At 36.7% G+C, this 144179-nt stretch overlaps 3 protein-coding genes across 3 annotated transcripts in view; all 3 read left to right on the forward strand.

Annotated features, from left to right (window-relative positions):
* Positions 1 to 6397, forward strand: part of LOC112044126 (formin-binding protein 4) — a 14297-nt gene extending 7900 nt beyond the window's left edge. Inside the window, exons 7-10 of the mRNA XM_024079869.2 lie at positions 1658 to 1781; positions 2678 to 2872; positions 3882 to 4139; positions 4989 to 6397. Of these exons, the coding sequence (XP_023935637.2) occupies positions 1658 to 1781; positions 2678 to 2872; positions 3882 to 4139; positions 4989 to 5084 (673 nt within the window). The 3' untranslated portion in view covers positions 5085 to 6397. The remainder of the gene's footprint in view (positions 1 to 1657; positions 1782 to 2677; positions 2873 to 3881; positions 4140 to 4988) is intronic.
* Positions 6398 to 12583: 6186 nt separating this feature from the next.
* LOC112044191 (uncharacterized) lies at positions 12584 to 91505 on the forward strand. Its single transcript, XM_052885179.1, has 14 exons — positions 12584 to 12805; positions 65483 to 66385; positions 66783 to 66889; positions 67447 to 67633; positions 69153 to 69212; positions 85652 to 85841; positions 89609 to 89789; positions 89840 to 89944; positions 89995 to 90102; positions 90153 to 90257; positions 90308 to 90412; positions 90463 to 90567; positions 90618 to 90868; positions 91202 to 91505. The coding sequence occupies exons 2-14, from the start codon at positions 65557 to 65559 to the stop codon at positions 91503 to 91505; spliced, it is 2637 nt and encodes an 878-aa protein (XP_052741139.1). The 5' UTR covers positions 12584 to 12805; positions 65483 to 65556.
* A 39218-nt stretch (positions 91506 to 130723) lies between these two features.
* Positions 130724 to 141976, forward strand: LOC128198693 (craniofacial development protein 2-like). The gene is made up of 2 exons (XM_052885180.1): positions 130724 to 132482; positions 141822 to 141976. Exons 1-2 carry the CDS (start codon positions 130967 to 130969, stop codon positions 141974 to 141976), a joined length of 1671 nt encoding a protein of 556 aa, XP_052741140.1. The 5' UTR covers positions 130724 to 130966.
* The last annotated feature ends 2203 nt before the right edge of the window (positions 141977 to 144179 follow it).

Genomic DNA, 144179 nt, shown 5'->3' on the forward strand with positions numbered 1-144179 from the left:
ATTACTTGAATATCCAAAATTGAAAATAAAAATGACGCATTCAAGAAAAACTAACTACACTTTCCATCGAAAGAAAATAAATTTATCGAGCATTTACACACTTCAGGGATATGTAGAAATAATACTAAATAACTTTATTAATCAATCATAATATTTAAAATTAAGAAATTATTATTTATCGCTTTTAATTCCTACACATCTTCGCTGTTACAAAAGCGAAACAAGTGTTTATTCGCAAGAGATTGAAGAGTAAGAGAAGAGAAAATGAAGAGAGGTAATGGAAGAAAGAACCTAGAAGAAAAATACCACGTGTAGATAACCGCAGAAGAACAGGTCAGCACACCATGAAGTTTGGTAAGAGATCATACATCATATTTAATTCATTTACTTCCTGATAATTGCACTTTGGTCTTTTTCAGATGGCGGGAGAGACAGTGATACAAATTAATTTTGTGTCTGTTTTAAATACCTTTAAAACAAAAGTTTGATAGTCGTTCTTATAATCGGTCTACATATCCATCAAAATCCCTGAATCTCGAATACAAATCTTTCGGCAGTAAGCAGAGCTTTAGTAGGTTAAAAAGATAAATGGATTGACTCTTTACTTTCTAAATCAATACATCAAACTTATTTCGAATTTGACCGAATATAAAGATGTGTTTCACAGTTTTGTCTTTGGCGTTTAAGCAGACACAATCTGGATTTGAGTAGAGGGTTCAAGTATGAACAAAATTATTTAAAAAAGTTTGCATAAGTTCTGACCAAAAAGTTTATTAGCGAAGAACTTTTGCATCTGTTTCTTTAACTACATTAGCAGTAAGGCTGCCTTGTGTTTTTAAAACGTTTCTTGGTTGTAATAAAACTCCTTAAACACCTACAGACGTTTTAAGTATTTTTTATTTCTATATATAATTATACCAGCTACACAAAGAAACTATAAATACTTTGAACAATTGCCAATATACCCTGATTTGCAGGCAACACTAAATTACACCAGTAACAGCTTATAAATGCTACCCAATATTCCCTCTACAGTTAATATACCCTGATCGAAAAGAGTCGAGCTTTCAAAATCAGCTGATGTACTTGACTGTACACAGACCTGAGGACAACGGTCTTCTTGTCTGATAAAGCCATTAATTGCTGCCACATATTTGCTTATAATCTGTAGATTGATTGCAAATATGCAGAAACAGCTATCATAATTATGGTATCCATTAAGTATCTTAAGGCCAGTGTTATCTTAATATTGACCTTTTGTTCGTTATTGCTTTTCACAGAATTTATATTATTTACCCCTTGTTTGCGATCACTTACTTCCTTGAAGACAACTAAAATAACTTCAGACAAATAGAGTTTTGAAGAACAATATTTGATTTGGTCCTCCCAATTTTCTGTTTCCTTTCATTTGAACTTTGACCTTGACTTACAAATAAGAGTATTTTGAGATTGGAGTACACTCCAAACAACAACTTTGATCGCCGTGCTTGCAATCTGTCCGTTCACGCTTAGAACCTTAACTTTTAACAAATCGTGGAAGCCTTTCTCAGATTTGACTCCGCAAAAGTTTTATAACCGCCAAATCGTTTTAAAAGCACCGGGCTGATTGGTCCCCGCCTCCACGGCACATGTTTGTACTGGCGCCTTGTGTACGTAGGTCGGAGGGGCGCTACTGCTACCGGCGCGAGTCGGACGGGTTCACCCAGCACGAGTACCCCGCAGTCACCAACACCGACATGGACATATGCACCACACCACCGCACCCTGGCAGCGAGCCTAAGGTAATATTCTCGGCCGCTGAGCGTCTACTACATAAGACAGCATACCACCACAATTTTAGCCGTGTAGTTCCCGTTCTTGTGGGTAAATTTTAATAACGTATCTTTCTATTGATGAAAGAATTTTTGAAAATTGGTTTCGGAACCAATTCTCTTATTAGTGTAGTTTACTATATTAGGTATACATTGACGAAGTCAGCCGCGAAGATGTTTCGGAATTTTTTGCGGGCAAATTCTTTTTTACATTAATAGGCAACAATCGTGCCAGTTACAAATCAATGTTGAGGTCCAAATTTCAGCTTGCCTAGAGAATTCCTAATCGTCTTATATGTGGTTAGGCTATAGGAGGACATATACTGGAAGGAATTCATCATTTTTACTTTAATAATTAGAAGCTTGCACCTTGACATTTCTCGGCATCTATAGGGGTAAGAAGAACAGGATCGTGCAATACCTGGGCACATTTTCCAAATTTATCCAACACTGTAGGAACTATATCGTGAAGAAAACACCGCTGACAAAAATTATTCATTTTGTGGTCGAGAAAACTCCTCGAGCAAGTCCCAGGACTTGTGACCTTGGGTGTACGTTTAAGGGATCCCTTTAGAATGCATTAACGCTCACCTCCCCTTTATGATCAATTCATCATAAAACATTATTAATAATTACAACAAAACACTATGGCACAAAATCACTTACGCGATCACGCGTGACGGTGTCCACGCTGCCTAACAAACAACTTAGCTCAGGTCGTCAAATACCCTCTCATTTATACCATCACTGTTGCAACAGCTTCGTACAAATACCTCCCATCCACAATAACATACATTAATGATAATACCACTCATAATGGAACTCGTAACAGTAGTGTCTAGTAGTAAGGTTAATTGTGTCGCTAGGAGGAGATAAACCCCCCGCTGCCGCCGATGCCGCCGCCGCCGCCGTCGCCGCAGTCCTGCTGGGGCTCGCGCGCCACGCCGCCGCCGCCCGGCACCGACCCGCCCGACCCGCCGCCGCCGCCGCCCGCCTACCCCGCGCCCCCCGCGCACCCAGCGCCCCCGGTGCCACCAGCACCGCCCGCGCCGCTCATATCCGTGAGTGACATCTCGCTACCAGCGGCAACGAGCCCATGCAGGCCGATTCCCGCCGGGTTACCTTTTAAAAATCCATACATACCATATTCATTATTTTAATGAATATATATGTATGAGAAAATGAGTTTGTTTCAAGCGGATGAATTTCCTTTTCTTTAAGACAGTTTCCGTTCGTTAAAATTACATCGATAAAATTATTGCTTAATCCTGATGACGGCACTATAGCTTGGCAAGTTCGTTGATGACACTCCCATGGTATGCGGGTGACAGGGGGAGAAGGACAGCACGGGTGTGAAATGGGAAAAAGGGCGTGCGCGCGAGCAGAGGCTGGACGTGAGGTGCATCAGTCGTGGGCAGTCACTGTCGACTTCGTATATTTGTCAGAACAAACACACACGTTATACGATATGCGAAAATGATATGATGTTATAATTTTGTAATATTTAATTAAATAGTTAGTTAGTCTATAATACACATACTTATATATTAGAATATCAAGTTATGTTATAAATAATATTCAGAGATATCTGAAGACTTATTCGTAACGTAATAGGTTATGTCAACGGTCAACTTTTTGCTGTCATCGATACCCCGGCCCCCGCAGTGGTTCGGGAGTATTAAAAACGAACTTGTCAAGCTATATCCCTGCCATCTCTAAGGGGGACGAATATTTTAGCATTCCATGGATTCACCGCGCAGGTGCCGGGTCCATCGAGTGGTAGAGAGAAAAACACCAAGCAAAGTCCAGGACTTGCGACTACTGGATGTAGGGTTAAGGAATTCCTTGACGATCGATCAACACTCCCCTTCTCTGCTCGTGTTGTTCTCCCTACCTATCCAAATTTGGTAAGATCCTATTAGAGCAGCTTTAGATACTCGTTCTAATATAGAACTAGCTGTACTAATCTATTAAAAACACACCGAAATATGCGAAGCTTAGACTCAAATGTCATATAGATTATTTTTTAAATAGTATTTGCTAGATGTAGCCATACGTTTCTCTTTTCAGCAAGAGGCAAAGAAGGAGATTGGCGACGAACTCATGTCCTTCTACAACGATATAGCAGAGTTAGAGAAAACTTCCTCTGGGCCGACGGAGCCGAACTCTCCGGAAATTCCGCCGCCGCCGCCTCCGCCCAACATATCGGAGAAACCTAAGGAGAGAATCAAAGAGTTACCCACAGAAGAGAGAAGAGAAGTGCCGAAGGAAAAGCCCAAAGAAAAAGATTGCAAAGAGAAAGTTGAAAAAATTAAGAAGAAAACAAAGGTTGGTTTCAAAATATTATGAAACTACAACATACATTATTACATATTACAGTCATAAAGCTGTGAAAGTTAACAGTAATTATTAATCATCCAAATGGATGATTAATAATTACTAAATGTTAATAGTTATTTAACTATAAACATTTATTATAATTCACGATCATCTTAATTTTTTTTTTTTTTTATTCTTTACAAGTTAGCCCTTGACTACAATCTCACCTGATGGTAAGTGATGATGCAGTCTAAGATGGAAGCGGGCTAACTTGTTAGGAGGAGGATGAAAATCCACACCCCTTTCGGTTTCTACACGGCATTCGTACCGGAACGCTAAATCGCTTGGCGGTACGTCTTTGCCGGTAGGGTGGTAACTAGCCACGGCCGAAGCCTCCCACCAGCCAGACCTGGACAAATTAAGAAAATCTCAATCTGCCCAGCCGGGGATCGAACCCAGGACCTCCGTCTTGTAAATCCACCGCGCATACCACTGCGCCACGAAGGCCGTCAGGTCTAACTGATCTAGAATAGTATTTATTTTTAACACGCTTATATTAGCTTCACTTAACTATGTATGTAAGAAAATCGTGGAATCTTAATTTGACCCACTTCCCGGTCTTTGTATTTTTAAATAATACAATACATGACTAGCTAAGAAACGTCATTACAAATCCAATATGGCGACCTCCCCAAGACTCCTCTCAAGGTCTTTGTTTGTCTATTATTTTGATTACAGTTTGATTTGTTAATTAAGTTGTCCTGACAAATATTCTGAACCTTTGCTCGACATTGGTTTTATTATTTTTGTAATCCACTTCTGAGTCTGCTAAATTATAAGAATACCGTATTTGTACAGGTGAAGCTGTCATCGTCTCTCGGTATGAAGCAGAAGTCGGTCTCGAGTTTGGTCGCCAAGTGGCAGCAAGTCGCCGACGAGATCGACTCCGATTGATTCTACTGACTACTTATATATACAGTATTCAGTAGTCAGTACTATTGACTACTGACTACTGAATACTACTACTGACTACTACTCCATACACAATGTACTTCCTTAACTATAAAATGAACTGAGAATGAAATTATGTTTTACAAAGCATTTGTTAATTTTAAAAGTTACATTATTTGTTTTAATCACAGAGTAACCAGAGTGAGTCTTTACAAGCAACGTATTTATATAATTTGTATTTCAAAATTTAACACTAAGACCACTTACGTAAATTGATATAATAATCAATAATTAAGTACCAATAAATAATACTCCATCTTATTTCTTTACTTTTTGTGAACAGTTAAAATATTTAAAAACATAAGACGACATTTTTCTTGAGTAATTTGAAAATTACTGATGCGATGGTTCATATCGTACTGACTCGAGAATGTATTACTTTTTGAATTTCGTATTCGGAGCGGCTACGACACCGTCGTGTTCCGTACGCGCTATCTGTATGTTATTAATTAATCTGTGGTTTTAATGTCAAAAACACTTAAAAAGAAAATAATTTCGAATTAAATGTCGCTTTTATCCTACTTCAAAAAAGAAGGGGGTTCTTAATTATTCGGGATCTTATATAATACTAGCTATGTCGTCAGGGCTTAAAGCTAGTTGCTATATAACCGGGAGTTCTGGGTTCGATTCCCAGTGCGAATATAATATTTTCTAAATTTATTATGTCAGATGTAGGCCTAGCATGCGTCAACAACATATCTCGTAAAGAGAAAAAAATATATTTTCGACCAATAGCGGCTAAGTTGTAGTATCGCTCTCACTTCGTCCCAGAGTAAAAAGAGAGAGCAATGTTTTCCATATATCATCTACCTGTATATATTTTTTCCGCCGCTTTTGGTCGACATTTGTCTTTCTCTCGTCTCGGGATGTCTTGGTGTGTCTCATAAATATTAAATAATTATGAATTACTAGCTGACGCCGCGCGGTTTTACCCGCGTGGTTTCCGTTTCCGTAGGAATACGGGGATAATATATAGCCTATAGCCTTCTTCGATAAATGACTATCTAACACTGAAATTATTTTTCAAATCGGACTAGTAGTTCCTGAGATTAGCGCGTTCAAACAAACAAACAATCTCTTTAGCTTTATTATATAAAAATATAAAATGATTTAACGTTTTGCAAGCGATTTACACATAAGTGTACACTTAGCATGGATGTCAGTGGATATTTATATTATGTAATTGTAAATAATAGATAAAATTTTGTACTTCAATGTAAATGTAATTTAAATAAATTATAATTATATGTAACAAATATTATTTTTTTGTGTCCACTGCCCTGACATGATTTATTTATTAGAAGTGACGGATAATATGGCCTGTCTGAAGGTAATTGGAAAAACATCGCATATAACCAAGCTACAGCTTGCAAGCATACTGAGTCAAACAAGTCGGCTAATAAGGCCTAACTTGCAACATTCATCGTTATACTTAAAGGTATTGTACGAGTAGGTACCTACATTGCTAGAAGGGGCGCCGAAGAGAGGATTTTTGCAGTTACTCGAGCGCGGCAGATGAACATAAGGGACTATACCTTGCACGTTGTTCAGTACCTCCACTAATTATGAGTTTTTAATATTGGTGGGTGCGTTTAGAGCAACCATAAAACTAACTTGAGAAATACTCAACCAGCACGTCAGATTAAGATAAAGTAAAAGACGTACCTACAGCTAGGAACAAATAAGAAAACATCAATGAGTCCAGTCGGGGGTCGATCCCAGGACTTCCGTCTTGTAAATCCACTGCGCAGTCGTGGGTTGAACACAATCATAACTTACTAATATTATAAACGCGAAAGTTTGTATGTTTGAATGTTTGTTTGGATGTTTGTTACTCTTTAACGACGCTAATACCTACTGAACCAATTTGGCTGAAATTTGGAATAGAAATAGATTGTACTCTGGATTAACACATAGTGAACTTTTTATCCCGTAAAGATCCTTGGTTCCCGCGGGATTTGAGAAAAACTGAATTCCACGCGGACGTCCGCTAGTTTTTAATTAAAACTAGAATGAAATCTGATTAGTGCAAATGATATTCAATCGAGCTTACGTAAATCCGTCTGGTAGCGAGTCTAGACCAGCTCGCAGACGGATTTGCGTCAGTCTAGACGTTGCATTATCTAAAGCTCTTGTCAGATTGATTGTACGCAACTTTATTTCCCTCATAACAATTAAAGTCACATTACTGTAATACCCACTTTCTATAATGTCCTTCCGATTTCAAAATGAATCCAAATAATTGGATGGGAAGCTTTTCTGCGAGTAACCATTTACGAAGGAGAAAATTAGCTATTTTTAGGTAGGTAATTTTTTTCTATACAAGTTAGCCCTTGACTACAATCTCACCTGGTAGTAAGTGATGATGCATTCTAAGATGTAAGCAGGTTAACTTATTAGGAGTAGGATTACAATCCACACCCCTTTCGGTTTCTACACGACATCGTACCGGAATGCTAAATCGCTTGGCGGTACGTCTTTGTCGGTGGGGTGGTAACTAACCACGGCCGAAGCCTCCCACCAAGTGAATTTTCATCCTCCTCTTAAGAAGTTAGCCCGCTTCCATCTTAGATCGCATCATCACTTACCATTAGATGATATTGTAGTCAAGGGCTAACTTGTAAAGAATAAAAATAAAAAAAGAATGTGTGGGATCTAAATTGTTCAGTTGCGAAGACTGAAAAAATAGCAAAATAAATAAATTACGTATTCCCTATTCATAATGAACTTCTGCAAATTAACGCCTTCTATTCAAAACTGGTATTAAATAACTACTTACGACGTAGGTACCTACAGTTGACCAACGTGCCAACAAACAGAGAGACTAGGTTTAGATTCCTAAGCACTAAAATAACAACCGTGATACTGTCGAGCAATAATGTTATCAAAACGTGTGACATAATCTCGCAAAGCCCATCTAAGTCCTCCAGGAGTACGTAGCTGGGCGACCTCAATTTGCAAAACAACGTTTGTACCTATAGCAGAAATCGTTCTCGATTATACAGTAGGCGGCCCTAGTGCGTGGTCGAATATAGGCACTGCTAACTATTCACGAATGACGTAATCGCGAATATTACAACTTCATCTTCATCACTATTAGCGTATTTTAACGGCCGTCCCCCCTTATAGGAGAGGGGATATGGAGCTTACACCCACCATGCTGCTTTAGAGCGGGCGGTATTAAGGTGATAATGTTTAATTCATTAACAAGCACTATTACTGTTTTTGGCGCCTGTTCTACTATGCCTAGGCTATGTAAATTATACAACGCATTTCAATTATACAATTAGTCGGTCTATAGATATCCACATAGACTCACCAAGGACATATCACAAGTTAGTTTTACTAGATTTACTAAACTAATTTTTCTTTTTGTTTATACCAATTTAATTTAATTTTTTTGTATTAAATATTATATTCTTATAGTAGTTGTAAAATGTTTCTTTTTCTTGTTACTGTAAAATGTATTTTCCTTATGTAAACTGATTTTATGTAATCGTTAATTTATTTTAATATTACGGAAATGTTCATGCCGTGTCTACCTTCATTTGATTGTGCAGAGCCTTGTGTTTGTGTTTTTTTTAGATTGTAATTGTGTAAATGCTGTAACAGTGGTGGACCAAATAAATAAATGAAATAAAAAAAAAAAGTATATAATTACCGGTTCGACATGCTTTCCGAGGTACGGGGTATGATATTACAAACTTCCCAGTTCCGGGTTGAGAACCTTAACTGATTTTTTTTTATAAAATACTCTGTATTACATAACTCACGATTTGAACCCAGGGCCTAAACATCCGAATCCACAATCTAACCACGGAACAACAAGGCATTTACAAACATTCTATAAGATTTACTCATCATCATACCTCAGAGTATGATATCATACCTCAGAGTATGGCTATTCGATAGACAGCATAATAGCTTAGGGCAAAAACTGTATCGTAATCGATGTATGTTTAGAATCACCGATGCTATAGCCAAATACACAAACGTACACGTCAAATTTATAATACCTACTCCTTCTTTGTAATACAGTGATTAAATCACTCGAAAACAAGTAAAACTTGGTAAACTCGTGCTAGGAGATTGGAGAGCTTATTGGCTTTTACGGTTCGAAGCTTAAAGAAAACCTTACTATAAGTTTATGCATTTATTTTCTTTATATTTTTACTTAGTTTCTACATAGTTGCATCTATGTTAAACGTAATTATGTTACTATTAACGTATTAGCTACGTTAAGCTTCCGCAGTTTATATTTAGAATTTAATAAATCTTCCTTGTAGAAAATATTATTTAGGTACTAGCAAACGCATCAAGTTTTACCCAATTAGTTTTCTTTCTCGTGTGAATACTGAATTTAAATATAGCTGGCACTAACAAATAATGTAGTCATTTTATTGGTAAAAGAATTTTCAAAATTGGTCCAGTAGTAGGTACCTCAACCTACAAACTCACTAACTCGAAAATAAATAAATTGGAAAACCGAACCGAAGAGGTCACCAGGGAAATCTCACATCTATGGACACAATGCATTAGTCTATGATATTGGTGTGACAAAGATGAATCGATGGCCATGCATATAACAAAATCGGCCCATTTTAGGTAGCGTTCCATTATCAATGTCAGGTTGATTGCTGCCCTGCAGATGGGCCATCCTCTATCACTAATTAATAACAATCGATAACTAGGTACCTACAGGTCAAAATACTTGACTTTGAACGTTCTGAAACCTTAAATAAACCATGAGTTTGTTGTGGTCTCTTCTCGGAGCAAGGCGATTTTGAAACCCTCATAACTATAATTTTAAATTTTCGACCACTTATCTAACGTTATAATAAATCTGTAGAGAGGTCAATTCTGTAAGTACATGAAATATATTTCCAAACTAACTAATAGGGGGTGATTAGTGATCGATACTGATGCCAAAAATGCAATCAGTAAAATTTTTGCCTGTCTGTCTGTATGTTCGTTAGTGAAACAAAAACTATTCCACGGATTTTAACGAAACTAGGTACAATTCTTTATACTCCTGGGCAGGTTTTAGTATACTTTTCATCACGCTAAGATCAATAGGAGCAAAGCAGAGAAGGGAAATGTTGGGAAAACGGGAAAAGTTACAGCGACACTACTGTAAGCGCTAGATTAAAGAGGTCTAAGGGTGGACGAAGTCGCGTGCGTTTGCTAGTCTAATAATAATATTACCTACTTGACATTTCGAAAGTGCTTAAGCCTAATTGAAATAAATGCACTTTGACATTGTCCTACTTATACCTACCTACCAAAACAAAACTAATATGAAGGAAAGAGTTATATTTTTCAATACATGATTAGTAAAAATAAAAATCATAGAAAAGATAATATTATTTACTAGCGGACGCCCGCGACTTCGTTCGCGTGGAAACTTTCAAGCCTTAATTCACCACTTTAGGGGTTGAATTTTAAAAATTCTTGAAACACATTATATTTCGTATTTTTTATGATTTTTTAACAAGTTTTTAAAACTTTCAAGCCCTATTTTACCCTCTTCTGATTTTATTTATACTTTAAAAAGTATCCTATAACCTGCTCCGTATTATGTTTTCAAACAACAAATATATTTTTTTTACAGACAGACAAAAAATATTTTTGGCTTTAGTATCGATTAGTGGAGCTGTAGGTGCCCGTAGGATGCCCTCCAACAAAAATTTTAAAAATATCTTCATTGTATCAGAATTTCATCTGTTACAGTTTTATTTTAAGTATAGATTTTCAAGTGACTGGGGCTAAGGATGAACTTTTCAACACCATTTAATTTAAAGCCTCAATAGCTTAACGGTAAGAGCGGTCGGATTCATCACCGAGGGGTGGTGGTTCGATCCCCGCCGCGTTGGTCTATTGTCGTACCCACTCCTAGTTCAGTCTTTCTTTCAGTCTTTCCGACTAGTTGGAGGGGAATGGTAATATTGGTCATATTATAAAATATATGGCAAATATTCTTTTAAAAAAAAAAATAAAGAAAGATTGTAATTTTTTTTATATAAGCGGCTAAAACCTCTGTTTTTCGCCGAAAGCTTTCCTGCTTAGTTACGTAAGCAACCAATCGCAATGCGTAAAGCTGCCAAAACGAAGCTTGACTGGGTTCGTTAATATTTTTATAAGCCTCCTTTGACAACTACTGAAAGAGGTGGCAAATAAAATACTGGTACGTATATAAAAGCTCTGTAAAGAGTTTTATGAAACATGGTTTTCCAGCCAAAAGCTTTTACAGCTTTTCACCAATAACATGTATGTTCAGTATATTTCCAAGAATTTGAGTCGTTGCTCGGTGCGGCAAAGGATCTAGTTATTCTCTGTTCAACTCCTAGAATGATCTGTGGAATTGAAATACCGCGTGTTTAACTTCTGAGAAATTGTTGATCACTACCAAATGTTGATGATTCGACGGCTTACGTGGCGCAATGGTATGCGCGATGGAGTTACAAGACAGGTCTTGTGTTCGATCCCCGGCTGGGCCTGTTGAGGTTTTCTTAATTGGTCCAGGGTCTGGCTGTTAGGAGGCTTAGGTCGTGGCTAGTTACCTTAAGACCTACCGCCAAGCGTACCGGTACGATGTCGTGTAGAAATTGAAAGGGGTGTGGATTTTCATCCTCCTCCTAATAAGTTAGCCCGCTGCCATTTTAGATGGCATAATTTTTCACTATCGGGTGAGATCGTAGTCAAGGGCGTGTTTAACGTTTAACTAAAAGAAAAATTAAAAATGAAAGAAAATTGATAATGACCAGGTTCGAAGGCTTAACTTGCTCTCTGAACCATGGGGTTTTAACGTCATCAGCTTCCCTACTCGCACTAACACATAATAAAGCCAAGCTCGATGTGCAATTTTTATCAACAAACAAATTAAAAACGAAGGTAGAGGCATTAGACACCGAATTTATTCAAAATTACGTATTGTTTTTCTTATAAAATGTTATTCAAAATATTATTAAATATATTTAATTGTTATAAGCTTATTAATTAAAATTATCATTTTATTATGCGTTTTTATTGATTAGTAAGTTTTACCCTCATTTTAAACTTATTGGTTGATGAATATTGCACATCGGTTCTATTTTGTACAACTTGTATGTAGACATAATGCTCGCCCTAGTTTGTGCAAACCACTGCCTACCTACTCCAGGCAAAGAATTTTTACGGAAAATTTCTTAGAAGATAGAAAGTATTTTACCGCTTTACTTAGGACTCGAACCTAGTTCCTCGTGATTCGAAACCATATAGGCTATTTACTGAGTCAGTTAACAACTACCATGCTCACAAATACACTTTACATTGATAGGAAACTGATAAAGTATCTGTACTTTTATCGGTTACTAAAGTTAATCAAGTGTAGCTTCATTTTAGTGGACGCCGTAGCAAAGCTGAAAGCTTCCATTTAGAACTTCAGTTGCGCTGCGACGCTCGACCGTAGCGGACGTGTTGACGAGATCTCTCCGACTTCGCCCTGCGATGTAATGGATTATTCGCTTCGTCGATCTCGCACGTGATTGTGTTTCGGATATCGTTTCACAGGAATTGTTTTTCGCGATTTTTCTGAGCGCTTTTCCTCTCGAATGGTACAAAATTGTGAATGTTGATGACTCTGTAACGAAGTTTTTAAAATTAGACAATTGGTATCGGATATGAGGGTAAGTTGTTAAAACAAATAGAACATTTTTTTACTTATTTCTTACAAGCGTTCAAAATTTCGATATTTATATTAATTTTACCATTACTAAAAATGTAAAATATTTAGCATTCAAACTGGCAAGGAAGTCGACAGTTGTTTTTTAAAATTCAAATTTAGCGTTATCGTTATTTATTGTACTACCCAATACTGCTTCGCACATGTTTATAATATTAAATGCTCATTCTGTTAAATAGTACTGACCCGAAGTACAAATACAGTTTTAATGTAGATATAATTTTGAAAACGAACGTCTTAATTAATTTTGTAAGGATTGAGCTATTTTTATGAGCGGAACACGCCAGTCGCCATTATTTTTTCTAACATCGTCAACACTCATTGACATAACGTATCTTACACAAAACCTTAATGAATTATATACTTACATCTACCTCATGAATTGTTTATTATTGTTCCCGTTCTCTATTGAAAAGCGTATTCGACTAGTTTTGAGTTAACCTATCTCCGTTCTTCGACAGACGTGGCAACTTTGGTGTATTCAAATTTAAACTGGAACTTATGTCAGGTCAGGTGGGGATGCAAATAAAAACCAAAGTAAATTCTATTCCATTATGAATAGGTAATACTCCTTTTTAACCGTCTTCCAAGAATGAGGAGGATCTAGGTTCGGCTCGGTTTTAGGTTTAATCGGCTGTATGTACGTTCATCGATATTTTAGTTACCCCGATTTTAGCGTGTCACTCGTATGTGATGAAGTAATTAGTTTTACTCGTACTCATTACGACTACGTGTCATCCTCGGATCCGAGTTTGACAGTCAGTACGAAAAAGCTTTTCCATTTTCCACGACTACCCACTTGTGGCTAGTGGCTAGTGGCTAGTTGAGTCCGGTCAACTCTCTTATGTCCTTCAACCATTTCCATTTTTGACGTCCAGGAGACGTCCGAGAGTAAGTACTAACTTACTCTCTTTCTCAGTAACCTTTCTTACAAGATTAGTCTTCAAAACGAAACTGAGTCTTCTGTCAGTTAATTAAAGTACAGAGGTTGTTTTTAAATCACTATAAGCGTTAAGTTGTTCTATAAACATGTGCGGGGCAAATGTTGGAGCTTAGAACTACTTCCTGATGTGCGATTGGACTCAAATTGGTACTCTTGATTATCGTCGATGACACTGATGCAGATATGCAGTATCGCAGAGCTGATCTAATGATGGAGTTGAAACTCCATAGGTACTGAACTAAAAAATAAAAACCTCTGAAGTTTGGGCTCTTATTATATACTCGTATTGGCAAACTCTATGTTGTGGAGTCATGTAGAGAATATTTATGATGACTTGGTTCTATAAACACAGTGTTAATTTGTTGTTGAAATATTGTCCACCACACTAATTCACATTATACAATAAAATACGTTGTCTGTGTGTTGCGACATTCTACAGATTTTATTAGATCTTATAATCCTGTTCATTTTAGTTTTCGAGGGACTTTTGGAATAACCCCTCTCATTCTGAGAGAAGACTCGCTCGTGAGCCGAAAATGGGTTATGAAATGGGCTAACTATAGTCGCTGGTCCGCGGGACCCACGAGTTTAGTTAAGGATTAAGGAACCAACAGAACAAACGCACAATCGGCAAAAAAAACAGGACCTCTCAAATAAATGACAAGGTATTCCACAGTGCGTCATTTGGTGTATACAATAGACACAATCGTTACACACAACATTAAGCTAGAGTGTACATTTATATTACGTAGTAAGCCTAGTCCACTGGAACCCATTTATCCTTTCTAAGTAACATACAGTACAGAAGGCTCATAAATTCATTAGGAACAAAAAATATACGGAAAAATGGCCATTCCGCAATTTCACCTGAAACCGAGGCTCAGGACAAATGTACAAATATTTATTCGGTTCGTTTTGGAGTATCTTTTTATATTTGTATTCGCATGATAATAAAATTTAATTAAATACAAATTTATTACCAACTTAGAGACATAAATTAACGCAACCCCGAAACTACTGAAGTAGTTAACTGGTTTTTATTGTTTGAAAATAATATTTCATATTATTGAAATAATTGACGCCACGCGGTTTCACCTGCGTGGTTCTCGTTCCCGTAAGAATACGGGGATAATATATATCCTATAGCCTTCCTCGATAAATGGGCTATCTAACACTGAAAGAATTTTTAAAATCGGACCAGTAGTTCCTGAGATTAGCGCGTTCAATCAAACAAACAAACAAACAAACTCTTCAGCTTTAAAATAAGATATTGAGGATCGAGCCTACGACCTCTCCTTATAAAGTCGTGCTCCTTCACCGTAGCGCTATTGAGGGAAAGAATCTTTAAAAATAATAACTTCAAAAGGGAATGGGACGAACAACTTAGTATATATTTTTTTAATTAAATAAGGAACAGGGAAGCCGCCAGTCTTACGTACGGTTTAAGTACGCTAGGTATTTAAGGATAGCTACCCTTAAGCAGTTTTGATATAACGGTTAAATCTTTAGAATCTTGTTCGTTAGATAGAAAAATATTGTCAGTAGCTACTTACATTTTTGTTGATCTCAGAAATAAGATTATGTCTTCATAAATTCATTAAGAAGAAAAATGTCGCGTTTTTCCTGTTTTGGAAACTCTGAACAAATATTTCGCCGGAATTAGCAATAAAACTTTTTGAATAATTCATGCTCTGTATTTTTGGTTGTTTATTTTGTACTTAACTTGTTAACTTTTAATTTACCTGCTGTTTAAGAAATATGAAAAGATCTTTGTCTTAGTTTTGTTAAATCACAGTATATTCTAACAACAAAACGCCGCTATCGGCATATTTCCTGTAGTTTTCATCTATACTAATATTATAAAGCTGACGAGTTTGTTTGTTTGATTGAACACGCTAATCTCGGGACTACTGGTTCGATTTGAAAAATTATTTCAGTGTTAGATAGCCCATTTATCGAGGAAGGCTATAGGCTATATTTTATCCCCGTATTCCTACAGGAACGGGAACCACGCGGGTGAAACCGCGCGGCGTCTACTAGTACATTTTATATAGACTCACCGCACACGGTTGACGCTGGTGGCCGCCACACGCCACAATCGTCGCTGCTCGCTTCTTGTGGCCCGCACCGGCCACTAAACGCCACAACACGCCTCTCGCGCGATTATGATATTGCATGTATGGGTTAAAAAAGTAGCAGCCACCGACCACAAGTGTCGACCACCGGCCACAAGTGGCTGTTGCGCTCAGACCAATTATAGAAAGACCTGTATCGCATTTATAGTCACGAACAAAATTGTCTGTCATTTTCTGAGGAAAACGAGCTTAGATTTGATATATATCTTATATTAAACTAGAAGTTTTTGCCCGTTTTTTACACAATTTAATTACACAAAAAGGTATTTTTACTGAGCTCTTTAACCGACGAACACGATTACAACTATTTAACATCGATTCTATAGAGACAGTTTTTATAATCGCATTAGATCGTTGATCATATACTTTGACAGAAAAGTAACGTCTAGAGAGGCAGGTCCTGTACAATAATTGGTCTGAGCTGTTGCGCGCTTCAGCTACTTTTGTGGCCCCTTCTTGCTTCTTGTAGCGGCGTTTGTGGCTGTCGCGTGTGGCCCATGTGCGGCAACACTATGTTGATTTCACAAATCCAGTAAGGAGTAGAATTAGTACAATGACCACGACACCTCAACGTGCTCACTGAGTAACAGAAATGTAAATATCACCAATTAATTACCTATTATTAATTTGTAAAAAATAGCCTAATGTAAGTATCAGCAATTTACCAATAGGCTGTTATTGATATCATGTTCGCTGCGGCAATGTTTTCTGTACTTTCCTCTGGTGCGTTACGAGGTTTATTACCTCATACTAAAACTTTGTAGTGTGGTACGAGATCCATCGACCACTCTTGAAGACGCTAGGTATACAAGGTCAATTGACCTCGTACCGTAGCGAACGTGATATTGGCCTATTGCGCCTGGCTTCGAGGCCTCGAAGGACTCGAAGCCAGGACCAATTAAACATGAAACCAAGTCAAAAAAAAAGTCAAAAGTCAAAATTCATTTATTTCAAATAGGCTTAGTTTACAAGCTCTTTCGAAACGTTAGGTTAGGTTAGGTTAGGTTATAATATTAGACTTAAGATAATGGTGATAATAATTATTCGAAAAATTAAAATTAAAGTTACGAGGGTTCCTTACGCGCCTTGGTCTGAGAAGAGCCCACAACAAACTCAGCCAGGTTTATCCTTTTTTAGTTTATCACCATTTAACAATAGGTATATAAGTAGCCTGTCATGTAATACATTTCATTTCCAAGCAATTTTGTCGTTTACGTAATCATTGACACTATAATACGACTTTTCTATAAACTTACGTTTAATAAAAACTTTGAACTTATTGAGAGACATGCCAGTGATTTCATGTGGCAGTTTATTATAAAAACGTATGCAAGAGACATGAAAGCTAGTAAAAAATATTAAAAAACTTATAATAGTAAAAGGGCGAAAGGGCACGTTTCAGACCCCCCAGGCAGCGACCAGTAGGTATCATAAAAATCCAATACATTTAAACCAATCTGTTTAATATAGCCCGCGGCGTCCCGGAGGAAATCATAGTTTATAATGTGATTCCAGCGCTATAGAGATTAGATAAACACGTAACGATCCTGTCTTTACTTCCTTGCATTAGTAGTAGAGATTTTTATGATAACGCTAATCCATGGAAGGACGTTTCTGCCGCCTATCAGCTATGTTGCGGTATGAATTTGAAACCATTGCTGTGTTTTGGTCTGAAAGTATTAAATATAGGTAAGAAATATTTGTTTTCAAATAATATGACCAACATCCTGATCTACTCCAACTGCGTTAGTGGGTGCGGCACTTATAGTGGGTGGGGAACGAACCACGGACTCTCTTTTCTTCTTCTTCTTCCGGTTCACTATGGAGTTAGTTAGTTAACTGTAGACTTTGCGAGATGATTGCAAAACTATTTTGCACAAAAATTAAAAATCCCGACTAACTAGTTAGTCTTTTTACTTTTTAGATAATAATCAATTTTCAAAATGTATTGCATCAAGGATATTTTGTGCAAAAATAAAAACCCCACTATTCCCCAGCCAGGTATCCAGTCCTGTATTATCGGTAGGCACAGGAGAAGTTTCAGCGCCGTATGATTCAGCATTTTGCTTGGTGTATGCGGCATGGTTAGCTCAGCAGAGCTGCTATTTTTCAAGGTTGTGGCTAGCATATTTCCTGTGGAGTGGTCTTTGATGCTTTTACTTCTTTGTTATGGAATTCAATTGCCCAGGTGGTTGAGGCATCAACACTATAATAGTGCTTAGGCTTTGTGGTGTGTGGCACGATTTTTTATAGACATTATTCTGTTTTTCTCTCGAAAAATAGTAAATACTATATCTCAGGAGTGGGTAACACTATAATTCAAAGGCTGGAGCTCAAACCCAACACCTTTCAGGTTTAAGTCTGTTAAACTCTTAAGGCTTCTGTTCTCTCTCACCTTTTCGTAAGACCTTAATCTTAACCGAATCTCATAAATCAAGTTCATGATATATCTGCTAGTAAGCCCGGGCCCCGCACCGGCGGAATATCTTACCCTAAAATATTTGAAGCACGTGAGTTTTATCGCAATTCTTTCTTATTCTTTATACCCACAACTTCAAACATGTCCGTACATTTTTGTTTCAGTGGATTTATTGCGTGTGGAATTTATTGCCTCGTTTGTGTATTCCGTTCATTGGGCCCTTTTATTGCCCTTGTAGGGGTAGGGTTATGATGGTTTTTAAATGTCTCTTTTGAAGTTTACAACTTTGGGATCGGTTTTTACTCTTCATATAGGTATTACATCAAAATATGTATGATAAAATATGAATTGTATTTTAAAATAGGCTGCGAAAGATATCCGAGAAAGAAACCAAGTGGCAACCCCAGACTAATAAAATAGGCAGACGGTATCTGGCTGTCAAACAAGTGAAGCACCAGAATGACGCCGAGTATCTACGTGTGAGTGTGAAATGTATTGCCAGGAAGGCAATTCCTGTGCGTATCAGTGCTTGCGAACTGGCAGAATAGAGGTGGGTGTATTTCAGGAGACGGTTCTGGAGTTGTTATTCGTCTATGGTGGTAATCTCTCTCACCAATGTCTAGAAGATATATAAGCTAAATTAGAAACATAACTAGTTACGTTTTATGGATTATGGAGCAAAAAAGAGTAATTTCCGAGACGTGACCACGCAAATTTAAAAGACTTTTACGATAGTTCTCTCGCCACCTCGGAGGATGTCCGTAGATCAGATTTTTTTTTTTGTTTCAGTAGATTTATAGCTGGCACAATTTATAGAGGTGTCGGTTCTCCGCTGAATGCGTAATGAAGTTAGCGTCTTACAATTTATTCAATAAATTGCTCCGACTTCGAAAGTGAAAGAGAAGAAAGTTCCTTTAAGTTTAAAGGAACTTTCTTTATATGAATGTTTTACATTATTCGCAACTGGTCTCGATAGATAGAAGTTTTTTGTCTTAGTAAGTATGCCAGAACTTTATTTTTCATGAGATCGTTTTCGCGTCCATTCCTTTCCTTCTTGCATAAAACACTAAATAGTTTACTCGTTCATGTATGTTAAACCAAGAGCTGGTATTAATTTTCGAGGTATTGTAACTAATTTTTCAGAATTTATTTTGTCATATTATGCAAAGATTCTTAGAGTTACTGCTTTGTGGTTTTTAAACTTCAGTAGGTAATTTTAAGGTAGAGGTGTTAGGGGGAGGCTAGTACCAGTCAACCTCCCCAACTGCCAACCTCACCTGCTCGTAGTGCACCCCGGAGATTAACCAACGCTCTGCGACCGACTTATGGCGGTACAACCATTCTCAAATAGCTGGATTTTTATAAATGGCACGGCCTAGTGTCACAACCTATGCATAAAGCAGCCCCTAGTCCCTGGTGGCCCCGCTATTCCCAGCGGTTGTGGTAACGGCTGGGCAAAAGGTGTAAAGAATCTCCGGGAGAGATTCCGCTGCCAACCCCGACGCCTGAAGACGAAAGTCTTCGAACAGTGCGTGTTGTCAGTGATGACCTATGGTTTCGTGACTTGGTCGCTAACTATGGGTCTTATTAAAAGGCTCAAAGACACTCAGTGGGCGATAGTGCGCGATAATATTGGTCCACCCTGGGGTACATGTTGTGACTTTGGTTCTGCAGTGAATGATGATAATTAAAATCGTAAACTTAAAATAAAAGCTGGTGGTTAAACTTAAAATGGCCTTTTCAAACGCACCCAGTTTGAGAAAGACCCCACAACAAACTCAGCCAGGCTTTCTTTAATCACCATTTCATAGTATTATTTAAAAATAGAACGAAATACCCAGTTTCTTACAGCAATTTACTTAATAAAATATTTAATCAAGCTACAGACGACTACTCTATTATACAGTGTAAACAATATATAATTACATGTAGGCGGCAGCTTATGCTCGGTAACGGCTGTCAAATAAACTGTATTAAATAAATAGTAGGGAAAAATTTCCCGAGATAAAGGTAATATTGTCTCTCCCACGCAACGCGGGAACGCGGGGATGCTGGGAGATTAGATAGGAGTTCCCTTTGCGTATAGTATCGAACACAACCTGCTAGCTTGAGGTAATCTAATAGTCTAAGATCCGGCATTAGAAACGTATACTATCATCTGTTATTTATTAGTGTTAAGAAAGATAATATTCACAGTAGCATTTTGCAAATAGGTTGCCTAGTAAACACATTTTTCATAGAAAACCATGAACTAGATTAAAGGCAACTTAATACAGTTAAGCGTAAAATAGGCTTTAATTTGATATATTACACCACTAAATTACTGATGAGGATATTTAAATAGCATTCATTGTTCAACTGTTTGTATCTACTACAGATGCAATGTGAAAGCAGGCAACCTTTACGTTTTTGGTTCTTTTCGGCATAATCTTTTAACCAGTGTATAATTTTTAAGTAATCAAGTAAAGTTGAGTAAAGTAGATTAAATAAATTTACTAAAAATTAATCATTAAATACTATCCAGCAATTATTACTACTTGGCAACCTATTTGCATTGTATCAATGGGAATATTTCTTTCATCATTTATTCATCCTTTATTTCTTATGCCTAATAAATGTCAGATGAGAGCATATATTTCTTCTGCTGGATCTCGTACTATAACTAAAGTTGTGGGTTAAAGATCGTGGGCTTAGAGACCATTGTCAAAGTCTAAGTCAAAGTTAATTTATTTCGATTAGGCTTAGTTTAAAGCACCTTTGAAATTGTCAACACATTCAAACTCAAATAATTAACTAGTAATCAGAGTTTAGTGGCTGTTGAGTTTCTTGTCGGCTCTTCTCAGCAGAACCTGAAAGCCTACTTCAAATACATGAATTTTGAGGTTGTTTTTGATAGGCATTTCTTAAAGAATTCTGCATTAAACTCAGCTTGTATTTTAGACACCATATAAAACACAAGAAACCTATCACTTGAGTGGGTAGACCATACACTCATGGTGGTTACGTAAGAAGGTGCTTCCGCGGGCGGCGCGAATCCCATCGATTTTCTATTTCAAGGAACGCCTATATGTATCGCGCTATACATAGTCCACCGTTCACCATGACACCATGTCATTATCTATGGTATTTGTGGCATATCGTTTTGGATACTTGTAAGCCACGGCCTATTTAATAATGCTAGGGGGACGCCCTATCTGACGTATTTAATGCTCGTACTAGTAGAACCACCGTGGGTTTACGAATACTGCTTCGCATAACGACATTTTATAGTAAAGACATTTACCTGCCTACAAAATCACCGCAAGTAAATGAGCCGAATATTTTTGCGGTAATTTTTTTTTTAAATTCAGCCAAACCACTGAGCGCACACATGCATAACTATGTGTTTAATTCCATTATTCAACTCCAAATGGAAACATGTGCTGTCACACCTACAATATTGTGAGATACATTGTGAGATTGACATTAAAAAAATTATCCTCAGTTTCCATGCTCATTTTCTAATTATTTTTTACCACTTTAAGGGGGTGAATAATATTTCTATTCATGCTTAACTTTAAATTTAGTAGAAAAAAGACTTACTAACAACTTTATATAATTAATTAAATTAACAACACAATTTGTAAAAAAATTCGTGCTTCTTCTATAAGTTGGTCGATTCTTCAAACACCAACTTAGCTCTCAGACGGACATGGTGAAACTTTAAGGGTTTGTTGTTGATTACGAAACCCTAAAGTGTTTTTCAGATAGCATGGTTACGGTGACAGTCGCCTGTATGACATTCATAATTTGTTTTATTCATTCATAATTTATTATCGTGAATTGCGGCATACTTTCAAGAGTGAGACGAACTGTCACCCGCACCATCCTGCATGAAACGAACTGTGAAAAAGATTTCAATTGAGTAACTCCTTTTCTGAAGTTAGTTAAATATAACCAAGCTTAACAGTTATTTTTATCACATAAGTATAAAGCTTTTAGTATTTTTTCTGCTAAGCCTTATCACGTGCCGTCCGGAATAAAAGGGTTTTTTCAGGAATCTGATATAAATCCGTGACAACTCTCCATGTAGTGAATATCGACGTGGCCCTTCCCGGAAAATAAGCTTTCAAAATAATACTCTATATTTCCCGATATCTTTGAAGGAAAGTAATAATAAAAATTTCTTCGAAATGTCATTATAAGAGAATTAAGATTAACTTTGTACTACTTTATCAACAGTGTAGTGGCTATTAGTCTAACCACTCTCATTCTGAGAGGAGACTCGTGCTCATGCGTTGATGATGAATTTTTGATGATGTTGATGAATGATGATGATGATTTCTTCGTTGGTCCAATGGTTAGCAGTGGCTTGCTTCATGGTCCATGGTCCATGGTCCAAGGTCGGGCTACGAAATATTGAACATTTCTTTCGTACAAGAAATTTTCAGCAAAATTTATTTCGGAGTTGGAAAATTGGTGGTGGAGTCACACCTCCTATGATTACCATCCGATAGTAAACGTTAAAGAGTGGAACCTTATTACTTTATCCTCGAGAGATAGCATATTATATCCCCTCCTATGGAGCTTACCAATCCTTTTTCCTAATTTTCATTTTGTTAAAATTTTTAGTTTTACTAATTTTCCTTCTTATATAAAAGACTTTCACAAAAAAATATTATACCAGACAAAAGCCTGATTGAAAAATATAAAATGTGAATCGAATCCAGGACCTTTTTATTATACACATGTCATTTCCAACTGTGTACGATTTTTCATTTGAATGTCTTCATGAGATTTTAACAACATTTTGTTCTACAACTCAATATTACGCCCAAAAATCGCAGACAATATCAAATTTTTCGCAGTCATTAATTTTCTTTTTATTTCAACGCCTTTTTAGTCTCCCCGCTTCGATTGTCCTCTATTGTATCGATATTTTTTTCAATGCGAAACTTCATTGAGTGCACAAAATCCAGCGAACCAGCTAAATTGATGAGCGAATTAAATTATCTGCTGGATTTTATTTTAAGCTTTGGTAGGCGAACCATAATATTTTTTAATCAATACTTAATAACGGTCATGACCTGAAAGTCTGGCTTGTTCTTAAATTCTTTGTTTTTTTTAATTTTCTAAAATATGAAGTTCGAGCTTAGTTCGGTTGGTTTTTCGTAGAAGGCCTAGATATATGTCATTTGACAAGGGCGGAGCGTACTTATATATTACGAATAGTGATCGTATCATCGTCATAATCTGATGATTATGACGATGATACGATTACTATTATCATAATTTATTTACCAGTTGATGGGTGTCAATAAGCTTGTTAACACTTTTTAAAAGGGTCTAAAATTGTTCATTATCGTTCTACTAGATTGAAAATAAATTATCAATTTTTTTGAGACATGAATACATGAAAATTTTAATTTTTAATATATAATTTTTCGACAATACCAGCCTAAACGCTATCGGCCATGCATGACGTCACGTTAACCCGTAAACACAAAATGGTGTAATAACAAGACTGAGAGAAGCAAAAAATTGGACATGTCCTAATTTGACGTTTATTCCTCTAGTGTCATCAAGTAACATCGTAACGTCACAAAATGGACGAAAGCGTTTTTGACGTTTTGATAAATACATGATTATTCCATGTACTAGGTATACGAAATTAATGTTGTTTATATTAAATCCGATGTGAGTCAACTACCACTGTCCACTCTCTGAAATAGGATACAATTAAACCTGATGCGGTCTTTAGAGCAAGCTGTGATGGACCTGCCAATGCATAGCTTTAAGCAATGTGTTAAAAAACATTTACTTAGTCGAGGTTACTACAATATTGATGAGTTCCTTAAAGATAAAAGCGCTTGTAAGCCATTGGATTCCACCTTCACACAAAAAGTAAAACTAAAATACTGTATGATTTTTTAAAAAGAGCAGCTGTTGAGTTTCTTACCGGTTTCTTCTGAGCAGAACCTGCCTTCCGAACCGGTGGTAGAATCTTTACAAATAGTCAAAGTGCTTGTAAACTGAGCCTACTTGAAATAAATGATTTTTGATTTTGAGTTTTAGTTGGAGCGGTAGAGCAAGCCAAAGAACGAGATGTACATACGATCTACGGTAAAAATAACGTGGACCGTCTACAAAGCCTAGTCATTATATTAAGTATAAAAAATAGTCGCCATTAGAAATATGAAGCTGCTCAAAGTAAAAGAGGAACTGACGAGCAAAGAAGCTTCGCAATTAGTGTCCAGATAGATATAAGAAATGGCCGCTGTTTGCCGTAAACGCACATAAACATCAACGTTAAATCTGTACAGAGATAAACTGCCACCACTTTATGCTCTCCCGGCGTAATGGCGCAGACGTGCTCGATGTTAATATTTATATATTTATGTTGCGATTGTAGTTAGCAAACATCTTGAACTGATAGCCTGTGATTTCTAAACGTATCTCACCTGATGGTAAGTGATGATGCTAAGATGGAAGTGGGCTAACTTGTTAGGAGGAGGATGAAAATCCACACCCCTTTCGGTTTCTACACGGCATTGAAACGCTAAATCGGTTGGCGGTACGTCTTTGCCGATTGGGTGGTAACTAGCCACGGCCGAAAACTTCCAGAAGCCAATTTGTATTTGATTACATGACTGACAGTTTATCTGCTCCTACCGCAGAGTACACAGTAGCCAATTACGAGGTTTGGTCAGTGCTGGCTTTGAAAGGTAGCAGATGTCAACTCCTTCTCCTGAATTGCCCAAGTATAAAACGAAACTTTATGATATTTTTGACAGGATACCATAAGGTATCATATTAGCATTCGCCAGACCTTTCGCTAGATACCTGAAGTGTGATTCCGCTACTTTATACTCGTCTACTATGGGTTGCCAAAAATAAAATGTCACTAACAGCGAAGTTGCCATGCAAATGAGTGATGTCACATCGCCGTAACTTTACAGACTACAGAGGGCCTGGTGGCAGTTTGATATTGTTACTATCGCGTTAACGTAAATGCGAATTTCTAAGGAATTCGAACAGCGCCATCTAGTAGCACTACTGCACAACTGTTTCAATTCCATATAAATTCACGTTTACGTTAACGCGATAGTAATAGTATAAAAATATTGACAACTCCCACTAGGCACACTGGGGCTGATCTTGATAGAGTTGCCGCGTAGTTAACGCGAAGCTTAGTGTCAGTGGGGACATGAATTCTCATAATTATTAAACCCAGGTAAATATGAAAAAAACCCTTTTTTGCATGGCTAAGGGTCTTGGTGATTGACTTTGTTTTTATAAACTGCGTTAGTCCCTAAGAACTCAATTAAATATTTGAAATCTAATGGTTAAAATCGATGAGTCAAAACAAAAAACGGGGATTCACGCCAACTGATTTATATGCATTAAAATCCGTACAGCTCTTATTCAAATAAACCAACAGAGGGCACTATTAGTAAGTGCCACTAGGCATATTCGATTATACAACACCAAATTGGCATCCTAGTGCCTAGCTGCATTTTTACAAATCAGTGAAGGTTTGTTTGCAGTCCGGTGAAAATAAAAACCAGATCAAAAAGCTGTGCGCTAGAGATCGCGCTGAATATTCAGCGAGCAAACAATTCGCGCCCGGTCTCGCGTGTCTATGGCTTCCAATATATTGGAGTACAAAACTTTGACAGCAAAAACAAAACTGCCGCAGCCAATCTGAAGCCATTCGATACAAAATGTTCCCCCAAGGCTTCGGAACAATTAGGTACGTCGACAGACGGAAACTTTATTTATATTAACTTACTAACACTCCACACTTTACAACTTTTACTTTTATTCTATACTAGATGACGCCCGCGACTTGCGCGAAATTTAGAAATACGGTGTGTGTTAATTTAGCAACTGGTTGTCCCGTAATTAATGGATGAAACGCAAATGGTAAATACAACACTAAAATTAATTTAATAATTTTCCAAAAATCGCTAATAATATAACTTGGGCACCAAAGTTTTATTTCTTTTCTGATTTTTCAAAATTTTCTATCTTGAATCAGTTTTTTCATTGTTGCTGGAATTCAGGTTGAAGATCTGATTTTTGTTGAACATTACAGATTGAATTACCTGTATACTATAATACTATTTTTGTAAATAATGTTTTATTTGTTGTGTACAAGAAGCTTTGAATGCAATAATTAATAGTTTTCTTTCATTTAGATGACCCAATTAAAAAAATGCATGGAGCTGAAGTGTACAATTTTAAAAACCACCACAAATTGTGTACCACAATTTTGATTTTGAATTGGTCCAGTCCTGAATGGTGGGTTTTCGGCCGTGGGTACCAATCTACCGGCAAAAGTGTACCGCCAAACGATTAAGCGTTCCGGTACGATGTCCTGTAAAAAGGGTGTGGATTTTCATCCTACTCCCCTAACAAGTTAGTCCGCTTCCATCTCAGATTTTATCGTCATCTAACCGTGTATTATAAATCGTTAATCGTCGTTTGGTCGCATGTTAGGTCCATTGATGTTAAGTGGAAAACCATCGTATAAGAACCAACCATTAAATTTTGTAGTAGTTTTCTCTCTAGTCGTAGCAAAAGTTGAATTCGAATTTAAGCCTGTCAGTTAAAGAATAGAACAACTAACATAAAGACTCAATAGCTCAACGGTTGAAGAGCCGGACTCAACACCGAGAGGTTGGGTCAGGGGTTCGATCCCCGCCCGCACCCACTGCTAACACAGTCCGAATATTAGGAGGGGAATGGCATGGGAAATATATTGAGAAATATTCTCTAAAAACAAAATTAATGAGCTCTTGTAACTGTAGAGATACAGATCTCTTCACAATGTCGCCATTGTAGTGAAAATTTTAGCTGATTAATGAATATTTAATTATGGAGGAAAGGCGTTGTAAGCAACAACGACTTCAAAGCCGAGCTAACAAGCTGCAGCATTAGCAGCTTGTTGAAAAGGCAGCTCGCGACAGCTTGTCAAATAGCGGCCACTAATGAGACGTGTTGTAACAAGTGATACACATTGTCGTGTGTAGCTACGACGAAATATATTTAGAGATAGCTGTTCTTAGAATGAGAGAGAGCTTCTTTTTCTTGTTTTACCACTCAGTAGGCTTAATATGCAACCAACCAACTCATGAAGAGAAATAGACATATAAACCAACTAATAGTGGCGCAACTAGAAATATCTCTCCCATTGCGTTGAGACACTTAAAGGGCTTCAGGATAGGTATATTATTCGGTTTATATATTTAAAACTATCCATTATTCAAGTTTATACATTAACTGAAGCAGAGCTTGATGAAGACCTCAAAGATATTTTGTACTAAACTTTAAATACTTACGGCACTCTTCAATGTCAAACTGAAATGTTACAGTCATGGGTGATTTTAACGCAAAAACAGGCCAAGGTATGCCGGGAGATAATTCGATAACTAGAGAAGGCCTTAACTGCAAAGATTTCTTCTTTTAAATAAAAGTAAAGAAACAAAAGTATTTAAAATTATAATGCACTTATAAAATTAAAATACTTAGTAGGCACCTAATCAATTTGTTAACTATTAAGAAGAAAAATAGGCTTTATTTTTTAATTTTAATATTATTCGGTCATAAAAATATACGGAATCATACCGGAACGCTATATTTGAGCACATACGAGTAATTCGAAGAACCGATGGACGTTGATGTGTCTAAGGTCATCCTGAACCAGATCTTTATAAATTATAACTATATGAACCATTTCGATCACTTCAGATTCAAAAAAAATAAACTTTATAATCGGACCCGTGATTCCATATTATTATGGAGGCTACAGACACATACAGAAAGACTAGAAGAAAATCATAACGAGTTTTTATGAAGAGAAATTTTTCAAAAAGATAATATTTACACCTAATTTGCGAATTTTCCCAACACCGCTACTTAGCGATCCAAACTTCAAGATAACATTAACTTAAACAAACACACTAAAAGAGGTATGAAGTTTTATTTTTCGAAAGTATAATTAAAAAGTGTAAAGTTCGCCAAGAATCCGCAGTGCATTTAAACTTCTCCGGAAATAAAAGTTTAAACTTAACGAACGCGCCGTAGGGAGCAGTGCGCCATAGTGAGTTAGTTTAGTAAGTGCACTTTTAAATTCTGTTTGTCTTGCAGTTAACTTGTAGCTATATATTGATAGCCCGGTCAATTAAGCGAGAATAATAATGGTATATATATATATAAGATATATAAGAGCCGTGATAGCCCAGTGGACATGACCTCTGGCTCCGATTCCGGAGGGTGTGGGTTCGAATCCAGTCCGGGGCATGCACCTCCAACTTTTCAGTTGTGTGCATTTAATTCTCTGCGTGTGTGAAGTCTGCCAATCCGCATTAGGCCAGCGTGGTGGACTATTGGCCTTACCCCTCTCATTCTGAGAGGAGACTCGAGCTCAGCGGTGAGCCGAATATGGGTTGATGACGACGAATAATGGTATAACCCCCAATAATGTTTGCAAATGAATTACATGAACGATTGAATCATTATAATGAAATTGTGAAAATTGTCTGTCTATCCCATCTGTGCGAAAAATAAGCAAGGTAAAAATAGCAATAACAGGTTTTTGACATAGTTTATGGATATTATATCTAATTCTAATATAGGTATATATCAGTGCATCTTAAAGATGAACTTAATATACTTTTAATCATCGATCGTAGCGAAATTTTTAATCCACATACCAAAGTTGCAAGCGTCCGTTTATTATTATTTTGTATTTATACATTAAAAAATATAATATTTATATATTATTACATTATTTTGTATTGCCATAGATTAAGTACAACACAATTTACTTACAAAAACAATTTGTTAATAAGTCCATTTCAAAACACTAGAGGTGAGGAATAAGTCTTATCTAATAAAATTAAAGTATTAAATAATTCGTTGCCGATTCCCTTTAGTTTGCAAAAGTTAATTAACTTGGGGAGGAAACCGAGTTACAGCAGTGTGAATCGAGCGCCATCGGGAATTCGTATTGAAAGAAACAATTCAACTGCAGCCTGTTATTCTTACATTTTATATTCGATGAAACAGCAAGAAAATGTATGAAAGGGATTAAAAATATAAAAAGAATCTAAAGCTTTTTTGCTGAAACAGGTGGAAGCGATTAAAGTTGGAAAAGAGCAATTTGTTAAACTCACACAAAATGATTTAACTAGCAATTTTAGCTATCCATGAGAACTGATAACTTTTTTTAAGTGCAAAGATTTTATAATAGAGATATGTCTCTAGTGTGTCAAAACCGAGGCGAACAAAACCGGCTAATTGACCGCATTTTATTGAGTTGCAGAGTAAACAACGAAAGTTATTTAAACAAATAATATTATATATACATTACAAAATGTCAAGTTCTGTGTTTAAGAACTTCAAAAACTGTATAAACATAAATAATTTTGTGTGTGCTCAGTGTACTAGCTAAATTCGGCTCACTTGTTACGGTGATTTTGTAGGCACCAAACGTATTGCCTAAAGTATAAAATGTAAATAAAATCTCACGAAACATTTTTTTTAATAACACAATTAATACACATATAAAAATACTTCGTGGGATTTTTTTTCATTACTGGCAGCATGCGAATCTCCGGGACATCTGGGCCACACTGTCCGCTGTAAGTCGTGATGTATTGCGCTCTGTCCGTCCGTCGACTGACGTGTGTGGAGGCTTTGTTGTGTTGCTATTATGTCAACACATTGTCACGTCTTGTGTTTTGTAATGTTTTAAAAGAACACATTTATTTCCAACATTGTGATCATTTTCTCAGAGTTTTGCGAAGTTATGACAAGTCTTCTCTAGAGACGTTCAGAGGGCATGATTTCTTATATTACGTTGATACAATATGCCACTGTCATGTTATGAGGGTCATTGTAGCTCTATTGTGTAACTATATATATATTCCGCGTGGAATTAAGTCACAAATCCCACGGAACCATGGATTTTTCCTGGATCAAAAGTAGCCTATGTAATCCTGAGTAAAATCCAAATTTCAGCATAATCGCTTTAGTAGCTGTAGCACAAAGGAGATCCTCCATCATCCCTTAAATTATCCCCATGGGGGTTGAATTTATCAAAATCCTATATAAGCAAACATTTTTATCATAGTAGCTCCAATCTTTAATTTCAGTTCAATCAGTCGAAAATCTAAAAAGGTTTATACAAACTTTCATCCCCTATTTTATCCCCTTAGGGGTGGAATTTCTTAAAATATGACTACGTCATATTAGCTTTATACATGCAAAGTCTCAGCCCAATCGGTTTTAAATTGATAAAGTTTCATACAAATTTTCATCCCCTATTTTATCCCTTTGCGGGTAGAATTGATCAAAATCCTGTTTTAGCGGATGCCTACGTCATAACATGTTCCTGCATGTCAAACTCAGCCCGATCCGTCCAGTGGGTTGGGCTGTGCGTTAATAGATCACTATGTCCGTCAGTCAGTCACCTTTGAGTTATATATATTTAGATTGTAGAGCTCTTCAGTTGGTTTCCGAATTTAAAAATTACGTGTACGCAGGTCGAAATGTCTGACAAAAATATATAAAATTATAATTTGGTGTACTAACAAATTGCTATCAGTAATATAATTTAAATAGTCCCAAAGGAGTATTGCCCTCGTGATCACAGCTTTTATCATAAATTAATTTTCCATTTCGTACCTTCATACATACTCATAGCTCTTATTCGTAGGTACGTACCTAAACTTCGCATACGAAGTAAATTATTCTCGGATCTAATTTTATTCATACCCAATTTAACTGATTTGGATTCATAATTAATTTAATGTTTGTACCTATTTTAGGAAGTAAATACCGACATTCACTTTATCGTTACTTAATTATAATTATTTCAATTATTTCATTTATCAGTGTTTTAGAGAATATTAAATGTAAAAGAAAAAAATATTGAAAGTATATTATCATTATCATCATCAGCAAATAAATAAAAAAGTCCTTACTCGTATAAAAAAACTCGAAAATGTCTGCCCCGTCTGTTTGTCTGTTTGTTGGCAATAATTTCAAAACTACTGAAAATAAGGCGGATTTCGTTAGCGTAGTGATTCATGAGGATGTTACAGATATATAATTTGTCAAGGTTTTGTATAAATTGGTTGATATAACAATAATTGTTGAAAGTATCTCATAAAGTGGAGGATTTTCATCGAAAAACTGCCTAATTCCTTTACACATAAATAAGAAAGCAATGCATAGTCAAGGTAGAGCCTCTACCACCTGGGCCATTATAACGAATATTTTGACATTTCATTCAGTAAAATCAGTTTAGTAGTTTAGGCGTTACTGGGGAACATACACGCATACTTCCATACATATTTAAATACATACATACATAGACTGCCAAAATGATTACCCTTCCTATTGGCTAAGCCGTAGTCGGGCAGAAGAGTTGGATACAATGATATTTTAAACTAGATATGGGGCACAAGCGTACCAAAACTGAGCCGGACAAATATGGAAAATTGACTTCATTTTTTTTTTAGGTTTTTGGTTTTAGTTTGGTTTTATGTCGCTATGTGGCTACGCACTTCCGTGGTGTCACCTGGTTCAAGGTTGTCAGCTGAAAATCAGCGCTGTATATCCAATATTTTCTGGGTAAATGCAGCACAATGCTGAGCTGGATCCTTTTTCAAGGTTGTGCCAAAAATAACATAGTGGTGTTCTGATACTTAGAGTAATCGGTTAGAGTATTAGGCACTACAATTATACTGTATTAAGTGGTTAAGTGTGGCACAATTACTGAAATAAATGTACTCGCTTATTAAACATCGAACGTTATTTAAACAAATCTATATATATAAAAGAAAGTCATGTTTGTTACTCCACTTAAAACTCAAGAACGGCTGAACCGATTTAGCTGAAAATTGGCAGGGAGGTAGTTTAGAGCCAGGAAAAGGACATAGGATACTTTTTTTTTGTAGGGGTAGGGTAGAGGTAGCTGAAAGTTTACATCGAGTTTCACGCGGACGAAGTCGCGGGCGTCCGCTAGTAATACCTAAATATCGTCTACAATGTCGAGTTGTGTGTTCAGGAAGTGTAAAAACTATATATAGATAAATATATAATGGAATTAAAGACAAAATTGTGCATGTGTGCGCTCAGTGAAGTCGCTAGATTCGGATCACTTTTTGCGGTGATTTTGTAGGGACGTAACCTATCTATAGAATAAAATTATCATTGGTTGAATATAATCGCGATGAGTATTCAAAGTATCCCTCAAAAGTTTAGTTTTCAGTTTCTGCCCTGAGGTCGTCCGCAACAACAACTGCTCTTGTTAATTAAAAAAGTTGAGCACTGAACAGTGAGCAGGTCTCACCGGGATATTGAAAATTTATAAAAGGCATTTTCACAAAAACCTCAACTTCCAATTAAAGAAAGTTCTTTTATTGTGTTCAAAGCGAAAACGAGATGTCTTGCTGTTGGTAAGATATTAAAAAATATAATTGGTTCATTATCTCAGTGGTTCGGAGTGCTTTGCTATATAGGTTTTGGGTTCCATTCCCAGCTTGAGTCATTTAAGATTTTATATTTTTTCTAAATCTCCAGTGGTAACGATACAATTCGTTACCACTGGACTGGTATCTTGGTTAAATATACCTACTGTATCCTTCCCAAGTTAAAGCGCTATCTTAGATCGCATTAACATAAATTGCATAGAGTATGTTGCAACCAAGTCTTAAGTTGATCAATAAAAAAATACATAAGTGGATATTTAGTGATAGTAGAGCTTTTAGTGTTAGCTTCTTCTACTATCAACACGCTTATTTCTCCCGAAAAGCAACGTTGCCGTGTTCCGGTTTGAAACGCAGGCAATGGTTGCCAACTTTAAATACAGGCATCTGAGGCTCTATCAGATAGATGGGCAAAGGGTGATACCTTGTAGTTGGGTTGGTTTGTTGCGTCATCTGATTAAAAATACATTAAGCTGATTACAAAATGTATGTACTTAATATATTACACTTTTACATAAAAAGCAAAAACTTGTACAAACACACACGTGCGTCACATTTAAAACAAATTCAGCAATCCACCCGCAAATATCCCCGAATCAAAACCCACCGGGATTAATAAATAAAGGTATAAAAGATTAGGTTTTACGCAAAAGCGTACGGAAAAAGGGTGACTATTTTCTCCGTAGGTAATGAACCACCAATTACTTACCCTTCTAATGAAAGAGAAAGTTAGTCTATACTTGCTACCCGCACTGGATTACTTTGTTCGATAGAAATCTTGCTAGATTTATTCGAACGTTGTATATCTAAATGATTTAGTCGGTACACTTGTTGTGTAAGTTTGGGGTCCTTTGAGTAAGTTTTCAAGATTATTATGGCTGAAATGAGTTGGCGTAAATCTGTGTTGTGTGAATATCAGGCATAATTAACTGTCTTAGGTATATATAAATGAAGATTTCTTTCTCAGAAACCTCGATAAAATATAAAAGAAACACACATTTTTAAAAACATCTCTTACTTGTTCAGTGTACTATCTCGTATGGTTTAAAAATGTGTTATCTCTGACATATTATGTAATAGATTACATCTCAAAAATCTCCACGTCTCATGTAAAGTTACGTTAATTACTTAACTCAAAACATGAGCAAGCGCAGCTCGATCTCCAAAAGCTCGCAAACAGTATGTGATTAATAAAATTGAAAATTGGGAAAAACCCCCGAGTATCATGAAATTATTAATTACACTCTTGATCAAGTCTCTTTCAGTGCGCTTTCACTTGAGACCCCTCTTGAGTATAATTACAGAATTTCTTACAGAATTTCAGTAACCCCACTTTCACCCCACAACTTTTAAACGACTCAACCGATTTTTATCAAACATGTCTAAGAACACTCGCGCATAAGTCACCTTTAATACAAAAAAAAAAAACTGAATTAAAATTGCTTCATCCGTTCGGGAGTTTAGTGCCACAGGCAGACTGACAAACAGACACGTTAAAATTATAACACCCCTCTATTTGCGTCGAGGTTTAATAAAAACGAGAACGTTTATTCAGAAACAACGGCCTCCGTGGCGCAGTGGTAGGCGCGGTGGATATACAAGACGGAGGTCCTGGGTTCGATCCCCGGCTGGGCAGATTGAGATTTTCTTAATTTGTCCAGGTCTGGCTGGTGGGAGGCTTTGGCCGTGGCTAGTTACCACCCTACCGGCAAAGACGTACCGCCAAGCGATTTAGCGTTCCGGTACGATGCCGTGTAGAAACCGAAAGGGGTGTGGATTTTCATCCTCCTCCTAACATGTTAGCCCGCTTCCATCTTAGACTGCATCATCACTTACCATCAGGTGAGATTGTAGTCAAGGGCTAACTTGTAAAGAAAAAAAAAAAAAAAAACAAGAAATCTACGCAAGTACTTGAAATTAGTTTTACATGCAAACAAATCCACTGGCAATGGTAAGCTTTTATACTTTGAACAAATATAAACTAGTTTTACGTGCAAACGAATCCACTGGCAATAGTAAGCTTTTATACTTTGAACAAATAGAAACTAGTTTTACATACAATCGAATCCACTGGCAATAGTAACCTTTTATACTTTGAACAAATAGAAACTAGTTTTACATGCAATCGAATCCACTGGCAATAGTAACCTTTTATACTTTGAACAAATAGAAACTAGTTTTACATGCAATCGAATCCACTGGCAATAGTAACCTTTTATACTTTGAACAAATAGAAACTAGTTTTACATACAATCGAATCCACTGGCAATAGTAACCTTTTATACTTTGAACAAATAGAAACTAGTTTTACATGCAATCGAATCCACTGGCAATAGTAACCTTTTATACTTTGAACAAATAGAAACTATTTTACATGCAATCGAATCCACTGGCAATAGTAACCTTTTATACTTTGAACAAATAGAAACTAGTTTTACATGCAATCGAATCCACTGGCAATAGTAACCTTTTATACTTTGAACAAATAGAAACTAGTTTTACATGCAATCGAATCCACTGGCAATAGTAACCTTTTATACTTTGAACTAGAGGCTGTCCACCACCTGTCTTCAGAGGATCCTCGAGTACTTCGGCCACATTGCCAGGAGAGAAGGAGATAACTTAGAGAAACTAGTGATCACTGGCAAAGTGGAAGGAAAGAGACCTCGAGGACGTAGCCCGATGCGTTGGTCCGACCAAATCCGCGCCACTCTCGACACCAAAGTACACGAGGCTCTGCAAGTCGCGAAAAGCCGAGCCACATGGCGCAACATCGTGAAGAAGCAAGCTTGGGTCACGACCCTCATGATACGACCCTCTAATGAGGAATACGACGCAAGGAGGATACTTTGAACAAATAGAAACTAGTTTTACATGCAAACGAATCCACTGGCAATAGTAAGCTTTTATACTTTGAACAAATAGGCAGCTACGTAGTCGTACTACGTAGTTCCTATAACTACCTCGTTAAAGAATGCAAATTCACGGCAGTCTTTCCGATTTCTCGATTACATAATCGGATTATTTTCGAACGTCTTCGGACTCCTAATCGAGAAACTCGCCTGCTATCGACATCTTGACGTTTTAATCGAATACAAAATTCATTTTTCAGTTCCGCCATTAATTATTCAGAGTTAAACGATTTCAATTTTGCACAATAGCTTGTTAAAGGTTTTGTTCGTCTCCTCTCCCAAGGGTATTTTTTGTTCGAACTTCAGTTTTGTATGGACTGAGTTAAAATCTTTTGAATGAATTCTCTTTTCGTGGAAATTTTCCACTGTTTTGCAAAAATGGGGACAGGTACGTGCGACATTTTCACTGGTAGCAAATTATGCAATTCTGGAGGTAAAAGTTTTTTTAAGCGCGTTACCAAATTTTTCGTTCGAGAAAAAATTAAAATATGTTTGTATTTTAAATTTTAATCAAGTCACGACATTTTTCTAAATATTAAATACATCGCTAAGCTTGATTTAAAATCGGTATTAGTTATGTACGACGTAAACAAAAATTTAGTACTTAATAATTCCAAAGTGAATTAGGTCTGCAGCGAGCTATAATATAGCGGGATATAATACTCGTAAGTTTATTGCGAAGCTGTAAAACGTACAATTTTGACTCCAGAAATAAGACTAATTGCGATAATTTCGTTCGGGGCGTTGATTTTGAAAATTGGTTTTGAAATTCGTGAGATCATAATTTGTTTAACCTGATAGTGGTTCTATAATTATTTATTTCTGTAGCATGATAATTATTATAACGTTTAATTACAATATTATAATCATTATATTCAAATTCAAATTCAAATTCAAAATTCATTTATTTCAAGTAGGCTCAGTTTACAAGCACTTTTGACACGTCAGTTGACTATTTGTAAAGATTCTACCACCGGTTCGGAAGGCAGGTTCTGCTGAGAAGATACCGGCAAGAAACTCAACAGTTGCTCTTTTGAAAAAGTCATACAGTATTACAATTTACATTTGATAACAATTAAATTACAATTTCTTATAGTTTTATTTCCTGTGTGAAGGTGGAAGCTGATCCAATGGCCTCCAAGCACCTTTGTCGTTAAGGAACTCATCAATAGTGTAGTAACCTTGACTAAGTAAATGTTTTTTAACACATTGCTTAAAGTTGTGCATTGGCAAGTCCATCACAGTCTTGGGGATCTTGTTATAGAAGAGTACACCCAAACCCACAAAAGATTTTTTAACTCTTTGGAGACGATATGCAGAAATAACTAACTTATGCCCGTGTCTAGTAAGACGTGGGTTTAGATCTCCTTTTCGTTTGTACAAATTAATATTTTGTCTCACATAAACTATACTGTTATATATATACTGACAGGCTACTGTTAAAATGCCTATTTCTTTAAACTTTTGACGAAGGGACTCGCGTGATTTTAGTTGATATATTGCTCGAATTGCTCTTTTTTGAAGTACAAATATAGAATGTATATCAGCAGCCTTGCCCCACAACAAAATACCGTAAGACATTACGCTGTGAAAGTACGCAAAATAAACAAGTCTAGCTGTATCAACATCAGTAAACTGTCTTATTTTTCTCACTGCAAAAGCAGCTGAGCTGAGTTTACCTGACAGTTTTTCTATATGAGCACCCCACTGAAGTTTAGAATCCAAGGTCACTCCCAGGAAAACTGTGGAATTCTCTATTTCTAGTGTTTCACCATTGATCATTATAGACTTATCTAATTTTATAACATTTGGTAATGAAAACTCAATACATTTAGTTTTCTTTGCATTTAAAAGTAAGTTGTTAACAGTGAACCAATGCGACACATGCGATATGGCACGGTTTACATCGTCGGAATTATCTTTACTTCTGTCACTCTTAAAAATTAGGGATGTGTCGTCAGCAAACAGTACTATCTCACAGATGCCGCTAACATGATGTGGTAAATCGTTTATGTACACTAGGAATAGAAAAGGTCCCAGAATTGAACCCTGTGGGACGCCCATTGTGTTAGAAAAACCGCGAGACTTTGAATCATTTATGCATACCTTTTGTGTTCTATCACTAAGATAAGAGGCGATGAGATCGAGTGCAACACTTTTTATGCCATAGTGGCTTAACTTAAGTAAAAGAATGTTATGGTCAACACAATCGAATGCTTTGGACAAATCACAAAATACACCAATAGCATTCTTAGCATTTTCCCATGCATCATATATATGTTTTAAAAGTTTAGCACCTGCATCAGTTGTACTGCGACCTTTAGTAAAACCATACTGTTCAGGGTGAAATAAATTATTTAAATTAAAATGACTTAAAAGTTGATTTAAAATGATTTTTTCAAAAACCTTACTAAGTGTTGGCAGTATTGTAATTGGTCTATAATTATTAACATCAGTTTTGTCACCTGATTTAAAAAGTGGTAACAGTTTGCCATGTTTCATTAGGTTCGGAAAGATACCCAAATCCACGCATTCATTAAAAATAATAGCTAAGTGGGGAGCAATGACATCAATGATGTTAGATATTACTTTCACTGACATGCCCCACATGTCTCCAGTTCTTTTTAATTTTAACAGTTTAAAAGTTTTTTTAATGTCTGATACAGTTATATGATGAAATTCAAAAAGAACGTTGCACTCTTTAACATGGCCTCTTAATATCCTCTGGGCTTCCGTAGCAGAAGAGTCCAGTGAATCTGTTAACAAGATAGGAACATTCTGGAAAAAGTCTTCAAAGGCATTAACAACCTCGTTATCGGTGTTTATCTTTTTATCATTGACAATTAATTCAAAACTCATATCACGTGGTCTAATTTTGCCTGATTCTTTATTAATTATGTTCCAGGTTGTTTGTACCTTGTTTTCAGATTTTATTATTCTATCTTTGATGTGTAATGATTTTGCAAGAATACAAACACGTTTGAAAATTTTTGAATAGTTTTTTACATGTTCTAAATATGTTCGCGTTTGATTATACTGTTTCTCCTCGTACAACTCGTACAATCTGTCTCTACTTTTGTAAATGCCTACAGTAGCCCATTCGCTAAACTTTAATTTTTGAGTAACATTAATACGTTTAAAGTTAAAAATTTTACAAAACTCTTTGTCTATTGTCTTGAACAGTGTACCAAATAGCCTGTCTGGGTGACTATTTTCAAATGAAAGACTTGGAATTTTTGAAGAAATTATGCTTTTAAATCGCTCTAATTTACCTTCAGTTATCGGCCTATACTTGAACCATTGGTTGCTATTGGATTTATTGTTTAAAATAGTTATTATTTGACCACTGTGATCAGAGCCTAATTTATTTATTATCATCTTTTTTTCAATCACACAATTGTAAAATATATTATCCAGACATGTCCCTGAAGTAGCCGTTATCCTAGTAGGTTCATTAAAAGCATGAGTCAAATCAAAACATTTGAATAAGTTAAGAAATCTAACAGACTTTGAGTTTTCTGTTAGAATATCAACATTAAAATCGCCACAAATCAGTATTTGTTTGGAAGATGTGCACAAACGTCTCATTACATCCTCCATTACCTCTTCAAATTGATCAAAGTCAGCAGGAGGGGGTCGGTACACGCATACTATAACAATTCGTTCCAACTCCACACAAGATAGTTCAACAATGCATTCCACAGAAAGACTAACTATGTCTTTTCTATCCTTGTATTTTAGGTTATTAAGTAAAAGTATTAAAGAGCCACCATGTCCAGCCCTTCTAGAGAATACACTTGACAATGAAAAATTTTTAATATCAAGTACTGATAGTTGTGACTTTGTGAGCCAGTGTTCCGTAATACATAAGATGTGTATATTGAATTTCTCTACAAATAGTTCAACTTCTAATTCCTTGCCGTTGATGCTCTGTATATTTTGGTGTACAATGTTAAAGTTACAGTGCACCTCCGTTGTCATATTTTCTAGTTTAAAGAATTTTTAATTGTAACAGTACTAGGATTGGTACTGCAGTCATATATAGAAATATTTGTACTATTACTACAGTTTGTAGAGATGTCAATAGACTGAGTTACACTACTTGTAACTGGATCGTTTATATAAAAATTTACATTTGAGACAGTACTATCACTCGTACTCTGGTCAATAGAAACAGAAGAACTATTTTTACAAGTCGAATTAGTGTCAATAGACTGCGTTACAACATTTGTAACTGACTTATTTAAGTTGTAAGCCAACAGGGACGCAACATGCTGCTTACATTTTTTTGGCAGATATAAATTATCTTTAGTCAACGAATATATTGTTTGTTGACCTACATAACACAGTACAGTCTGAGAGCTAGCGACGTTTTCGTGAAAGCTATCAACATATGTGCGACCGGCGTGGTTTTTTGTGAAAAATCATGTTTTCTAAAGAACAACTTAAAAATAGATAGTGATTTTACCTTAATTTTAAAAATCCATAGTTTTATTTTAGTCAAATTGACCTACGAGGTGGATTGCGAGGTCTTTAGGTTGGAGTCCTCGGTCGGGATATGAATTACTTAGATAGCTTTTAGATTTCAGTAAAAATCGCAGCTGGCGAAAGTTGGTGGTGTAACATCCCCGTTACTCAGACAGCACCGTCGATCCTGGTCAAGCCCACCAACCCACACTGAAGCAACGTGTTGGGTCTAAGCCCTTCTCTTATAAAGAGGCCTGACCCCGTAGATAGCTGTTAAAATAGATGATAATAGTGATACCTATCCAATAAATACGATCCGTTCGCTTCGTAATGCAATGTATTGCACAATAACAAGAGAACATAATATATTGCACCGCGCAGCGCTGACAGCGAGTTAGTGCGCTGGATCCATCGCTGTCAGCCGCTGGAGGATATTTCAGGCTTCGCTAAACTAGATGCGAGCGGGTTCTATATCGAAATTAATGGTCGGAAGCCTTCGATCGGCTGAAACACAATATTGACTGACTGGTTTAAGAATGTTTTCTTTTATACTAGTATAATTGTAAGTTTATTTTTTTTTGTTTTATCTAAATTGCGAGCCAAATAGCAGGCATATCACCTGATGTCTAGTGGTCACCTATGATCGGGCCGTCTGTATCTCTGTATCTGTGCCTTATGCGATTTATTTTGAAAACAATTTCAAAATACCCTACATCATTGTTCCCGGAAAGTCAACAATAAGATATTTGCTCAACTGCGAAACAAGTTTTTGGTGAAAATTTTACATAACTTTCCTTGAACTTTCCAAACTTGTATTCTCCCTTGGCTGATTTGTTAGTGTTGAATAATAGCCTTTATGGGAATGAAAATAGAGTTTATTGTGTTGTTGGCAGAGTCAAATGAAAATATTATTCGGAAAGTTCAAAGAGAGACATTTTCGCTTTCATTCGTGTAATTTTTTCAGCGAACTGTAGAAAGTAAGTTTTGTATCTTTTGTATTTATTATCATAATCGTCAAGCTATTTTTTAATGGCAAAGCTTTTTTTCTAATAATGGGTTCGGAGTGCATGCCGCTGGCTGTTGAATGCAACTGTGGGTTCTCAGACTTAGGGTTTAGTAATGGTAATGACAAATATTTATGGCTTCACGTGCTTTCCGAGGCACGGGGGGATGATTTTACCAACCGTAAGTTCTATGAGCCAAGATGTACGTCTACGATCATACCAAGCAGACGTGAACATTGTTCATATTTAAAAAAAAATATGCCAAATATTAAAAAAAAACATTCATAATCCACACAAACATTCGCATTTATAATATTAGCCGGATACAGGGAAAGAGTGTTAGGTCATGCACGTTGAAATTGTCTGAATGTTCACAAAGAGCTGGATTTTGGCGGCGTATTTACAAACGCTGTTTGCGTCTCCGCGCGAGTTAGCTTTGTTTGCCTGTTTACGGCTCGAGAGAGGCTTCACTTGGAGTTGGCAAGTGGATACATCCATACAATAAGCACACTCCAAGTTTTATCATAATTTTTTTAACAACAAATCAATTTTTTCTGCAATTGGAATTAAAACTTTCTTACGGAATTCGAAGTTTTTGTAAGAAATTAGAACTTTCCGTATTGGTTTCAAATTTACCTAGTCCGATCGACGTACAAAGCTTCTGGCGTATCTGACAAACAATCTATACTAATATTATAAAGCTGAAGAGTTTGTTTGTTTGTTTGATTGAACGCGCTAATCTCAGAAACTACTGGTCCGATTTGAAAAATTATTTCAGTGTTAGATAGCCCATTTATCGAGGAAGGCTATGCTATAGGCTATATTTTATCCCCCAATTCCTACAGGAATCGTACTGATATAGAGCGATATTTTAGTAAAAAATATACCTATGGTAAAGTACTGGGCAAGGGGTGTCAAGAATCTCCGACAAAGAAAGCGCAGTGTTGGTCGAACCTCCAATGGGTGGTCCAACATCTAGCAAGTTGCAGGGAGCCGCTGGATGCTGGCGGCTCGAGACCGTGATGTTTAGAAGTCTATACAAGAGGCCTATGTCCAGCAGTGGACGTCCATTGGCTGATATAATGATGATGATGATGATGATGATGATGATGATGATGATGATGATGATGCAATGTCCGTATCAATATGTAATAACAAATATCACACGTACATACTCGTATATACTTTCGGAAGGACCTATTACTTGTTTAGCGTTCACATCGCAAACGATATATTTCTTTTATAGTGTCGTAAAAATGAGATTTTACGTTTAGTGTCTTTGATTTTATGTGATGTCATATCCGAGCCTCATCCCACTTGTCATAAATCTGGATTAAATGGCTTTGCTGTACTCTTAAACATTGGTTTGACCCGAATGCGTTTGTAGTGGGATTTTAATTAGACAATGAGTTTCAGCCTATAGCATTATAATACTTTACTCGACAAGTTCGTTCGTAACACTCCCGATGGTCCGCGGGGGCTGGGAACAAAGCCCTGCGCGCACGACTTCATATCCGCGGAGTCCTTCCCTCTCTCCCGCGCGCACGTCCTCACACCAGGCCCCCCCTTCCCCTCCAATATACAGCAAAAAATCTCAGCACGTAGTGAGAAAGTTGTTGGTGCTAAGCTCTATGACCGTTTGTCAAACATTACCACTCTAAGCCCAAAAACACGCATTGGAGAATGTTGGATCTAAATTCTATGACCCCTCTCGTATAAGGAGTGAGGAGATCCAATAAAATAGGCCGATAATGTTGTTTGCTATACTGTCAAGTCTGTAGATGCAACGTCGCATCCGATAGATGTTTCAGGCTTCACTAAGCATTACGGGACCAACTTAAAATTGAAAATGGCGGACAGAGTTTGTTTGTAGAGCCAGTGGAGCTGAAACTTTTATTAGCTCGTATGTAAAAAGACCTGTGAGAATGTGTGTGTAATTATTATCGTCATTCATCTCTTCTGTACTTGTGGTTTCACTGGCGAATCATTATTAACAACCCACATTCGGCTCACAGTTGAGCACAAGTCTTCTCACAGAATGAGAGAGGTTAGGTCAACAGTTCACCTCGCTGGCTCAATGCGGATTGGTAGACTTCACACACGTTGAGAATTAAGAAAATTCACAGGTATGCAGGACACGTGATATTTAATTTCTTAAATAACTAAAAAGTTGGAGGCGCATGCCCCGAACCAGGTTCGAACCTACACCCTCCGAATCGAAGGCAGATGTCATATCACTGGCGAATTTAGAAATAGTTTAGAAATAGTTTTCTAGGCGCATTGAGCAATTTTTTGTACGGGAAAATGTTATCAAATTGCTTTTATTTATGTTATAGGTAGTCTATTTTCAATTTATAAGGAAAATAAGTGCTGTGTCATACGATCATATGCATTTAATAAAGGACAGTGAAAAGTTTAAATTACAGCCAATACTGCATTTGTATTTATTTGCAACTAGCGGACGCCCGCAACTTCGTTCGCGTAAAATCAGTTTTATTATTCCGTGAATAATTCCGGGAAAAAGTAACCTTCTTTCTGCTCCAAGGTTCTCTTTATCTCTTTACGAAATTTCGTTCAAATCGGTTCAGCGGATTAGCCGTATAACAAACAGACAGACAGGCAGACTTACTTTCGCATTTATAATACTAGCGGACGCCCGCGACTTCGAAATTTAGTTTTTCACAAATCCCTCAGGACCCATGGATTTTTTCCAGATAAAAAGTAGCCTTTGTGTTAATCATCATCAAAATCATCAGTTTTCGCAAATCTCGGGAAATCATGGATTTTTTCGGGATAAAATGTCGGGCCTATGTGTCAATCCAGAGTAAAATCTACTTCGATTTCAAATTTCAGCCAAATCGCTTCAATAGTAGCGGCGTTAAAGAGTAACAAACATCCAAACATCCATACAAACTTTCGCGTTCGGGTTTATAATATTAGTATAGATTTGTTGTATCGTATGAATGACATAAATCCTTGAACAAGTACACTCAAGGTGACACGTCTGTACCGACGAGCTAAATACGCAAAGTAATCACAAACAACAACAAGTCACACACATAAATTAACTTACGTATAGTCTCATGTCGCAGCCGGCTCCCTATTAGTTCAGCTCTCCCTCGGCGGATGAATGGAGTAAACAATTCCTGTTATGACGAGGATCCCATGTGTTTGACATTCGGTTGTTTCTGTAATGCCTTCCTTGTTGAAGAAGTTTTCTTCTTCTTTTGTTTTTGGCTCTGCACATCGTTGAGTTACTTATGGGATGAAAAAGATTGTCAGGCAAAATCTAGTTAGAAAAATAACAAAAAACAAAAATCTGCAAATGCACCTACGATATTTATCATGACTGTATATTGATCTTCTTTAGTTTGGGTTTTAAGTATAAAAAGGAAGTTTTAATAAATTTTTATTAGGTTAACGAATATCAATCACGAAGAATATACTCCATGCATAATTGTATGACGGTGAAGGAAAAACATCGTGAGGAAACCTGCATACCGAAGAACTTTCTTAATTATCTTATGTCTGAAGCCTGCCAATCCGCATTGGGCCAGCGTGGTGGACTACTGGCCTAACCCCTCTCATTCTGAGAGGAGACTCGAGCTCAGCAGTGAGCCGAATATAGGTTAATAATGATGATAATTGCATAGCGCGCCACATCGCCCAGTGAGTGACTCTGAACATTAAAGTAAGAATAGTCTTACTTTATACTCTGAGCTAAAACTCAAGATCACAGTTTTTCGAGCTCATAGCTGTAGACGTCCATCGGCTGATAATAAGGAAGGAATATTGCAAATCTGTTTGTTACCAATATTCCTTAATAATATTTACTAAAACAGTTAAAAACTTGAATAAATTATTTTTTTTAAAATAGAGAAAGAATAGAGATTAACAACAAATAAGAGAGTATTAGGTAAGTGGCAAAGAAATTAATGTCGAGCTTCAGATTTGATGTATAGAACTAGACGTACGTAGAAATAGCGCTGTATTCACGTTCCGTATTTGCTACTAAATTAAATCCGAATTGCTTCGTATGCCGGCTACATGAAGCTTTATAAATTAAATTTTGTTGAAAATTTTCCACATTTTTAATATACATATACATCCATATGCATTATGCATGGTTTGATCTATTGCCAGGTCAAAAATAATATATTTTTTATTTCGGAAAATACGCGTAGCATACAACTACGAGAGTTTGAATTTTGTAATATCTAATTACTACTAAACAGTACAACTATAGCCTTACAATCGTTCTCCTGCTTCCAACCAAATACCTAAAATTTTCTTGGACAAGCTTCTTACAATATTTTCTTGAAAAAGCTTCTTGGAATATTTCCTGAAAAAACTTCTGTGATCTTTTTATTTATAGATGGTAAATCTTTGTGACAATTAAAAAGTTTAAAAAAGTCATATTATGTGGAAACTGCAAAAGTACAATAAATAAGTTAAAATTGATTGATTGAGTTTCTTTTGGATTTCCTTAAATCAAAGAGTTGTTTAAATTGCGCTTTATGGCCTTTATGTGTTGCTAACGCAGTGTTAGCAAAGCAGAAACATGTTTAATTATCATCAGCCTGTGAGTAGTTGCTAAGCAACGGTTCGTTGATAAAGTCTAACTTTACAGAAGACGCCCTTAGAGAGCCGTCCCTCCCATCAATCTTCTATTTTGTCTTCGAGCCCCACCAGGCAATGCTTCTGCGCTTGCCGAAAAGCCTCAATGACACTGCTAAGGTGAAAGAGCCTACGACAATTACTCATTTATTTCATTTCATTTATTATCATTCAAGCAATATATATTTTACATTATATAATATAAAAATTATAATATAAAAATACTAGTCACACTTTTATTATATAATGCAAGCTATGGAGCCCAGTTTGGGTGTAGCTTGAGTTGTCGAGTGATAGGGAGATCATTTTTAATTATTTGTCTATATCATGCATGTAGTCATTTACCGCGCAGTAGCACTTTTCGACTAGAAAGTCCCTTAATATCTTTGTGAATGCATTATCTTTTTCCTCATTCCGTTTAAGGTGAGGCAGTCATAGTATTGGTTGTGTAATATATCGAGTTTTCCACACGAAATGATTTAGTTATTACATATAACGTATATTATAATAATAGCATAATTATAATTCAATTAAGGCCGCTCATTGCGCATAAGAGCTGTGGAGCTTACGGTGCGGGCTGGGAGTGCAATTTACGGTAATGCGCGGGACGGGGCGCCGGTTTGGATCCAATTAGCACTTTATACGTACAGTTATACGGGCTTTGTTAATGGCATGCGATATTTTGTACTTACCTTCCTTATCTTTAAGGAAGCTAACTTAAACCATGAAGAATACTATAAAATGGAGCATTATTGATGTTTTCTAGCGACATTAGAAGTACAAAGTTGGCTTTTATTGTCTGAATACTAGCTACAGCTCGTACTATACAAAAAGTCAGTCTTTATATTTTTGTTCATTATAATTAAATTTTATTTGTGTATAAGTCCATGTATAAAAGTAATTAAGAATTTCAACTGGAACATACAATGTTGTTAATAAAAATGTTTAAAAGTAACGGACCGAGATAATCACCCCGCGGCACGCCGGCCGGATGAGGATAAAGCTTGTGACGTAGAGGTTCACTGAAACAGAGTTCATTTGCGTTAACATAGTTTACAATATTTAAGATTACTAGTAATGATAACATCTGTATAGCGTTTAATGCTTTATCTTCTTAAGTCACACCATGTCACATTGACGATCATATTATCGACAAAATGGAATTTAATAAATAGACTTGTATTTTCGTCCTTTTTATTTCGAGTTAGATGTTTAAACTACAAAGACAACAAAAAATTATTTTAACAATACGAAAAGCATATTTCTTATTTATACTTTGTAGGGGAAAACTACAAAGACGTACCGCCAAGCGATTTAGCGTTCCGGTACGACGTCGTGTAGAAACTGAAAGGGGTGTGGATTTTATCCTCTTTCTAACAAGTTAGCCCGATTCCATCTTAGATTGCATCATCACTTATAAAATCCTCAAACGTTAAGACAGTAGATAACAAACAAGAATCATCGTATTTTCTTAATATACGATATACATTTATTAATTTTTATTCATCTATTTCAAATAGATTCTGTTTTTCCATTCTAAAGAACTTCATATTTTTTGTGGTTATCAGTGGTAGTCATTCATCAGTGTTTATACTGCCGCAATGGAGAGTAACATCGTGACCTATCGATTTGTCGGATGCTTCCGAGTAGGTCGCTCATGGCGGGCCGAACACGCGAGCTGCCTTTGTAAACCCTACCTTTATGTCTATTAAATTGAAAGCAATTTGTTTCTTATAAGTTTATTTTAATCTAGCGCATTCCCACAACTTCATTCACGTGAAATTCTTCTTTCAGTTTCACAAATGTCGCGGGATTTCTGCATTCGAATCATAAATATAATCTTTCATGTCATAACTTAGTCTACGTGGAATTGTCAAATTTCAATTTAACAAAAAAGCTTAAGATAAAAACATCAAGACGGGAATGTTTTTCTCTTCTTTTATAGCCTAAGCCCCGCCGATTCGCATCGGAGGAGCATGGTGGATCCATATCTCCACTCTTATGAGGAGTGAGACCTAGCTCTGTACTCTTAAAATAGGTTGAAAATAATTTTACATAATATTTTTATTATATTATCAATTAGTATATATTTACAGTTTCGCAAATCTCGGGAAACCATGGATTTTTTCGGGATAAAAAATAGCTTATGGGGTAATCCAGAGTAAAATGTATTTCCATTTCAAATTCAATTTCAGCTAAATCGCTTCAGTAGTAGCGGCGTTATAGAGTAACAAACATCCAAATATCCAAACATCCATTTCGCGTTTATAATATTAGTAGGATAAAAATGGCAGTTAATCTTGATGAATGTTCAAAATGTTAGAGACATTCCATTCTTCCCCGTATCCGTAGATCTGCTATATATCCGTCTGATAATTCTGATGGGTTCTTACAACGTCGTAACACTTCTCAGCCGTCCAGGGCGAGGCTTATTAAATTACATCGCTACGTCGCGTTTTTGAAACGACGAAATTTGTTGCCTTTATTAAGGAATGGATCACGACTTTGCTGTTGTGAAATCTTAATGGAATTTGAATAAAGAAAGTTCGAATACGACATAATAAACCTATTCAAATGTTCGCATTAAAAGTTTGTACTGGTTGGAGTTTGTTGTTTGTTTGTTGGCAGTTTTTAATTGAGGTTCGGATCAGCTATAAAATTTCACTTATTGAAAAATTTTCAGTTGAAAATCTCTCATTAAGCTACATTCTAGACATATTTGTAAACTATGACAACTTAATCATAGTTTACAAATATGTCTAGAATGTAGTCTGTAAAAGCTTCTTTAAATAAATATTATATAAGTACAAGTTATTATTATGATTTACTTGTAAACATAAAACCAAATGACAATTTGAGGAATACACCTCTTATTGTCAACAGTAAGTTACGATTTTAGTAGTTTGTATGTTAAAGACTATAGCTTGGGAACTTCGTTCGTAACACTCCCGATGGTCCACACGGGTCGGGGGGCGTGTAGCGATGAATAAAAAACCCACGACTGATGCACCTCACTTCCCAGCACGCACGATTTTACATCCGCGCAGTTTTTCCTCCCGTTGCCCGCATATGATGGGAATGTCATCTACAAAGTTGCCAGATTATATAATTGTCTTTCAATAAGACAATGACCTACATAGAAAAAGTATAAACCTATTAAAAGCACACAATAATTGTGAGATTTCTTAGAAATAGGCATATTTTAATAAAATGCAAAATGAGATTGAATATTCCAAATTTCACTTTACAAATCATATTACATTAGCAAAAAAAGAAAATGAATAAATTCTCAGACTACTTAATTGAAAACGGACGGAAAGTTCTGGATATTATATTTTTTTCAATTACCCTGACATCGTTGTGCGATTTGGTCGCTTCTGCGATAATCTAGACTTTACAACCAGCACAAAAGCATTCCGACAGATGTCGAAATGACATAACAAGTTACATTTTCGTCGTTCCGTTTGTAAAATGAATTGAAGAACTTTTTCTTGAGTTGAATTAATTTCTAAATAACCTAAATGTGATGAGTGTGCGAGAACCTGAGTGAGTTATTAATCAACTACTGTTTTTTTTATTCTCTATCTACAAGTTAGGCCTTGACTAGGTCGACTATGTCACAAATGATGGTAAGTGAGCTAACTTGTTAGGAGGGGGATAAAAATCGCTTGGCGGTATGCCTTTGTCGGTAGGGTAACTAGCCACGGCCGAAGCCTCCCACCAGCCAGACCTGGACCAATTTAGGGATTGAGAAGGGAGGCTTCACCTGTCCTTTGTTATTTTAACGGTTTACTGCCAGCAGTAAAATAACCAAATACAACTCGACTCGATTTAAAATATCGTGTTAGACAGAGAGACAGACATAAATTCCTGACTCACTCTGTTGAGTTATTAAAAAAATCGTTACAGAATATCTACAGGTGAAAATAAATAGAAGCTTGTTTATTACAGGGACATCTGCCACTCGACGATAAGTTCCCACAGTGGCGCAGCCGGATCAACGTAATGCCGGCCAGTGATGCTTGTAATTAATATCTTTGTATTGCAGCTGTTGTTTTCGTGTTATACTTGTTGTAATATCATTCAGATTGTTGTTATTTTTGGTTGTTTTACTGTTACTTAATAATTGCACTAATGTGGAGCAATCACGTCCAGTTATTTGAGAAATTTCAACTTTAACAGGGGAAACTTTGTACTGTACAAGAAGGCTCAGAGTCACACAGCGGGCGACATAACGAGCTATGCTAGGAGTATATCTGTGTTATCAAATTACAAATTAAGAGATCTGCGGAAGAACCAAAGTCACACACTGTTTAAAGCTGAAGTGGCGTGAATGGACGGGGCACATAGAAGAGCCGATGGACGTTGAGATCCTAAAGTTCTGTAACGGCGCATTAGAAGGCGCAGTGCATCAATCAATCATCATCATCAAGTTGCAGGGATTCGCTGGATGCAGGCGGCTCAGGATCGTGATGTTTGAAAGTCCCTACAATAGGCCTATGTCCTGCAGTGGACGTCCATCGGCGAATATGATGATGATTATGTGCTGTAAATGTATACTCGTTCATTGGATTATTATCATCATCGCTATCACTTCAGCCGATAAACGTAAACTGCAGTTTATATGGACTTTCAAACAACGGTCTCGAGCCGCCTGACTACAACGACTCACTGCGACTCTCTTGATAACCCTCCACTAAGTGGGCTCAATCAGTCCACTTAATTCAAACAGAGGCCTATCTCTAATCTTTGATTCGTCCTCCCAAAGATAGATTGATTTTTAAGATAGGAAACTCTATCCGAGTATAGGCTATCGGCATGCTTTATGTAAGAAATGCATTGATATCAATCTTAGACGGGAAAAAACGGATTAGGATTGACTATTAATTTCGGGCGTTATTTTAGGACAACCAACACTGCGCTTTTTGGTACAGAGTCGTCATTCCACCATCTTGGAAGTATCGTGTATCTTTATAGACCCGCAACACCTAACATTTTTTTACTCCAAACGTAAGCCGTACGTAAACGTACTTCTGTGACTAAGCTAACTACCCTCGCCAACACGCATACAAGCGTATTTATCGTAGCGTAGCGATGCGTCAAGGGTTCCCATAAAACGGCTACGAATTCGGCGACTACACACTATGTGTTATAAATCTATGACTCTATACGTCTACGTAATTGTACTTCAGGATTATTGGGTATGTCCTATCGACTATATCTTTGGGCAGAGCGAAGGAACAGTACGAGTATTTCTTGGTAAAGACAAACGGAACCAATATAGTGGTAATTGGCGTAATGAAGGCAACTTTACGACCCAATACCGTCGGCTATAAAGGATTGGATTGTTTCCAATCGCAACTCCACTTTATTGGCCAATCGGTGTAAGCCACCAAATGTTTATCTGCACTTTTATTGAGAAATAAATTGAAAACCATTAAAGAGTGTGTCCTGGCTTAAGGCTGATCTAAATGGATCAATCTCTGGAGCTATGATCTCATACAAATGTGTGGAGTGTGGTCTGATATATGTGGAATTAAGGACCACGGCTATTCTCAGTTAATGAAATAGAAGAGCGACTTTATTTTGTACTATTTAAAGAAGCAAATATATTAATAGATAGATAGTTGACCTAGCAAACGCCTTATGTAAAAAAATATCATAAAAAAAAATAGATATTTCTCAAATTTAATCAAAACGGAGTTTGGTAACAAACACCACGATACAAGAATTTTAAATATTTATTACAAGATATATAAACTAACACTGATCATAAAAACGAAAAAATCATTACTTTATGTACGAAAACATGAACGAAGTTTTCATGCACTGAAAAACCGTTAAAGTCGACCAACACATACATTAGAGTACGTACAGTACTCACTCCGGCTTTCACAATTGGCTGAATGGGCCTTTCACGACCAACTTCAGTTTAAATTAAATCCTCTGGAAAATCGCTAACATTAAGTAATTACGGGTTGAAAATTTACTGGGAAACCTGTGTTTTCACAGTTCTGATCCCTCTGCTCTGGTCGCGTCAGTTCAATATTTATTTTTCATTTAGCTCCTGTCTTTCTCCGCGAGTAAAATTAAGTTTTTATAGGATAAATTTTTCACACAACGTCCGGTTTAAAATTTTGTATATGTTACTCCGATACTACAGCTTGTGTTATGGGTACTAAGATAGTTGATATTATAATATTCATATACATTTATATACTACATATAAATACTTATATAATGTATAAATACACACAGACACTGGAAAAAACCCATGTTCATCACACAAATATTTTCCAGTTGTGGGAATCGAACCCACGGCCGTGGATGCAGAAAGCAGGGTCACTACCCACTGCGCCACACGGCCGTCAAAATTGTTGGAATTGGCCGTTGTATTGTTGGAATGTAATGCTGCGTTTATTCAAGAAGTTGGATTTACTAGAGTAATGATTATTATCGTTAACATGAAAATTATCCAAGTTATTAGATTAGATCGTGATATAAGATTAATCTCATTCGAGTATGATTGAACCTCAGTTATCAATCCCTCGGCGCAGTATCAAATATCAACATCGGATCACTCGCATCCGAGTCATCTAATTGACCGTCCGATTGAATTTCGAATTCGCGCATGTATCACTCCGCTCCTACTGTTGACTGTTCCAAATTTTGAACTACCGCCGGTTGTTACGGACCGAGAGCCTGCGCTAGCTAGACATACCACATAAGAAAGCTGACAGATTGTCAGTCTGCTCCGAGCGTATTTATTTATATTTTCCTCGGCATAATACGAGAAGTAATGTCCCCAGTCACTTAACTTCAAGACAACCCTTCAAAAACACCGTTGAAGATTATTTCATAATGACTTGAAGACTATAAAGGTTTTTAATGACGGGTTACTATGAAGCTGGTTTTGCCATGTTGTTTTTATGTTTTGGCTTGCGCTCATGCTGATGCTCAACAATCACGCCTGATGGAAAGCAATGATGAGGTCTAAGATGAAGCGCATTTGCCTAGAAGACGCCTATTCACTCTTGCTTTGAAGGTGTACAAATTGTACGTGACTAGGAAACACAGACACCAGAAGGGCATTCCACATCTTTACTGTTCTAATTAGAAACGTTGACGCAAAACGTTTCGTGCGGGTTCACTGAACGTCGACAACAAAGGGTTACCATTTTTTACGGCAGCTCGCTGTTCTATGGTAGAATGGCAATGAGAAACTATATTATAAGGTTCCTATGCAAACTCTCCAAAGTATATCCGGTAAAAGACCGATAGACAGGCGACGTCGCGTCGGTGTTATAAACTTTGCAGTTGCGTTTGTTCATCAATAAATTACGTTTTAATCTTGGTATATCGAGGATTTGGAGCCTTATACACCTGTTGTTTTCCAAATCACCAAGGTAAAAACTGCGTAATTGACTATGGTAGGTGCATGGGCTGTCAAACTTTATCATTACAAGTTAGCCCTAGATTAATATGGTAAGTTATGATGCAGTCTAGACGAAAGTGGGCTAACTTGCTAGGAGTTGGATGAAAAATCCACACTCCTTTCAGTTTCTACAAGACATCGTAACGGAACGCTAAATCGCTTGACAGCACGCCTTTCTCGGTAGGGTGGTAACTACCCACGGCTAAGGCCTACCACCAGCCAGAGCTGGACCAATTAAGAAAACCTTAATCGGCTCAGCCAGGGATCGAACCCTGGACCTCCATCTTGTAAATCCACTGCGCATACTACTTCCTAAAATGATGCGTGTCTGGACATCGCAAGCTCTCGGTTTATTATTGCTAATCGAGATCGTTACATTATCAAAATACCAAACTGGCTATGATTTGATTTGAGAATTGAGTTTGGAGGACGATTTTAGCGGCTCATTGCACATTCATCGCTGTGAATGTTATTGGGAATTGATAATCATTTGAAATCAGGTTGTGTGTGAAAGTGTTTATTTATGCCCTCCCTTTATACGCTGGTTTGAAAAACATTACCCTCCTTCTGACGCAGTCTGGTAAAATAGCGCGAGTAGGACACGCGCATGAGGGTTCCGTACCATTATCTATAAAGAAAAAATACTTAAATATTAATTTTTCGTTAATTGATTATTTTTAAATAATATAACAATATTCTGCGAATATTTCTATCTGTTTCCTTTATCAATATCGAGCGAAAACGAGCAAATAAATCACATGTCTTTTAAGGGAGCCGTCTTAAATAATAAATTGACTGAATTCTGTTTTTGTCCTTGTTAATATTACGACAACAGATCAATACATAAATATAGTAAACATCATCTGTGAACAACTGTTTAATTATTGCGATCCATGAGATACGGCCTGGTCACAGATGAACGGACAGAGTCTTAGTGAAAGGGTCCCAAAGGGTACTTTCGGTACAGAACCCTAAAAATCATCATAATTATCATTGTCAGCAGATTGGCGTCCACTGGTAGGCATAGGCCTCTTGTAAGGACTTAATTCTTCAAAACACCACGCCCTTGAGCCGCTGTCCAGTGGTTTTCTGTGATTCACTTGATGTCGTCGGTCCACCCAATCGTCCACCTGCGCCGGAGAGCGCAGTGTTGGTCTACCCCTCCCGAAAGTTATCGGTGTAACCTTAAAAAGATTCGAATTATTTCAAATTATATATTATTTAAAAGTTATTACATGAAAAGATAAGGATAGTATTAGTCGTAGATCTATAAATATTGTGAAATGCTGACAGAAACAATGTAACATTTCGTTAAAGTTTCCTGCTGGTGAATCGTTAAAGTTTCCTATCATCTCTGCGGGTGAACTATATAACCTACCTCGCTCGATCTCGTGTAACTCAATATCAACAATTCAACCGTCAGATTGATTCGCTACAGACGGAGCGGCCTTGTATTTTAGATGACGTCGACTCTCTTGACGTTACTCGCTTCGGAAGTCGCTTGTTTGACCCTCTTTGAGTGCTGACTAAAATATTATTGTCTCAGAGTGGATTCCTACGCTTAGGACCTATTTCACCACCTTATAAAAGTGTGATAGCTTATTCACAAGTTCACAATTTATGAACGTAAGAAAGACGCTTTTTCTTGCGATCGCTTTGACTTCGTAGCTCACATGTTTTAATATTTCTGAAACTGAAAAAGAAACGTTATTACATAATACAACACACAGGTGAGCCCGAAAATTAACATGGCCAAAATGCCAATAATAATGTGTAATGCTCATGTATCGCTCTACCCAGTAATAGTCGAGAACGCTGCACTCGAAATTGTGGACGAATACAATTATATCTATGACCAGGTAGGTCCGATTTAAAAAAAGAAGTGAACCGCCGAATTCAACTCTTTGCGACATCTTTTCGTCCGAAATTCCTCAGTGCCTGAAGACAAAAGTCTTCGAATGTGTTGCCAGTGATGACCTATGGATCTGAGATTTGATCTCTAACTATGTGCCGTATAAGAGGGCTCAGAGACAGAGCGGGTGTTGGGACGAGCTATTCTCGGAGTACCCACCAGGTCGACTGACGACATCAAGCGAGTTGCAAGGATTCGCTGGATGCAGGCGGCTCAGGATCGTGATGTTTGGAAGCCCCTACAAAAGGTCTATGTCCTGTAGTGGACGTCCATCGGCTGATATGATGATGATGATGATGACAATTTACCTATCAGTTAGGTTAGTAGTAAGTGGTAGAGCTTTTCTTCTGACATTATCTCAGATGCAACTAAAGATACGAAAAAGAAGGGAAAAGAGCGAGTAGGCATTCATAAACATTACTGATTTAAAAACATGCCTTTATAGAATACAAGCCCTTGAACAAAAAAACCTGTGAAATTAACCAACGTGAATAACGCTTAGAAGGCTGTTACTATATCAGAAAATAACTCTGAGCACTATGCCGTCATTTCTGAGCGGTACAGTGGTGAGTACGCGAGTGAATGGTAATATTAAAGTCTGTAGCAAAAAATAATGCTAAATTTAGAATTGAGATAAGCTTGGAATAGTAGTGAAGAATAATCCATGAAAGTGTATTCCATCTGAATAAACAGTGTGTGAAATATTCTTATATGTGAGTATTTGTTGAGGCTGTGAGCTGAACAGTTTGCGGCTGCGGCGCGAACTGCCGCTTTGCTGGGCTTACATCGAGTTAGAATATATAAAAATGTAAAACGTTTGCTCAAGAATACGAAATATTCAACCGTAGAAGTAGGTTTACTACCGCATTCGTGAATTTTCCAATTGTGTTATGTCACTGGAGCTTACTTGGCTCGAGTCTTATTTGAAGGTTGAGTTAAGTGAATTTTACATACTCGCTGACTCGATGGAGTACAACCTTAATTTCTCATACATAAAATCGTTTTTTAAACCATGTAGGCCTAAGAAACGCACCACCACTTATCTGGAGAAGAGAGAAAAACAAATGTCGACCAAAACTAAACTGCGCAAATATCTTTCATTACGTTGGGACAAAAGAGAAGGAACTGATACAACTTTGCCGCTATTGGTCGACAATAATATGTTTTTTCTGCACGAGATAATATGTCGTTGGCGCATTCTAGGCATGCTAGGGGTTAGTGCTTCTTCTAGGGTTTAGTAAAATTTTTTAGAAAGCGCAGTCGTCTCGTGATTATTATATATCAATGTATTTACACTTACCATCATCTAATTATTTCCTTAATCTATACTAATATGATAACGAGGTAAAATCTGTGAGGTTGTTGGGGGTGTTCCCTGAACCCCCAACCTCACTCTCTGAATCTACTGAATGCACAATCTACTGAAATGATTTTAAAAATTCTTTTACCAATAGTAAGCCACGATATTTACAAATGTCATAGTTTATGGTTTATCCCAGTATTCCTACGTGAACAGGAACTACGCAGGGAAACCGCGGGGCATCAGCTAGTTATTACTATAAAAATAATGAAATGAAGAACAAAGTACATTACACAGTCGTCGTCATCAACCCATATTCGGCTCACTGCTGAGCTCGAGTCTCCTCTCAGAATGAGAGGGGTAAGGCTAATAGTCCACCACGCTGGCCCAATGCGGATTGGCAGACTACACACACGCAGAGAATTAGGATAATTTTCTGGTATGCAGGTCCTCACGACGACGACGACATTACACAGTAAAACAACAATATTATTCCATTTCATTTTCCGTGGTTTTATTTGTCATATTTTTTTTATGTCATCATCATGTAAACTCGTTGCGCGCTATTCCTCAATATTTACATTTAATTTGGAGACAATGCGAATGTAATGTATGATGATAAAAATCGTTTTGATTGTATTAACAAAATATAGCAAAGAACTGGGTTTGTTTTTAAATATAATGAATTCATCATAACCATTATTAACTCATATTCGGTTTATTGAGCACGGGTTTTTTTATCAGGTATGCAGGTTTTCTCACGATAACAGTGTTTGATTCACGTGATATTTATTGTCTTAAAATGCATAAACTGTTGGAGTTGGAGATTTAAACCTACGCCCTCCGCATCCAAAGCAAAGGTCGTATTTAATAATATAATCATTTTAATATTATTATATTATTTTTATACTGTATTGGTCATATATTTTTAAGTGATACATAGACCAGTTCCCTTCCAAGTAGTTGATACGATCCGTCATTCTATTTTGAACCGACGAAAGACTGAGAGAAGGTTAACAATTCGACGTGTATATATTTTTTTAATGTAAGAACTTCTGTGACGTCTTTCTATGTAGTCCGATTTTCATATTTTTTTTTTATCTAAAAAATGTTCATGCGAAAACTTACAGCGATTTTCTCGCGAACGAAGTCTCAAGCGTCTGCTTGTATGTATATATAATGTAAGTACATAGCTGTCTGTTAGCTCCTCTGAAAAGGGTTCCAGTGTCTGTACTAACTGATAGTTTCCGCGCCAATGAAGTGGCAAGCTATCCGTCTTTGTCTCTTCTCTACTTAATGCGATTTAGTTGTGAGTAGGTTGACCACACAGTACATTGCTGTGAGGATATTTTTTTACAATTCTCTCATTTTTTTTATTTCAAGTAGGTTAGGTTTGGCAGCGCTTAAGAAACAGTCAGTCACATTTGTCTGAATTGCTACTAGTACCGGTACGAAAGGCTTAGCTGAGAAGAGCCGGCTATTAACTCAACAGTAGCTCTTTTTACAAAACACACATTAGTATAGTTTACAAAGGTTAAATTCATTACAATTTCTTTAACTTTTTGATGGTGGAAGCTGATCTAACGGTCTCCAAACTTCTTTGTCATTAAAGTATCAATTGTGCATTATTAGTTTTTCTCAGAACTAAATATAAAAAGATGAGAAATACGTACGTAATTCACGGAAAATCCGGGAATAAATTAGTGCATGTGGACACCCTACTTCTATGTTAAAAACCGACATCAGTCTTCATCTGTCATTTTCTTCGCGTCACAGACACAAAAAGTGAAAAAGGATTTCTAGTTTGTCTGAAATGGATTCTTAGCTTCTTACTAGTTTTTACGGTAGGTGTCAATCTCCATTACGATGTCGACGAAATGTAGGAAAGAAATAGTACCTAGAAGAATACAAAAGCATTTATTTTAAGTAGGTAAGCTTGTTGGCTAAAAACGTCATCATCATCTTGAAAATTTTCATAAACGTTATAATTACGAGTAGGTATGTATTATAAAAGTTTTAACACCTTTTAAAAGGTACAAAAAAAAATACAAATGCTATACGCATTGTTTGGGTCTCGGGGTACCTATATCAACTGCAAACTCGGGTTTTCACAAATCCCTCGGGAACCATGGATTTTCCGAAATGAAAAGTCTTCCATTCCAAATTTCAGCCAAATCGCTTCAGTAGCCGCACACGCTTACACACACACAAACTTTCGCTTTTAAAATATTAGTGTGATTAGCGTGATAGTGTGATTTATTTTACTCATTTTTTTTTCATTTACATATACTACTTTACGTGTGATTATACAATTCTAGACTAATAATAATCGCCAGCACTAAATTAATGGCAGGCGTCCACAGATCCGAATCGTATGTATTATTAGTTTTACGGTAGATAAAACCCATTCGCTGCAATCCGTACGATGTCGATCAGTGGACGTGCACTTGAATGACTTTTTTATTCTTTACAAGTAAGCCCTCGACCACTATTTCACCTGATGGTAAGTGATGATGCAATATTGGATTGAAGTGGACTAACTTTCTATACAAAGAATACTAAAATCCGTTTGATGCGATGCGACCGATACGTACGATGCGGATCAGTGGACGTATGCCATAACGAAGCAACTGCCTGCATTCTGATCAAAGATAACATTGAACTAGGATTCGTATCAACTTGTTCTCTCAAGTGGTGGTACAAGTGTTACTTTAGTAACGAGTTCCATCGATCGATAGAATACGGATGGGTGCCCTCCTTAGATTTATACTGATACACATAGGTATATAGTTTGTTTAACTGTCTCGTAGGTCTACTTGTGAGCCTATATCGGATCATAAAGTCCAGAGTTCGAGTCCTGTGTATTACTGAGCCATTCTTTCTTTAGACATTTTCAGTAAAAAGTTCTCATTCCGGAGTTGGCAAGCTGATGGTGTTCCACTTTTGTATCTCAGAGAGCACGTTATGCTGTCGGTGCCGGTGATTATTATTATTAACGTCTGATAGTGGTCGTTAAAAAATTTAAAATTAATACCTACCCTAAGTCCGCCAACGCGAATTGGTGCAGTGTGGTATCAGACTAATTAGATAAAGACCTGCCTCGCAAGACATTATTTTTCTGTCAAAGTATATGATCAACGATCTTATGCGATAATAAACACTATCTTTATAGAATCGATGTTTCATAGTTTAGAATCGTGTCCGTCGATTAAAAACCTCCGTAAAAATATCTTATTGTGTAGTTAAATGGTGTAAAAAACGAACAAAAACTGCTAGTTTAGTATAATACATGTATGAAATCTAAGCTCGTTTTCCTTAGAAAATGGCAGAAAATTTTGTTCGTAAATTTGGGTGCGATACTAGTCCTTATGTATTTAGTCTGAGAGTGTGGTGGATACATTCCTAATGGCTCCTTCGAATATATGAAGGGCAGTGCCGGATTAAAATATCTTAATGAACTTGATGATCGAAGCAGTGATAGAGTGACAAAGGATTAATTTAAAAAAATGTTTAGGTACGTATACCTACCCTTGGTAGAATATTATGTCGTAATCTACCTATTATTATTATTTTCTATTGTATCACTCGATAATCTCAAACTTGCGGATTTTGAAATTGGTTTAACTTTTGTGTGCTCGTTTTTTGCCTCTGTTGTCACTGATGCCTTCATATACGTAATGCCCTAAATATTGCCTAAATAGCTTACAGACTAATCTTAGGACTTAAAAAGGGAAACCTGATCCTATTGCGGGTTAATCAAGGCTAATAATGTTATTATTTTACCTACATTTTGGAGGTCTATTTGGAATTGGATGTAGTGGTATGTACCTACATCCAAATATATTATATTGCCGTAAAGAGCAGGGAGTTAGAGAGAGCTAAGGATTGGTTGGCGGGAATGACTTGCGATATAAGGCGCTCGTCGTACGGTCGGCTTCAGTATGCTCGTGGCTTTCAAGCCGTCCACATTTTTTGTTGTTTTATTCTTTATGGGTTACTTGGGCTTAGGCAAGTATAGTGACTTGAGTGGAAAAGGGGAGTGTTAGCTAGCTGTCAAATACGTCTTTAACCCTACACACAACGTTCACAAGTGCGTGACTCCACTCAAGGTCATTCTCTGCCATTCTAGGGATCTTATTTTGGTTACAGTTCGATTTATTAATTAAGTTGTCCTGACAAATATTGTGAATCACAACCTTTGTTTGACATTGGTTTTCTTATTCTATAAATTACACTTTTGAAGCCTTTTGCTGAAACTAGTATATACTAATTTTAATCCAATTAAGTCGTCTTCCGAGCATAATTATTCTTGTGTAGATAGTAGAACGCACCAGTAAGGTCGGCTTCCTACCGCACAGTTGAGACTGGAGGCAATAAATTCGACTGCGGTTGGTGCGGGCTGAGGTGAGGGAAATTGCGTCGGAAAGCGGACCTCAGTTACAGCTACCTACACTAATACATCGCGGCCTGTTTGAGGCGAACATTGATGGAAATATTGCGAAGTAACTTAGATGACAGAGCCTTATGTAAAAGTAGCTTACAGACTAATCGGGAATGAAAGCTTATGACAATATACACTAATATTATAAAGCTGAAGAGTTTGTTTGATTAAATTCGCTAATCTCAGAAAGTACTGGTCCGATTTAAAAAATTATTTCATTGTTAGATAGCCCATTTATCGAGGAAGGCTATAGGCTATATGTTATCCCCATATTCTCACAGGAACGGGAACCAATCGGGTGAAACCGCGCGGCGTCAGCTAGTCGTAAATAACGGTGCAGTGGTATTTATTTTTTTAATCGGCTTAGTTGATCCAGAGATTCTCCCCTACAATACTACAAACTTAACCTCTATCATATTAAGTATAGATTTAGTTAAAAATCGCATATTTTTGAACGTTTTTTTTTGTAATATTTAGTGTACTGCATTTTCAACGCTTTCTCATTAGTTATGAGCGATATAGTTAAAATCTATTAGGAATTCATACGTTTTGAATGAATTTAATTAATTGTATGTCACTAAACGACACTTGTATACGACGCTATCATAGGTATAAAAAAACCAGACAAGCGTGAGTCGGACTCGCCCACCGAAGGTTTTGTACATAGGATCATTATAAACACCTAGTTCAGTTTCATAGACCCTCTATTATATTTGATGTGGGTTTCTACTCAGACTAAAATGTTATTAACAATTTAAATGAGAGATCTTTTAAGTTACGTGTAACGACAATAACCTGTTAAAAGTAGCCCAATATTAAATACAATGACGAATAATTATTATCTAACATTAGACATTTCCGATACGGCTAATTAATATCACTAATTATTTCCGTTCATATTAATTACGTAGTAAATAAGGCACAGGAATAGGTCACAGGAAATTAGCGACAAATAACTGTTGTATTTATCTATTTTTAGCAGACTCATAAACCCTTGGAATGGAAGAGAATTACCTTGAGTGGAGTCACGAACTTGTGATCGTTGTATGTAGGATTAAGGGATCCCTTGACAGTTAACTAACACTCCCCTTTTCCACTCAAGTTACTCTCCCCGCCTATTCCAAGTAACCCATAAATAATTACACAACAAGAAATGTTGACGGCTTGAATGCCACGAGTATACTGAAGCCGACCGTATGACGAGCGCCTTATATCGCAAGTAGTTCCAGCCAACAGATCGCTATCCCTCTCTAACTCCCTACTCTTTACGGAAACAATTCACGCCACCTAGCGTTGGCACGAGCCGACATGAGATCGAACGACGTCATACTACTATTCCTACAATATATTAATATTACAAAGAGGAAAGATTTCTTTGTTTGTGTATTAATAAATAGGCTTTGAAACTACAGAACCTATTTTAAAAAATATTTTACCGCATTTGAAAGGTTCTTCACTGAGTAGAGTCATTCTGATTTCGAGTCACTATCCGAGGTTGATCTGTGCACTTATTCACTGAAACGTAAACAACATTGGTAGTTTTTTAGTTTAACGATCGATATGTCCATTTTTGATAATTGGTATATGTTTGATTAATCAAAATACTGAAATAAAAGGAAATCTTTAATTTATTTAAATAGTATTTAGATAAAAGGTCAATAGATACAGTTCAAGACGTCTTTCAACAAGATGAAGTGACCTGTAATAAACGAAAATCGCTTACGCGTGTAGACTACACCTTGGACCGTTTGATCAACGGTTCTCGACTGAATTTGTTCCACTTGTAAGAGAGCTGTCATCGATTTCCTAATTGAGGGGTGTCGGAGACTCTGTCAATTGCGGATGATTACAGAAACCCTGCCACAGAGAAAATGTACAGATTGACTTATTAATTTTGTGATAATTGATGGTCAAAATGTTTGTACTTATGTGTTAATTTCAGTGATGTATTGTTAGTTGAAACATATTCTAAGTCCAATAGCTGGGTCGGGCTATAAAAATTATGAAATAGGGTTTTCTTTATTTATTTTTTATGGCGAAAGAATACATGAAGAACTTATACTAATAACTATACAAGTCATGCCCACGTAGAGTGGTGGAAATGCATCCAGCATCCTTGCATGCTGGCTGCATTTCCACGCTGGACAGCCAGGCTGATTCTTTGCGCAAAAAAATAGCCAGTTCTTCTGTCATCAGTCGAGAAGTTGCCGCGACTGGTGACAAAAGAACTGGCTATTGTTTTGCCGTGGTGAAAAGATTAGAAGATTTTTTTGGCACTGCGACTCCATGGCCCAAGGGTCTCCAACGCAAAAGGAAATAAAGGTGAATTTACAATTGTCTGACGTGTCGTGTCCAATTCCGTTCTGATGCGACACAACACGACACGTCAGACAAATATAAATCCGGCTTAACTCTCAGTTATAGAAAAGAAGCATACATGTGCAACTTACCGGTTTCAGCTTTTTCTGCTGCGGCTCCTGGTCTTGATTCTGTCTCGCTGATATGGCACGGAGCTAATGTGTCAACGTATATAGCGCCCCATTTTCCAGGGAACTAGCGTCAATCGATCAGGTCTCATGCCATTGATTAGCGATTTCTTTCTTCCGACAAATTCAAAGTAGCACTAGCAGGAGTGGCCAGATAAAATACATCATCAAAGTATTTTCTGTGGTAAAAGAGTCATGTCGAATTGTAAATCGCGATTTTTGTCATAGTAACCAGAGTTGGTTACTCTGACAAATAACGCGATGTACATGTAAAGTGAAACGATATATTTTTATAAATACGTAAAATGTTGCTACGGAGGAAATAAATAGGTAGCGATGTAGGCGGGGTGGCTAATGAGATCAATTTGTGGAACAATCTCGAACAGTCAGCATTTCTATCAAAGCTTCAACACCAAAGAGATCCGAGTTCAAATATCTCATTACGCGCTGCGGCAACATCAAAAAGGCTCCACCGCTAAACACACGCGGTAGTTTTCTCGCAGTTTCGCAATTTCCTGCGCGCTTCCTGCGTGATCGCGTCCACCGGATGCTGCCGCGCTGATTCTACCCACAACTTTTATATCTACCTACAACATTTCCCCCTACTATTTTTAGCGTAGGCAATATTTATTCTAAATTGGGTCAGCATAGCAATTCCGTAAGTTCTTTCTAGTTCTTTTTCTTTTTTCAAGAACATCGCGTTTTTGGCTGTTTAGGAAAACTACATTCACAACATCGCTTTTGGTATTAGGCGTTTCTACCCACAACTTTTATATCTAGCTACCCGCAACTATTGACAACATTTCTCCGTACTATTTTTAGCGTAGGCAATATTTATTCTAAATTGGCTCAGCATAGTAATTCTGTAAAGTTATACTCGTAACACAATGACGTAAAGTTTTCATCAACTTCTTTGTTGGTATTAAAAAGAAATAAATGAATGAATACAATTATTGAGACACCCTGTTACCCCTGATCGATTGACGATCTCTTGGGCACTTAATTGATTCAAGAATGGTTTGAGACTTGACGTAGTTACCACCTTACCGGCGAAGACGAACCATTTAGTATTTACTCTTTTCGTGTAGAAACCAATCATGTATATACATATATCGTAAATATAACAACTTAAACCTACTCCAATACACCCCGTTACCATAATACCGTAACTCAACATATAGAATGTAATCTTAAGCTAACTTTTCATTGAATATAAAACAGCCACAAAACTCCAATACCTGTATAGTAAAACAGAAAGTCGAAAGTACCTTTTTGTAAAAACTAGGTCACAACACCTCCAATTTCGCTTTCCCCAGAATAACTATACAAAAGTTTGGTATTCCTAAAGTAAAACATTTAAATTCCGGTCACGTTCATCGTTAAATGAAACAATTCCATCGTACCGAACAATCTTAGTTATACTTCACACCATCCCACCGGACCAGGGGTAAATTAAGCGATTTACCTCAACGTAAAAAGAAATTGCCCCTGTATAATATAGATTTATTGACAGCGTTTGCGAGGCAACTTAAATTGAAGCCTTAGAAACGGCTTAAGAACTTCTTATACGAGTGTATCTAACATCGAAACTGAATACCAATTCTTTGAAACTTGGAAGGTTCTGAGTTTATGTGGCTTCGTAACTTTTAAATCATTCGGCTAATCTATAGTAAATAATAAAATTCTTTGAAACTTGGAAGGTTTTGAGTTTATGTGGCTTCGTAACTTTTAAATCATTCGGCTAATCTATAGTTATTTTTGCATTTAATATTTGTCGAATACACATTAATTGCAGATGATTCAGTGTATTTTTAGAAGATCGATGATTTTTATTATTATATACGAACACAATTCATAGTTATGATAATTTGACACATGATTTTTCACAGACAGTCAGAGATATTTTTAGTGAAAAGAAGTAGATTAAAGTTGTTCAGTACATATCTTGCTCTAACAGAACAGGTATTTTGCTAGTATTCTATATTAGTACAAATAACCAAAGTATTATCGTAATCGTTACACTTAGTTTTGATTAAATATACCTAGTAAAACTATTTTCTCTTGTTGCAGACAAAAGAACTAAGAGTAGCAGTGAGATCAAATCAATGACTTAAGCTACACAGGGACGTAAAACAAACAACAAAATGATTCATAGAACATCTTCATCTCGACGGCGTCGAGCTTCAAGGAGCGCTGCTACCTCACCTCAGACCAGGTCACCCAGACCTTCGGCGCAGTCTTCCCGCCGAGCGTCCCTCGCTACTACAGAAACTGACGATGAATTAGAACCTCCACCGCAAAGAAGTCCTAGAGCTAGCCTCGCCCCTGATGCAGCGTTAGAAACATACCATCGAAGTCCTAGACATTCTCTAGTTCCTGAATCAAGGTCAGCGAGAAACTCCATAACTCCTGAAACAGCTATTGTAAGGAACACTCTAGCACCCTCACGAAACAACTTGGGTGTTGAACAAGCTTACGGGTCCCGCCTAAGTCTGAACCCTCAAGATTTCAACCGAAGTCCCAGAAACAGTATTACCCCAGACATTACGGCGAGGAGTCCGAGAAGAAGTTTGGTGCCAGAAGGGACATCATGGAACCAGCCTAGAAACTCTTTGGTGCCTGATGTCGGCAGGAGTCCTAGACATTCAGTAGCTAACATACAAATCGACCCAGCTCGCAGTCAGAAAGAATTGGGTCCAAGTCCGAGAACTAGTCCCAGAGGTAGCATAGGACCGGACACAATGTCAAAGAAAGAATCTGAAATAAATAGGAGTCCAAGAGGATCGCTGATTCCTGATTCTCAAAGGAGTCCCAGAGGTAGTATCGCTCCTTCCGAGAGAAGTGCAAGAGGAAGTCTAGCCGCTGTCGAAGTTGATGGAGCTAGAATAAGCCCTAGAGGAAGCTTAACGCTTACCTTTCAAGAACCTTTAGTATCTAGAGAAAGGCGAGCAAGCGAAGACAGTCAGTGTGCTGGTAAGTTGAAATATTTTAAATAGACAATTCCTGCTTAGTAATCTTGATGCCCGAACTGTTATATGTCTTTAAGAGATTGGAAGTCCGGGAGATTCATCTTACTATAAAATGATAGAAATTTTATACATTAGGAGTAGATTTTGCTCTTAATAAATATAACATCAACAATAAACAATTATTGTAAAAGCTGAATTTTCGTACTAAAACTTTAGACGCTTTATTGTGTTTACAATTCATTACAACATTTAAAAAATTTACTTTTGAATAAACAAACATTTTTTTGCACAAAATATTAATTGAACCGAGTTCGTTGATTCAAACAAAATATCAGATTAATTGCTTAATGTTTGTTTGTAATTAGGTGATGTTAATTAAGCGGCGCGCTTTGTTTTGCAAGGTAATCGAGGTCGAGTGTCGCCGTACCGAGCGTCGATCGCCGGCCGACACAGTGGCACGGCGCTGTCAGATGCTGGCTCCAGAAGAGCATCCAGTTCTGTTAGCCAAGTGAGTTAATCATCATTAGCAGCCTATTTGAATTGTACACTACCAGCAAAGACGCAGATGTTAATACTGTAGTTCTCAACAGAGAGGTCCTGATTATGATTACTAACTCGGGTCAGTTTAGGATTTTATATTTTCTGAATTAGCTCAGTTCTAGTCAATTCATGGCATCAGTCGTAGCTAGTTACAACACTACCGGCAAATACGCCACGCGATTTAGCATTTCTGTACTATGCCACGTAGAAATCGTTAGTTAGGTTAATTAGTTAAAGTCGCAGGCGTCTGCTATTTAAATAAATGAAATTGAAGCGCATGGCATTTAACAAACTCTTTAACAATGGTTTCTCAAGCGCCTTGAGTTATTTACACGATGTTAAAACACAAACAAACCTTTTTAAAACTTTTGTTTCTGCGTTCAAATACTGAAAGTTTGAGGAGGTTATTGAGCATCTTGTATGCTAACGAAAACATATAGGAGTTTTTCAAGATATACTAATTTTTATCTCGAAAAATCCATAATTTCTGTGGGATTTCTGGAATTTCACTTGGTTGTTTGTCAGGTGTCGGGAGACGAGCAGCGAAGGCTTTGTGGCGAGCAGGCCAAGTATAGCGACCGCACAGGCCTGGGCCTGGGCGTGGGCCTGACCACCTACGGCTCCGTGGCCTACCAGCTGAAGGACGCCAACATGGAGGCGTCGGGCACCGTGGACTTCGTGTGTAGAGCCGCTAAGATTATGAACCGGACCAGTAAGTAATCGAGGTTTTATTCTCTTTATTAAATGTGAATAGAAGTAGGCGTTACATTGCGAAAGTTCATTATGAACAGTGAATGATTCATTTCTCTTTTCGCGAAAAATAGAGGAATTCAAGTAAGTTAGTGACGGCCTCTGTGGCGCAGTGGTATGCACGGTGGTATTACAAGACAGAGGTTCTGGGTTCGGAGGTTTTCTTAATTGGTCCAGATCTGGCAGTTGGCAGGCTTCGGCCGTGGCTAGTTACCACCCTGCCGGCAAAGACGTACCGCCAAGCGTTCCGGTACCATGTCGTGTAGAAACCTAAAGTGCTGTTGATTTTCATTCTACTCATAACAAGTTAGCCCGCTTCCATCTTAGATTGCATCATCACTTACCATTAAGTGAGATTGCAATCAATCGCTAATTTATGAAGAATAAAAAAAGTATAATAGTACGAGTACATTGTCTTCATTCTATTTTCGACAAAGCGACAACGTCACCCTGATCCTAAAATACTCAATCTTCAATTGCTAAGTTCTCAATAATTGAACATTGAAGTGCTGATTTCGTAATTCAACATTGTGAAGTAACAGTAAACAAAATAAATGTACAGTGTACTTGACTGTACCTATCTACTATACGTCTTGCTAGTATTCGAAACACAGAACAGAGATCGCTAAAATATATCTGTGATTCGAAACGTAAGCATTTTCCAAACGTAGTCGCTGGCATCTAGTAATGTAGTAGTAAAGTAGCTGAGTACTAAAATTAGTATGTTCCGGTGTTTATACATAAGCTTCAGTGTGAACGAAGCTTTAAGTTCTTAAGTGAAAGTTAAAATAAAGTGGAGCAATAAAGGAGGGGAACGTACTCGGCTCGTAGCAAGTGAATCAAAAGAATTTTCACGACGGCCCGGAAATTAAAACGGTCCATCACTAGTGACGCGAGTGTAGGGAAGTACTACAGGCATTACAGTACCTAACAGTTAAGATTAAACGAACTAAGAAAAATATTTAACGACGTCGTTGAAAGAGATAATTAAATAACGCTCTACGAAGTCTCAGATCCCAATTAGAAACGAACTTCACACAACCTGTTTATTTGATGAAAGGTGTTTTAAATCATCATCATCATCATTAACAATCCGTATTTGGCTCATGGCTGAGCACGAGTCTCCTCTCGGAATGAGAGGGGTTAGGCCAATAGTCCAGCACGCTGGCCCAATGCGGATTGGCAGACTTCACACACGTAGAGAATTAAGAAAATTCTCGTTTGATATTTAACTGATTTAAGTGATATTTAATTGACTAAAATGCACACTACTGAAAAGTTGGAGGTGCTGGCCCCGGACCGGAATCGAAACTACGCCCTCCGGAGTCGGAGGCAGAGGTCATGTCCACTGGGCTATCACGGCTCATCTGTTTTAAATCAAATTTCATAATTAACAGCATACTACGGCCTCCACGATGTTTCAATAATAGTTGATGGGTTTAAGGTCAAGATAATTACCTGATCGGTGTATTTTGTTCCAGTTGTGATGACAGTGTTCCTCGCCTGCCTCTCCACGCTACCAGTCATCATGTTGATCATGGGTGAGCTTACTATATTAAGTTTACATTAGTTTAATGTCTAATCAAAAACTTTAAACTAAAACTTATGTCTTCCAATAGTTAATGTCATATTTTAATCTATTTACTCAAAGTCTTGACAATTTATGTACCATAGCTTTCCTTATAATCATCTATTGGTGAAAACCACATGAAAATCTGTTAAGTAGTCTTTGAGCGTATCGCCGATAGACAGACAGACAGACGAGCACACACGCGAACGCCCTTTAGCCAATGTTGCTTTTTAGTATATAATATGTATACATAAGTATTGATAATGCATACAATAATCACTCTAATTTATTGTGAAAGCGATCACGATATTTAAAATTACAATTAAATAAATAAATACTACTAATATTATAAACGCGAAAGTTTGTATGGAGGTATGTTGGTTTGGATGTTTGTTACTTTTTAACGTCGCTATTACTGAAGAGATTTGGCTGAAATTTGGAATAGAAATAGATTTTATTCTGGATTAACACATAGGCTTTTCATCTTGGAAATATCCATGGTTCCCGCAGGATTTGTGAAAAACTGAATTTTACGCGGACGAAGTCACGTGCGTCTGCTAATAAATAAATAAATAAATATACGATTTTCCTTCTTCCTCACTTATAAGATTTTAAGCTTCTTAATTAAGTTACTACAATATAAAAATTACATTTAACGTAATTACACAGGGCAACAAGTATCTTGATTAAATATTCAAATGGTGTTAATTAATTTGCCAGTAAACTCCGTGAAACCAAAGTTAAACACGAAACAGATGAATATTCATGCTATTCGTTAAAACACAGGCGATATTGAATAATTTGTAAAACCAATATTAACTTGGCGACATGGATATTGCCGGCGCGTAGAGGGAGCCCACTCTGTAGGAAATCATAATACAGTGATACATATTCATGAGGAAAAACTCAGTTATGTTACCATCTTGCATTACAGAATTAAGGTGGAAACACACTTTGAACTTTAAACGTGATATTAATGAAACGTGATGTGTGTTGTAGCAAATTTGATCAAAGCTTCTCGAAAGACTGGACTTAAATATTATAATAATTATTATCAGCCTATTTGTATGGACGTAGACCCACCACGCTACTCTGGTGCGAGATGGTGGGCTTAGGGTAGCAATGTTTGACCTACACGTATCAATTGTTAATGACAATAACTGAGATTGATGGCTTAAAACGTACGCCTATGGTTTATGTGTCTCTTGGTCACTTAAGATAAACTTAACCGATGTCATTCATGTTTTATGATTTTATGTACTTTGTAGAAAGTTCTTACCAAAACGATAAATTAAGAAAATTACGCAAAAAATTGGAAAATGTCAGGAAATTTTACAACTATTTTAAAGACCCATTAGGCCTTTGGATTGTGAATGAGTTTGCTCATTCCCAGATCTGGACGTAATTTGTTATAGTGATAGATTGTAATCTTGTATAGCATAAAATTAAAAGATAATCTCAATATTTTTTAAAGAACGTGTGTTCTACGTAGAAGAAACCGCGACGTATAGTTAGGATAAAATAAATCACTCTTGTTGTTTTTAAAAAAAATAATTGGTAGATTATTAAAGACGAAAGTTATTTTAAATGCTGTGTTTACCGTGACATCAAACGAAAATTGTTTTTTAAAACCTTTTGACGATGCAAAGAGTTTTTAATGGATTCCCGTTATAGCTGTTTCGTTTGAGGCGATATCGAATATATTTGTGAAACCAATATTAAATTAGCGAATATCGGGAGCCCACACAAAGGCAGCTACTTCATGGTAATTGCTTTACTCGCTGCAAAATAATGGACGGAATAATAACTGTACTTTATTTTTTAACATACTTTTTCTACTCCCATTACGTAATTACTCAATATAAAACCTCAAACCATAATACAAAGCCTTCATTAATTCCAAGAGGTCTACGTACGGGTATACAAGTATAGTAATTATGATCCATATACATAGATAGCCCAGTGATAGCCTAATGGATATGACCCCTGCCTCTGATACCGAAGGAAAACCATAGTGAGGAAACCTGCATACCTGAGAATTTTCTCAATTCTCTGCCTTTGTGAATCTGCCAATCCTCATTGGGCCAGCGTGGTGAACTATTGATCTAACCCCTCTCTTTTGAGAGAAGACTCGAGCTCAGTAATGAGCCGAATATGGGTTGATAATGATGAATTGCCATCTTTGTATTTAACGAGATTGGAGGAAAACTGTGATTCAAAGCATTTAGATCGTTTCTAAGCAAATAATCGGTTATCTTATAGTTTAATGTGTATGTTTACTAACACTATAACGTCACGAAATGGCGGACAGTGTTTTTGACGTTTGGAATAATAGATAAAACTAGCGGACGCCCGCGACTCTGTTTCCGTGAAATTCTGTTACTGGTCCAACAGAACAATGATTTATTTCCGGGATACAAAGTAGCCTATGTGTTAATCCAGAGTGTATTTTTATTCCAAATTTTAGCCAAATATGTTTGCAAGATGCAGCTTAAAGGAGGAACAAACATACTTACACACACGAACTTTCGGCTCTATAATATTAGTGTGATACTATAATTTTTAATTTGAGTTTTTAAAATAATCTTTTTACTATTATTTATCAAAATTGGTATATTTCGGACCCTTATTTGTACGAAATTATTGATTTGACCCTATTAATACTCTTGATAAAAAAAACACTGTCCGAGATACTCGGCTAGCCACTAGACATGTCAGGCAGCTGAAGGATTTTAAATTAAAACTGCAGGTAAATTCCTCACCGTACTGCATGTCCGGGAATTCTCTTTAATTAACTGCTCCACCGCGCTCAACTTTAAATTAATTTTCCCGGACAGTGCGATCTTTACTCTTTGGACCTAAACCCGTTTTATGAAAGGACAATGGTCTGGTGCTTGTTGGTAGAATTCATAAGCGTCTACTAATGTAAACTATTACAGTTTGTAGAAAATAATTTATTTAATGTTTTGCAAGGTGCACAAGGTCTAATTATGTCCATAAACTAAAATATAATCACATCAATTACAATAATTGAGTATGGCAACCACACTATTTATACCAATACTACATCTATCGGACAACTAGGGACGCGCACGGTATCGAAAAGCCAGTATCGAATCGAATAAGTATCGTCATAGAACTACACATATTCAATGACATCAGTTTAATTTCAGTAGAACAAACTTAAAAACTAATGTTTATAACGAATTAATATAATTATTTTGAAATATTAATAAATGTTTTGATTTTCAAACGACCATGTACCTTTGCATTTAATTCTAATCATGACAAAATACTGCTAAAGTTCACTCTTACTTGGCGGTATTTTACATTTAACTAATAAAATAAACAAAATATAATAGTCAAACATGTTAATAACAATAGTTACCAACAATAAGCTATATTATGGTATATTTTAATAATCAAAGGAAGGGAACACGTGTTTACAAACGTATTTATTGTTTAAGTATGTTTGACATGATGATTTTAAATAAAGGTAAAAGTAAGTAATTTCCTGAAAATTATCGATTACAAAAGTAATCGAAAGGAGATCTATAATCGTTAATCGATACTATGAAGTATCGATACTTTTACGTGTTCCTATGACAAGTCATGGACTAACAATTCAACTGTGAACTGTCAGTTGTCACGTCGCGTCGTATTTTCGTTGTTTGCGTACCTATGCGTCTTGTAAATCTTGTTGTATTTTTCTGTTAACAACTGATTTTCTGTACCTACATCTTTTTTAACGACCGCTTCTGTTTATGGACATCGATACTCCCAATTAACAGTAGTTAATTGGGAGTATCGATGTCCTGTCCTGATGTCCTTAAAATATTAATGTATTTAAATTCCGCGTTGGTTTTAGATTTAATTAGGAAGGTTAATTTTTATAAAGTATGTATATGTATATTATCAATGTCTAAGAGAAAAATGGGGATCAAACCTACTTTTTATGTACTTTACTTTGATCGAATCTAAATACCCAGCTTCATAATCATGTATTAATTAAGACTTCAATTTAAAAAGTAGGTATCTATTCGTTGTTCACAAACATAACCTCTAAAACTTCAAACATAAATATTTTGAAATCCAGACTTGACATAATACTAAACCTTAAGAATAAATTGTTAAGAAAATAATTATCTATCATTTTATATTTTTTTCATTCATAGACGCTTAAAAAAAATGTCAGCAAAAATTTGTTTGGGAATAGACCATTGTCCTTTGCGAAATTAAGGAAAAATTATAAATTACTAAACCGCGGGTTGTATTGTTTAAATAATTTTCAAAATTGTTTTATTGGATCTAGTTCTACAACATTTTTTTAAATATTAAACTCAGTTGAAATCAAAACCTGGACGGGTTTTTAACCAACCCAAAATGTAATAATCCTGAGTGGGTATAGTATAGTATCTAGTGTATTCCGCCAAATTAACGTGAGTTAAGCCAGACACAGATGACAAGCAATCATCATCATCATCATCATTATCAACCCATATTCGGCTCATTGCTGAGCTCGAGTCTTCTCTCAGAATGAGAGGGATAAGGCCAATAGTCCACCACGCCGGCCCAATGCGGATTGGCAGACTTCACACACGCAGAGAATTGAGAAAAACCTCTCGTATGCAGGTTTCCTTACGATGTTTTTCCTTCACCGGACATGACAAGCAATACGTACACAATTATCACAAGTTGAATATAACAAAAAATATAATAACACAATCAACTGCCTATTTAAAGAAAAAACAAATCCCTTAATTTTACGATGATTACAAAAAGTAAGCACAATAACAAACCGAGATGGAACCGTTTATGTCATCATTAAAACGGATACAAAATAAAAAGACTCCAGTTTCAGTACCGTAACAGTTTTGTAACGGCGGGCCCATAAATCTTGTCTTCCCCCTTATATTTCAGCGCACTGTGCAAATTGAAACAGGCCACTTTACGGGTATCTGTACTTCGTTTATGAACAATGATAAATCTTTTATCCGCCCTACCCTCCATTACGTTATTGTTTTTTAAAGATCATTTGTTATGAAGAAAGAAAACATTATCCCATAATGTTGTATACTTTCGCTTAATAGTCCTAATAGCTATATCGTTCGTTATCAACTCGTATACGGCTCACTGCTGAGCTCTAGTCTCCTCTCAGAATGAGAGGGGTTAGGCCAATAGTCCACCACGCTGGCCCAATGCGGATTGGCAGACTTTACACACGCAGAGAATTGAGAAATTCTCTGGTGTGCAGGTTTCCTCACGATGTTTTCTTTCACCGTTTGAGACACGTGATATTTAATTTCTTAAAATACACACAACTGAAAAGTTGGAGGTGCATGCCCCAGACCGGATTCTAACCCACACTCACCGAAATCGGAGGCAGAGGTCATGTCCACTGGGCTATCACGTCTTTTAATAGCTATATGGATAAGCATTAAGTTGGTTCTACAAATAAAAATAAAATAAGATAATGTCGAATACAATAGAGACGATCAATAACCATTACAAGAGAACCACATTGGCATCTCATCTCATGTAAATGGTGTATCACATTAGATCCATTCGATAAATGAGTCAAAATTAAGGCAGCTGATGGAAAATGTATTCAATAATAACTAATAGATTAGTAATTAATAGGATCAAACAAATAAACATTTGCAGTAAAAAACTGATATGAAAAGTCTTCTATTAATAACTCCAAGTATTTTTAAAATTCGAGAAAAATCGAGAAAAATATATATTACCTAAATAAAGAATACCCCAGCTATATTATTTTATTTAATATTAGTAATTTCTGAGATGATAGCACAAATTCACATAACAAATGAATGGAATAAAGAATTACGAGTTTCAACATCGATTAAAAAATAAGTTATCATAACGAAAATTGCAATTTGAAAGGATTTACAAATAGCCTGTCAGGACAAAGGTAAGAGCTAGGTAAATAACGAAACTTCGCAGTTTTAACATGAACATGGACGATGTTTTTAGTTTAAACGGACATAATGATTTATGAGGAAGCCGCCGGTACGCCAAAAGTTCTACAGCAGTTTGTACAACAATGCATTAATAATTTCAAAATACAATTTTCAGTCGTAGTAGAGTTTTGACGGATCTAGTGAAGAAATTGCTCTGTATGGCACGGCGTGTGATATTTCCAAAATAACTGAGGATGCGCTGTAGAGAAATGTGGAAGGAAAAAATACGTGGAAATGTAGAATTCTCCAACCCTCACTCATGTAAAAGTACATGGATGGTTTATCTAAAGATGACTCGCCAAGGTGGTCACGATCCTCAGTCATGAGGGACCTACTGGAGAGAGAGACCACCAAGTAGTATTAAGTCGTGTTAGGTATAACAACCATATCATTCATGCCTGATTAGGCTTATGAGGATATACATTGTAAGAAATTGTAGTCTGAGGGGAAGTAGGGAGTTAGAGAGGGGTAGAAATCGGTTGGCGGGAACGACTTGCAGTATAAGGCGCTCGTCGTACGGTCGGCTTCAGTATGTTCGTGGCGTTCGAGCCGTCCACATTTCTTGTTGTGTAATTCTTTATGGGTTACTCGGGATAGGGGGGGAGATTGACTTGGAAAAGGAAAGTGCTAGTTAACTCTAGTCAACTGTCAAGGGATCCCTTAACCCTACCATCAACGTTCACAAGTGCGTGACTCCACTGAAGGTCATTCTTGGTCTTATATTGGTTACAGTTTGATTTGTTAATTAAGTTGTCCTGACAAATATTGTGACCTTTGTTCGACATTGGTTTTCTTTGTAATCCTCTTCTGAGTCTGCTAAAAATATAGATATAAGACTTTGTTGATTGTTTCCACCCACTGGGGTTGTATTTAAATTATTACCAAGAAGTATCTCTCTCTGGGAATATATAATATTAGTGGATGTACCCAATAAAATCAAAGGCAATTTCAGTCAAATGTTCGCGTTTGATACTCGTATAATGAAATTTATCTCCGATTCTTCGATGTCAAGTGTGTAATGTGTGTTCGTCTAACATAGGTATATTCACTTTACAACATGGTAGTTAAGGGTATCAGTTTCTCCACGGATTTGTTCATGTTAATGTTTTATTCTTAGAAAAATATTTTATGGACAAAAAGATCTAAAAACAATGAGAATCATACGTAAATATCAGAAATGGATTTATATAGGTGAAATTAGCCTATCGCCTCCTATACGAAAAGTGCAAATTCTTTTGTAGTGTTTTATCTTTTGTTATTGAGTTTATCATGGTTTTCATGTATAATATATATCATATAATATACATATTACTAGCGGACACCCACGACTCCGTCCGCGAGAGTTCAGTACTCTGTGAGTTTATCGCGAACATACAAACAGACAGACGTGGCGCAGGACTTTATGTTGTAATATGTAAGTATAGACTATAGATAGATATAGATAATGTTCGATTGGAGCAGCGTGGTGGGTCTAAGCTCCGTATCTGCTCTACTATAAGGAGGGACTGTTCAAATAGGCTGATATTGATTATGATGCAATAGATACTCGTATGTATACAATAATTTGTCAATTAAATGTATAATGTATATACTGTCTTAAGTGTATTCTCGCCCTAAGCGAGATCGCTAGCAATCTCAGTCAAACAGAATTATTACGTTCCTTTGTTCGAGATAATGAAATTCAATCTCGAATTATCGCGGAGAAGATAATTGTTTCAGCTTTGTTTCTAATGAAAAAAGCTCCTCGCATCTCCGACCGGCTACTTTTGAATAACTTGGGAACGTTCAATTATTATTTTTATTTATTAAACAAGTTGGTTGCTATCTCACCTCAATTTATAAAACAACTAGCGGACGCCCGCGACTTCGTCCGTGTGGAATTCAGTTTTTACAAATCCCTCGGGATCCATGGATTTTTCTGGGATAAAAAGTAGCCTATGTGTTAATCCAGGCTATAATATATCTTAATACCAAATTTCAGCTAATTCAGTCCATTAGTCGAGGCGTGAAAGAGTAACAAACATTCATATCATCAAAATCATCAGTTATCGTAAAACCCGAAAAAAAATTTTCGGGATAAAAAGTAGCCTATGTGTCAATTCAGAGTAAAATCTATTTCCGTTCCAAATCTCAGCCAAATCGCTTCAGTAGTAGCGGCGTCAAAGAGTAACAAACATCCAAACATCCAAACATCTATACAAACTTTCGCGTTTATAATTTTGTACCACTTTAGTACTATTTGGATACTTATATATTGGGGTTTGAGTAAGGTATGTCGTGTCCCGGGTAGCGGTTATGGGTGATAAATAATAGTAGGCTCCACTGATAAAACACTTATATTGACTATCAGTTACAACGGTTAGGTAACGACTGGCGACAAACCGCCCGTATCGACTTCGTCATAATTACGAAAATGCTTAAGTAGCATTTTCATTTACAATCTATGTGTGTGTGACCACCACATCATTCCACCCCCTTTTTTTTTTTTTTACAGAAAACAATGTATAGGTAGTATAGGGGTGTTTCATTCTTAACACTATAAGCACAATGCTGACAAAACGTTTCACGAGGAGCATACACTTGTTACACTTAAACTAATGAACTCTGTAAAGCTAACAACAAAAAAAAAATTTAAACAAAAAAAAAATATAAATGACAATGTAAAATTTGTATAAGTGTAATATTATGTAAACAACTTTGTAGAACACCTTCAAATACAATTACTTTAAGCAGAATATGGTTTTTACTTTAACATTGCACAACTAATTTCTTAAAATTATAAACATGACGAAACAATTAACAATAATGCAACTAAGCATAACGTGCAGGTACGCGGCTGACGCGACCACTGCTCGTTGTTTTGCATTTTACACCGTTGGTATTATAAGGGACCGTACACACTGTGACTTTCTTTTTTAAAATCGGTTCCGTAGTTTTTGACGACATAGTATTTTGGGGATTATCGTTTTCCTCCAAAATATAAGCTGGTTTCAACCGATCTATAGAAACTATAACCTGACGTGTGGGTAATTGGACCTTAAAAACTTTCTCTGTCCTGCTAATTACTCGGTACGGACCGTCGTAAGGCGCTTGGAGAGGCTTACGCACCGCGTCGTTCCTGATAAATACTTTGTCACAAGTGTGTAAATCCTGGTGAACAAAAATTTTTCTCGAGTCTTTATTGACCCTTTTAACAGGTTTTAAATCATTAATTATACTTTTTAATTTGCTTACATAACTAGAGCTATCTAAAATGTTATCCTTACTTATATCATAAAATTCACCTGGCAGCCTAATACTTGTGCCGTATACCATTTCAGCACAACTAACATTAGTGTCTGCCCGTACAGCGGCTCTTAAACCTAGTAAAACGGTTGGTAGTTCTTCTACCCAACTTTTAGTTGACAGTCTAGCCATAAGTGCTGCTTTTAAAGATCTGTGCCACCGTTCTATCATCCCATTACTCTGCGGGTGATAAGCGGTAGTGCGGATCTTTTCAATACCCATAAGATTCATGAGTTGCTTGAAAAGATTACTCTCAAAACAACGACCTTGATCGGAAGTACACTTAAAAAATACTCCGAAACGCGTTATATAGTTTTCATAAAGAGCTTTGGCTACTACTTCAGCTGTGATTTCTTTAATTGGGACAGCTTCTGGCCAACGCGTACCTCTATCTATCATAGTCAAACAGTATCTATATCCCTCGGGTGATGTATTTAGAGGGCCTATTATGTCAATCATTAAGTGACTAAAACGATCTACTTTCTCGAAAGTACCTAAATCGGATACAGTATGCTTTTGAATCTTAGATCGTTGACATGGGATACAGGCCTTAGCCCATCTTCGGATATCTTTATTCATACCTACCCAAAAGTATCTATCTCTAACCATTTTGTTGGTAGCGCGAATACCCGGGTGACTTAAACTATGAATTGCATCGAAAGCGATACGTCTAAAACTTTCCGGTAAGTATGGTCGGGCCTTATTAGTCGATGTTTCGCAAACAACGCAACTATCGGTGCCTGGCATCACGATGTTTTTGTATTGTATTTTTTTCTTTAGTTCGCTTAACTCTTCGTCATCATTTTGTACACGTGCGAGTTCCGCGTAATCAATGACCGTAGGACAAACAATTTCTTCCACGCGGGACAAAGTGTCAGCTACTATGTTATCTAACCCGCTCACGTGGCGTATGTCCGTAGTGAATTCGCTAATGAACATTATCTGTCTAGCTCGCCTAGGTAGCTCTTTCACGCTACCTATCTTTGAAAAAACATAAATTAGAGGTCTATGGTCAGTATACACAATAAAATTACGACCTTCTATCATATATCGAAAGTGAGCTATCGCCGAATAAATGGCTAATAACTCTCGATCATAGGTACTATATTTCCTTTGTGCTTCCGAGAACTTTTTAGAAAAATAAGCAATAGGTTTCCATACGTTACCTTCTCTTTGCTGTAGAACCGCACCCATGCATGACTCTGAAGCATCCGTCATAAGCGCCAAAGGTTTGTCTATCGCAGGATACGTTAACGTCGCGGCGTCACTTAGGCTCTGTTTACACTGCTCAAACTGAGCGTTTGCTGAATCAGTCCAAGCGATTTTTGACTTATCTTTTTTTTTTGTATTCGTTAAATAGCGATCCAACTCAGACTGCTTTTCAGCGGCACCTGGTATGTGTGATCTATAGAAATTTAACATACCTAAAAATCTCCGGAGTTGGTCCACAGTAGCTGGCCTCGGAAACTCGATGATGGCTTTCACCTTCTCGTCGAGTGGACGAATCCCTTCCGTTGTTACTTCATGACCTAAAAACTCCAATTTTGTCTGTTCGAAACAACACTTTGATATATTCAGAGTAATACCGAACTTCTCTAAGCGACTAAATACTTCCTCTAAATGTTTTCTATGCTCGTCGACGTTGTTACTTGCAATTATTATATCATCTATATACACGAATAAAAAATCTAAGTCTGGGAGTACGCTATGACACATAAAACGCTGAAAACTTTGGCCAGCATTTCGAAGGCCAAAAGGAAGTCTGATGAACTCGAAAGCCCCGAAAGGGGTTGACACAGACGTCTTTTCAATGTCCATCTCGTTAACTGGTATGCAATTGTAAGCTCTGTTTATATCTAACCGTGAAAAAATTTTCTTACCAGCGAGTAAGTACGTGAAATCGCGTAACCTGGGTATAGGGTAACTATCGGGCTTAGTAATAGCATTTAAGCGCCTATAGTCACCACATGGCCTTATCTGCCCATTTTTTTTAAGCACTATATGCAGAGGGCTTGCCCACGCGCTTTTACTGGGTCTGCATATTCCCATTTCACACATTAACCGAAATTCCTCTTTAGCCTTAGCGTATCGGTCTGGCGGTAACGGTCTTGCTCGACATTGAACAGGCGGACCGTTCGTCTCGATGTGATGACAAACGCTATGCTTAGGAACTTCCTTAAAAGATACCGGTTTAGTTAAATCTGGATATTTAGCTAACAAACTATAATGTGGGTGTTGATTATGAATTGTAGTTATTGAACTTTCCATGCACTGTGACATACTAGCAATAACCTTAAAATTTGTTACCTGATCCACTAGTTTCCGTTTACTAAAATCTACCACTAACTTATACTTAGTTAAAAAATCGGCTCCTATTATAGGCTGTCTAACGTCAGCAACTATAAATGTCCACTGAAATGCTCTCCTTAACTTTAAATTTAATACTAAACTATGCAACCCAAATGTCTTAATAGGTGTACCGTTCGCGGCATACAGTCTATAGTCCTCGCACGCTCTATTTTTCTCGCGCACTGCCCACCGGGGTAACACTGACACATTAGCCCCACTATCTATTAAAAAACGTAATTTACTGTTTTCGTCAGTTATACACAAGCGGTAATTTATCAACGGGTCACAGCCTCCCGCCGCAGACAGGACCGAAGCTAGTTTTCCGCATTGCCAGTAGGCTGGCTCGATGTCTTCCACGTACACGGTTGAACACATTTGTGTGCTCGGGCTCTAAACTTATAGTGGTAGTAGCAAAGCCAGTCTGGATCTGCCGGTGTCCTCTTCCTGCTACCGCTAGTGTTGCGCGTACGTGGCGCGCCGTGTGACCGTGATCGGCTTCTTCCACCGCTACGCTGGGAATTTTCAATTTTTCTTAGTCGTTCGCCCAGCTTGTGGATCTCCGCTATTACATCTGGAGAATCACTCCTTGCACTCCGTACTGCGGCCACCCCCTGTATAGGCATTGCATTTTCTGTCACCTTGTCTGCCATTCTAAATTCCAATGTGTGAGTCGTTACGTGTTGCTACCCGTGCAAAAATAACCGCTAATAAAACCGAGTCGGGTCACCACTTTTGTACCACTTTAGTACTATTTGGATACTTATATATTGGGGTTTGAGTAAGGTATGTCGTGTCCCGGGTAGCGGTTATGGGTGATAAATAATAGTAGGCTCCACTGATAAAACACTTATATTGACTATCAGTTACAACGGTTAGGTAACGACTGGCGACAAACCGCCCGTATCGACTTCGTCATAATTACGAAAATGCTTAAGTAGCATTTTCATTTACAATCTATGTGTGTGTGACCACCACAATAATATTAGTAGGATGTATTTTACGATAGCGTGATTTTTTTATATATTATTTTTGAAAAACTTTGTAAAGTACCTACTCACAGATGTAAAATAACAGTCTACGTTGTTATAAAACTAAGGGGTATAGACTATAGATTCTTTCAGAAGACGGTTTAGCTTTGGGTGTACTTAGTAATAAGTTCACAACAGAAATAGTATTGCTTAAACCCGTTTATCAAAAAATCCTGTAGTAAGTTTTTCTTTATATTTATTTATGTTTTATATATATATCTTCTCTATTCATGCAAAATAGTGTAAATAAATTAAAACTAATATAATCTGCTGAAGAGTTTGTTTGTTTGATTGAACGCGCTAAACTCAGGAACTACTGGTCCGATTTGAAAAGTTCTTTCAGTGTTAGATAGCCCATTTATCGAGGAAGGCTATAGGCTATATATTATCCCCGTATTCCTACGGGAACGGGAACCACGCGGGTGAAACCACATGGCGTCAGCTAGTATTTTTATAATATGCAAATATTTAATTATAGTGTTTTTATTTATTTATTATATTAGTTATTATTATTTAGTGAATATTACTTATAATTTATTATATTGCAATTTCCCATCTCTCAGGATATTTAGATTATTTATGTTTAGGTTGCCTGGAAGTGATCACTCTTAGTGATAAGGTCGCCTTTTGCCTAAAATGTATGTGTTCTTTTGTTATTTTCTTTTTTGTGCAATAAAGTTATTATAAATAAATAAAATAAAATAATCAAATACGAGAGATTACGTCCACATAACCCTTTCACAAAACATTATATCACACCCGTGTCTCGAAAAGAATTCAGCCATCAGTCAGGTGAAGTATCTCTCTCGGACATTATATTTGTTGGATAGAATAACAAGAACCCTTCAACTCCAAAATAAATATAAAGTACGATTTAAGCTCATTATTTATACATCCCAGCACTGTTTATGATCAGTATTCTGTTGGAAATTGTATTGGACTTGTAGGTGTGACGTGGGCGGATGAAATTTCTCATTACAGTAGTTTGTTTTACGATATTTGCAAACTTATTGCTTCTAATTTTTAAAAAGGCATCATCATTAAAACCTTTCGGCTCACTGTTAAGCACGAGTCTCCTCTCAGAATGAGAGGGGTTAGGCTCATAGTCCACCTGTTATCGACGCGATGCAACGACTTGCGGTACGGACAGCTTCAGTGTGCTCGTGGCGTTCGAACCGTCCACATCTCTTGCTGTGTAATTTTTTATGGGTTACTTGGGATAGGCGGGGAGAGTGACTTGAGTGGATACGGGGAGTGTTTGATATCATTCAAAGGATCCTTTAACCCTACACACATCATTTACAAGTGCGTCACTCCACTCAAGGTCATTCTCTGCCATTCTAGGGTCTTATTTTGGTTACAGTTTGATTTGTTAATTAAGTTGTTCTGACAAGTGTTGTGAATAATAACCTTTGTTCTACATTAGTTTTCTTATATTTGTAATCACTTTTGAGTCCTATAATACACCACGCTGGCTCAAAGCGTAGAGACTTCACACGTAGAGAATTAAGAAAATTGTCAGGTATGTAGAAAAGTCGCATATAGAGGGGGAAATAGGATTAGAAGTTAGTCTGAATAGTCCTTGGACGCATTATCTGACTATTTTAATAGCCCACTACAGGGCTAGGCCTCCCTCATTATATAAGAAGGGATATGGAGCTTTGACTTACCATTCTGCTCCAATGCGGATTGGCGACAAGTATCCGTTGTTAATGATAATTAATAACCGGGACTGACGGCTGAACGTACCCCCCGAGGCACGGGGGCGTAACAAGACTAACTACCAACTACGGTCTGTTGGATTCTCATATTAGTCCGACCTAGGATTCGAATCTGATCTGAAACCTCATTGACTCCGCGCCACGAAAGAAGTCCCGCGACTTCTTCTTCTTGAACTAAAATTGATAGCGCCATTGCCAAAATAATGGCAATGAACGCCATTAAGAAATTAGCGCCGCGTCTACTGGACTTGTTTCGTGGCGAAGGTATAGGTTAACTATTACACCAACGACACAGAGCGGGCAGAGACATTAGAGACAAAATATTTATTCATGACCATGCCTAAGACCCAAACTCTGTGAATATGATATTCAGAATCAGAATCTGAATCGTTTATTTGCAAGAAACATTAAATCTATACCCTGTACTAATATATAAAGCTGAAGAGTTTGTTTACTTGAACGCGCTAATCTCAGGAACTACTCAGGTCCGTTTTGAAAAATTCTTTCAGTATTAGATAGCCCATTTATCGAGGAATGCTATAGGCTATATATTATCCCTGTTTTCCCAACGGGAACCATGCGGATAAAACCGCGCGGAGTCAGCTAGTTTAGTTATACAAAGATGTTCTTATGTATTAGGTAACAATATTTCACCATTAATAGGTATACAAATGTTTAATTAATAAAATTAAAATTATATAATTATTAATTTCTTGGCGAGGTGGACAAATGTCTCTATCGTAATAAGCCACTACAACTTATCCTTTGATCTCAACTTAGCAGGTATACGTACTTGTGTATTACAATAGATAATACAACCTTTTGGAAATTTGGTAGATAATTAGACAGATTTCTCGCATAATGAAGGTAAAAGGGGATGGTATGAGGGATAATGGATTTAGGCTCGAGTGCAATGAGGGTCAATGAAGTTACAAACTCGCGTCGAGCGGCGAGCGGCGAGCGGCCGGTAAATCGCTTAATACCCCAAATTTCAGCTTTCTCACACCTGCCGCTTACGTAATTTCGCTCACAATGTTTTTATTTAACGAAACTGGTATTAAATAGGATACAAACGGGTTGCAGAATTAAATATTATGTAAAGATGTGCTGTGTGATTCAATGTAAACAATATCATAAAGCTATTTCAAGATTCAAGGGTTCAAGATTCGGTTCCCAGCTTGAATCATCATTATTATAACACATAATTTATAAATTGGCTTATTGGTGGTAAAACTAAAGGTATTGTTTGAATTTCGAAAGGGGTGTGGATTTTCATCCTCCTCCTAACAAGTTAGCCCGCTTCCATCTTAGACTGCATCATCACATACCATCAGGTGAGATTGTAGTCAAGGGCTAACTTGTAAAGAATAAAAAAAAATATATATATATTATATCTACATGGGTGAAACCGCGGTGCGTCCGCTTGTTTCAATTATATAGTTATTTAAAAAATTTTCCTTGTGTGCGTAATGCACACATCGAAATTTTTCACTCGTCACTATAGCCCGAAATAAACTTTTGCGGCAGAATTTATTTCGCTCAAAATTTGATATAAAATGTCCCGAACATGCCCTGAAGCGAGCCCCGAGTGTACCACAGTCGGCGAGTGATTGATGATGAGTTATTGACCCTACGGAACTTTGTCGCAGCTACAGGTTTTACCTTTTACATAATAAAAGCCGATGGGGTACGCAAAACCGAAATGTTTTCGAACTTTCCTTTCACGTTTCAACGATGTACCGATGTCATTTCCGTTACGAAAATTTGTTAAAACAGACAATACCAGTATTCAATTGTTTATTACACAGAACATTGAATCTTTTTATGGTTTACTAGCGGACGCCGGCGACTTCGTCTGCGTGGAATCCAGTTTTTCACAAATCCCGCGGGAACCATTCACTTTTCCGGGATGAATACAAGCATAATATGATGCTTATCGTCTATATTTCAGGTTCAATGATGATAAATTGTGTTCCTGCGAAGTTGTGTTGTCTATTCAATAGGAGGTGACGATATTCACCAGACTGATGAGGGTACGTTTCCCAGGGGTGCAGTACATCCGGGACTGCCCCGCCGAGCCGCGCCTGCCCGTGTACATGGTGGTGGGCGGCGCGGGCGGCGGCGTGGGCATCTGCTGGCTGCTGTGGGCGCAGCTCGCGAGTCGCAGCTCCAACGCGCCCGCCAGCGTGCCGGAGCGAGTGCTCGCCTACACGCTCACCATGTTCCTGATGGGCTGGTAATGTGTGATACCACCATATGTTTGTAGCCAATCTGTTATGTGTGATAGCACCACATGTTTGTAGTTTTGCTTGATATCATCACATGTGACACTAGTGGGGACGACCCATCGTTCCCGTGAAATAGGCTATTTGACACTTTTTTTAAATGAGATTAGATTGTTTATTCACGTTGTACTAGATTGAAAATATTATTATATTTTTTCGAGACGAGACTGGGGAAAATTTTAATTTTTAAATCTTAAACAAAAAAAGAAATAAAACAATCATTAGCGGGTTGTAAAAAAAATAAACAAACAGCATAATTAATTGTGAGTGTCATAGGCTATATTTTCCCCGTTTTCTTACGGGAACGGGAACTACGCGGGTGAAACTGTACTCGGCTACTTGTACAGTAGTGTAGCAAAAATTAAAACGCGTCGTAAGTTGTATAAAAAGTTTAAAAATGTATTGTTTATTTAAAAAAAGTACAAAAGAAGTAGAGACACCGCTTCGGGTCATGTAAGTGGACGCTGTAATAGAATTTGTTGTAAACTTCCAAGGTAAAAATGTACCAGATAGTCCGAGAGCTTTTAAACGACAAACTTTTGAGAGTGAACTTTTTACTTTTTTATTAAGTACTATGAAAACAGAATTAGGGCTGTTGTGCTATTTTTATATAGTTCAAGAAGTTTAAAGTTGAGGGCTTAAATGATTTGGGTCATCGAGGTAACTTTTTTTACTCGACGATAATTTATACTAAAGATATTAGATTAGGTGCCTACAAATTACCGCAAAAAGTGATCCGAATTTAGCTACTCCACTGAACGCACAGTTTTGGGTTTACTTACATTATGTATTTAAGTATATATAGTTTTTACACTTCATGAACACACAACTCGATATTGTAGACAATATGTAGGTATTCATTGTTTAATAAGCGATAGGTACACATATTTTGCGTTTACCTAAATTTATTTAATTTATATACTAAATAGTAATAATAAGTAGTAAGTAGGTAAGTAATAGTAAAGTTCCTCGTATTCGAGCTCAAATTAAAGTGAAATTTTTTGTGTTTTTGTGAGCCTATGGAATGCAAAATATCCAAGGACTTGATAAAAAACTTGTAAAATTATACCAATGCTCGCAACTCCGTTCTTCTACTGTGAAAAGTAGTGCTATCCAAGTAAAACCAAGTCGATTACTTTATACAACTCGTACTTAAAGGACCTTCTGTCTCAAGTTATTACGTAATTAGCTAACCTATCCACATCATATCGTGACCATATTTTATTCAGTAAATGGCATAATTAAGAAACTGACTAGTCATAGTTCATAAAGTACTCGTTCAAATTGAATGATATTTAAAATATACCGTGCAGTCAATTGGTCAAAAATGGCTTGAATAGGGATGATGACTGTTTTTTAAATTGTATATAAATTAAGAGTATGCTAACAGTAAAGTAATTTTCTAAAAGTAACAGGGTATCTGCGATCATTACTTTCGGAGCTACAGGGATTTAAAGGGTCAGATTTGCGACGCTGCCTCGGATCCCTGAAAAACGCCCCATACAAAATGGCACTACCTAATGACGTCGTAGGTAATGTAATGATCGTTAGATTTGTAAGTGCATTCAAACAAAATTACTAATATCTTTGTTATTTGTGCGTTTATGTTTATAGCCCATGTATTAAAAAATGACACATTTAATGTAAGGAAGCTAAAACTGTATGAATTTTCATCTAATTACGATAAAAGATTTTTAATAGGTTTTGAAATTTTATTATCTTATTTATTTTTCAAATATACAGACAATCTTTGCTTTTTCTGTATAAATTAGTTAACATTCACCTTATTTACCCGAATGTATCATAAAAATCAATTTAATCAAACCTAGTCATCATCCCCATTGCTTGGAGAAAAGTAGGTATGGTACGGTCGTGCTGCTTTTTTTGCTTACTACCGTGCCCCAGATATGGAGAAAATATTGTATCCGTAAGAAGTCATAAATACATAAGAGAACATCTTACATCTTAGGCAACAATTTGTACGTTTATTTTCGTGAAGCGATGTTGTCGCAGCACTAATTGGGACTTTCCCCGCGGGAAACGAACGCTTTTGTTATTTGTATAATAATAGATATAACATGCGTGGGCATGTTTTGATGTCATTAATTAGTGAAGGTCGAACTGTATTCGATAATCATATTAAAAGGCTACGTTGTTAATTTGTAATTATGACCACGTGGAAAAATACGGCAAGTAACGGCAGATCCTCGCGGTTTCGACCGCGTAGTTCCTATTACTGTAGATATATGGAAATATATAATATTGAGGCCGATAGCCCAGTGGATATGACCTCGGCCTCAGATTTTGGAGGGTGTGGGTTCGAATCTGGTCCGGGGCATGCACTTCCAACTTTTCAGTTGTGTGCATTTTGAGAAATTAAATATCACGTGTCTCAAACGGTGAAGGAAAACATCGTGAGGAAACCTGCATACCAGAGAATTTTCTTAATTTTCTGCGTGTGTGTGAAGTCTGCCAATCCGCATTGGGCCACCGTGGTGGACTATTGGCCTAACCCCTCTCATTCTAAGAGGAGACTCAAGCTCAGCAGTGAGCCGAATATGGGTTGATAATGATATGGAAATACAATATACCTAATTTGTTTTACTCCTTGAAAATATAGCTTTCTATTGGTGAAAGAATTTTTCAAATCGCTTTAGTAGTTTTTGAGTTTATTTGTTACATACAAAAATATAAATATTTCCTCTATATTAGTGTAAATACCGTAAGCCAAATTCGTTCGTAACACTTCCGATGGTCCGCGCGGGCCGAAAGAGGGGTAGCTATGCTCCACGTGCTCGACTTCATGTCCTGCTCTCTGCCCCGCGCGCACGACTTCACACCGGCACAGATCTTCGCCCCGTCGCTCGCATATCATGATAGTGTGCGTCATCAACGAAATTGCCAAGCTATAGTCCTTGGGCCCTACAATTAAATATTTTTTCATGACCATAGTATTCAAACTTTGTGGAAATATATGTGCTATTCATTGTAGAAAAAAATTAACGTATTTAATGATGGTGGTAGGGCATTTTCTGTATGAGCCATCTTCCAGACTTTGGTTCGTCTGATAACGAACATGTCCGCTGAAAATTGTCCGACAAGGTTACCACTACTCGTATATCTATTCCGTAAAAACAGCTTTTAGTTTGTACAAATTAAACTTCATAGAGCCGTAAAATACTAACCAATTTAAATAACTCATTTTTATAAATATATATAATATTATATTAATTACAAACCTATACCTTTACCTTCAGGCATTCAGATGTCCGGAGGTAATCGATTTGAGCGTAATTTGATTAATGATGGGCAATAACGACTGATTGCCGCGTGTAATGAGCGGCACAATTAGATAAGCTTCTGCAATTAGATTAAATTATATTCTTTTATAATAACTACTTCTTAGAAATCAAAGGTATTTTATATTACATTATGGTATGCAGGTTTTTTTTGTCTTTTACACATATACAAGATTTATACCTGGTGACGTTGTCACTAATTCGTCGGGACTAACTTCAAAATAAATCTTTTGCGCCTTCTCGTTCAGTTTATCGTCTAAAATTGTTTGAATACTTAGTCAATTAATATTAGGTTCGGTATCAGTTTAAAAAAAAAATGTTTGTGTATTACATCGAATTTGCAAATAACTTTGAAGAGTAAGCCCTATGCCCGCTCACTCGTATGAAGCTTTCAATAACAATGACGTAATGTGACGCAGGTTCGCGTGTGGAAACTACTGGACGCTGGGCATCTTGTGGCCCGACTACGCGCCGACATTGTTCGAGCCCAACCAGTGGTGTCACCGCACGCTGTACGTGTTCGCGCTGACGCAGCTGGGTGTCGTGTGGGGTGTCGTCGCGCTGCTGCTGCTGCTGCTACTCGCGCTTGTCATTTGTCAAGTAAGCCAACTGTATCAATAGCAACGCAGACACTGTTCGAGCCCAACCAGTGGTGTCACCGCACGCTGTACGTGTTCGCGCTGACGCAGCTGGGTGTCGTGTGGGGTGTCGTCGCGCTGCTGCTGCTGCTGCTACTCGCGCTTGTCATTTGTCAAGTAAGCCAACTGTATCAATAGCTACGCAGACACTGTTCGAGCCCAACCAGTGGTGTCACCGCACGCTGTACGTGTTCGCGCTAACGCAGCTGGGTGTCGTGTGGGGTGTCGTCGCGCTGCTGCTGCTGCTGCTGCTACTCGCGCTTGTCATTTGTCAAGTAAGCCAACTGTATCAATAGCTACGCAGACACTGTTCGAGCCCAACCAGTGGTGTCACCGCACGCTGTACGTGTTCGCGCTGACGCAGCTGGGTGTCGTGTGGGGTGTCGTCGCGCTGCTGCTGCTGCTGCTACTCGCGCTTGTCATTTGTCAAGTAAGCCAACTGTATCAATAGCTACGCAGACACTGTTCGAGCCCAACCAGTGGTGTCACCGCACGCTGTACGTGTTCGCGCTGACGCAGCTGGGTGTCGTGTGGGGTGTCGTCGCGCTGCTGCTGCTGCTGCTACTCGCGCTTGTCATTTGTCAAGTAAGCCAACTGTATCAATAGCTACGCAGACACTGTTCGAGCCCAACCAGTGGTGTCACCGCACGCTGTACGTGTTCGCGCTGACGCAGCTGGGTGTCGTGTGGGGTGTCGTCGCGCTGCTGCTGCTGCTACTACTCGCGCTTGTCATTTGTCAAGTAAGCCAACTGTATCAATAGCTACGCAGACACTGTTCGAGCCCAACCAGTGGTGTCACCGCACGCTGTACGTGTTCGCGCTGACGCAGCTGGGTGTCGTGTGGGGTGTCGTCGCGCTGCTGCTGCTGCTACTACTCGCGCTTGTCATTTGTCAAATAAACCAGTTGCATCAACTGATACACTTTAATACACTGATATACTTTAATACACTGGCCGAGCCCAACCATTGTTGTAATAGTACGCTTTTCGTATTCATTCTAACGGAGCAGGAGATCGATTCTTGTTCTTTATACTCGTCGATGTAATTTTTGGCCTATAACATAACATGGCCTATAACAAGTTATAATACAATTTGAACTTCATTTTTATGGGTTGCCATGGAAACGAGCGATGTCCCATCGCTGTAACTAAACAGAATGCAGGGGCTAATTGTAGTGTGGAGTGTAGTCGCGCTGTTGCTGTTTCTTCTACTCGTCCTTGTCAATAAATACAATCAATACAATTTACAATTTTCTTTTCGTTATCTTACCATTTTGTGTTCTGTGTATTCTCTACAACTACAACTTTACGTGTTTTATCAGGTATTCGGCTGCGGCTGGCTCGGCCCGCCGAGATACAAGTAGCAACGGCGCAGTGTCGTGCTCGAGCTGTGGCACCGCAACATCAACAACACCATGGACGTCGCCGGCGCTCTGCTGCCCTTCACCCAGGTGGTCCGCCCCGAGCTGACCATCCACGTGCAGGAGGTCCTCACCCAAGCGGACAGAGACGCCGCCGACAACAAACTGAAAATCCCAGAGATAAACGAGCCCGACAAAAGTGACGATGACAAATGTGACGTTAAATCACCCAAGTGTGACCTAGTAACACCCAAAAGTCCTAATAAATATAAAAGTGATAATGTGAGAAGTGGCGGGAAGAATGGTGACGCGGCCTGATGGTTGGTGGTAGTGCTGCCGCGCAAAAAGCACGTACACTTTGAAGCAGCGGACAAGGTCTACTACTTCTGACTTTGTTTAGTGTAAGATCTTTTGTGTTTGATGCTTATCTGTCAGTGCTTTTTGAGGCGTGCTTCTTCTTATATAAGAAATCAATCGTAGATATTTCAATGCATTTTTTTTATAACCGTATCATTGTACTATCTTGGTTCATGGTTAAAATAGTCTTTCAGGGTCTCCACAATACTATATGTGGACAAATGTTAAAAAAAAACTAATTTATATACTTTTTTTGTAATCTGTTAAATATGACCGATTTCGCCCTTCAATTAAGTGAAAATTTTCCTCTATGAAGAAGATACACAAATAGTCTATAGGCAGTGATCCAACCCACACCATCCCGGATTTTAGTGAAGTTACTTAATTTGAGGGTTTTAATGTCGTCATGATCGTCAGCCACTGACGATCAAGTAATCTCACATGCCTGCAGCGCCAACGGCTTGACATCCGATAAAATCGATCGTATGTTGGTCGCGATGTGCATCACATCATACAGTTAACGCTGCAGGCATGTAAGATTACTTGATCGTCGGTGGCTGACATAACAAAATTATTTAGAAATTTCATCGACCACTGCGAATATACTCATTCAGTTCTCTACATGTCTACGCATATAATTAATGACAAGAAAACAGTGATTTTTTAGGATTAAATAAAATATCTACGATGGAAATCTTTGTAGATATTTATTCTTCGTTTGAAGTTTATGGTCGGTTTTCAATGATCCGACAACCAGTGGTACTCGATCGGTGTTCTACAATAAATAATTTTTAATGCAATTAAATTAGATATGAATGGATAGAAATATGAGTTCATCCAGTGACCACTTCCTAAGCCCGTCCTCCTTCATTCCGTGACACAGGATCATTGAAAACCAACATTTAATATAATGATCCCGATATGACAAAGTGAGCGTGTATTAAGTTCTTAATACTTATTTGTTTTCCTTTCAATTTTGTGTTCGATTGTCACAGAAACGAAGAAACATTTAAAAATATCTTCACGTACCTACAGTTGTATCGGTGTCATATATTGCATTTTGAATTTTATGTAGAAAAATTTTAAACGACTTCTAGTCTTGTATTTGTGATAAAATTAGCGAAAAGTTTCCTATCGAAATGTATTAAGTATTATTTGCTGTCAATAACTAAATTAGGCATATAAATACAACGAATATTTATTAGAATTTACATATTTGTGTAAATATAAAAAAAAACTGTATTTGGCCAATCGTAAATATAACAATTTAAAATTTTAAACATATCGAAATATATTATTATTATTAGATATAATAATCATTGGTACTAATTCTGTTTTACACCAATCTGTAAACTACTAAATTGGCATAAATTTCGGCCTCCGTGGCGCAGTTGTATGCGCGGTGGATTTAATGACGGAGGTCCTGGGTTCGATCCATGGCTGGGCCGATTGAGGTTTTCTTAATTGGTCCAGGTCTAGCTGGTGGGAGGCTTCGGCCGTGGCTAGTTACCACCCTACCGACAAAGACGTACCGCCAAGCGATTTAGCGTTCCGGTACGATGTCGTGTAGAAACCGAAAGGAGTGTGGATTTTCATCCTCCTCCTAACAAGTTAGCCCGCTTCCATCTTAGATTACATCATCACTTACCATCAGGTGAGATTGTAGTCAAGGGTTAACTTGTAAAGAGTAAAAAAAAAAAAAACTAAATTGGCAGCTATAATGCTGCATTAGAATTTTAAAATCTGTCAATTTAGTTTAGTTTGCTGATTTCTGTACCCTCGAATTAGTAGATTACCATTTAAAAATATTGATGTGCACAAATTATGTCGATGTTTAATTATTTTAATGGTGATTGGTGAAAATAATTGTGTGTTTTGAATTATTCATTATTGGATTAGTGTTTTTGGATTCGGGCCTTGAGATATTAATTATAAAATATCATTATTTTATTATTTTTCGAGTTAAAAGATTCAGATGGAAAACCTTGAAAGTTTCGTTAAAAAACAAAATTGTTTATTATCTAATTAACAAAACTGAATAGGTAATTAGTAGCTCAAGGCGAAAACTGTAAAATCACAGATATGCGTGGAACAGGCTTTAATAGGAATTGTGGTGTAATTCTATATTTTTGTAGGGAAAAGAAACAATATTAAGTACTTTTATTAGATAAAAGTATAAAAGTGATTTATTTGTATTAGAAGTTCTTTTACTCGAGTGACTGGGTCAACTGATATATAAATTAAATAAATATAATAAAGTAAATATTTAAAAGGAATTGAATGACAAAATAAATTGAATTAAATAAATCAGATTCCTTAAGAATGGTAGTGTGATAAACGCACAGAAAATTAATACTACGAGTAATTGTAAATAAACTAGTGTAGCTCTTTTTAATTGGCATTCATTTCCTTATATAATTTTCTTTATTAGGTGAAGCTAAAAGCTGATTTTCTTAGAAAAACTAACCTTTTATACTAAAAATAGTTCATGTATCTAACATTTAATATAATACTATGTACCTTTATAAAGCTTTTAAGCATCCGTCCACCTTTCTCTAATTTATGGACAAAATTCATGACATTCTATTTCTTTATAATTTAAATTACCTATAAAGAATTTTATATCTTCAAATAAATAAGTCATAAATAACATTATGAAACGACGGCAATATTACAAATGAAAAAATCTATAAAAAAATAATTATGAATCAAATTCTTGAAAGAAATAACTTAATTTTTGATTTTAATTTTTTGAATTATAATAAAATTATCACTTACCCAACGGTGATAATACAAAGTTCATGAAGATATAAGAATGCTTTTTTTTTTTCAGGTAAAACCAAACCAGGTTTTTAAACCAAATCTTAAGCTGGTGTGAGTTTTTAAAATTTTTCCGCATTTTACTAAACAGAATAATTTATCAACTCAAAAAAATTACCATTTCACACAGAAAAAATTTACCATTTCACACAGAAAAAATTGGTCGTTTGTATTTACACATTTGAGACAAGTTTCAAAACTCTAATATAAGGCTAATACGAGCTCACAACTTTTCTGAATTAAGAGATCGTCCCTATAGACCAATTTATCAAAGCTTTTTATAACTATGTATTTTTAACATCTCTTTTACAAACGCGTACCAAAATAATATCAGGGAGATTATGGTTTTAGGTGCTTTATAAAGGGATAAGGGATTAATAATAAATATTATATGATATTTATGTAAAGGTCGTGTAGGTACTTTGGTATTATGCCTAGGTACATCCACATATTATTAGGTAATAATCAGGAGACCATTAAAACTGTGATGGAAGAAAATATACCTATCAACTCACAGCAGGTTAATTAAAAGGACTAATATTATTTGTTAAGTCTGCAGAGAATCAGTCTTCTTTTTTTCGACCAGCAAGGCAAACAAAAAAAAAAAACAAAGAACTTAAAGGTTTTCGTGACGTGCTTAACGAGAGAGTCGTTAGTATTTTCAATAGCCATTTATATCTTCTTACAAATACAAATTCTTCATTCAAATCATTTACTTGTATTGAATAGTAAATCTTAGATCAAAGCGTTGCATCCACGGAAAGAGAATCGGCTTGCTGTCGCCGGATTTGTACGTGAGTGCCTGAAAAAAAAGCGTGTTGAATACCTAAATAAAATTGTGTTGGTCGCGATGTGCATGACATCATACCGATCGCGATCAACCGACCAACACACGATCAGTTTTATCGGGCGTTAAGCCGTTAGCGCTGCAGGCATGTGAGATAACTTGATCGTCTGTGGCTGAGAGTGGCTACGACGGTAGCTACGCCCCTGTAGGTACCTTTGCCTTGCGTAATATAATTAAGGCGGCAATCAGTATTGTATTAAAATTGAATATAAATGTAATTAAACATAAATAATCTATATTAGAAAATATAACACTTATATTACCCAAAAAGATTACCTTGATCTGGGTATTAAAGACTTTTCATATTATAGAAAAACAAAACGCCTAAAAGGAAAATTAAAGCGTATTATATGAAAATAAATAGCTTAAACATTTGTGGTGTTCTTTTAAATTCAATTCGAAACAAAGTTAAGGTAATTGTTTGTTTTCTGAACTATAACTGCCTATCTATAGGATATGTGATTTCAGTATGTCACTTAACATCTGTAGATACATATTATAGAAAAGACATATTGTCGACAAATAGCGGCCTATCGAAAATATCGCTTTCTCTTTCATCCCATGGAATGAAAAGAGAAAAGGATATTTTCGATTCGGCATTCGTCGTGATAGAAATACTTTACAAATGTTGCCAGTTACTAAGTTTTACTATACCGCAGCCGTTTTGTTTGCATTCGTAAATGCATTTGACTACAGTATGGGGGTGTGATGGGCTCGGCCCATTATGGGATTGCTTTAGGGCTGGCCTCGATGTTTTTAGAACAATGGTCAGAGTAAACAACAATGAGTATACAGGGTTACTACATACGATGTTATTTTTCGCTTTTTTAGTTTATTTTTGTGATTTTGAAGTTGGTTTAATTTTTTTGTCAAAAAGATTTTATTACGAGGCCTGTCCTACTATACAGGGTGTTCGGAAGTACTTCCCATAATTTCAAGGTCCACTTATAGGAGGATTCATATAACGCACGCCTTAATCTATCCTTGCATTTTCAACATACTATCCATACGTAATCGTAGTGGTAAGACTGTCTAAGTCTAGACTAGCTAGTCAGCTACTTCATGATATTTATCAATGAATAAGTTTGGTTAGGTCATAATATAAATATGATATACATATAATGGACACAATTTAAGATCTATTTACAAAATAAAAATTTCTTACACCGCCTTCAAAATGATCAGAAGGTACATAAGAGGAGCAGGAAGCACATAAGATGTTATTTTTCCCTTTTTAGTTTATTTTTGTGATTTTGAAGTCGGTTAATTTTTTTGTTAAAATGATTTTATTACGAGACCTCTCCTACTATACAAGGTGCTCGGGAGTATTTCCCTTATCTCTAGGGTTATATTCTTTAAGGAAAATTGATAAAAATGTCTAAGGAATATGTGTTTTAAAATGAATATTTTCGGGGTAAAAATATTTCTTTTATAAATTGATCTCATATTGTGTCCCATTAATCGCATCCTTATATTATGACCTAGCCAATCTTATTCATTGATAAATATCATGAAGTAGCTTACTAGTGAAGTGCGGAGTGTCAGTTTCAACATCTCGTCGATATCGACAGTCTTACCACTACGATTACGTGTTTAAAAAAATAGTTATGCAGTTCGGCTCCAATAGGTTGACTTGTCAACACCATGAAGTTATGGCAAATACTCCTGAGCACCCTGTATAATATTTTGTTAAGATATGAGTTCTGGACTCAGCCCAATTATAGAAGGACCTGTGTCGCACTCACAGTCACGAACAAAATTGTCTGTCATTTTCAGAGGAAAACGAGCCTAGATTTGGTATATATCTTATACTAAACTAGAAGTTTTTGCCCGTTTCTTACACAATTCAATTACACAAAAAGGTATTTTTACGGAGCTCTTTAACCGACGCACACGATTACAACTATTTAACATCGATTCTATAGATACAGTTTTTATAATCGCATTAGATCGTTGATCATATACTTTGACAGAAAAGTAACGTCACGCGAGGCAGGTCCTATACAATAATTGGTCTGAGGTTCTGAAGTTACGATTTTGCATACCATAAATGTCGCATTTCTGCGCTGTGGAATGTGCATGTCTGGTGCACAAGATTCCATACAATATTTCATAGTGAATAACTTAAACACAATTTTACTTAGAGAGAGTTATTTTTGCTTGTGAATCTCAGAATAAACTAGCATTTTAAGTATGCATACCAAATTCAAGATAGTTGTTTATAATAGTCTAAAGTACAGGAGTTTGTTTTGTAAACTGATAAGTGAGTTTCTTTTAACTACAAGGAATAAAAAAATTATGCATTTGATATTAAGTGGATGTACTATTTAAACCGAACTTATTCGTAGACCCGTAGAGCATTCGATATAACATAGAGAGAAAATTAACAAAAATGACAACAAAATTAAAACTTATTTTACATGTAATCACTATAAACCATATAATTTCAATAGGTACCTACCATATATTTTTTTAATTTCTACACACCTATTGGTTGGTTAGTTATTTGTTTGTACTAAAAAGTATTCCAATGATTAGGTTACAACTTACAACCTTAACTTGTAAGATCTTTGTCGAATTGAAATTAAAAGTACATCAAATAAAATATATACCTAACACTTATTAAACTTAAAATAATCTTATCCTTCAAAAACTGATACTGGATTTGGGAACAGAGGATGCTGTAGTATTTTTTATAAATCGATATTTCAATGTATTGATAGATTGTAATGTAAATATTGCTTGTAGGAAATTTATTGCGCTTTACATATTTTATAGAAAGATGATCATTATTGTAAAAGCTTCATAGAATACTGGCGTGAGAGTTGTAAAGAAAATTGTAGGCAGGCGAAGGCAGCTTTATTGCGGCATGCAATCTCACAACCTTTGTTGAACCATATTATGTAACATAGGCTCCTTGTATTCATGCTTATAATCTTTGTGCAACGTCTTTATGGTACTTACTACGAATTATTATATATTACTTGCATCATACAAATGCTAATAAATACTGCTATCTTTTTTTTTTTTTTACTGTTTATCTCATGCAATCACTCGGCAGACTATGACCAGAGCTGTTGTAGAAAAATTTGGCGATTAGAAGCAACATTCCCTAGCGGGAGCAGCTCCATGTAAGTGTCATATATGGCTTTTAATCAAGTATTTGATCTCTTTGCTAACTCTTTTTACTAACATAAAAATAATCAATTCAACATCAAGTTTCCGTTTATGCATAATTACTGTGTGTCATTTTATAAATTTACAAACAGTGAGTGGTGCCTAAAACGCTCGAATGGGGATGATGACTAGGTTTTAATATATTGATTTTTATGATACATACCTTATTTACCACAAGGTCAATGTTAATTAATTTATACATAAAAAGCAAAGATTGACTGGATATTTGCAAAATAAATAAGATTATAAAATTTCAAAATCTACTAAAAATATTTTATCGTAATTAGATGAAAATTCATACAGTTTTAGCTTCCTTACATTAAATGTGAATTTTTTTAATATGTGAACTATAAACATAAACGCAGAAATAACAAAGATATTAGAAATTTTGTTTAAACGCCCATACAAATCTAACGATCATTAATTGCCTACGACGTCATAAGTGCGTACCATTTTGTATGGGGCGTTTTTCCCCTGTAGCTCCGAAAGTAATGATCGCAGATACCCTGTTACTTTTACAAAATTACTTTACTATTAGCGTACTCTTAATTTATATACAATTTAAAAAACTGTCATCATCCCTATTAATTCCTTTAAGTTAAAGATATCCACATTCTACAGAATAGGTTGCTATCGGATGCGGGTAGGGCATTCCATATTATATTCGCAACGCAAATCAAGATCAAGAACTAAAACGTTCAGTACGCGTCCTTGAGATATCGTAATATATTATCAATAACTAACTAAGATAGTAGAGGTTTCTTTTTTATTTTATTTTGTGTATGAAACACTCATAAACCACCTTCACCTCTTTATGCCTACCATACTTTGCAGGCCTCATAATCCATAACGTTTCGCCATTTTACTGCCGAAAAGTCCGTAGTTTTAGTACTGTCTCTTTTGATTTGCTTGCTTTCTTTGCGGTCTGTTTTTCCTGTTTTTTTTAAACAAGGGGACTAGAAATTTTCTAGTGCGTTTCATCTTCGATTTAATTTTACATAAAATATTTTTGTTTATTATTAAATTTCCCGTCGTTTATACTAATAACGTTCGCTTGACTGTAATCTTGTATAGGTTGTAGTTCCAATATGTCACATGTCCCATGGTTGTTTATGGCATAGGTATCACCTGACCTCCCATAAACTCGAAGTAGGCCAACGCAAGTAATAAATTAACTAGATTGAGCTACCAATATCTGTGTGACTAAGCTTCCCTTGGGGATTTTTATAATTAAAGTTTGTATTTTAGTTTGTAGAACTTTGATTTGATTATAAATCGAATCAATAAGATCACATAAATAAGATTAAAAAACTAAATTCAAACCTATAGGTAATTGTGTTTTTTTCGAGATATACATAAATTTACACACTATGTGATAGTTATTTATTTTTTAGTTTAAAATCTATAGTGTAGGCAACAAATTTGTCGTAATGTAGATGTACTCGTATGTAAATGTACAGATTGTTCATTATTCACTAGACCAAATCAGTGACGTCACAACTGCTCAAATATTATTCGGTACTAAGTAGTAGCTTCTACATCGAAGATATTGATAAACATGGAAAGTAAGGAGCTGCAATTTAATATGCTATATTGCTGTAACAATTTTAAAACATGAAAAAAAATTGCTTGCATTTTTTTTTAATTTTTAAATTAATTCCTTTGTTCAATTCATAAACGATTTCGTACAACACTATTTAATTTAGGTTATATTCGGTCAATTAGTGTGATAGATGTTTTGTCTTTAATCTATTTCTGAGTACTATAATAAACATTATATTTTTAGAATTTTCATTTCAAATTTTAATAAAAACATGAACCTTTTACCTTGCTATATATTAACAAAAACAATTACCATACCGTTATACGGTTTGGCATTTAGCTGTTTACTTTAGGGGCTAATTTAGTAATTATAATTTGCATACGTAAACATAAGTCCATTAAACTTAATGACCGTCTGACTGCCTCGTGTCCACGACCTAAGTGCATTAGTGGTGATACGTTGAACAGAAATAAAACGGTTCTGATAAAAGAAGAGTAACATACCTACTACAGACACCACGCATATTACACATAGGGATAATATAAAGCCTATGAGTTTAACAAATAACGTGGCTACCTATTGGTAATTTATATTCAAAATCGGTTAAAAAAATCCAGAGAATGCCCCTATAATATCTTTACAATATTTTTATAGATTAGTTCCTAGAAGACCCTTGGGCTATGCAGTCGCACGGCCAATAAATTTCTCCATATTGTTTCACTGTGACTGATTGCCTCGACATGTGACAAAAGAACTGGCTTATTCTTTGTACATTGGATCGAACTGGCTGTTCAAACGCGCAAAAGCAGTCAGTATTCTTGCCACCATTCCACGTAGACGAAGATGTAGAATGAATGAAATGGAATGCCCTTCCAGCTATAGTTTTCTATACCACCTTTATGTCGAGAGTGAATGTACTGTACTGTACTGTATAGGCGAGGGTGTTCTATACTAGTTTGATCGTAGTCAAGCCACAAGCGTAGTACGTACAGCCTCAATAAAGCACCCGTAACAGAATTCATAAAATAATTATTACGGACTTTTTTAGAAATATAATATTTTTCTGTGGGTGTTTTAAAGCAGTTTTCACGAGGGTACGTACAAGTATAATGAATATTTACCTATATATATTTTCTTGATTAGGATGTTTCATACGTTGTGACGTCACGTCGACCATACAATATGAGAAAAATGGTGTTAAACACCATATTGCCGTTAAAGTCTTATGTGGGAAATTATTTACAAAAATGGACCTATCATTTTCATATCTCTTTTGTATAAAAATATATAAACTTTATAAAAAAATAAATGTATTTATATCTTTATTATAAATAACTATTAGTATCAATATTTAATATTAGTGCCTAAGGATTTAGAGATACTCTAAGCGGAACAAATGAGAAAAATAAATAGAACTGATATTATTGAATAGAAACAGGCAGTATTTCGCAGAAGTTCATAATGAACGACGAATATTTGATTTAATTTGCTATGCGAAAAACTGACTAAAATAAATTACTACCTTGTACTGTTAACCCTTTACGTATATAGGCATTTCTCACGCCGAAACCGGGTCACGCTTAAGATGTTAAGTATACAATGTTCGGTTAAATTGAACATTGCAGAGTAAAGGGTGGCATTGCCGACGGTATTTGTCAGTTTTCCATTTAAATAATGAAAAAATTAACAGATAATTTGAAAATGCATATGTATAAGGATCATAGTAATTGCATAGTGAAATTTCTAATCAGAATAGAATCATTTTGAAACTACATTATGCAATTACTCTAATTATGTATTCATAACAGATTATTTACAAAAAAATCATAATATATATGTGGATGGTTAATGCATTAGCCTATGTTATATATCTAGTATGCAGATTCGCATTAGTTTAAAATATAACTAGATAATTTAGTCAGTTGTCGACATATTTTTTAAAAATAATATATCACTTTAGAAAGATGTAGCTAAAATATTATGGAACAATTATATAAAAGACTATATTCTTAGAGATATAATATATAAGTGTAATATTGTGTTTATTAAACATTTCGTATATTTCAAAAATGAAATGTAATGAAAAATTGTGTTTAAATGTAACGAAGTATATAAAATATGTTTAATGTAACGCACGATTTTGTTGTAAAAAAAGGAATAAATAAATGTGTTTATAATATTTTTCGTAGTTTCAAGTCTTCGTTCCTTCAAAATCAATCGATGATTTTTTTTGCAAGAGGGCAAAAGAAAGATGTTTCATCGTTATATACATCTGATAACTAACCAGAGTCTGTGGCCATATGGCACGTCGATTCTATCTTTAGAATCGCAAACGCTTCGGAAACTAAAAAAAATGTATGGAAATTGACAAACTGATCACGTGACCTGTCAATAGCAAAAGTCTTTTTTTGATATCGGTTAAAAATATTGATGAATAGGATATGAATGCTTTCATAATATATCTTTGCCAGAATCAATTAACTTATGTAGTGAATACTTCAGAAATGACAAGATTAAGTTTGAGCGTAGTTCCAACAACACGCTAGTCTACATAATAAAGTTGCAAGGAAAGCCTCAAGAGTAGGGTTAGATAATTTGGTATTGGTTTCACGAGTTAGACCCTTGTCACCCTTAGTGTAATCATCTAATTCCACAAAACCCAAAACACAACATACGGTTCAAGAACTCAAGAACAAGCTCTGTAACTTCATTCAACTTCTCACACGATATGTCTCTATGGATCGGTTTCAGACTAGCATTTTATAAGCGCGTATGAGCTCGTTTTTAAAAAGCGCATGATTGTATAGGCGCGCCTTTTGGCACACGCTCAACTCGTCCGAGCATTGACGCGCTTCTAATCTAAGCTCGTATAAGCGCGAGCTGCGAGGGACACCTCCCAGAGATACTGACGCGGCACCACAGGTTCGAGCAAACACGCCGAAATATGCCGGTTTACGCGAGTCCGGTGTTTTGAAGAGCGTAATTTAAGCGCGATAAGCGGAAAAAATACGCTAGTCTAAAATCACCCTAACTTCAATTAGAATTAACTTGCAATATTCTCATGACAAAAGTAAGCGATTGATTTCATTCTTGCATGGTGGTAAGCGATACAGCATATTCGTTTCAGTACTCGCTTACTTAGAAGGTGTTTATTCAATCTTGCCTTGAAGAATAAACCCTTTCCACCTTCAATAAATAATCGTACACGAAGGAAAATTACCTATATACCGGAAGATTACTTGCCATAGAAGTGATCACAATTCTCAGCCATGAGGGACCGACTGGAAAAAGAGTGAAACTTGAAGACCCGCATTGTAGGTTCTTTTATTTTTTTATTCTCAACATGTTAGCCCTTGACTACACCTCACCTGATGGTAAGTGATGATAAAATCAAAGATGGAAGCAGGCTAACTTGTTAGGAGAAGACTAAATCGCTTTGCGGCTTAAGGGATACCGAAGACGTAATATCTACTACTAGTGTATAACTCAATGTTGCCTGGCACATGAAACATGGTCCTTCTTTTATTTGCGGGGAGATCCACAAGAAAGCCTTCCCATGAGGCGAGGGGGATAAATAAAAATAAAACCTCGTAATTTATAACATCAACGTCGATGAAAAAATATAGCATAATCGCAATTACTTTCTATTAGGTAATAAGCGGACCACAGCCTCCGATTCCGGAGGGTGTGGGTTCGAATCCGGTCCGGGGCATGCACCTCCAACTTTTCAGTTGTGTGAATTTTAAGAAGTTAAATATCACGTGTCTCAAACGGTGAAGGAAAAACATCGTGAGGAAACCTGCATACCAGAGAATTTTCTTAATTCTCTGCGTATATAAAGTCTACCAATCCGCATTGGGCCAGCGTGGTGGACTATCAAATCAAATCAAATCAAAAATCATTTATTTCAAGTAGGCTCAGTTTAAAAGCACTTTTGACAGGTCAGTTGACTATTTGTAAAGATTCTACCACCGGTTCGGAAGGCAGGTTCTGCTGAGAAGGTACCGGCAAAAAACTCAACAGTTGCTCTTTTGAAAAAGTCATACAGTATTATAATTTACAATTGATAACAATTACAATTTCTTATAGTTTTATTTTCTGTGTGAAAGTGGAAGCTGATCTAATGGCCTCCAAGCGCTTTTTTGGCTTCCATTGGCCTAACCCCTCTCGTTCTGAAAGGAGACTCAAGCTCAGCAGTATGGGTTGGGAGCTGAATATGAGTTAATAAAAACAAATGCGGACTACAGACTTTTAGCCTTATCTGCGCAGTTTTATCTTTTGAGAGCCTCTTGGACTCATCACCGAGTGGTTCTTTCCCCGCCCCGTTGGACTTTTGTCGTACACACTCCTAATACAGTCTTTCTTGTCTAGTTGGAATGGTAATTATTGGTCATAATTAAAAAAAATGGCAAATATTAAAAAAAAAACTTGATAGTTTTATCTAATCAAATCATCAATGGAAAAACTCTCTACAGTTCTCAGTTTTACTTACATATGGACGATTCAACTAAACAGTTCGACTATTTAGTTAAAAATTAAAAATGTGCAATAAAACTGCAAATATGGTCACATTAAAAATATAACCAATTGATACGATTAAAATAAAAAAAAATACGCTTTGCTTTTATTTTGTTTGTTTCGGACTCCATTCTCTATTTCGTTACATTACGTCAAATGAAGAAAACATGTTGGAATTAGTGAGTATTACAAAAAGATAAATTGAAGCAATCGGAAAAAGTGGTTGAGCGTATTTTAAATAAGGTTCAGCCACATTTTATCCATACGAAAAGAAAGTTCTAAATGCTGTTTCTAAAGAACATTTTATATATATCCCAATAAGGAAAGTAATTTATTTAATTTTGTCAAAGACCTCACAACAAATTGATTTACGAAGCCCTACACATAAAAGAGAATATCAGTATTATATTCGTATTTGTACTTTTAGCAGAGTCAGAAGTGGATCACAAACAATAAAAAAACCAATGTTGAACCTAGAATGGCAGAGAATAACCTTGAGTGAAGTCACGCACTTGTGAACGTTGTGTGTAGGGTTCAGGGCGCCCTTGACAGTTAAACAACACTCGCCTTTTCCAATCAAGTTACTCTCCCCGCCTATCCCAAGTAACCTATAAAGAATTATATTTTTTGACAATGATATTTAAAAAAAATTTAAAATCGATTTTCAGCAAAATATATAAATATGAAAATGTCTTTGAATAGACTGGTAGGTACTCGTAACATCTTATTTAGGTAATAGAAATAGATAAATAAATAAATTTTTTTTAATTATTTTTCATGTAAAATGAAATTATGATTTTATATTTAACTGTGATCAAATGTATGGGGTTATTAGGGGCACAGTAAACTTTTGTTCGCAGTGGAACCTTCCATTGTGGCGGCAGGCTTGCTCGTAAGCGGATGACGAAGGCAAAGCAGACGATAACGTTCCCATAAACCCCTCAGACAGCCGCCGTCTGCAGCGACGTTACACAAAAGAGCTTTACACAATCATAGTACTATAGTACCTACACGATGGTTTCGTCGTATTATATATTGTTTCGCTGGAGTAGAACAATTTAGTTAGGTAGCTTCATACAAATTTTCATTACTAAAAAGTAATTTCGAACAACCAGCAAAGTAAAGTTTAACTATGTGCTAGCTCTAATAATAAAAGTCTTACCAAATAGCCCAGTTTAACAATAATTTTTTTCGACAACTTTTTTTTATACAGTCACGAAAACATATATGTTATCTACATATTTATAGAATGTCATTTTTAGAATTTCTTCACTGGTTCATATTTTTTCGTAACTGCTGTATAAAATTGGCCATAAACGCACTTGCTAACTAGTTAAATAAAATTGTAAATTTTAGATTTAAGACTAATAAAATTGTTACAATCTAAATAAATAGATAGTACGGTGGAGCAAGGACAGAAAAGAACTTTATACTGAAATAGGTAATATATCGGAAGGAAACATTTTATTAAAATGTTGGAAACTGCGAATAATTGGAAGAGTATCGCTGACTTCTTGAAGAGAGTCATGACAGAAAAGGAAAAAGAAGAGAAAAGAAGAAAGACAGATAAGTAAAAAACAACAATGTTTCCTGTGTTAGGCTGTAAGACAAAACAGGGCGACAGGAGGGGTTTTAGCCGGTAAGAGTCATCAAGAGTCTAACTCAGCTAGGTGTCCATGAGGATTTCCCCTTCTGTATACGAAAAAAATAATTATAAAAGTAAGACATTTTATATTTCCAAAAATGGCTGTTAACTAAATGAATTTAGTAGTTAGATTTAAATGAAATTTACCAGTGATTCTATTAACGTGTACTGTTTGTATTATATAAACGCGAAAGAAAAGAAGCCTAAAAGACGTTTGAGTTAATATAGATAGACATGCAATAAAACAACATGTTCACGGAAAATTTTCCGCCGTGAGACATAAAATAAATTGGAGCAAGTTCCCGAGCCTCTGGCAGTTGGCACGCGAATCTTGATTTATTCGCGTACGTGACTCCACCTTCGGCGAGGTTCCAGCGATCCAGGCTAATGGAACTTTCCAGGAGAACCGTTCACGGCAACGTCAAGTGGGCTATTTATTTGTTATAGTATTAGGTACGCATAATATGGATTAACATATACTTAACAATATTATGTTAATTAATGACATAAGATCCATTGCGACTTGGATCCAGCAGGTAAACACGCGTTGCCTTGTGCTGCACCTCGCGCGCCATGTTGGCAGCATGCACTTCTGACTGGCTACACACTGCTCTACTCGCGCGAATATACTCGCAACATTTTTCGTCCTGCTGCGGATATTTGTGAAATATTGCACGAATATTCGCGGCGTCTCAAAGTGACGATTGCCGAAGTTCTGCGACGCGTCAATCAGAAACGTGAACTTTTGCAGACCGTCAAGACGAGAAAAGTCGCGTATCTAGGGCACGTGCTACATGAGAGATACGAGCTTCTACAGCTCATCTTGACGGGAAAGATTTCTGGTAGAAAAGGCGTTGGTCGCGGGAAGAAGTCTTGGCTGATAAACATGAGAGAGTGGACCGGGATCGCGAGCGCCGCACAAATATTTCGCCTCGCGAAGTATAGAGACGAGTTCAAGAAACTGACTGCTAGCCTTCGCTAGTCGGAGAGGCACCCTAAGAAAAAGATTTCGCGAATATTCGCACTAGGACGAATTAACGTGGCCACACAACTTTTCCTTCCAACTGTTTACTTACGTTATTTCTTACGCCAATCATGCAGTGTGTCTTATAGGATTATTTTGTGGGCTATCTGTCTGTCAGTACCTCAATTGTTTATAGCCACAGCATGACAAACTGTGCTAGAAGGAACCTCTATATTATTCTTTAAAAAATAATAAAGGTATAGACGTATTTATATTATCCTTGAATGTGTAATGTGTGCCAAACAAATCGACGTTAACGTAAAATTCCACAAGAGACGATAAAGTTTATTGAATTGGAAGGGCTCCTGCTATCCGGAGAAGTATGTGTAATAAAATCCCGGCGATAATGATTCGGGATCAAGTTTCTAAACAAACGAGTATCTGAATATATTTTACTAGCTGACGCCGCGCGGTTTCACCCGCGTGGTTTCCGTTCCCGTAAGAATATGGGGATATTATATTGCTTAAAGCCTACCTCGATAAATGGGTTATCTAACACCGAAAGAATTTTTGAAAACGGACCAGTAGTTCCTGAGATTAGCGCGTTCAATCAATCAAACAAACAAACAAACAAACTAGCTTTATAATATTAGTATAGATTTGTTTTTAAATAGAGAATTTCCAGATAAATGTTACGCTACTCTACTTTGAAACTGCTGAATACCTGAAAGTTTTCTTGATTCTTTACGTGTGTGGAGTCTGCCAATCCGCATGGGGCCAGTGTTGTGGACTATAAGCCTAAGCCCTTGATTTTGAGAGGAGACTCGTGTTTAACTGTCAGCCGAATATGAGTTGTTAATGATAATGACGATGATAATGGTGATGATGATGATTTTAGAATTATATAACATAGACGAATAGTCATAATCATCATCATCATCAATTGTGGTTTGGAATTTATACGTTTGTTTTTTTTGTCTTGTCGGCACATAAGCCTTCAGTATACACTTACTGATGTTAATGGGTATTCCATAAAATAAAAATATATGAACTAATTTTTATAAACAACATAAAAAGACAAACATTTTAGTGATCCCTTTACATTAATTTTTTCTAAAGAAAAAATAATAATCAAATGCATTTGTCCTTTTTTATTCTACCAATGTTAATAAAATACAAAACACAATTGAAAATTACAAAAAATATTATTACTGAAGTCTGAAGAAGTAGTTGAAATAGTTATCGATTAAAATGATTTTAAATGAAACATGGAGCTAAATGACGCGTGTCCGGGTGACATTTATTAATTACAAGCGGCCGTCCGCAACTTTGACCGTACGTTTTTAGATTTCCCCTGAGATTACGAAAAATTGACGCAGTAAAAGGTATTGGAAATCTTTTATCGCAGAATATTTTTAGAATGAAATGTCAAGTTTTGTCAATATCAGCTTGAATTTAAGCTCGTGTTCCTTTTAAAAGGTCATTTAAAAGCGTCTCTTTTAGTACTTATTCTACAGACATTCTTAATGAGTACTGTTTACAAAGAAATTAGAAATGGAGGTAGAAAATGCATGAAATTTCACAACTATATTTATTTAAAATTATGTATGGTTTGTTTATAAAATGTTATATAAAATATATTAATCATATTTAATTGTTCCAAGCGTATCAAATTTATTTTCATTAATTTAAGAACAAGTTAAATTAAATTATTATTAGGTGTAGGTATTATTGCGTCCATCAATATGGACGCAAGTCCATTTTGATGGACGAAAAAGGTAAAGTTTGTGGTGTTGTCGGGCGTAATTTCTGGATCTACTAAACCGATTTTGAAAAAATCTTTTACCACTAGAAAACCGACTTTAATATAGGCTATATTTTATCCCCGTACTCTCAGGGGAACGGAAAGTACGCGGATGAAACCGCGGGGTGTCGGCTAGTATAATATAAAACTATAATACCTAATTAGTATTGTTTTTGGAACTCTGTTTTTCGTACTCAGTTCGTTAGTTTGGGCATTCAATTCAATCATCCAGTGATTATTATTTTCCTCAATAAGTATAGATTGTTAACCCTAAAGTGAACCTAATGTGCCATTAATGGGTCACGTTTGGTTACCCATTAGTGGACATTAGGCGTGACAGTCAACATGGATGTGTGGTTGTAAAAAATAACAGTATTTACCAAAGAAATTACAAGTTCACTACAAAGTAGATCTAGTAGATAGTGTTTAATGGGGCGTTTAGGCGCAGTACTCACCTGCTAATGTATATAAAACTATAGTATAATTAACTTATTTCTGTGATATTATTAAAAAGTATTTCTTACATTGTTCCTGGTTAAAAATAAAAAAATATTTTAATAACAATAATTTACACAGTAAAATTTGAGTTTTTCTCTCACTTTCAACCTAGCGATATTATACGTTAACGTTGTTGATGAACCTTGTAGAGTTAACATCTCACTTTGCAATTGCGCGTTGTAGAGTCAACATCACTTTTGATCCCGGAAAAATCCATGGTTTCCGAGGGATTTATGAAAAACTAAATTTCACGCGGACAAAATCGGGGGCGTCCGCTAGTGTGTCGATATTTATCAATCTATTAAAGTGGTTTATAAAAGCTCTCGCGAGAAAACATCGTAAAAAGAACAGAAATAGTAACTCATAAACGGTCGAGATGTCACTCCGTCAGCACTGACACCGCCATTTAATTTTTCGGCCACAAAACATCGGGTGAGTGCTGGCCCTTATCGGTTTTCGATCCATCAAAGGTCAAGGCTACCACCCACCGCCGGGTGTGCGACTGTGCGCGCCTTAACGTAGGGTGTCTGTTCAGTTATATTATGAAAATCAAATTACTTTACAAGTATGCGCCATGGTTTCACCTGCTTAGTTGCCGTTCCCGAGGAAATTCGGGGATCAAATATAGCCTACCAATAAAAATTAACCCATGTATTGTTTCAAAAATTGTGCCACACTTAACACCCCAAAAGTAGTCCGATCATCATGTCATAACACCCTATGTCATATTTGACACAACCTTAAAAAAGGATCCAGCTCAGCTTTGTGCTGCATGTACCAAGCAAATGTTGGGCATACAGCACTGAATATAGATTTCTAATGGTAAAAGAATTTTTAAAAACGATTTTACTTATTGTTTTACATGTTAGCCATTGAATACAATCTCACCTAAATGGTAAGTGATGATACAATCTAAGATAGAAGTGGGCTAACTTGTTAAGAAAAGGATGAAAATCCACACCCCTTTCGGTTACTACACGACAAAGTACCAGAACGCTAAGTCGCTTAGCACGCTAGGGTGGTAGCCACGGCGGAAGCCTTCAAACAGCGAGACCTGGACCAATTAGGAAAACTGCAATCGACCCAGACGGGGATCGAACCCAGAAACTCCGTCTTGTCCACCTGGCATTCCACTACGCCACGGAGGCCGTCAAACGGTTGCGTATAGATTCCGAGTAATCGATCAACTATAATTGTTGCTGTCAAAATATTCTTTACATCTCTCAGACAATAGAGAATGCTTAATTAATTAGATTCAATTGATTAAAGAAATTAGTTTAAGTTTTGTCGACTGTCGCGCGTCTCGATACGCACATCCCTTACATTAAATCGGTCAAGTAGATTTCTAGTTAAATGAATAAATAGTAACGAACAAACATCTCTTTATACTAGATTTGGTGTTAGTTTTTCCTTACTTTCTTTCACCGACAAGATACAAGACTGAGTACTCGTGTGTCCCAGTAATATGTTAGTGAAATGGAGACCCTACTTTAACCCTAATATCGAATTACAGTTGTCCCGTGTTGTCCTGTTTGTGGGAGGTGCTATCACAGTTTGTTTGCGCTACGACGCGCGTGCACGGACTGACAGCGGACCGTTATTATGTATTATTGATGACACTTGACCGCTACTGTGAGTATTGATAAACAACTTACAAAATCATACAGACAGCTTAGGGACTTTGCGCTCAGACAACCACAATGATTGAGAATAGCAATTGATGATTGATTGATTGATGAAGAAACCTTATAAACATCGCCCACTTGGTTGCAGACCGTTCTGGATTTCAAGTTATGTTATGATTATAATAATAAATAATTTAAGATGAAAATCAGAGATACAAAGGTTCCAAAGTGGGCCATGTCGTTCCGACCACGACAGATGTGGTTTACTATGAGCGCTCGTTTATCGTTTTAGTTTTTGCGATCTTTTTTTTTATTCTTTACAAGTTAGCCCTTGACTACAATCTCACCTGATGGTAAGTGATGATGCAGTCTAAGATGGAAACGGGCTAACTTGTTAGTAGGAGGATGAAAATTCACACCGTACCGGAACGCTAAATCGCTTGGCGGTACGTCTTTGCCGGTGGGGTGATAACCAGCCAGACCTGGACCGATTAAGAAAATCTCAATCTGCCGAGCCGGGGATCGAACCCAGGACCTCCGTTTTGTAAATCCACCGCTCATATCACTGCGCCACGGAGGCCGTCAAAGCGACTAACGACTTGTAGTGGTCGCTTAGTCTGAATTGGACCTAAAAACTGAACATGCTACTTTTTATCCGCAGGAGTAGCAAAAGAATATAATGCGAATGGAGTCGCAAGCGTCCGCTAGCAACCTAATAAATGATTGGTTTTGTTTCATTTGGCAGTGAATTTTGTTGTGAAAACTGTATCTAACCAAATCAATTCTAATACATTTAATTATTCCGAACATGTTCAACGGCGTACGCGCACAAGTCCGGACATGTTCGGAAAACATGCAAATGGCGATCCGCCCACGGGCATCGGTAATGCTAACTTTGTTTTGGCCGGTCGTGATGCCGTGACAAAATTACGATAGCTTTGCCCTTTGTACACACACGGATTGGTTTAATGTTTCGGAACGCATCGTTTACACAAAAAAAATAAGTATTTGTTACGGTGTGCAGTCCCTTTTTATTTTTTTCTTTTACTTAATTTGTATTTGTTTTTTTTGTTTTTTTCTCAGTTGTATGTACTCAGCTAAATAAAGAATTTTATTATTAATATATTTTGATCCCTAAAATGATTCATCATAGTTGTGGGTGTGACCTTTACATTCTGTTTACTCCCCCAGAAAACTACTGCTTATGTAAATTGTTGATGATTCAGGTTTCTGTTAATTTATTTGATCATGTCAGTGAGCCTAAACTTTTGGCTTCGGAATTATCAGTGCATTATTGAACTTATTCCCAGAAATACCCAGTAATCCCGGATTTGGGAATGCGACGGTAAGGTGTTATACCCACATGTATCGGTACACGGTAAGCAGTCCGGTCATAATTACTGAGATCAATACATTGTTACAAAAAAGCGTTAATTGTACTGATACTGACTGTTAAAGAGTTACGCAATAAAAATCCAAGACCACCTAACCTCAAGAAAAGCGTGTTATGATTGTAACTAACCTCCAAATCTTTCCTATCTGCTCATGGAGCGGAGTGGAGACTAATAACGATGATGATTACTTACTTGTACGAATACGTGCACAAAATATACCCGTGTGTTTCCACCACGCATAAAGATAATGTAGCTAGTACGTCCGGTGGCTGATTACGCCCCATCCCTTTGTAGTTTATTTATTTTATCAGTTAGCCGCCTCGAACAAGCGCGAGCTTTTGTGGAAAGGCTTTACTTTAATTTAGTTTAGTTACAGTATCACTATCACTACTATACATATATGCCTCAATAGATTTAGATATATGCCTCAATGACTATAGTATGGCTAGTTCGCTGATAACACTCCCATGATACGCGGGCGACAGGGGGGAAACGCGGGTGTGAAATCGTGCGTGCGAAGAAGTGACGTGCATCAGTCGTGAGTTTTTCGTTCAAGTTATTTTATAGTTTTATAGTTCTTAATTTTACACGCCCCCCGCCCGCGCGCGACATCGGGAGTGTTAGGAACGAAGTTGCCAAGCTATAGTTGAATGCGCTAGATGAGTATAAAAATCTACATATCTTTCTCTATATCTCTTTCGTCCCAGTACGATTTCAAGGATGAAAGCGGATTACAAACTGTATTTACGTACAAAATTGTTATTTAACTTTATGATTAAAAATAATTACCTACTCGTATCTACATTAAATTGTTTACTTTGAAAAGGAAAACATTTATTCCTTAACAGCCCGTACAACGTTCACTTTGGTAAGAAAAATACCACGAAAAAATATATTATTTAATTTTAGTTCAAAGGAAAATATTTATAAGCAAAAGAAGTAAAGCAAAAAGCAAATCCATTACGAGTATAACTACCTACAATAAACGCTAGGGTTGTTCGCGAACCAAAGATACGAATGAGCTTACGAGTGAGTCAGTGAGTAATTTGAGTCTCAACCGTGTACTTGCTACTGGGGATGAAAGTTAAATTCTGGCTTTTAATAACTATTTAATTTTAATTGTTTATCATAACTTCAAAATCAAAAATCATTTATTTCAAGTAGGCTCAGTTTACAAGCACTTTTGACACGTCAGTTGACTATTTGTAAAGATTCTACCACCGGTTCGGAAGGCAGGTTCTGCTGAGAAGATACCGGCAAGAAACTCAACAGTTGCTCTTTTGAAAAAGTCATACAGTATTATAATTTACAATTAATAACAATTACTGTTTACATTTCTTATAGTTTTACTTTCTGTGTGAAGGTGGAAGCTGATCCAACGGCCTCCAAGCATCTTTATCATTAAGGAACTCATCAATGTTGTAGTACCCTCGACTAAGTAAATGTTTTTTAACACATTGCTTAAAGCTATGCATTGGCAGGTCCATCACAGTCTTGGGGATCTTATTATAGAAGAGTACACCCAAACCTACAAAAGATTTTTTTACTCTTTGGAGACGATATGCAGAAATAACTAACTTATGCCCGTGTCTAGTAAGACGTGGGTTTAAATCTCCTTTTCGTTTGTACAAATTAATATTTTGTCTTACATATACTATACTGTTATATATATATTGACAGGCTACTGTTAGTATACCTATTTCTTTAAACTTTTGACGAAGGGACTCGCGTGATTTTAATTGATATATTGCTCGAATTGCTCTTTTTTGAAGTACAAATATAGATTGTATATCGGCAGCCTTGCCCCACAATAAAATACCGTAAGACATTACGCTGTGAAAGTACGCAAAATAAACAAGCCTAGCTGTATCAACATCAGTAAACTGTCTTATTTTTCTCACGGCAAATGCCGCTGAGCTAAGTTTACCAGACAGTTTTTCTATATGAGCACCCCACTGAAGTTTACAATCCAAGGTCACTCCCAGGAAAACTGTGGAACTCTCCATTTCCAGTGTTTCACCATCGATCATTATAGACTTATCTAATTTTTTAACATTTGGCAATGAAAACTCAATACATTTAGTTTTCTTGGCATTCAAAAGTAGATTATTTGCAGTGAACCAATGCGACACATGCGATATGGCACGGTTTACGTCGTCAGAGTTATCTTTATTTCTGTCGGACTTAAAAATTAAGGATGTGTCATCAGCAAACAGTACAATCTCACATATGCCGCTGACATGGTATGGTAAATCGTTTATGTACACTAAAAATAGAAAAGGACCCAGAATTGAACCCTGTGGGACGCCCATTATGGTAGTGGAACCGTGCGACTTTATATCATTTATGCATACCTTTTGTGTTCTATCACTGAGATAAGAGGCAATGAGATCGAGTGCAACACTTTTGATGCCATAGTGGCTTAACTTGAGTAGAAGGGTGTTATGGTCAACACAATCGAACGCCTTGGACAGATCACAGAACACACCAATAGCATTCTTAGAACCTTCCCATGCTTCATAAATATGTTTTAAAAGTTTAGCCCCTGCATCAGTTGTATTGCGACCTTTTGTAAAACCATACTGTTCAGGATGAAACTTAAATTTAGAAAACTTAAATTTAGACACTAAAGTAGAGATTTTACAAATGGTCAAAATTACACTGTTTCAATAGAATTAATAAAGAGTTTTAAAATAAGTAGCTGGTAAACTATTTTAAATAAGTAGCTAGGTAGTAAAATACGCCTACTTGAAATAAATCAATTTTCATTTTGATTTTTAATTTTTAAACTTACTTATTATTACTACACTTTTGATATTTTATTTTTAGAGTAAAGAGGCATGCTTACTAATAGACACGAGATATAAAATTCATATTTGCCTGTTAATTATAAAAATATAAGCATAATTTTCATGAGAAACAAGAACCAGAGTTAAATGAATGACAATATGTATCCTTAGCTCCAAGTACCTACTCGTACATCTCTTTTGATTTTAGTGAGCCATTTTGTGCACTTCACTATGATACTTTCCTAGCCTTTTAGTGATGGCGGAAAAAATGTTAACATAACGTGTTTGATCGTGATATATGAAAGATGTCGGTTATTGCAAAATCATTTCGGTTGTACAGATTCTACATACATCCAATCTGTAATAGAGAGCTTATCGTTTCGTAGAAATTGATTTTTTATATCGAAGCGGATGTTGAAAATATTGTGCACTAGCAACCCCACGCGGTTATACCTGTGTAGTTCTCATTCCTGGGGGAATACGGGAATAAATTTTAGCCAAAGTTACGTACAAATACTGTGAGTTTCTATGGGTAAAATAATTTCAGTAGATTCAGATGTTACTCCCTATAACGTAACACACTATAAAGTTTAATTCTTTTTATTATCAATATATATTTGCGTTATCTATGGCATTTTTTATACAAGAATATTAACTATTTCCTTCTATATAATCAATAGTCCCGCTCCTCTCCAATTAGTCGAAAAAGACTGTGTTAGGAGGGTGCGACAATAGTCGAGCATCGAACCATGACCTCTCAGTGATGAGTCCGGCCCCTTTACCGTTGAGCTATTGAGGCTTCAAATTATTACTCTAGATTTTCTTTTTAGAAATATGTACCTACTGTTAGAAAATTAAATAAGAAGACATTTGTATTAACGGATATGCTACATTATATGTTACAATCTGGTTATAACTGTAGTGTTGTCAATATACGTAGGTACCATGACGTATAATGACGAGTAATTCTTTGTTCTTAAAATTAAACTAAAATATACGAAACTAAACTAAAATAAATAAATAGATTTAAAAACGTATATTGACATAATTCATAAATGAAGTTATGTCAATATCCGTATAGATAAAAGATTGATGTTTGACTATATTTTGTTCTTGTTGTTTATTCCGTTGGAAAGGTATAAAAACGTGGCTTCATGGATGAGGCGGGCTCAGTTTTTGTGATTATAATCGAAGAGTTGTGTTATTAAAGTGGTGTGTTTGTGAACCTCGAGTTTCTTTTCTCTCCACCCCTAATATCAGAAGCGGGGTATGCTGAACGCTGTAAATTGACCGCAGGTGACATCTGGTTTTTATATTTGTATATTTGTGAAATGGCTTTCATTTAATTTTTTTTTTAAATTCGTGACTTATTTATTATTTACGTTAGAATACAATTTCTAGGAGTGGTTTACCAACAAAAGTGTTGTTAGTTTAACGATTTGGTTTTTATACTTACCCACACCTTTTTATAAATGTGTCTCTTATCTTATTATAAATGTGTACTTAATAATATTGGATTAAATCTGTTACGCTTGATAATTAATTTTTGTATTCGTAATCAATAATCAACAAAACAGTATGATCTGAAATGATTCTTTATTCGATGAATACTTTTTCTGCCCTCCACATTTTCTATTTTTAGCTTTAAAAATTGAGGCACTCGGTAAACCAAACAAAGTTGGACTAACAACTCAACGCGCAAGCGAGGATGTAGCTCCGTCCAGCCGGGCGCTCTGCTGGCGCCGCAGCCGAGAGCTCAACAGGAGCCTAGCCGGCGTCGCAGCCGGGCGTTCAGCCGGCGTCCAGCCGGCAACACAGCCAGGCGTTCGGCCGGCGTCGAAGCCGGGCGTTCAGCCGGCGTCGAAGCCGGGCGTTCAGCCGGCGTCGAAGCCGGGCGTTCAGCCGGGCGTTCAGCCGGCGTCCCAGCCGGCGTCGCAGCCGGCGACACAGTCGGGCGTTCAGCCGGCGTCGCAGCCGGGAGTTCAGCCGGCGTCCCAGCCGGCGTCGCAGCCGGCGACACAGCCGGGCGTTCAGCCGGCGTCCCAGCTGGCATCACAGCCGGGCGGGCAGCCGGCATCCCAGCCGGCGTCACAGCCGAGTGTTCAAACAGCATCGCAGCCGGACGCCCAGCCAAAGTTGCAGCCGGTTAATCAAAAGAAATGCAACTACGAGCCAGACAGCCATAGCGAAGAACGACGCGGCAAGTGTTAATATTTACATTACATTATGACAAAATATTATAATGGAATTTGATCCAACAAATAAGTCGTAAAATCGAAATGCGGATATATATAAAGTAAATGAGTGTGCTAATATACAGGGTCACTGGAAACTTATAGCGACCCATTTAAGGGACGATAGTAGAAATCATTAGCTATCAAATTGAATTAGATTATATGGAGCAAAAAAAAAAAAAATAACCGAATTAATTACTCTACTTTAAACAGGATTTAAAAATGAAACTTACGTATTTATCCCATGACTAAATGCAATTTTATTTTAAAAAATACCTAGCAACTTTATCTGCATAGCAGTTTAAAAACAAGTGTGGCTTATTAGCTATCCAACGAGATATTAAAAATTTAATTATGTTGAAAAACATGGCTGAGTATGGATATAATCGGGAATAAGTGAAAAATCGTACCTTTTAAAACATGGTGATTTTTTTAGCTATATAAAATCTAAATATCTAAAATAGCTTATATAAAATCGTTTTGGATAAACCGGGCAAAGATGTACCGATTTAAAAAAAAAGAAAATAAAAAATAAAAACGAGTGTTTTTCCTTCATGTTGGTAATAATCACTACTTCAAAGAGAATTTAGTGGTTGTTTTTGATGTTATTTGTTTGCTAACACCAAAATACATAATAATAAAATAAAAAAAAATACAGCAATTATTAAATTTGTAAATACAGAGGGACAACTTTTACATCCAAGATTCCTTGAAGCCTTCACCAAATAACATTTTACCCACTAATCACTCTGTAGAGAATTTAGTAAAAAAAAAAAAAAAAACTAAAAAGCAAACTAGTTCTAGTAAAGGAAAAAAGCAGGAAACTAATGCCAGCCTTATTAAGGGCTGGGTAAAATAACAAAATTATGAGAAATGATAATCTTCATCTAGTATACCAAGGTCAAATATAATAATAATGATAATTTATTTATTCATCTAGTATACCAAGGTCAAATATAATAATAATGATAATTTATTTATTCATCAGAAAGTAGGTTTACAAAGATAGCATATGATATAATCAAGACGCTGATACTTTCTGCCAATAGTGATTCGACGTATGAAAATTTTAAATAGACTTTGTACCCGACTCGATGGTCAGTCGCTCGACCCACGGAAGATTACGCGAAAATATACGACTTAACCCGAGGGTGGTAGATTTCATCTCGGCGTGATACATGAGACCAGGGCCGGTCTTTGATATTTTACAAAAATAAAATCCTTGTTTTAAAAAAAAAACATATACCTTTTGTTGTTAAATATGTGTCATTGACAAAGTGTGCGGAGCAAACTTTAGAGCTTTTATGGGGTTTTTATTGCATCATTCGGTGCAACATTTTATTCTAATTGAACAAGGCGTATCCACTTTTCTCTTGTAATTATTTAATTTGGCAATCGTAAAATGAGAATATGTTTGTAAAGTATTGAACTGTAAACCATTTACCTACTTGTATCAAAAAATACCATACGAAATACGCAAAATGTCGTAAATATATCAAAGCAACTGACAGTCGAAGAAATTAAATACTCTAAATATTATTATAATCACTGCTGGATATTTTGACCTTACAAGTTGTAATGCCATATTGTTAATATATATTTTACACATCAAAAACGCATCTAAGTTTATTTCCTTTTCATCGAGGTTTTATATAAATGTTTTTTTTTTATGAAATAAAATACAATGTAAGGAAAACTCAGTATAGAAATATATTCTTAATACGGCCCTGGTTCTTTGAATAGATATTTTAGGCGAAATAGAATTGATATTTTATAGCGAAATTTTAAGAAATTTATTTATGAACAATTAATAAAATACAGCATGTACTAAATGAGATACGTAATTCCATCTGCCTTATTAAAATTTCGCGTGTTATTGAGGCATTTAAAAAAAAAAAAAAAATACAACCCGGCAATTGTTTAATTTGAAGCGCTCTGACACAACCTATTCTTTTTGATTGAACGGTTCCTCCCAAATAAGCACTGGGAAGAAATTTCGTGCACCATTTTTATAAAACGTCCATGCAGTCTATACTATTTCCGTCGTTGATGTCGTCGTCCTAATCCTAATTTTTATTCAAACGAAAAAAAAAAGAAAACTTAATAGCTCATACAATTTGTCATTTTATGATTCTGTGACCAATACTAATCTAAATTAAAATTACTGTGACTAATAAAATAAAATAATATTAAAGTCAAATTTAGTGCAATGTCAAATATTCATTACCAATAATATGTTAAAATGCGTTCAAATTATGAACATATCAACTGTTAAATATGTAAGAATAATTATCAAAAGTATCCATAAGCATTTTAGAAACCATATTCAAAACTATTCATATTGTCAATCTTATAGATATCTGGTAGTTTGTTATATATTGAAATTGCACTACAATGTACACTCTTAGCGAACATATCGAGCCTTTTTGGTGGCATTATTAGCTTATCTTTTCTTCTGCGCCTGGCATCACTTAACTCATTGTAAGTTTTAAAATATTTAGAACATTTTTTTAACTACTAAATTTAATAAAGGTAGAGGAAGAACTTTGAACCTTTTTAACAAAGGTCTACATGAGTCAGGCGTATGCAAGCCACATAAGGTCCTCAAATAAGCCTGTTGCTTAACGGACATAGTGTTTATAAGTACGAAGTTTCCCCATAGGACGATTCCATACCTTAGTAATGAAGAAACATATCCATTATATGCCAACAATACTGTTTTATAACTGTTGGTTTGATATAATCATCTAAGAACAAATACAAACCTATCCAACTTGGCGCATAATTGTTCTGTGTGGGATTTCCAATTGCAATATTTGTCAGTTATTATCCCTAAGAAAGTTGTAGTTTCTACTTCATTTAAAGAAGACCATTTATAACGAATTTTGAAATTTGAGAATACATGGTTATATGGCATATATTAAATAAATTTCGATTTCTGCTTAATAACTTTAGATAAAACGTCGTTACATCCATACTCAACAGTTGATCTATCCTTGCCAGTAAAGACAATAGTTGTATCATCGGCATACATAACGCATTTGAGCTTGATTCCATTCGGGAGGTCATTTATATACAAAATAAATAATAAAGGACCTAGTTACCTTAAAGGACACCATATGGATTTTGAATTTTAAAATTTGATCGATATGTATTACAACGACAATTACAATTTAAAATTTCAACACATTTCATTGTTATGGCTAACAGTGAGTTTAGTTAACAGAAAATTACCTTTCTAAACTCACTGTAAACATTTTCTTCTAATTCCATACTTTTCAAATTATCTAGAAGTGTTTTATGAGAAACTAGATCAAATGATCTAGTATCAAGAAAGATACATACTACAGACAATTTTGCATTAAGATTCTCTGTAATAACTTTAAGATTATAGCAGGCTAGTGTAATACAACAATTCTTTCTAAAGCCAAATTGATCATCTTTTAGTATATTTCAGTGTGAAATAAAACTAAATAGTTCATTGTGCAATATTTAAAAAAAAAAAACTGGTATTAGAGTTATAGGACGTATTACGACGGTAGTTTTTATCACTTTTATTGCCTGTTTTGTATACTGGCTTTACAATTGACAACTTATGCTTTTCTGGAAACACACCTTCCAGAAAAGATAAATTTATTATATGCATAAGAGGCGGTGCCAAATAAGCAACACAGCACTTGAGAAGTCTTGTAATTTATGGACGGTTGATCAGATTAAACCATGGATATTAGTACACTCATTATCAATGATGGCGATAGTAAAAATAATGAATTAAAAGTAGTAGTATTGTTGTGGATGAATTATTATTAGTATATGGATAATTATCATGTGGATGTGATGGATTATAATTTAAATATTTTGAATTGAATATAACAATTGAGAGATACGAGTGCCTATTGACCGAAGATGTTACCGGGCAGGGTACTAGATAGGTCTGTTCTTTGACTGAAGATGATAAGAGTGCCTATTGACCGAAGATGTTATCGGGCAGGGTGCTAGATAGGTCTGTTTTTTGACTGCAGATGTTAAGAGTGCCTATTGACCGAAGATGTTATCGGACAGGGTGGTAAATAGGTCTGTTCTTTGACTGAACATGATAATAGACAAAACTAGAAATAGTTGATTTGTTTGAATAAAGTAGGTACTATTGTTTGGATTGTAATGCAAATTAGTGAAAATAGTGATTAGAAACTAATAGTAGATAAAATTATTGATTATTCGCCATAAATATTCTTGTGAATAATTAATTATATGGATAATTATCATCATATATTATTGAGACTAATATTATTGGATTATTATTTGGATTTTTTTTATTGTTTGTTTATTATTGAATTATAATAATTTCAATATTTTGAATTGAGTAATTGCGAGATGTGAGTGCCAATTGACCGAAGATGTTATCAGGCAGGGTAAAAGATAGAGGTGCCTATTGACCGACGATGTTATCGGGCAGGGTAAAAGATAGAGGTACCTATTGACCGACGATGGTTTCGGGAAGGGTACGAGATACGGGTACCTATTGACCGACGATGGTTTCGGGAAGGGTACGAGATACGGGTACCTATTGACCGACGATGGTTTCGGGAAGGGTACGAGATACGGGTACCTATTGACCGACGATGGTCTCGGGAAGGGTACGAGATACGGGTACCTATTGACCGACGATGGTTTCGGGAAGGGTACGAGATAGGTGTGCCTATTGACCGAATATGTTATCGGGCAGGGTACACGATAGGTGTGGCTATTGTCTAAAGAGGTTCCAGGCAAAACACAAAATGATAGTTTGTTTGTGTAAATTTGGTTGAAAAGCTAATAGTTTGAGGACAAACTAATTGTCAGGAAGGCCGAATGTTAGAAAATTAAATAAGAAGACATTTGTATTAACGGATATGCTACATTATATGTTACAATCTGGTTATAACTGTAGTGTTGTCAATATACGTAGGTACCATGACGTATAATGACGAGTAATTCTTTGTTCTTAAAATTAAACTAAAATATACGAAACTAAACTAAAATAAATAAATAGATTTAAAAACGTATATTGACATAATTCATAAATGAAGTTATGTCAATATCCGTATAGATAAAAGATTGATGTTTGACTATATTTTGTTCTTGTTGTTTATTCCGTTGGAAAGGTATAAAAACGTGGCTTCATGGATGAGGCGGGCTCAGTTTTTGTGATTATAATCGAAGAGTTGTGTTATTAAAGTGGTGTGTTTGTGAACCTCGAGTTTCTTTTCTCTCCACCCCTAATACTACTAATTAGGGGTCTTTAGGTACAATAGCGACCCCGCACCGGAAAGCGCAGTGCAGGAAGCCGCAGGATGCTGGTGGCTCGAGATTGTTGTGCTTGGAAGTCCATGCAAGAGGCCTATGTCCAGCAGTGGACGTCCATCGGATGTTAATGATAATGATGATGATGATGATGATGATGATGATGATGATGATGATGATGATGATGATGATGATGAATTTTGAGCTGACAAAGAGAATACATCTCTGAGTTTACGGGTAGACCTATTCACCTAGTAGTTACCTATTAGTTCTAAACTTAGTTGGCACATGTACTCGTATGTAATTAACCTATATTAACCTAGCATGATCATTAAGCAGCTTTATGTGAAGTGAGCGACCGAGACGATAAAACCTGCAGAGTGTAATGGGTTCAAATCCGGTGGCAAGCACGCTAAGTTTAGCCACATAGCCGTTTTGTTAACTTAATTTCACAGCTTTATGGTCTACTTAACTGATGGACAAATTTAAAATCAAGTGTCTTTATTTAAAACCTTAATCAATGGTTTATTTAAATGCTTATATTCCATGCAATGGAATATCTTTTATTTTGATATACTGTCTTGTTGATCCATTGATCAAAATTTCCATTTACTGGTCTTGCGGTCCCGCATTCGAGTTCTGGGTAGTAAATTGTAAAAAATAGTTATCAGAAATAGATTGCTGTTAGAAGGAAACTTATATAAAGTTGTAAAAATAAATAATTTTATAATTCATGATGGTCTCAGGACAGGTTACGCTCAGAGCATCTCGAGTGGTCGGCGAGTGCTCTCGAGTGCTCCCGATAGCTCTCCCGCTATTGTTCCGCCTCGTGTGGGTATTGTGACTGGAAGCAAGGAAATCTGTGGATGCTTGACCATATTCAGTATACTCGTAGGTAGTTATAATATTTTTTTTATAATAGGTTCAAAACCTAGAAAGTACCTACCGAGTTAAAATCCTCAAACCTGCCTTCCGAACCGGTGGTAGAAACATTACAAATAACAAAAATCTTAAGAATAGATTGATAATACGTTTGAGCAGCTATTTGGGACGTTACCCGTCAGTGGCGTAGTGTGGAAGGACGCTGTATCAAAATTAGTTAGTGAGACCAAATGAAGGGTAAAAATGTCTCACAAAAGAAACAAAAACGCTTGCTTAAAATAAATATGACAATGACTTAAACTATTTAGGATGTTTCCAACTTTTGGGCGCATGCTTAACTTCAACTTTTGTCATTTCTGAAGTGAAACTATACGCAGCCAGTTTTTTTAATTGTTTCAGGAAGCACCAGATTCAGTGATATTGTGGATTCATCATTATCAACTCATATTCGGCTCACTGCTGAGCTCTTCTCAGAATGAGAGGAGCTAGGCCAATAGTCCACCACGCTGGCCCAATGCGGATTTGCAGACTTCACACTCGCAGAGAATTAAGAAGATTATATGTTATGCAGTTTTCTCACAATGTTTTTCTTCACCGTTTGAGACACGTGATATTTAATTTCTTAAAATAATAGTGTGGATTAAATTTTACTAATTTTTGCTTGTACACGTAAGGTGCTCCTGTAGTCCGGGGGCTCCGTATCATTGATACGGTGCTAGCTACGCCCCTGTTGCCCGTGTAAAGCCGTATTGCTTCTAATATGTTTTACGTTTGAAGTACTACTATATACTAAATACTACACCACCTGTATTCCTAACGATTAGGTCTCATAACAGTTAGTGTCTTCCAACAAACATTAGCACAAGTTAACCAATTTATATATCACACCTCGCGCCTTCCGAGCTGTTTAAGCCAGTATCGCCGAGATGATGGATGAGCGGGAATTAGTTGCCGATAATGATGAATAGTGGCGCGATACAGCGTCACCTGAAGATTTATTGCTGTTTACTCACCTAACTATAACGAAGTTTGAATTGACAACAACGTTGGTTCGTTAATAGTTTATTGGTTAAGGGGTAAACTTAAATGCATTAAGTACAGGGTTCGCTGGAATACCTTTGAAACCTAGTTGCCTTCCAGGATCAAAGAAAAATAGCCTAGCTATGGACGAGGAGAAGTTTAGAAAGATGACCGCCCACCTTCAGTAATGGAGAGGCACTTTAAGAATAAGCCGATGCCCCGCGGTTCCCGTAGTTCCCGGTTCCTTGAGAAAATGGGGATGAAATATAGCCTAGATAGTGGTAAAAGAACTTTCAAAATGGTTCAGTAGGTCCAGAGGTTACCTTCTACGACACCACAAACTTTACCTCTATGTAATATTAGTAAAGAAATAATAATAATTTAGTTACGAGAATTCTTATGAAATACCGCTTGAATTCGTCGTTTTTCTGTAAAGAAAAACAAAAAAATTTAATTACTTTTAATTTTTATTAAACTTCCGCAAAATTGCCAAATTTCTAAATAGGTCGAAATGAAATTGTTTAATTAATTAGTAACGTACGTTCACGGTAATGTGATTCAAATGTAAATTCCTTTGGCAATAGCTAATGATGTGAATGATATTAAATTAATCGTGACAGGGTGGAAATATTACACCTACGCCATGAGATATACCTACCCCATACCTATACCTTTACCCCTTCCATACACCGTACGCAAACAGAACAACAGTGTAATTATATAGGTGCTATCGTGATTGGCGTATTTAGAGGGTGAACATTGATTTTCAGTATTACAGGTCAATGTTTTCTAGTTTAATTACATACTTCCAATTTTCGTTTATTCATCGTATACCTAAAAATTATAATTGGCGTAAATAAATTTACATCATTATCAACCCATATTCAGCTCACTGCTGAGCGTGATTCTCCTATTAGAAAGAGAGGGGTTAGGCAAATAGTCCACCACACTGGCCCAATGCGGATTGGCAGACTTCACACACGTAAATTTAATTAAGAAGATTCTCAAGTATGTAGGTTTCCTCACGTTGTTTTTCCTTCACCGTTTGAAACACGTGATATTTAACTTCTTAAAATGCACACAACTGAAAAGTTAGAGGTGCATGCCCCGGACCGGATTCGGACCTACGCCCTCCGGAATCGGATGCAGAAGTCATATCTGGAGTGATAGGTAGAGGTAGTGGTAGGGTAGGGATAGGGAAGAAGTGCACATAAGTCAAAGTGAAACTTAATTTAATAGTGTCAAGAAATAACGTAGCGCACATTTAGAATAGCTTAATCAGATTCTTAGTGTTTTTATCCTATCTTCAGTACTGTATCACAAGTCTTAGGAAAGTCGTAAAACAAAATAAGAAACAAGGATCCGCAAGGATTCATCACGCTATCATTGGGTTTGCAAACATTCCCTACACGTAGTAACGGCGAGAGGCTGTGTGAGGCGAATGATAGAGGGTTTACGGCGGACTACGGTTTAGTGTGGGTTGGATGGGTTGCCCTTTAGTGTCATGTATGATGGGATTTTGTGTAATAGCTATGATGATCATTTTGTAGCGCACTAGCTTTTGTCCCGTGAAGTTTGGGTTATAAGGGATTACATTTTTACCCGACTGCAAGAAGGGTATATTGTATGTTTTTCGCGTATATTGTATGTATGTATTGTTTGTAACTATGTAATATTTTTTATTACCTTATATCTTCCAAACCGCTGAACGGATTTACAAAATTAAGATATCGATGGATGTGTTTTCATAACCCAAGTGTTTTTAGATAGGCGAAATTAAAAAATACACCAACAGGACGACTGTGAGACGCATTATAGAGACAATATACGCATATTGCAATATACATTTTTTTTTTAAATACTGCAATATGGGTAACAAATTCAAGGGCTCATTATGATGATTTTAAAACATGGCCATATATAAAGCACCGCCCTGCTTTATGTGGAAGATCGAACAGTGTTAAGCCTCATACGTCTGTAATAGCAACCATATGGAAATTAAGATTGGGATGGTAAAATATATATTTTGTAGGTCTATATCAAAAATATTTTGACTTTGAATATGATTTCACAGCCAAAGTGGTGGCTAAAAAAAGTCCTACCTTTGATTCTTCTAAAGTTCTCAAAGATGAAAGGCCAAAGTTAATGTTAGAATATTTAACCTTTCGCAACTCTTAATGATACCACCTCAGCTATAACTTGTCTAAATATTTTCATCTTGTAAGGGAAATTGCTTTTCTGGGAAAAGTGCTTACGACTACCGAAACATATTACTGCGATGGTAGTACCTACTATTTTTTTTTAATTTCCTCTCTTGTAACAGACACAATGTAAAATACAGTCTTATTAAATAGAAGACAAGAATGATATTTGCTTGGCAACGAATACAGGATGTGACCTATAAGAAGGCTCTTAAAATGAAGTGTCTATCCCGAGGTTCTGTGTGCCTCACAAAATTTGAGAGTGCTACATACAAGTGGATACAAAAACCTCATAGCTCAGCTGGTTACTGCTTTGTTTGAAGGTCAAGCCTTAGTTTTTTAGTCTCATGGCCTAAAGTCAGTGATTGCCATACTTTCAACTCACTATTTTCCCAGCTCGATCATCTTTTTGCCGCTCCTTACAGTGCGTGCGTTGTATTTTTCCAGATCTAATAGTCAGCGTAATCTCTGCTAGAGATTCATGATACCCCATGCACCACAGCCGCTGGCAAAGTCCGATAAATATAGCAAGATTTCTATGGACTAGCGGTAGCATGCGCAGTGGATAGAGAGGCTAGTTACCTCCCTACCGACTAAGACGTACCAAGCGATTTAGCGTTCCGGTACGACGTCGTGTAGAAACCGAAAGGGGTGTGGATTTTATCCTCCTCCTAACAAGTTAGCCGCATTCCATCTTAGATTGCATCATCAATTACCATCAGAGATTGTAGTCAAGGGTTTTTTTTTCATTACAAGTTGTAAAGAAAAAAAGTGGTAATTCGATCGGCAATTTTTCGGTCTTAAGCCTCGTCGGTCACTCTGAGGGTGCACCACGAGTAAGTGAAGTAGCAATTGAGGAGGCTGACTGGTACGTACTTCTTTACAGAGAAGAATTATAGCTAGTTTAAAGTATTTCTCGATGATCTACATTCTCTCTGCAGCAGACATACCTACCAGGCTCGCACGCCACTGCAGGCGTTAGGTCCGTGATAAGTCGACCGCCATAAAGAGTAATTGCCTGAACATAACTCGAGGGTATCGTCTCGTCACATGCCTGCGAAAATGTATTGCGGGACCCTTTTATTTTATAGACTCAATTCATATCTGAAAAATGCTTCAATTTTTCATAAAAATACTCTCTTTTAAAATGCTTTTTCTTATCAAAGGGCATCGTATTGCCGCGAGGAACGACTTATTCAATTTTCAAAGTATCTATACTTGTTTAAATAAAATTATATTAAACAAAAAAAAATTAAAATGAATATAAGAAAATTAAATATATAAAAAAAACAGTAGATATTCAGTTTTTTTTTTTTTTTTATAATCCCTCATCACTCATAAATATAACTATACGAATTTTATGTCGAAACTTCTGTACAAGCATCACAAAAAAACGCCAATATCTTCGGAGTGACTTACCGGATCTTCATCATAGTCTATAATCATATCGAGCAAACCAATAAATCTGCTTAACAATCAAACCATTCGCTTAGAAGTTACGACACATCAAACTTACAAGACATCTTTACATCGGAGATTAAGCCCGAGAGTTTTTTTAACAGACGTTTAAAAAGCGTTCAAATATAGTATGAAGTTAAATGAAGGTCTATTTCCAACGCCCTTTGGAAAATGCTGGGCTGCTATAAAATAGCAGTATTTAAAAACGCTGTCGTGTGAACATTTATAAGTACTTGGGAATGCATTTGTTTGAACGCTTCTTTTGTTATCAACCCATATTCGGCTCACTGCTGAGCTCAAGTCTCCTCTCAGAATGAGAGGGGTTAGGCATTAGTCCACCACGCTGGCCCAAAGCGGATTGGCAGACTTCACACACGCAGAGAATTAAGAAAATTCTCTGGTGAGCAGGTTTCCACACAATATTTTCCTTCACTCTTTGAAACGGTGAAGGAAACGTGAACGTTTCTTTAACGTCCGTTAAAAAAACTGTCGTGCGAAAGGGCTAAAGGAACTTCCAAGTACTAAAACTAAACAGAGCCATTTTCAAAAACAAATTAGATGTCTGGAAGGGCCCTCAAACAACAACCGTCGCTGGACTTAAAAAACAAGGCTTTCATAACACAGCATCAAACGCGAACCTTCGCGTCAATCTATTCAGATTTCAGACATTATGCAAAGTGACCGGCCTCGCGCATACAAATGGCGAGGAGAATTTTTTTTCAATGTAAATTTCATGTTTATAAGAGGAAAATTTTTCATGTTACTTAATTTATCGTTTATTTTTTTTCCGCTGACTTGAAGGTTCCACTCGTTTTGATACTCTCCAAGGTTAAAAGGTTTGTGGAAAACTTCATGGATATATTTTTTTAGTATACGTTATAAATTTTTCTTCTTCTTCTTCATTCTTCATGTATATCCAAATAATACAAAATTATAAGTCTTCTTTAATGTCTTCGTAACTGAGCTCGTCCAGGAAGACTTCGTAACATATGATAATAATTATTGTTTAAGAGTTACCCTTAAGCCCGCCAACTCGTACTGGAGCATAGGAGCAGCATGGTGGGTCTAAGCTACATATCCCCTCTACTAAAAGAAGAATAGTGTACTGGGCTTTTAAAACAGGTTTATGATGATGATGTCCATATCACACTATCATGCTAATATCATAAAGGTGTAAGTTTGTGTGTGTGTGTAAGTATGTTTGTTCCTCCTTTACGCTGTGGCTACTGAAGCGATTTGGCTGATCTGGATTAACAAATAGACTACTTTTCATCCCGGAAAAATTCATGGTTCCCGCAAGATTTGTAAAAAACTGAATTCCACACAGATGAAGTCGCGGGCGTCCGCTAGTTTAATTATAAAGAATTTTCAAATCATTATATCCTTTGAATTTTTATTATAATTTTAATCATGGCGGAGAAATAATTAAACCATAAACTTTACTAATACCCTTTTAAAAATAAACATTAATTTGTTGTTAGAAACCGGCTATAAGTTGGATTCACAAAATATGGTCGATGTTTAGTAATTAGCTAAAAGTTCCCAAACTCCGTAATGGGAAGGTAAAATTTGAATTTCATTAAACTTTGACAAGTTTTCACGGTCGATTACTAAGTAAAGCATTGTCTTAACTTTGGATTAGATGTGGGAGTACCCATGCAATTATGTTTGATTAAGTTTTTCTTTAACTGAACCATGAATGATGGAGTAATTTAACTAGTTTGCTTGCATAAATATAAAAAAAAATTAAGTTTATTTGAATTATTAAAAATTGATTTACAATTTTTATTTTTTTTTCTCAGCGGGTGAATGGTCCTCTGTTCTCTGTTCTCTGTTTCAAAATTCCACTGTTATACTGCATGGTCTTTTAACATCAGGTGAGGTCGGAGTCAAGTATGCAATATTAAATGTCCCTGTAAACGGGGACAATTTTATTATACAGGTATTTTAAAATACTGCATAAAGTCAAATTACCTTCGGGGTTCTGATGTAAAAGGGAAAACTGACCACAAAGGGTTTTCCAAGGAAATTGCTGACAGGAAGGAATGCTGTAGAGAAAATTGTTCCCATTTTTACTCTGTTTACCAGATGCCTGGAATTTTATCTTAACCTATTCTATACATAGCACTCGTAAATTGGTATAGATAAGAGAACCTTTAAGAATACTATTTTGTCAAACACTAAACCGTTAATAAACTAATAACTTTGTAAACACTAAACCATTGTTCGTCAACTTCATAATGACCCCAAATAGGGCTAGGGTTTTAATAAGAGATATATAGACCTTAGACCCACCACGCAGATCCAATGCGGTTTGGCGAGCATAACGAATGAAAGGAGAAACCAATGTGAGAAAAAATGTTAGTTGAAACTTTAACTTTAGTTTAAGTTGGTTACTTCAGTTAATTTCCGAAACCAGTGGAATATTTCGGTCGTTCCTATTAAAATATATAAAATGCTATATAGAAGGCTGGGGGTGTAAGGGGGAGGCTAGTACCAGTCAGTCTCCCCAACTGCCAACCTCACCTGCTCGTGGTGCACCCTGCAGATGGACCGACGAGGCTCTGGCGACCGACGAATGGCGGTATATCCATTCCCACAGGCTAGATTACGAAATGCCTCAGGCCGGTGTCGGGCAGCAGCGACACCGGCGCGAGTAATCTAGCACTGCGCTGACCAACCCGCATGCCCAGCGTGGTCAGTACTGGGCAAAACTTAGTATGGACTACAAAAACATAACACAGCCCCTAGTCCCCGGCAGCCCCGCTATTCCTGGCTCTGGCAGCGGTTACGGTAACGGCGGGGCAAGGGGTGTTAAGAATCTCCGGCAGAGATTCCGCTGCCAACCCCGACGACTAGACCTGGCAACATATAACGCACGCACTTTGAGGTCCGACGAGAAGGTCATCGAGCTGGAAGAAGTTATGAGCAAGTTGCACTGGGATGTCATAGGATTGTCTGAAGTCCGAAGAGAGGGGGAGGGCTCGATAATCCTTGAATCCGGCAACATGCTCTACTACCGGGAGGGCGACCAACAGTCCCAGGGTGGTGTCGGATTTATCGTTCACAAGTCCCTCGTGAACAATGTTGTAAAAGTCGAGAGTGTGTCGAGCAGGGTAGCGTTCCTGGTCCTCCGAATCACCAAACGGTATTCGTTGAAGGTTATACAGGTTTACGCACCGACCTCAACACATCCCGACGAGGAGGTAGAGGTATTGTATGAGGATATTTCTAAAGCCATACATGCCTCAAACTCTTATTACAATGTTGTGATGGGGGATTTTAACGCAAAGCTGGGCGAACGTAGCGGTTCAGAGTTGAAAGTGGGACGATTTGGATATGGGCAACGGAACGATAGGGGCCAAATGTTGGCTGACTTCATGGAGAAGGAGGGCCTCTTTATGATGAACTCCTTCTTCAAGAAGCCACCACACAGGAAATGGACCTGGATGAGCCCCGATGGTTCCACGAAAAATGAGATTGACTTCATCTTGTCTACCAGACGGCAAATATTCAACGATGTTTCTGTGATCCATAGGGTGAAAACCGGTAGCGATCACCGAATGGTTAGAGGCACGTTGAATATCAACGTTCAGCTGGAACGGTATCGACTGGTGAAGTCTACGCTCCGACCTACTCGTGCCCATATTCAAGACCCCGAGTCCTTTCAACTAGAACTGCAGAACCGCTTCGATTGCCTAGCAAATTGCGAAACTGTGGACGATCTGAACAACAGGTTCCTGGAAACTGTCCATTCCGTTGGGTCTAAGTTCTATAAGACCCACCGTACGAAAAGAACCAAAAAATTCTCAGACCATACACTTAAACTCATGGAAGAGAGGCAAGAAATGAGATTACAGTCTTCAGCAGATGCGTCAAATTACCGACTGATCAGTAGACAGATCTCTAAGCCGCAAACCAGCGACTTGCGAAACTTCAATACCGAGCGTATCAAAAATGCGATTGAAAACAATCGAGGCTCAAAAGTTTTCGCCAGAGATCTGTCTATTGGACAGACGCAGCTGACGCGTTTGAAGACCGAGCACGGTAATCTGATTTCTTCCAAGCCCGAGTTATTAAGTGAGGTCGAGAAGTTCTATGGACAGCTATACACGACTACTCAGCAGCCTGTTGACAACTTGGCTAAAGACCCCAGAGCCAAGTTGACCCGACACTATACCGAAGATATCCCGGACGTCAGCCTATACGAGATTAGTGTGGCTCTCAAACAACTGAAGAACAATAAGGCGCCAGGTGAGGACGGAATCACAGCAGAACTCCTGAAAGCGGGTGGAAAACCGATACTTAAAGTCCTTCAGCGATTGTTCAATTCCGTCATTCACGAGGGCACGACGCCTGAGGCGTGGCATAGGAGCGTGGTGGTTCTGTTCTTCAAAAAAGGTGACAACACCTTGCTGAAGAATTACAGACCCATTTCGCTGTTAAGCCACGTTTACAAATTGTTCTCGAGAGTCATTACGAATCGTCTCGCTAATAGGTTCGACGACTTCCAGCCTCCCGAACAAGCCGGTTTCCGAAAAGGCTTTAGTACCATAGACCACATCCATACGCTGCGGCAGGTTATACAGAAGACTCACGAGTATAACCAGCCATTATGCTTAGCGTTTGTGGACTATGAGAAAGCCTTTGATTCGGTGGAAACCTGGGCTGTGCTAAGGTCATTGCAGAGATGCCGAATTGATTACAGGTATATCCAAGCGTTGAAGTGCTTGTACGAAAACGCCACTATGTCAGTCCGTATTCAGGATCAGACTACGAGGCCAATCCAGTTGCAGCAAGGAGTGCGTCAGGGAGATGTGATCTCTCCGATGCTATTTACCGCCGCACTGGAAGACGTCTTTAAGCTTCTGGACTGGGGCGGACTTGGCATTAACATCAATGGCGAGTACATCACTCAACTGCGGTTCGCGGATGATGTAGTCATCATGGCACAGACTCTGGATGACCTTAGTACCATGCTCAATGACCTCAGCAGCGTTTCTCAACAGGTGGGCCTGAAAATGAACATGGGCAAAACAAAAATAATGTGTAATGCTCATGTATCGCTCCACCCAGTTATAGTTGAGAACGCTGCACTCGAAATTGTAGACGAATACATATACCTAGGACATATGATCCAGTTAGGTAGGTCCAATTTCGAGAAAGAGGTGAACCGTCGAATCCAACTCGGCTGGGCTGCATTCGGGAAACTTCGCGACATCTTTTCGTCCAAAATTCCTCAGTGCCTGAAGACAAAAGTCTTCGAACAGTGCGTGTTGCCAGTGATGACCTATGGTTCCGAGACTTGGTCGCTAACTATGGGCCTGATAAGAAGGCTCAGAGTCACACAGCGGGCGATGGAACGAGCTATGTTAGGAGTATCTCTGCGTGATCGAATCAGAAATGAGGAGATCCGCAGAAGAACCAAAGTCACGGACATAGCTCAACGAGTTGCGAAGCTGAAGTGGCAATGGGCGGGGCACATAGTTCGAAGAGCCGATGGACGTTGGGGTCCCAAAGTGCTGGAATGGCGACCCCGCACTAGTAAGCGCAGTGTTGGCCGACCCCCTACCAGGTGGACTGACGACATCAAGCGAGTCGCAGGGATTCGCTGGATGCAGATGGCTCAGTATCGTGATGTTTGGAAGTCCCTACAAAAGGCCTATGTTCTGCAGTGGACGTCCATCGGCTGATATGATGATGATGATGATGATGATAGAAGACTGTAATCAAACCTCTTGGTAAGTATACAAAAGCCTACAATTACGCCATATAATTTAGAACATAAATTCAACTGGTAATGTTCGAATGCAATGAAATGATTAGTGAAGTGTGGTACTTTAACCTGGAATAGAGCATTGGTTGAGTAGCTATAAAAATCGCGTACTATACCACATTGCAGAAATTTGGTCGCCTACAACCTGCAGTGTTTAATTTTTTTGGTGATTTTAATTCCATGATTGATAAAAGCTTGGAGAAAATAATTAAAATTAAAATTTTTAATATAACTCTCAAGCTGTTATTTAGATTATTTTATAATTAAACTGAGACCGAAGTTTATAAAAAATTACAACCTCAGATCTGGTTCTTGTTGAATATACCAACCAGTATAAAATAAAATATAAAATGATAAAGATGCTTTTAGCGTTAAAACTATAAGAAATGTAAACAGTAATTGTTATTAATTGTAAATTATAATATTGTATGACTTTTTCAAAAGAGCAACTGTTGAGTTTCTTGCCGGTATCTTCTCAGCAGAACCTGCCTTCCCAACCGGTAGTAGAATCTTTACAAATAGTCAACTGACGTGTCAAAAGTGCTTGTAAACTGAGCCTACTTGAAATAAATGATTTTTGATTTTTTTTTTTGATACTCTTGTCGGACAATTTATAAAAGGTTATTTCGGACCATTATTGTTTAATTAACAGCCACAATGTCCTACAAATTGCGTGGTACATTATCTTATTCCGACGCTCAGAAATTTTCTTTTCTTGGTAACTCAGTTAGCTACTACAATCATTTTAATAAATAAAAAAGTTGATCGTCTCATCGAAATGAAGCTACTCATGAAAAATTAACTTGATAGTAATCAGTTTTAAAAAATGTTCTACGGATCCCTTCAGGTCCCTATCAGGTTTGCATTGCATTGCAAAAAAATCTCTTTTAAATTGACATGCTTTGCTATTCTAATCTCAACGGTTTGGTTGTTGTTGTAATTACAGGCGCATGAGGTATAACACCCATGTTACTGGTGATGATCACACATCAGTAGATTGTAGGATTCCTTGCACACTCTGCAAAGTGTTGCAATGTTTATAGACGATGGTTTTTCACTTACCATCAGGTGGGTCATTTACTTCCAACAAACTGTATAAAAATGCTATTGAAGATAAAAACAATAAAGGAAATTTAGGTGACCAATTTTTCTGCAAGCTAGTGTACATAATATACGCTTAGCTAGTCCAATTGGCGGTCATAACCCGCCGCGAGGCGCAGTAGATTGCGGCGGGAATTGGGTCAGAGCTCGCCAGTTGTACAGCCCAATAAAACACGCATTTCGGTATCCGGCTGAAGCTATAACCATCACTTAACGATGCACTAAAACTTTATATTTTATTTATGCTGTGCAAAAAATAGATGAACTATAGGTATACTAGCATTGGGCTAGCGTGATGGGCCTAACCTCTCTTATTCTGAGAGGAGACTCGTGCTCAACAGTGAGCCGAAAATATGTTGTTAATGATAATTATGATAGGTATATCTATGATCATCATAATCAGCATATATTAACGTCCCATGGTGCATTCGTGCAAAGACTTCGTGCTTTCGGAGGTACGGGGACGTATACAAACTACCGTACTTCAGTTTGAGAATTTTAACTGAAAAGGAGATGGTCCATATTTTCAGGTCCATTCTTGTACCCCGTATCATTAAAATTTTAAAAATAAAAGGATTTTATTAAAATTTTTTAAAGTGAATAAATCTTACTTAATAAAAAGAAATAAATAAAATAAAAACCAAAGTTTTTCAGCTCTACCAAGATGGCGTCCTTAAAGCAACAATGACATGACAATTGACAGCAAACGTCAAATCGATTACTGCATTGAAATGTCATCTATCCGCCATTATTACCCTTATTAATGTTGCATTTCTTGGGAGATAATGAATATTATTTCGAAAGAATTAAAGAAATTTGTAGATTTGTATAATCAAAAATAGTTAAAAAAAATAACTTCTTACAACTTTGGACCATCTGCTTTCTTAGAAAAAAAAAGCTGAGTATTACGTAGCTCGACCCAGGATTGGAACATAGAACATAGAAGCGACATAGAACTTGCAACAAGGCATTTACATACTCTTACACAAGACTCCTTTGTCGTACATCCGGCACTTATCGCAGCGATATAAGTAACTTTTTCATTCGTACTTCAAAGGACGCCGAGGAATGAGAAACAAGTTATATTTTCCAAATGCTTTACATGTTACCATTTTCATTTTGTTACTAGCTGTTGCGTTTCACATAGATACTATAAAAAACATGATAAACTAAAAAAGAAAAAACGTGGCTGAATTTGTTGTGGGCTTTTCGTGCTTTTGGAACCCTCGTAAATTTAATTTTAAGTATTCGACTAATTATTATCACCATTATCTTATAATACCTGTTCTTTCGAAAATGCTTGTAAACTAAGCCTAATTAAAATAAATGAAAATTGACTATGGACAAGTTCTTTGCTGGCATCAGATGAATGATCTTCTTATTACGTCATTTTTATAATAATGATGGAATAAGCAAATACAATCACAATACAAACAGAGTAAGTAATACTTCGCAACGCAAGCAATGCTGGTTCATGGTTCTGGCTGGTGGGAGGCTTCGGCCGTGGCTAGTGAGCGTGTGGATTTTCATCCTCCTCCTAACAAGTTAGCCCGCTTCTATCTTAAACTGCATCATCACTAACCATCAGGTGAGATTGTAGTCAAGGACAAACTTAAGGGATAGAATAAACAGGAGAGATGACAGTCAAGGGATAACTTGTATTTGAATAAAAGAAGAACATACTACTTTTTATATTGAGTAGTAAACTTAACATAAGCTGTGATTATTTTTAGGTTTCAATTAAAATTTAATAAAGTTCAAACGTTCCGCCATCCAAAGTTTAAAACTGTTTAACCCAGGGCAGTTAATGTAAACTAACCGCATATAAACTCAAAGCTCCGAGTAACATGGTTAACGCTTAACCTGCAATTTGACCGGCATCGTGCAGTATTACTGTGTATTATTGTATTATGGTGGAGTAAAATTATCAAGTGCACGAGTAATGGGTACTGTGAAACTTTTGTTATTTGTTGTGTATAGTTTGTTTTGAAATTTTGCTTGTGGATATAAATTGAGATTTTTTTAATTGTATCTCTTAAAATACGAGCTAATATTATTAATGTGAGTGTGCTTATTCGCTTTCATATGTAGGCAGTGTTTAATTTTTATTTACAGTATCAATTTACGTAAAATTTTTGTTCTTGTTGTCAGAAGTACAAAAAATGTAAACTCGTATTCGATAAAGAATAGCATAAAAAGACATTGTATTTGCTATATTCCTTTTTTTATTTTCTGCAAGTTAGCCCTTGACTACAATCTCACCTGATGGTAAGTGATGATCTAAGATGGAAGTGGGCTAACTTGTTAGGAGGAGGATGAAAATCCACACTCCTTTCGGTTTCTACATGACATCGTACCGGAACGCTAAATCGCTTGGCGGTACGTCTTTGCCAGTAGGGTGGTAACTAGCTACGGCCGAAGCCTCCCACCAGCTGGACCTGGACCAATTAAGAAAACCTCAATCGGCCCAGCCGGAGATCGGAACCCAGGACTTCCGTCAAGTAAATCCACCGCGCATACCACTGCGCCACGGACGCCGTCGTTCATAGTACTCTGGTTTCGACATATTACGAGTATTGAGAAAATTTTGACGTTTTGTGAAAATTAATTTGGCACACTCGTAGAACATGACAAATGTACACTTGTAAAAAAATTAAAAACCTTATATGCTTACTAACTGATGATGCAGTACCCATCAGCTGTGATATTGATTGTGGTCGAAGCGCTGTGTGGACTGACCCAAATAATTAATAATATCATCTCCCGATAAGGCAGTGCTCAAACGTAGACACTTTATTGCCGATACGGGAAATAAGAGAAGAACCGGCGACCACCACCACCAGATCATCTGTTACAGTGTCTCTCCCTCTTCACCGATTTCTCTTAGCTCTCTTTAAGTAGAAAGCAGTTTTTGTGTCGCACTTGATTCTGTCGATAATCTCATTGATCATAAAATAAATTATTGAATCACTGACAGGAGTATAAAAATACAAATAACTCTAAAAAAGGACTCTATGGAACCAATGAAAAATTTACGATTTCCGAATAATAGAACATAAATATTACACGCAGGTAAATCCGCTAGCATTAATGTAATATTAAGACTAGTGACCAATAGATTTTCCATGTGTCGTGAGCCTTACGATACAGTCTGCATCCGGTATTATGTATTAAGGGATGGTTCACCAACAATTACACGATATCATTAAATTATTATTGAACGTTCGGTTATTTGTTTTTAATTCCCGACATAAAAAGAACAGTGTCAAAAGTTTAACGTGTTTGTTTGTATGTCTTTGTGTCTATCTGGCATTATAGTCAAATAACTGAAGCTCTTCTGATTTAGATTTACATCGAGAAACTTCAAAATACACAGTGACGTACACTTCATAGATGCATAAAAGCACTGCCTACCCTAGGAACTCAATATAAACCTTTGTTGGACCACAGAAACATAGTTAGAAAAGGAATTTTCCAATTTCTCCTTTGAGTGCATACCCTAGTAAAAAAGCTTATGCACGCCACTGAATATACATTTTCATTTAATATAGGAGGACATCGAGAACAACCGAAAAAAGTATGCTTTCAAAGTATGTTACCAACATAATATACTTGTATGCTCATTACTTACGTTTTGGGGCAGCTAGGGGGTTGGAGAGTGCAAATGCGTATGATTTTATATTTATTTAATAATAAATTAGCAATATAATAATTATTCCAAAAATATATTTTAACTAAATAATGAATCGCGATCGGAAATCGATCTGAATTCATAAATTATAACTAAGATCGGCAATCGACCTATTACATTCTAAAAGTAAAACCTACACCTAATCTATACCTAAATGACTACCGATCGACGATCGACCAAGTAATGATGATCGCTAGCTCTTAACTTTAGAGCAAACCGCGGTTGACGTCAGTCAATGTAGGCCGATGCTGATCTTGCGCCTCGTGCAGATGGTACCATGTGTGAGGTTTATAGGCCAACTCTTACATGGCAGCTTGTGAGTTATGGCTGGACGTAACACATTACTACCAATATGAATCAAATGCTGTTGTATGTATTTACGTAATATGATTCGCTCGTAGCATTACGTAGCGCCTCTACGCTGTATGTAACCCGAGGTCTACGAAATACTACGCTGAAACTCTACGCTGCAAGCGATCCTCAAGCCTTAATAATAGTAGATTATTATGATTGCATAAAAAGGGTTATTAAAACAGATGTTATTATAACGAATGACGTGTTTTGTAATAGAGACGATTATTATTATACTAAGTTAAGTACTGTTTCATACTGTACTTTATCTATTCTATTGAAAAGATGTGTCTGACTATCGCAGGTCCATAATTAAACGATACACGATCGAGATTAGTGTGTACACGCGTCGCGCGCTGTACGCAAGCTCATTAGTCGTGTGAGCCGCAATCAGTTTAAACCGAGCGTTCTATCACAATACGGCTTAATTTGCAACCCCTGACTCCGCGCACGTAATCCGCTGCGATACCTACACACTAACTATATACGTGTACAACAGTAAAGTGTACATAGTGCAGGTTTTCTTTATTATCAATTGAAGGACGTCCAATACCAAACATACGAGTAAACCTCTTAGGACCTCCAAACACCAAGATCAATCTGCTTGATAGCGCCGCTTCATATAGTGGAGATCAACTAGCACCGTGCTTTTGGTGCAGGGTCTTCAGTGCAGCAAGATGGGATTGCTACATCTACAGGCTTTTCGAACTAAGTAAATTGCCGTCAATTCCCACTTTTTTAGTTTTATGCCAAGTTAGCCCTTGACTGGGATCTCCACCTGATGGTAAGTGACGATGCAGTCTTACATGGAAGTGGGCTTAATTGGAAGAGGGACAAGTTTATTCTACCCATACCTCTGACAGTTTCTATGCAGCGTCCTACAGACCCAATAAATCGCTTGGCGGTACGTTTTGCTTGTAGGGTTTTTAACTAGCCAGAGCCAAAGCCTACTATCAGACCAGACTGGGAATCGAAGCCAGGATCTCTGTTTAGATCGAATGGTTCCGAATCTCCGCATTTCTGTTTCGATCACGCAAGAGATACTCTGAGCATAGCTTGTTCTAAATCCTACGCTAGGTTTGGGTGTGACAACCGTCCAAATTATCAAATACAAATAAGAGGTCGAAAGTTGAGTCCAGTCCCTATTTAAAAAAAATAGTCGCATATAGTAAAAAGAACACAGGCCATCTGTTACAAGGTAGAAAAAAAAAACACTTAAAATTCCGAAGAAGTGCCATCAGAGCTTGAGGAGACATTAAAACTTGTTCCCGCAAGTAAATCACAGGAGCAAGTTTAATGCAGAATAATGAGTCGTTGGCTAATTCACCAAAGTTCACGGCGTCTTGCATCTGGTGCTGAGTTGTTGGCAAACGTGAAGTTGCTTGTGCGATCAAACTTGTTAAATCAAACACTCAAGGTATTAAACAGCAGATGTGCTTGAGTTTGTAGTCAGCACAGATATCCGTAAACAAAAGACTATGGAACTTCCATAAAATTAAGTTACTTTTTTATATACCTCTAACTTGTACGTGAAAGTACATTTATGAGACTACTAGCAGACGACCGCGACTTCGTCCGCGACAAATTTAGTTTTTCACAAATCCCTCGGAAACCATGGATTATTTCGGGACAAAAAGTAACTTATGTGTTAAACCAGAGTAATATCTATTTCCATTCCATAATTTCAACATAATCGGTTTAGTAGTTTCGGCGTTTAAGAGTAACAAACATCCATACAAACCTTCGCGTTTATAATATTATTAGGATGAACAATTAAAAGAGTAACTCTAAAAATGAAGGACTTTCTATACAAACTTTCAACCCCTATTTCACCCCCTTCTATTTTTATTTTAGGGACAAAAAGTACCCTATGTTTTGCTCCAACGTCCCATTTACGATCACACTAAAATTCATCTTGATCAGTTCAGCCGTTTAGCCGTGAAAAGGTAACAGACAGACAGACAGAGTTACTTTCGCATTTATAATCTTAGTATAGATTTAAAATAAAATTGCTTTGCAATAATATTGTACGTATACGTATTGTACGTGTACGTACGTATCGTACGCATCGATGCGGATCTGCGGGCGTCTACCAAAAATGGCTATTGCGATGCAATATTTTAAAAATATTATAGAAAAACAGCTGACAAATAATGTAAACTATTAGGTTAAAATGCATTTAGATCACCATGCTAATGTATGGCTAAAACTTACCACTTCAATATTACTCGTAGTGCACATTTTGTGATTGCAAGCGGAACTACAAAATAAAATATGGTAATTAAGCATCAGAAAGCAGTATTGGTGACCCCCCACTGCTTAAATTGGTGTCATCAAACGGATTACTGTGTGTGTGAAGTCTGCCAATCCGTTTTGCCAATTGGGCCAGCGTGGTTGACACCTAACCCCTCTCATTCTGAGAGGCGACTCGAGCTCTGCAGTGAGCCGAATATGGGTTGATAATGATGATGGTGAGGCCGATGGACAGAGGCGTTTGAAGTTCGTGGTGATCACCATCATCCCCAATATCAAGGTTTTCCGACGGTAGTAAAGAGACATGTTTTCGTTCTCTTATCCTTGGAGACTTCACCAAAGTTGTAGTAGTGGTCTGTTTACCCCATCATACGTACATTGTAACACTTAATGACACTTATAGTGATAATAGGAGGCCTGGTGTCGGGAGTATTACGAGCATATCGCCGGGCCTGCGCGCCTTATAAACCGACCGCCGTAAAAGATAAATTGCTCGAACGTAACGGAATGATATCGTCTCGTCACGCGCCTATTGACTCGGAAATTGTGAGGCTCTAATACGATTATGGTTTTATTAACCGGAAAGAGACGGTTTTCAATTTACGGAACTATGTCACAAGTTTTTTATATATTACTAAGGGTCGCCTTCCGGAAATCCTGTTATATCGCCTTCATCATTATCAGAATTTTTTCACCAACTGGGCCAGGCTACATGGGTTATGGTTTTATCGGATATGTAGGTATTTACTTTATATAGATGTCAATTTATCATTACTTTTATTAAGGTTGACAAGGTCGTTACGTGCGGAAAATATAAATAAATCTCTGGAGCTACTCGAAATTATTTTTATGAAATTTTGGAACGAAGTTCCTTATCGTGCGTTGCGAAAAATGGAAAAAATTAAAACCAAAAAGTTGTAACAAAATTTTTACTCGACTGCGTAAGAAGGAGGGTAATGTTTTTACTAGCCGTGACCTGAAGACAGCTGGTGAGCTCCTGGGTCCTCAAAACGCCCCCCGTCCCCAAAAGACCCTCGGACCTCAAAAGGCCCCACGACCCCAAAAGGCCCCCCGTCCGTATGAAATAATGATCATGATCAAATAATTATTAAACTCTATCTTTCAATTATAATTTAGAGAAAGGAAACAGAACGTGCCGAAAATGAAAGAAAGAAATCAGAAACAAAAAATCAGAAACCGTGCTGACCGTCAGACAAAATAAAAAAAAATCAATAAACTAAAATTAAAAACACCTCTGATTAAAAATCGAAGTCTACATAAGCCTATATGCACTGTAACTTGAACGAAACAATTAGTGCAAACAGAATTGAATATAAGGTTAAGTCGCCAACACTTTGGCGCAACAGAAAAATGGTTCTTGCAATTGCGCCGTAATTGAGAAAACTCTAGCGAAATGGTAATAAAAGGAACATTTAGAGCCCACAGAGCTGAGCCTCATCAAATTTGATGGCAATTTAATGAACAGCACTCCAGTTCAGAGCCAGTAATTTGCTGCAACCATAGAGTGACACAGCCGCGCAGAGAACGTAGGCCTGAGTCAAAACATCCATTGGATTCCATTTCCCTATCAACTTGTTGGTATGTTGTCAAACGTGAATAAGCATCTTCTAGGCTAGCGTTACAATAAGCTGCATTATCGCTTACCATTACATATTATTGCAGTAAAAAATAAAGCCTTTATAAAGGTTCTCTATACTCATACTATAAGATAAAATACTGTTAAAGATTAAACTAAAAAAGTATCTATTGAAGGTTTTCTACGATGCCACAGAATACATAATAGTACAAATTTAAGTTTCTGGCTTGAAGTTGACATGAAAATTAATCACTCATAACACAACATCACTAATATCATCAAATATCATACACACATAGAAACAATTAATAAGCCCAAATGGGCCAGATTTATGACTTACAGCTCTTAACTGAGAGAAACTTGCTTATTGCCCGAAACTTGGCATTTTTTACACTCGAATCATTAGCATAAGGAACATCATTTTTGTAATAGTCTTTGAAACATTTAATCGTCCGTTTAGCGGAAAATTCTGCTAAATTACACTTAATTTTTCATTTTTCCACGAGTAAATAATAAGCAGAGTTGTAACTTTGATCCAGAAATGGGGATTATTTATAAATTGCAGGTTCATAGAGCCACTCTAGCGTTTGGCTGTGATCTCATTTGATAGTAAGTGACGGTGTTAACGCGCTAACTCGGAAACGGTTTAATCAACTGTTTAACCCAGATTACTTTCTGTACTGCATGTTAAACTATTAACCAATTTTATTGATTGTAATGTATTTGTAAGTGATTATTATCTACCGGTAGTATAGGAAGTATACAACTAAACAAAATGTAAACTTACTTACCCAATAAAATTATTAATAAGTCATATCGTATATTGAAAATTTCATTTTTATTATGGGGTAAAAATTATCATGTTTGTCTCGTCTGTTTATATCTTCACGTATCGCTCATAAAATAAGGCACAGCTATTTTCTATTCGTAGGTAGATTAATGACTAATATCAATAACGTCACTCAACTGAATTAAAGAAAAAACAAATTATCCATGAATATTCTATCGGTAGCTAGGAATAGTAATAATAATATGATATTAGACAAAAATACTCCTATATTATATTGTTAGGAGAATTCTGAGATGACATCATCAAAGTAGGTATTAAAATTGGTGGTAGTGCGCCGATAAGGCTATATTAGTCACTACGCGCTTTATTCGAGG

This window comes from Bicyclus anynana, chromosome 13, assembly GCF_947172395.1.
Source record: "Bicyclus anynana chromosome 13, ilBicAnyn1.1, whole genome shotgun sequence".
Classification (NCBI taxonomy): domain Eukaryota; kingdom Metazoa; phylum Arthropoda; class Insecta; order Lepidoptera; family Nymphalidae; genus Bicyclus; species Bicyclus anynana.

What these genes read in the sequence shown, in the direction of transcription:
- LOC128198693 (XM_052885180.1), top strand. Translation starts at nt 130,967, where the DNA reads ATGGACTACAAAAACATAACACAGCCCCTAGTCCCCGGCAGCCCCGCT. An exon ending in TGTGGCTCTCAAACAACTGA is followed by an intron (nt 132,483 to 141,821) that starts AGAACAATAAGG and finishes TGACACTTATAG; the next exon opens with TGATAATAGGAGGCCTGGTG.
- LOC112044191 (XM_052885179.1), top strand. Translation starts at nt 65,557, where the DNA reads ATGATTCATAGAACATCTTCATCTCGACGGCGTCGAGCTTCAAGGAGC. An exon ending in ACCATGTTCCTGATGGGCTG is followed by an intron (nt 85,842 to 89,608) that starts GTAATGTGTGAT and finishes AATGTGACGCAG; the next exon opens with GTTCGCGTGTGGAAACTACT. An exon ending in TCGCGCTTGTCATTTGTCAA is followed by an intron (nt 90,413 to 90,462) that starts GTAAGCCAACTG and finishes GAGCCCAACCAG; the next exon opens with TGGTGTCACCGCACGCTGTA.